The sequence below is a fragment of the Nyctereutes procyonoides genome, unplaced genomic scaffold (assembly GCF_905146905.1).
Source record: "Nyctereutes procyonoides isolate TBG_1078 unplaced genomic scaffold, NYPRO_anot_genome, whole genome shotgun sequence".
NCBI classification, from domain to species: domain Eukaryota; kingdom Metazoa; phylum Chordata; class Mammalia; order Carnivora; family Canidae; genus Nyctereutes; species Nyctereutes procyonoides.
Window position 1 is genome coordinate 16,509,918 of NW_026575044.1, and position 144,179 is coordinate 16,654,096.

A 144,179-nucleotide genomic window follows, 5' to 3' on the forward strand; every position below is an offset into this window, starting at 1 on the left:
GGGGTGCCTGGGTGGCTCAGTCAGTGAAGCATCTGCCTTTAGCCTGGGTCATGCTCCCAGGGTCCTGGGATCGAGCACTGCATTGGGCTCCCCACTTCACAGGGAGGCTGCTTCTCTTTCACTCTGTTCCTCCCCCTGCTGTGCTCTCTCTGTCTCTGTCTCTGTCTCTCTCTTTCTCTCTCTGTCAAATGAATAAATAAAATCTTAAAAAAAAAAATCCCCCTTAAACCTGTGTCTCTCTTCACCGGTGTGTCCCATTTCTCTGTTACCCCTTATAAAAACCTCAAAAGATGTGCCTATCTTTGAGGCTTTACTTCTCTCCCTTGTTCTCACTTCAACTCATTCTTATCAGGCTTTCATGGCCATGGCTTTACCAAACCTGTCATTGTCATTATATCAATGTTCTCTACCTTGCCGTATCCAAAAGTCATTTCTCAGCCTGCTTGTCCTGACCTCTCAGCAGCAGTAGGCAGAGTGGATCATCCCCTCTTTCTTGAGACAATTGTCACCTTCTCCTGGCTTTCCTCCTACCATCTTACTCTGAGTGGCTAGATTCTCTTCCTCTTCCTTCCTTCTAAATAATGGAGTCCTCTTCCAGGTGTATTCCTATGGCTTTTTCTTTCCCCTTGGATGAGTTCAATTAGTTTTGTGTTTTAAACATCATTCTTCTTTGATGCTTGTCCCATCAAGGCATGGAGGTCTATTCTTTCCCCTTGAATCTTGGGCTCTGCAATTGCTTGACCAGTAGCACATAATGGAAATGGCATTGTGTCAATTTCCAGACGCAGGTCTTAGGACACCACTAGCTTCCACTTTCTCTCACTTAGGACACTCACCTTGGGAACGTTGAGTGGCCATGTAGGCTGTCTGAGGCCTCTGGGTCTCTGGGCTGTGGGGAAGCAGGACTGCACGAACAGACCATGTGTAGGTGTGCTGGCCGACAGCCAGCATCACCCGCCAGAGTGAAGATGTCTCCAGACGATGCCAGCACGAGCTGAGTCAGCCCACTCTCCGACATTCAAGTTTCCTAGCAGAGACCCCAGACATCGCAGAGTAGAGACAACCCATCCCCACGGTGTCTTGCCCCAATTCCTGACACACAGAATCTGTAATTATTGTATGCCCTTGTGTTTTGATGTGGCTGGTTACACAACGGCGGTAACTGGAATAAGGCAGCATTGTAATTACTCCTTGACTGCTCTGCCCCTCTTCCAATTCCTTATTTTCACGTGACAACCCACCCCCCTCCAGGCCTTGGGACAGTTGGATTAGTTGGCTAATCCAACTCTCCCCTTATTCCACCCCTTCAACATCACAGTCACATGTTGGAAATCTCACTTTACTCAGATAGGGCGGCACAATCCCCAATACATGCCCATGCCCCCCTCTCCCCACACTTTCCTTGCCCACTCTGCCCCTCTTTGCTATGCCTGAACTGTCTTGCCTGGCATGCTCCTGCCTCAGGACCTTTATTATACTCACTGTTTCCACCTCCTGAGAGCCTCCTTCCCCAGCAGGACATGATGGGCTCCTTCACCTCCTGCAAGTCTTAGTTTTGATGTTACCATCTCAGTACGGACTTTTCTAACCAACCTGCTAAAACCTGCAGTGGTCCTCTACCCCTGTTCTCCTCTCCTGTTTTATTTCTCTCCACCAAACGTAACACCCCATGATATTTGCTGCTCACTTTCCATATTTTCTATCCCCCCCTGCCACCCCAGCTAGAATGCAAGCCCCGAGAGGATGGAGATTTTTTTTTGAGCTTCATGTGCTATTTGTTGTTTTCCAGTATGTAGAACAGCGCTTGACACCTAGTGCATTCTTAGTAGATATTTTGGAATGACTCCCATTCAGGACCTGTCGAAACAGTACAATACCAACTCCTTGGCATTAGTAAGCCTGTCTCAGGCTTCCGTAACTCCTTGCTGGGAACGATTCTGCTCCCAGCCCCTCTGAGATGCGGTCACTCAGCACTCTTTCTGGATCCTCTGAGCAGCATTGCTTCTATATGTAGGCAAAAGCGCTCTGCTCCCGGCTGCAACTCTTGGCCTTCCCTCCATCCTCACCATGCTCCAGTTCCCTGTACCCCACGATACAGCCCATCTTGGGAACTCACAGGGGCTTAGTTGGTGGGGGTGGAACCCGGGCCTGCACAGCAGTATGCCTGCCCTTGTGCTCCTCCCAGGTGCAGCAGTAGAACCAAGGCCTTACAGAAACACCCTCATTTCCCCGGTGGTCCACAGGCCTTACAGAAACACCCTCATTTCCTTGGTGGTCCACTAGCCCAGCCTCAGGTTCTTTCATAACCTTCCCCAGAGCTAAGGAGTGGAGATGCAAATGAGATTCTTGCCCCACTGAACTAGGAGGTTGCCTGAATATCTGCACTTGGTGGGTATTTCCTGGGTTATTACCTCAACTGGAAATGTCCACTGTAGCTTATTGATTTTAGGCAGGTTATTTCCCCTTCCTGGAAACTTTGTTGTTTATATGAAAGATTCCTTCTTTTGGGGGTCATTTGAAGATGAAGTGAGATATGAACTGTAGGAGCCTTGCATGGTGATGGCACTAATAATAAAGGTTCACTCCCTTCCCTCCCCTCTCACACCACCTCCCATATTCTCAGGTGAGCGGAAGTTCATGGAGAGAAGGAACCACACTTGCCACTTATGTTCTCCACAGTCCACGGAACAGTACTTTGGACATAACGTTTAATAAATGCTTAATTATACCCCCAGTGTTCCATCCTGAATTGGAGTAGAGGATACAAAGATTTCCAAAGAAAAAATATTTCAGAGACTCAGTTGAAGGTCTCTTGGTAGAGAACTCTTCAAAAAAAATTGTATGAATTATAATTGTGCTAATGGGAGAGGTTAGTGCTGATACTGTTTGAATTATTGTGTAATGCTTATTCCTCTAAAGAAATTGTTCCTTAATTATATAATATATAAAATCTCTTTGTGGGTCTTTTTCTTTTCTTATATATCACTTGACTGGCTACTTCATGCCTGGAAGAAGCCAGCATTATGAGCCATTTTATAGCCTCAGATATCAGTGTGATCTCTTGTACACAGGAGGGCCTAAACACATTTATTAAAGAATAAAATAAAATAATTTTAGACATCACTGTTATGACAGATCAGTACCAAATCTGAAAAGTTTTGTTAAAAGAGAAACCTATTTGCTTCTAACAAGAAAATTAAAAAGTAGCAATCCATGAGTCCTTTTTCACATTGCACATTTTTCAATAAACTCTTGTGTCTGTTTTTTTTAGAGGGTCAAACACTCAGTGAATGTTTAATTTTGGTGAATTTTGAACCCTTCCCCTTCAGGCAATGGATCTTTTTTTTTTTTACCTGGCATTCAATGCCTTGAATGGTATGGCTTTTCTGCCTGGCTCAGTTTCATCTCCTTCGTCTCCCCCCTCCCCACGCCCTCCCTTCCCTCTCTACCATCCACACCACCTCTTTTCATATCCTAGCCTTTGCAATTGTGTCTTCCTTTGCTTTCTGTATTTTCCAGATGGCTAACTCCTAGCTGTACCATCTTAGCTACAGTTGCTTCTTCTTCTGGAACGTCTGCCCTGACCACAAAGACCAGGTGAGTGCCTCCCCAAAAGCTCTCTCTTCTAACACAGTAGAAGATTTTGCAGGGCGAAGAATTCTCTTCCCACGCAGTGCACATTCCCTAATACACAGTAGAGAGATTCCTCAGAACACATAACTATTTCGAATGAATGGAAAACCCGGCTCCCTGGCACCTTTGAACAGAAGTCAGAAAATGTCACTGGAGAGATAATTATTTTATTATTTCATTAAAATATTTTATATATTGGCAGCCAATTCCAACAGCAGCAAAGTCTTACGTTTGCCAGCCCTTCAATATTCATTAATAACCCTTTGTCAAATAAAAAAAAAAAGTCTGGCAGGATCTTGTAAACTGATAGGCAGTGTACTTAGAGACAGAGCATCAGAATAGGGGAGGGCATTTTAGAACAGTTATTGTGACCTAGAAAGTGGCAGAGACACTTCCACATGAATGGTCATGACAGCATTATTCATAAGAGCCAAAAAGTGAAAACAACTCAAATGCCCATCAACAATGTGTGGATAAACAAAGTGGGGCATATGGACACAGGGAATATTATTTGGCTGTGAAAAGGAATGGAATCCTGAGACATGCTACTGTGTGGATGAACTTTGAAAACAAGCAAAGTGAAAGAAGAGAATCACGAAAGGCCACGTACTGTACAAGTCCATTTACATGAGATGTCCAGAATAGGCAAGTCTATAAAGGCAAGAAGGTAGATTGGTGGTTGCCTAGGGCTGGGGTAAGGGGAAGGATGAGGATTGAGTGCTAATGGTATGGGGTTTACTTCTAGGATATGAGTGTTTTAAAGCTAGATTGTAAAAATAAATAAATAAACAAACAAACAAATAAATAAATAAATAAAGCTAGATTGTGATGGTGGTTATGTAGCTCTGTGAATAAACTAAAAACCACTGCATCATGTAGCCTAAATGGGTGAGTTACATGGCATGTGAATTATAACCCACATTATTACACATTAGTAGAGAACATTTGTTGCAAAGTTATATCTCAGTAGGCTATGATTAATTTTTTTCTGTATTTATACTATTATAAATAGTATAATTTCTACTTGAGGCTTCTTGGTAAGTGAAAAACCAAATCTCTACAACTGAGGCCTTTGAAACCCTATGCTCATAAACCAGGAATCCCGCTCATTGTTGACCAGGCAATGGGTCAGAAGTCACAATCACAAGATGCTGAAGATGCCAGTGAAGCTGGTGCTGTATAATGAGCTCAAGGGACACAGCTGCACAGGAAATAAGTGAAAAGATTATTCAAGGGGCGTCAGTTAAGCGTCCAACTCTGGTTTCGGCTCAGGTCATGATCTCACGGTGGGGAGACTGAGCCCTGCGTGGGGCTCCATGGTGATGTGGAGTCTGCTTGAGACTCTTTCTCCTTCCCTCTCCCTCTGCCCCACTTCCTCACCTTATGTTTTCTTTCTTATTCTCTCTCTCTCTCTCTCTGTCTCTCAAAAAAAAAGATTATTCAAAGGGCACAGCATAATTAAGAAGGAAATAGCAAAATTGTGTGTATAATGTAAAGCATAAACACATACCTGGAAACTGACAGCTGTAGAAATTATGATTGCTTTCATGTGGACTTCTTCCTGGCTAGCTGTCACCTCTGAGGAGTCTTCATTTCAGACAATGATGTGCTTGGTTTAATTGGAAGGAGTGCTAATCTGGGACTTAGGACACCCTATCCTGGTTTTGGCTTTGTCATTTATTCACCATTCAACAAACAGCTATTATAAGCCTTCTGTATGCCAGGCATTGTAATTTAGCTTCATTGACCCGAAGTTCAAAGACACAGGCTCTACCTCAAGCATCTCGTTTTTCAGAGAGAGACAATTCAAAAGTATAATAAGTGTTGTAACAGGAAGGAAGGGACCTATTCCCTCTCGAGTAAAGAAGAAAGAAGAGATGGGGTGAGGAATAGGCTTGTCATTAATTGAAGTTGTTTCTTAGTTAATTGTTTGCTGTTGGATGAGCATGTCAGCATCTCGAGGAAAAGGGAGACTTTTTTGTCTTGTTTTTGAAGCCAGCTTTATTGAGACATAATTAACACACTGCACCAGGCATCCATTAGAGTACACAATTCAATAGTTTTTAGTATATTTAGATTTATACATTCATCATCCAATCTAATTTGAGAACATTTTTGCTCTCCCAGAGAGAAATCCCATACCCATTAGCAATCACTCCCCATCCTGCCCTCCTCCAATCCCAGACCTAGATAGCCCCTCTAGTCTACATTTTATAGGTTTGCCTATTCTGGGTGTTTCACATAAATAGAATCATGCAGTATGGGCTCTCTGTGACAGACTCTTTTCGCTTTGCACAATGTTTTCAGGAGTCATCTATGTGGTAGCCTGAGAACTTCATTCCTTTCTTTTTAAAAAGGAACTTTTTAAACTTAACTTTTATCTCTACACCCAACATAGGGCTCAAACTCACAACCCCAAGATCAAAAGTCCCATGCTCTACCAACTGAGCCAGCCAGGCGCCCCTAGAACTTCATTCCTTTTCATGGCTGAATAATATCCCATTGTATGGGCGTGCCACCGTTTGTCCATTCATCAGTTGATGGGCATTTGAGTGGTTTCCACTTTTTTGGCTCTGATGAAAAATGCCACTGTAAACATTTGTGTACAAGTTTTTGAGGGGACATATGTTGCCATTCCTCACATATGTTGTTGTATATCTAGGAGTGGAATTGCTGGGTCATATGCTTACTGTTTAATCTTTTGAAAACCTACCAGATTGTTCTCCACAGTGACTGCCCCATTTTATATTCTTCCCATCAATTTCTCTACATCTTGGCCAATGCTTGGTGGGTTTTTTTTTTTTTGTCTTTTGGACCACTGGCATCCTTGTGGGTATGAAGTGGTCACCTTATTCATTTTTGTATCCCTAGTGCCTTGGAGAGAACCTGGTATAGGCAGATGCATAATTTATCTGTTGAGTGAATTTGAGAACATGGTGAACATATGCCATTTGGGGGCTCCCTAGCATCTGACCCACTTTTCTTTGGGGTAATCTAATGATTACTGGAGAGAAACAGATCCCAATTACAATATAGAAGTTAGAAAGAAAAAAAAACAAACCAAAAACTCAGCTCCTTGCTTCCCCAGCCCTGCCTGCAACTAGAACAAGAAACATATGCTGAGCTTAATAAGCCTAATAGATTTGACCCAGGCTTCAAAGAGGGAGCTGTAGTAATGCAAAGCAGGGTTGGTGCAGAATCCATTCTGATGGCAATAAATGGCACTGCAGTGACATCTGGTTCCAGGAGTCACAGAGCTGGTAATGCCAGTGGGAGGTGGTACCAGAGTCCATTGCCATTGAGCTGGAAGCATGAGCTGAGGGATCCTGTGCTGAATGGTGGTGGCAGCAATGCCCCTTGACATGTTGTGCCATAATCTTGGTTGTGACCCTAGCTGCTGCCCAGACTTCCTTGTTCTTGCTTATCATCTGGTCTGCTTCTGCAGCCTTCTCAACTACTGTGTCAGCCCGCCAATATCCTTTCACAAGTGCCCTTTCTCTTAAGTCTGGTACAATGAATACTGGGGGGGGGGTGTCGGTGGATGGACAGAAGCTGCAACAGCTGAATGGTGCTTCATGGACACAGTGCTGAAGTATATGAGTATAGGCTCATCAGGTACAGTTGTACTCCAGGCAGAACCCAGAGCAAGCACAGTATAGGCACAGAGGAGGGAGCCAGCCTGGTGTCCTGCTGGGAGTTCAGTATGGCTGAGGTATGAGGAGCAAGGTGGGGAGGGGTGAGGTGTAAAGCTAAAGAGACTAGCCTGGCACAGATCATGAAGGACCTTTCAGGCTATGCTAAGGAGTCTTGATTCTATCCTGAAAAAAAAAAAAAGAAAAAAAAAAGAAAAAAAGAAGAAGAAAAGAAAACTACCAATTTAATCAAGATAGTGACATTATCAGATTTGCATTTGGAAAATATGCTATAAAGAAAGCAAATTTTGGCAGCAGGGAGGAGAATGAATTGGAAGGGAATGAGGCTAGAGACAGGAAGACCAGTTAAGGAGCTATAACAATAATTCCAAAGAAAGATGATGAAGTCAGAATCAAGGCAGTGAGCGTGGAATGGAGGCATTGATCTGAGATATATTAAGGAAGTAGAGCCAAGAGGAATTTTGCCCCCATTTCAATATATAAGAATTAAGCAAGAAGGATGATCACAGTGGCACCAAGTCTTCAGTTTTAAATAAGTCAGCAGATGGTGATGTCATTTATACATATATCCACTTATTCAACTAAAATTTGATTAGCAGTAATCATAGGGTACAATGCAGTGAATAAAACAGGCCTGGTCCTACCTTTACTGTAGTCCTCCCTTTGCTTTTTATCAGGTTCTGCTTATGTGTCTTCACAGATTTTCTAGGCCTCTTCTCTGTCTCAGCTGCCATGAGTGACTAAGTTAAGTCTCTTGTGATTTGAGTGAGGCCAACCAGCCACATACCCACAGACTCTTCACCCCACTCTTGGACTCTAGGGCAGGGCACCTGGGTTTCCGAGTGGCTATCAAGAAATATGGACAACACAGTGGGAAGTATGGGAAAAAGTGAGCTCGCTATGGGTTAAGCTTTGACCAATAGGAGACAGGAGACATGAAGATAAAATTCTTTCCTTTCTCAGATTGCTCCAAGACATGACTTTTCCTTTATTGTCTGTCTGGAGCTGTCCTGTGTGGTCAAGTGGTTGCACCTGTCAGGAGACTGGCTGTATCTTTTTGAGGCTTAGCATGAAGCAGTGTTTAGCAGAGGAATGCATGGAGGAATCCATCGTGCCTTGCTTTTTCTCTCCTGGTCACTGCCCTGGAATAATATCTCCTAAATAAAACATCAGCATCTTTGCATCAAACTCTATTTTCCAGGAAACTGGGCTAAAACACACTGCAAGAGGAAAACAGAAGGAGATGATGGCTTCCGTTTTCATGTGCTGAGTTTGAGTGAACTTGAGTGAAAATTATCCATCTATTCAAAAATATTTATTGAGTGCCTCCATGTATGCTTACATTAGGGATAAGATGGTGAACAAAACAGACATGCCTGAATAGGAATACTGTGGTGAACAAAATAGACGTGTCCTGCTCTTATAGACCTTGCATTTAGTGGGAAGAAGTGACAAAATGATAAATCAGTACAGAAATAAATGGATGTAATTCCACATATTGAGAAGAGTTTTGAAGAGAAATTAACACAGTGATAGGATGGTGTGGCAGGTGTGCGTGTTTGAGGTGGGGGGTGTGTGCTAACCTAGAGTAGGTAGTCAAGGGAACAGAGAATAGGTGGAAGGGAAAGCCTTTTCCACAATGAAGGGCAGGAAGTTGTAGGAAGGATAAATCGGGAGACAGACCCCCTCTTGTACTAGGGGTTTGGTGTGGACAGGAAATTTGCCCTGATTTTCACTGTGAAATAGTTGGTCAGTGCACAGAGGGTGATGGGAATGAAAGAGTAGCAAAAGCCTGGGTGAGAGTGCAGATCAGGGACAGGGAAGAGAATTAGTGGGCAGTGTCAGAGCAGGAAAGGTAGATGCCATGTATAATTTCTGGCACTAAGTGGCCATAGGACTTTGGAGAAGCTTGGGACTTGGTTACTCTATCCAAGAATAAGAGCACTGATTAGGGTCCATGATTGTATGAAGGCAAGGAAGAGCTGATAGGAAACTTCAATGTAGCTATATAATTGATTCCTTGAAATCCGCCATTGATGCCTTTAGGAGCCAATAGCAGTTGGCTCTTTCCCACCATTAAAGATATTCTAGCCACTCATCAGCAAACGCAATTGTCAGACTCCCTCAGCAAAATGTCTTTTTCATAGCTGAGGACTGTTTACAGTATGGAAAAACAACTGAGGCTCATTAATTCAATCATTAGGACACTGATTATGCATCTATTGTCTACTCTAGTCAGTTAAGTAAGCTCTTCATTCTTCATCAGAGTAATTATGCTAACATGCTTGAAATTTTCCAAGAGCATTATACCTTTATACACTAATCCTGCCTAGCAGCAGTCTGGCTTAGTCAATATTGTCACATAGAGGCAATTATAATCAAGGCATAAGGCCCTGTTGTTGACATATGACTACCAGATTGTCCCTCTTTGCAAAAGAACTTTAAATAATTTGTACATTGTTCTTTCAGCATTTAAACATGGGCCTTTGTCTATTTTGGACACTTTTGTAGGTGTGAGCTTTTTTTGTGGGTTTTGCACACGGGTGGGGCAACGCATGGGAGATTGGACCTGGTTTATGTGTGGGGTTGGGTATTAGCCTTGTGTGGAGCATGCTGGGCTGGTGAGAGACAGTGTTTTGATAGGGTGATATTGGTGGTGGGTGGAGCTGGTTTTGGTGGTGTGTATGCAGCATGTCGTTGTGTGATGGATAGGAAAGGGTATTGTGGGTATAGTGTTAGGAGTGGGGGATAGTTTGTGGGGGGAGAGATTTAATTGGGCGAAAGGCAAGGGCGAGGGGGTTTGAGTTTTTTTAACCAGTGGGGTGAGCGGAGGGGAGGTCGAGTGTGGTTGGACTGGTTTATGGTGAAGTGAAATACCGGAGGGGTGGGCAGTGACCTTGGGAAGTTGATATGAGTTAATGAGAGTTTGACAATTTCGGGGATGCGAGGGGGGAGGGTGTATGTAAGGGTGCGCGGGCGAGACTGATGGAATGATGTTGTTGGAGTTTTGCTGGTGGTGTAATTTTTTTAAAAAGATTTTTTATTCATTTATTCATAGACACACACACACACACACACACACACACACACACACACACACACAGAGGCAGAGACACAGGCAGAGGGAGAAGCAGCCTCCATGCAGAGAGCCTGACAGGAGATTCGATCCTGGGTCTTCAGGATCACGCCCTGGGCTGCAGGCAGCGCTAAACCGCTGCGCCACCGGGGCTGCCCGATATTGTAGTTTTTAATAAAAACTAGCAGGTGAATACAGACTGTGTGCCCAGAGGCAGGTGTACAGATCTTCAACATAAGTTTAAAACATGAAATTTCATTATATTGAGATAAAAATCCAGCTGCTATTGGATTTCTTCATTATCATTTGCAACAAAAATAACCCCACACATTTATCCTTTACGATTTTTACTTAGGTTTTCTCATCGAATCGGTGTCCTTTTAGTTGCAAATAACCGGGTCTTTCTTTAAGATGCAGTAATGCTCATTGCAATTTGGTTCCATTGGGATGAGCAAATATAGAGACTGGATGCTGACAAACAAGATACCTGACACTTGTATGGAGGGCAACTGAATGGGTGGGGCAAACCTGTGTAGAACACCTGCAGACCCGACACACATAGAGCCCTGTTTCTGCTGTACAAACGCTGTATATCCCCTTTCTTTGATTACTTAGTGTTTTTTATCTTAGAGTGTGGGAAGACAACTGAGAACAAGATGCTGTCCTCGTCCTTCAGGACTTTACAATCTAAATGGGGAGACAAAACATACACATAAGAAGTTAAACTGCTCAAGACTAAACTAACAGTTCAAGACATTAAAGTGAAGTCATGGTATGTAAATCATTGTGACCAGGAGAGAAAATTCATAGGTGAGTGGTATACCCTTTGGGCTCGGGTAACCAGGAAGGGCTTTATAGATTTTTCGGAGAAGAGATGGAATAGGAGTTAAATCTTTAGAAAAATCGGTACAAGGATATATTTTCTACAGATTCAAACTGCAGAAGAATTAATGATGAAATTTAAGTTTCCTAGTCATAGCTCCAAAACTTCCTGGAACAACCAGCATTACTATCTTTCCTATTTATCTCTCCCGTAAATTGATTCTGAATTAATTTTGCTTTATTTATTTATTCATGAGAGACACAAACAGAGAGAGAGAGAGAGAGAGAGAGAGAGAGAGAGAGAGAGGCAGAGACACAGGACACAGGCAGAGGGAGAAGCAGGCTCCATGCAGGGAGCTTGATGTGGGACTCGATCCTGGGTCTCCAGGATCACACCCTGGGCCAAAGGTGGTGCTAAACCGCTGAGCCACCCAGGCTGCCCTCTGAATCAATTTTGTTTTAATTGATTTTGAAATGTCAAGAGTTAAACCTGTTGTCTATTCACATAAAAGTAAGACCCACTTGATAGGATTTATGCAATAGGGGTCTGTCTAGGTCTATCTTGAGGTACCCCAGTGGACTTCCAAGTTGATTGTCCCCACAGCAATCTCTGCTCCACCTGTCTTTAGTTTCTGTCTTGACCCACTTTGGTTTAGATGCATTTCTAGCAGAGGGACGCAGTAGGCATGCTCCCATTTCTAAGCCCGTTGGGGACATCGTTGAGGAGCAGGTTGTCCCTCTTCCCCTTTCCTCAATCCTAGAGATCCTGGAAAGCTTCCTAAATAGAAGAGTTGGGAAACCAAATTCTGACACCTTGGAGAGATGCTCTAATGTAGACCGGAAACATATTATCTACTGAATTAACCCAAAGCACCTAACACCCATATTGGGAGCAAATTCTTCTGGAATTCCAGCCAGTCCTGCTTTTGTTTCTATTCCTACTCACCCACCCAACATGGACACCCAAATGCACATCCTGGTCACAAAGGAGAAAATATTTGTGGGATCCACGGTAGCTTTTTATAAGCTATTTCATATTAAATCTGGTGGCTTATGTCAGCAGGAAGGGCTAAAAACCAAAAACAGCCTCACTACTTCTAAATTGAACCACCTTTGCCCTAGACTATCCTCCCTGGTGTCTCTGGGAAGCAGAAACAGAAATCTTAGGAGGTGGAACAGCTCCACCAATTGGCTTCCTGGTTCTCCTCCAGAAGTTTTTTTTTTTTTTTTTTTTTAAAGATTTATTTATTTATTTATTTATTCATGAGAAACACACAGAGAGGCAGAGACATAGGCAGAGGAAGAAGCGGGTGTAGGACTTGATCCCAGATCCCAGTGCAGGCACTGAAGGCAGACGCTCAACCGCTGAGCCACCCAGGCGTCCCTAGAAGGTATTTTTTTCAAAGGGGTGAATATAGCGGGCCGTAAACTGACACTGGAAGAAAGGGCCCTGGACCAGGTAAACTTCTGAAGGATTTCTGCCGAGTAGGTTCATCTTAGCACAAACCCATGAAAGCAACAGAAGAGAAGAAATGGTAATGATTATTGACTTTCACTTGAAAGCCCTATGCTGTTGGTGTTCATGTATTATTATTTAATCACCACAGGACTACATTTAAACAGGGTTATTGCAGGCGAGTTCCACTTGTCAAAGCTCACAGATGTGGAACGGAGCGGCATTCAAAACTACGATCTGCCTAACCCCAGGGCTTCCATATTTGAGGAGAGAGATGGCAGAAATGAAGGCGATTTTTGAGAGTTAGTCTGGAAAAGCTGTAAGACACCGAGAATGGCCAAGTATCTACCCAGGTCCATCTGAAGGTGCTGTCTTCCGGGAGGCTTTCGTTTCTGAAAAGAGAGAGTAAGCTTCAAGGCCTCTTGCTGTTTGAAACGGTCATCCGGTATTCCCTGTTCCTAAGGGTTGACGGCGATGCGTGCAGGCCCGGGAGCCAAGGAAATGGTGTTTGTGGTGCTGGCTCCGGCACCGACAGCCTGCCTTAAGACCGAAGTCTCTTTTCATCTGTAGTCCTACGGTGCTCGCCGCCAAACATAGTAGATGCTCAATAAGTAAATGCTTGAACGGCATTAGTCGGGGTCCATGCTTCCAGCGGAGGCTTGGTGTCTGTAGGGTCAAAGCGACGAGGTTACGACAGTGCGGATACCCAGCCACCCACCGGCTTTGGGCGGCCTGGGCGGCCTGGGCGGCCGGCAGCTTAGGGCCTCCGGGTCGGGGCCTGGGAACACCGCCTGGACACCGGAGAAACGAGGAGGGAGGGAGGGCAGGAGAGCAGTGAGGAGCATCGTGTTAGGCGCCCAGCGTCTAGACCTGGCGAGGGCCTTTCGGAGCATGCAGCAGTCGCACCACCTTTCACGAAGGCGGAACCAAGGTCCCGGCTCTGCAGAAACACCTGGCATCCGCCCCGCCCGCCGCGGGGGCCCGGGGAAGAGCCCCGCCAGCGCCGGTTTGCGGCTCGGCCCCCGCCCCGTTCGGCAGCACGAGGGCCCCGCCCACTCACGCGGCGCGGTCGGGTCGGCCCGGCCCGGGCTCGGCGCGTCCTCGAGGCGGCCCTCGGGCCTCCCCCGGGACGAGCACGTGTCCGCTCGCGGCTGGGTACGGGCGGTGGGCTAGGCGGCGGCCCACGGGCCCCACCCAATGGCGCGGGCAGGACAGCGGGGCGGGGCCGGGGCCGGCAGCGCGGCAGGTCCCGCGCCTTCCCGCCGCGGAGCCGCCCGTGGCAGCGCGCCCCCGACGTCGCCAACCGAGACCGCGGGCGTGCCACCCCGCCTCGGCCCCGGCCGCCCGCCCGCCAGCCCGCCCGGCCGCCCGCCCGCCCGGCGGCCGCGCCGCGCCTCGCCTCACGCTCTACGGGGGAGGCGGGACCAATCAGCGAGCGACGTCTCCCTTCCGATTCGAGGCCCCCGACGCGCGGCTCACACCCCGAGCACCGCGCGCGCTCATTGGCTGCGCGCGCCGCCGGTCCGGCCGGGAGGGCGGGGCGGCCGGAGGGAGCGGAGGTGGGGAGGTAGTGGCCCGCGAGTCTCCGAGCCCCGCTCGCGCCCCGGCCCTTCCCGGGCGCTCGGCCTCCCTCCTTCCCTCCTCCGCTCGCCCCGTCTTCCGTGCGCGCGGGGCGCTGCGCTCGGCCGGCGTGCCTCGCGCCCTAACGGGCGGCCGGGGGCGCCAATCAGCGGGCGGCAGGGTGCCAGCCCCGGGGCTGCGCCGGCGAATCGGCGGGGCTCGCGGCCCGGGGTGGGAGGCGGGTCTACCGCGCGGCCGCGGCGGCGGCGGAGCAGCTCCCAGCCAGCAGCCAGCGAGCGCCGAGCGAGCCGCCCGAAGGTGGGTGCGCCGCGCCGCTGCGGCCGGCGGCGGAGGGCGCAGGGCGGAAGCGGAGGTGGGCCGGCGGGCGCGGCGGGGGAGGGCTCGGCCGTCCGGGCGGCCCGGGGCGGGGGGCGGGGGATGCGGGCGGGCTCGCGCCCGAGGGGAGGAGGGGGCGGCGGCGGCGGCGGCGGCGGCGGCGGCGGGACGCGCGTCCCCACCCCCTCCCTCCCGCGGGCGGTGGCCGAGCCCGCGTCCCCTCCCCGCGCGCGGGGCCGCGGGCCGGGCACTGGCTGGGGGGCGGGGCGGGCCGGGCCGGGCCGGGCGGCCGCGGGAGTGTTTTCAGTTCCGCCTCCAGTCGCCCCTTCCCCTCTCCCCTCCCAGCCCCTCATCCCATTCGGAAGAGGAAGGAACAAAAGGTCCCGGACCCCCGGCTCTGACGGGGCGGGACCCGGAGCCCCGGTGCAGGTAAAGCGGCGGCGCCCGGCGGGCCCTCGGGGTAGGGGTGTGTTTGCGTCGGGCTCGGGTCTCGGCGAGGCTCGGCGCGTCGCACGGCCCTGGGGGCCGGGGTGTGGCGGGGTCGGGGCGGGGGGCGCGGGGGGGCGCGGGGGGGGGCGCGGGGCCTGGGTCGGTGCCCGAGCTGCCCGGCCGTGGCCCGTCTCCTCTGCCGCGAACACGCTTCGTACTTTGTGGGTCTGATTTTCAAAGCCGGAGGGACCGAGCTCTTCTTGTTTCGGGAGTTGTTGGCAAGCCCTGGTAGGAGCGTGCGATACTTCGCTTCCACTTTTTTTTTTTTTTTTTTTTTTGTTGGTCCTGTAACCTTTGTTAACCATCGTAAGCCCGGGGTTCGGAACTGCTCGCGTGTACTCTCGCACAAGCAGGCACACGGCTGATCCTCCGTGGAGGTCCTGCGCTCACTTGTGAAAGTTGCCCTGGGAGTGGAGCCTGTTAGTTTTTATCACACGCCTTCTAGAAAGCACGCTAATTGATTTCACGTATTTCAAACTTGGTTTACACATTTGCAGCCTTAATGGTTTTGTTCTCTCTTGGGGGATACTGTCCTTGGGGTTGGGTACTTTTGCCTTTTACTTACTTAACCTTTCTGTGGTTATGGTTTCCTTTTGATCCTAAACAAAAGAAAAACAATACCTAGGTTGGTTTTGGTGTTCCTTCCTCTTGACCCCTTAAAAGCTAAATACTACCGGCTGGTTGTCCATTAAACCATTATTTTAAAAACCGTCTCCGGGTGGAACGATTCTGGGAGTAGCATTTTCCGTGAAAACCGTGTCTTGTTTGTTACACTTTTGAGTGTCCTCAATTTTGCTGTCTTGAACTTCTAAAGTAACACATGTAAAGTAACTGTTAATGAATAAATAAATGGTCACTGCAGACCTGCTTGGAGTTATTCCATTTTTCGAAAGTGCCACCCCCCTCCCCCAAAATCTGAGTTAATTTACAGAATTTTTAATGATTCTGCAGTCTTAGTTCCTTTCCATTTTCCTTCTGAATTTTGTGTGAATTGAACCTGTACCACTGATTGTAAGGAAGTTTTTCCTTGAGCAGGATAAGAAAACAAATTTGCTACCACTCTGAAAATACATTTGCTATTATTCTACTTTTGACTCCCTTTAAAAAGTTTTCCTTAGGTAGAAGTGTGAGTTAAATAGTTAAATGAAGTTTGAGGAGTTTTAATGTAAATAAAGAGATAAGCGAAGCAAATGTAACAGTTGGGAGAGATAACGTGAAACGGATTTCATAAATGTGTCCTAGTTTGAAGATTTTTTTTCATTTGCTTTGAAAAAAAAAAACCATACAGGATATTGGTGGAATTTTTCTGAATCAGAAGGTAATTTACCAAACATTTACATTAAATTCAGAAAGTAACACTGATTTTATTTTTAGTTCCTTAGTTTTTGCCATAAAACTGGTTATGGTAGTAAATAAGAATATTTTGAGTCCAAGTGCTCACTTAGTTCTCTTAAAGTTGAGTTTAAAGTAGTTCAGTGGCCAGTTTTTATAAATGTGATAGGAAACATCCATTTCTGGGCTTGTTTATTAGTAAGAAATCGCTCTTTGGGCTTTGCTTTTGTACTTTGTAGCTATGCCTTCTATAGTGATTTCACACTGTAGGTGTTCAGCAAGAGTTAGGTTTTCGTGGCTGTAACTTACCTGTGCCTAGGCATAAGTGATCAAATCTCTACACAGTCTGTAAGGTTCATGTAATAATAGTCTTGTAAGAAACCATGCAGGGTAATTTCCTGTTGTTTGTGGTTTGTCAGGCCCTGTATGTGTTTTAACTAAGTAGGGATTTGGGGATGGTTTTGTGTATTTCAGCAGCCCTTTCTCTTTAATAGGAACAAAGCTGGTTTCTACTTCAAGATGGCAAAAGGTCCCCTTTTCATTTTCCTACTGTAAATATTAGAATCATATTGCTATAATCTTGTTACTTCACGTTGGGGGGAGATATGTGAGTGAAAAAAAGTTGAGCTGCATCATCCACTGATCAAAGACCCATTTTTATATTTAGCATATATTTTCAGTTTGGGCTTTTATAAATGTCTGAAAGCTCTCTTTATTCTTGTTTGGTTTTTATTCTGTTGGTTTTGTGCTTTAGGACTCCAAAGGCCTTGTTTTGTAGCAGCTTTTTATACAGGTGTTTTTGTAATGCATATAAAAGCTGTATTTACTGCAGTCTGGCAGATGGGGGCTTATGTTCTTGGGACAAGTCCCTTTTAAAGGATGGAGAGGGGCATGTCTTTTAGATCCCTTGTCTTCTGATGGGAGGAGAGGAACCATTTTTAAGCTTTTAGTTTTTGTAAGATGAAAGCTGTTTTCCACTAAGTATTGCAAGGGTATGTCAGAAATGAGAAGTCCAAAGATTTCAAAAGCAATTCAGGCGAGGTTCTACATTTATTCAACAAAATAACTTTTATTTATTGAACAAGTAGCATTTATTCATTTATTCAACAAATAAAATAGCCTTTGCTCTGTGTCAGGCCCTGGACTCAGCAATAAAGGATCTAACAGGGAACAAGTATACCCCTGTTCCCTAATGGAATTGGAAAAGCGGAAACTCCTCCTATCTCCTGCCTGTCCTCCAGTCTTTGGAGTAAGAAAATCATGTTATTGTACAAATTGAGGGAGCTTGTGATGCATTACTGGCCAGTTCCTAAAGTATGCTTGCATTGCTTTCTGTCAAATGTGGAGGGCTGGGATCCCTGGGTGGCGCAGCGGTTTGGCGCCTGCCTTTGGCCCAGGGCGTGATCCTGGAGATCCGGGATTGAGTCCCGCGTCGGGCTCCCGGTGCGTGGAGCCTGCTTCTCCCTCTGCCTGTGTCTCTGCCTGCCTCTCTCTCTCTCTCTCTCTGTCTCTCTCTCTCTCTGTGACTATCATAAATAAAAATAAATAAATAAATAAATAAATAAATTAAAAAAATGTGGAGTGCTTCACGAGGGAAGATGTTAAGTGTTAATTTATAGCATCACTGGGAACAGTCTGTTTTAGGGTGGGGGAGGGGAAGAGGGGAACTTGTCACCATTTTTGTATAATCCATACAAACTGAGGACATGGCCAGTGTTTCAGAAACATACTTGTTGCTGAACAGATGAATACTTGTAGCTTGTAAGCTTAATCAGGCCTTAGTTTGATTATCCATTGCCCTTTAGTTGTAGAAACTGGCTGGAGAAAGAAAGCAAATCTGCATCAGACGGGTCCCACTGAAAGAATTGGAAATAAAATGCAAAGACACTCAACTGCATCGAGATTAAGGATTTGGCTACAATCTCACGTAGTGGAGCAGCCGTGGGTTGTGGTGTCAGAGAAACCTAGGTAATGGTTGGTTTCCCAGTTACTATGTTTGGCAAATTGCTTAACTTATGAGCCTCGGTTTTCTGACTGAAAACAGAGGTAGTGACACCTGCCTCTTCCCCTTATTGCAAGGGTTAAGTGTTGTGATTTGAAGTACTTAGCACATTGCCTCAGACATCCAGGGTCCTCCTGGATGATCTCTTGCTGTCTTCTTGTGGCTTTCAGTTGTTTTCTTTCTAATCCCAGATGATTTGCCTACACTGTGATTCTTCACCTATTATAAAATGCATTTGAGAACTAGACACCAAGCAAAAAATGCCTGGGGCAGCCAGACTGTCTTAAGTTCACACCTAAAGTTACAGTCATTAGGAGAGCCATCGAGACCCTTCATCAAAACCTATTGGTATATATATATTTTAGATTTTTTTTTTTTAATGCCCCAGATGTTTCTAACAAAGTTATCTAGCTTCTAAGCCACAGTAGATTAGAAAGAAGTAGGTTGTGGGTAATGTGGGAGGTTAAGGGGAGTATAGTGGGGGGTTGGGTAGGAGGATGGGGAACTGTTAGCCTACTGTCTGTTGTAAGAAAAAACAGATAACAGCCTGGTGAGGATAATAGAGATAATCTACAAGACACAAACCAAATATTCAAAGCCTAACTAGCATGTCTGGGACCATTCAGTGCAGGACCAGACCTGAAAGCGTAGTAATGAATGTTCATCAATTAGCTTAAACCATGTTTGGGAAAATCTTTTTAAGAGTGCAGTAATCTACATAATATACTTTAGATTGTCATTTGGGATGATTAACAAATGTTCCTAAAGGGGTAGAACATTGTGCTTCATCAGATGACTTATTTTATGAAAGATGCATAGTACCTGCTATGACCAAGGTGGTGTTCATTTGTTTTGCCATTTAGAGCAGCACCACGATTTCAGACTGAGAAGCCTATCGTGTTAGGCCAGTAGTAAAGAAAGATGATCTAAGTGGTGTAGAACCCCGTGCCACCCCTTTTCTTCAGAGTAAGTCATTCTTTGTCAGTCTGCAGGGGTGTCATGTAAAACATTTCACTCCAGCTGTAAGACTGAGTGTGCTAGAGATTTCAAGGACCAAACAAGTGTGGATAGTTGGCTTGTCTGTTGAGGACTTCTTGCCTCTTATGTGTGACTTTGACCCGGTATTGGCCTTAATAATGTTTTTGGGTTATTCTCCCTCCTATCTCTGAGTTACTTTCTAAATCATCTACTCTATTAAATGCTTATTGGTGACATTGTAATTTTTTAAAGTTTTTTTTTTTTTTTTCCAACTAGTAGTACAAAAGTACTTCGGTCTTAAAAATGCAGTTTGAGGCTTATTGGTTGTCTCTGATCAATTTTGATTGTTACTCCAAATTGTTATAATTGTAATATATTCAATTAGGACATATTTCAGTGCTGATTCTAGATAGACATATCAAGGATAGCTCTATTTCAGTTTCAATTTCAGTAATTTCATGTGGGGAGAATATAATTTTGCCAGGCTGGTTGGATTTAGACTGCTTCTGATTTGGCCAGATAGCCAGAAATATTAGGGTAATTCTGTGATTTACATACTTGCCCTTACATTCTACAGTGTAGAGGTTCCTCTTAATGTCACTGAGCCACAGTAGTGGAACCAGTGCCTGGTCAGTAGACATATCTTTAGTTTGTGTTTGTAAGAAAACAGAAATCCTAAAGTCAGTGATTTTAATCCTGTTAAAAGTTGTGAGTTGATTGTGAAATGGCCACTAATTCTTCTAGGTTCAAAATCTGGAATTACTTTGGCCTCGAGACAAAAGCAGTAGAAAGTGAGTGTAGACGTTTGTTGCTAACTTCTCAGTTCACAGGTCCAGTTTGCATCTGAAAACCTTCATTTCCTCCAAACTAGTGTCCTTCTAACTTTTTAGGGGAAGGGCATAGTTTCAGGCTTAATGTATTCAGTTAGTAAGGAAGAAGAATCATCGGGGAAGCCACTGGAAGTCCATCAAGTTCATTACCTTGAGTCTTCCAATTCAAAAAAGACTAGATCTGAGGAAGTAACACGGGAAATCTGTGATCTTGTAATTCGCCTGTGTTTAAGGTAAAGTACATTTTCATACACTGCTTCGGCTCTTCCAAAAATTCTATAATAAGATAATGGTTAAGCTTTTTTAAATATTAGGGAAATGGCTCTATCTTTATCCCATCCTTCATTACAGAATATGGGGTGGTGGATCTGATTTGCAAAGTTCACAGACTAAACTCCTGATAAAGGCTACAATGGGAGCTGGGCCCGTGAGCTTTCTCCCTTGATTTGAATGAACTATGGAAACTTTTTTGTTGACCAGAGATGTTCTATCTGTGGCAGTGAATGCAAATTTTCCATGTTTAGACCAACCTTTTACTTCCTAGACAGGTGGTTAGGGTGTAGTTCATGTAAACTGGCCAATTAAACTTTTATTTATAAAATGTTTTAAGTATCAGGAAGGTCCAGCTTTGGCCTGAGGTTTGTACGTTGATCGTTTCTGCTCTAAACCCTTAGTTTTCAGACTGAAAGCACGGCACACACACCTGTGCACACAACGACAACCAGAAGGCTTTTGCAAAAAATAAAATAAATAAAAAATAAAACATGATGTAGAGTCTCAAAGCATAAGGGGAAAGCGCCGTTGCCTGCTTGCTTTTCCTCTTCCCCTGGAAACCTCTCGAAGCTCTGCTGAATATTAGATAGTGGAGAAAAACCTTGGTTGTAGACCCGAACTAACACGGTAGATACTAGCTAGCTACATGTGGTTTAGCACTTGAACTGTCACTACAGTAACTGAGGAAATAAATGTTTAATTTTAATAGAAAGTTCTGTGGAACAACCACTACCCTGGACTTGGCTTTGATTGCACTTTCACGGCCTAAGGACTGTACCCACTTGACATGGCTGGAAGTGGCCGCCTGAGCAGAAGGTCAGCACAGCCTCTGGGATTTTGGATTAGAGGGCAGTTGGAATACTGAGTATTCATGCTGAGTTGAGGCAGGCCTGGGCCTGTGCGATCTCCTAATAATTAGATGCTTTTCTTTTTTTTTTTTTTTAATGATCTGGGAATGATAAACCAGCATGCAGTTTTATGTTTACAAGCTGATTATAGACACAGAGATTCCACACAACTCATTCAAGGTAAAGGGTACCAAAACCAGGTAGTCTCTTGACACAGCAATCCCTATAAATGTGGACTTTCACTGAACTAATGACCTACTTTCAGGGTTAAATTCAAGCTCTCACATTAGGTTTTAACAGTCCATAAAATTGAACACACGAATGTTTTCTATTTGCTTTAGTTTTAAAGGCACCCATCGTTCTCCATCCAGTGGGGCCACCTTAGGTTTCCAATGGCAGTGTCTTTGCTCTCTCGCTTAAAACTTTGGAAAAAAGCATAGTAACAATAGAATTGAGAAATCTGTTTTTCAATTAGTTTCCATGTATCTTTATTCTTTTTTAATGCTTTCTGTTATCCTCATTTCTTTGGCTAAAACCATTGTGAAAATCCAGGTCATTAGTGATTTGCTTTTTTCTATACCTGTGTAGTATATGTTTGAACATGTATTGCCAAAAATCCAATAGTGATTTTATTGCTATTTCTAGAAGGGCCTGAGGTGTTCTTTGAGATAGTACCATCACACTTCAAGTGTTTTATGTTGAAGTATCTGACTTGATTTTCATTTGAAATAAAAAAAATCATATAGATATTTGGGAAATATTTTGTATTTGCAGTTTGAAGATATTTGAAACCTACATTTGCTTTCTATATTTAATCACTTCCTTTGTTCTAGACTTGAACATCATGAAATGTTTTTGCCACCCTTTCATATTCCATTTACTACCTCTGTTTCCGAAGTCACCAGTGAATTCTGAACAGCCCAGTTTAGCAGTCTTTTTCAGTTATCATACTACTGTTTTCAGTGTTTGCCATTATTGACTATACTCTTCTTAACCTAGGTTTCTTAAAATCTCACAGACATGTTAAAATAGACATAGATTAGGCCCATTCCACCTGCTACAAGTATTGAATAAAATGTAGGACTCTTTTTTTTTTTTTTCCCTCTTATGTATTTGGTTGATCCAGAGAGGGAAGGGGAAGAGGAAGGGAGAAGGAGAGGTAGAAAAATGTTCCTACATATGAAAAACTTGGAAATCAGTCTGTGTTAAGGAAAAACTGGCTTTGGGGAATTTAATAGATAACAGCCCAGTAGCTAGGGATGGAGTTGTAATGATAGGACTCTCGGAACTGTATGCTAAATGTGTGTGTGTTTGAATAGAAACTATTCCAATATCATTGAAACATCTGTGGCCTCTGGGAAAAACACGACTCAGACCTCCCTATGAAGGAACTAGAAAAACACTAGTCTTTATAGATAGACTTAATTTCACATGAAGGCCAAGCATGGTGAATAAAAGGAGACACCAGCTAGATGTAGAATGATGGGCTTTTAAAATAGGTAATAGATTATTGTCATTCAAAAGGCACAAAAAGGATATATGGTGAAAAGTCTTTGCTGGCATGTTCCTTACAACCCGGTTGCCTTTCCAAAGGCTAGTAGCATTACTAGGTTTTTGTGTAATGCTGCAGAAGTTCTGTGCATATATGAGCAACTTTGTGCGTATGTTACCTTTTAGTACAGTCATATTTTACATAACAGTGCATTTGTAGATTATAGCAAATCAGTACATAGTAAGTATCTTTTTCTGGTTTTTTAGTATTCTGTTGTATGGGCCTATAGTGTATTTTTTTTTTTTTTAAGATTTTATTCATTTATTCATAGAAAGAGAGGCGGAGACAGAGGCAGAGGGAGAAGCAGGCTCCCTGCAGGAAGCCCGATGCGGGACTCAATCCCAGACTCCAGGATCACGACCTGATTCAAAGGCAGGGCTCAGCCACTGAGCCACCCAGGTGTCCCCCTAGAATGTATTTGACCAGTCATTCATTGATGGACATGTAGGTTATTTCCAGTTTGTGATATTAAAAACAGTTGTCACAACAAGTAAGCTTTGTTTATTCATAATTCTGCAGGTGCATGAAGTAGATTTCTAGAAGCAGGTTAAAGGATATCCACATTTGTATGTTTCGGGAATGTACTTTGTTTTTTTTTTTTTTTAGTAGGTAGTACATACATGGTGCAAAATTCAAAAGGAACAAAATAGTATGAAATGTAATGAACGTAATGAAAAGTAAGTCTCTCTTAGATCTGCCTCCTGCTTCATAGTCCAGAAATGGAACCACTGTTAGTGAGCTGCTTTCCTGTGTATTCTTCTAGAGCTCGTCTGTCCAACATGTGGCCACTAGCCGCTTGTGGCCATTGAATACTTGAAATGTAGCTAGTCAGAATTGAGATGGCCTGCAAGTGTAAAATGCACAGGAGATTTATAACAGGACAAAAAATAGAATGTGTTTTGATTTTTAATGCTGATTGCACATTGAAATAATATTTTGGATATAGTGGGGTAAATTAAATTATTTAAATGATTAACCTCACATTTTTACTTTAGTTTTTTAATATGGCTAGTAGAAAATGTACAGTTACATGTGTGGATAGCATCCTGTTTCTGTTGGGCAGCACTGGCCTAACAAATTCCATGTATATACAAACGTAGGAATATATGAGAATTTCTCTTCTCAGGCACTTTTTTTCCCCCTTTTGCATTGTAGTCTGTGGGAGCAGAAATGTCTTGCTCAGATGATGGTTAAAAGAAATGTGTCAGGCGGTTCTTCACTGTCTTGTTTACTCCTAACCATTTGCCACAATAATTGTGGGTCTCATCAATGAAAGTCGTGTTTCCATTGACTTTCATGGTGTTTGTACACTTCGGAGAGAAGCCTGGCATTATTCTTGGCTCTATGTTCTTGAACCTGCTCCAGTTTGCACTGATTGCCTCTACACCTAGGACACAGCAGTCATCCTGGCATTCCCCTTCATGGTCATCTTACTGAGTTCCTTCACTTTCTCCTTTGTTAGATCTCGTATTCTTTTGGCTCTCTCTCTCTTTTGGGTAAATATCTGGAGATGTTATATTCCTGAAAATACCTTTATTCTACCCTGGTTGGGTAATAGAATTATAGTTTGGAAGTAATTTTTTCCCCCTCCAGAATTATGAAGGCATTGATCTTTTGAACTTCACTTACAGTGTTACTCATGAGAAAACCAAAGCTCTTCTGATTCTTCTCCAAGTGACCTGCTCTTTCTCCAAAGAGACTTAGGCTTTTCCTTTGTCTTCAGCATTCTGAAGTTTTACCCCCACCAGCCTGGATGTGGTATGTTTTCTTCTGTTGTCCTGAGGTCTTGAGCCTTGATGGCCCTTTAGATCTGGAAACTTCCATCTTTCAGTTCAGGGGTTACTTTTTTAATTCTTTGACACCCTCCCTCCCTCACCCCAATCTCTGATGATTTTTTGAAGTCCTGTTTGGACATTGGACCTCCTGAATTGGTCCTCCAGTTTTCTTCACTTTTTTTTTTTTTTTTTTTGCTATTTTCCATCCTACTGTTTTTTTTTTTTTTTTTTTAACCTTCTGTAAGATTTCCTCTACCTTACTTCCCAACCTTTCTATTGGTGCTCCTCCCCCTTCTTCTGCTATCAAAAACTGCCCAGCTATCCAAGAACTCTTCTTTTATTCTTTGAATGTTTCTTTTGTAAAGCAAGCTGCTCTTGCTTCAGGGTTGCTCTCCCTTCTCCTGTTTTCTCTAGCTATGGTGATGATTCTTACGATGTTTTCTTTTCTCTGTAGGGTCTCAAACTTCTTGAGTTGCATTTTTGTTTTCGGCCATTTTTTCTCTCAGGTAATGAGAGTCATCCTTGATTACAAAAGTAAGGGTCCAGAAAGCTGCTTGGAAACTGAGTATGTGGGTGAGTCTTGTCTCCTTTCAGTTTCAGTGTAGAGTGATCTGTGATCTGTGTGGGCTGTTTGTTGGTAAACTCTCAGTATTAGTATCTGTGTGTCTTCCCTCCTGGGTTGGGTCAGGTACCCCTTAGAAGAGTCTTGATCTGACTAAATGGGTAAAGGTCTGGCTGCTAGTGTTTTGGGAGCTAGAACTCAGTGGAGGAAGGGGTTGGGAGTCCGCATGTAGCATACCATTTACTCATTCTTTTACTCCGTCTCTTTTCCTAGTGGTTCCCAGACCATCTCCTAGTCCGGTGAGCCTGTTTTACTCTCTGCTGAGAATAAACATTTAGTCTTCTGGAGAGGGAGAGGAACAGGAACAGGTACCCAGGGACATGGAGTTGGGAAGCAGATCTGAGGATGTAATTGCTTCTCAAATATCTTTCACTCAATCCTGCCTGTTTTCATCTCTTCCTCTCTCAGCCTTCAGTTTTTGCTGTAACTGGTGCTGTCTTTTACTTGACCCTTTGAGGATTTTGCTGTGAAATCAGGATGTTTCCCCACACCTCGCTTAGAGTTAGTGGTTCTCTAATCTGTTCACAGTGACTGCTCCATTCATTTCCCAGTTATCAAAATTTTGCTTGTTTTCTTTTTTATTCTTCTCTATCCTTATGAGATTGTCTTTTTTCTATTTCATTTATTATAGTTTTTAATAGGCTGTTGTTTTCACCTGCAAACTACTGACTAAAGTTTTCCATTAAAAATTTTTTTAAGGATCACCCTCTGAAAGAATTGGAATAGTGTGTATAACTTCAAAGTGGGATGAGGGAGTGGAGATGAAGAAATGTGATCATTCCAACAGAAGGCAGAAAAGAGGCAAAAGAGCAGAGATGCTTAGGAATTAGAAAACACAGGGCAGCCCGGGTAGCTCAGTGGTTCAGCGCCTGCCTTCAGCCCAGGGCGTGATCCTGGAGTCTCGGGATCAAGTCTCATGTCGGGCTCCCTGCATGGAGCCTGCTTCTCCCTCTGCCTGTGTCTCTGCCTCTCTCTCTCTCTCTCTCTCTCTCTCTGTCTCTCTCTGTCTCTCATGAATAAACAAATAAATCTTAAAAAAAAAAAAGCCCCCAAAACCACAAAATAAGATGATAGAAAATTAGCTAAAGTATTTTCATAAGCCCAATACATAATTTCAGGTAAAGCTTGCTGGTTAAAGGAGAATGAAACTTAAACAAAAACTCAACTAAATGCTTTTAGTAGTAGACACACCTAAAAGTATGATGACATAGTTTCAAAATAAAGAAATAAATACACAGTAGGCATAATCTGGGTCTTAATCCATCTTGGGCTGCCATAACAAAATTCCATAGACTTGGGGGACTTAAAAACAACAGAAATTTGTTTCACACAGTTCTAGAACCTGCGAAATCCAAGTTCAGGGCACCAGCAGATTTAGTGTCTGGTGAGGACGTGCTTCCTACTTCATAGATAGCTGTCTTTTTGCTGTCACCTCATGTGGAAGGGGGCAGAGGATTCCCTAGGGTCTCTTTTATAAGGGCACTAATCCCACTCATGAGGGAATGTTTATTAGTAAAGAGCTAAAAATTAATGAGCTAACTGTACAATGTAATGAGTTAGAAAAAGGAAGGAAATAAAGTTGAGAAACGGTAATGAAAAAGAGTGTTCTAATCGGATCAACTAAATGAAAAGTGCTAAGTTGAAAAGACTACGTTTGCCAAGATTGATAGAGGAAGGAAAAAGGACACAAATATATTAGAATCACCAAAGGATATGACTACAGACAAATTGAGATTTTAAAGCAACTGAGAACAGTGTGAACATCTTCTTTTTGCCTTATAAATTTGAAAACAGTGCACAAATTCTTGCAAAATAAATGACCAAAATTGGCTTAAGAATAAAGAAAACTGGGGATGCCTGGGTGGCTCAGCGGTTGAGCATCTGCCTTTGGCTTAGGGCATGATCCTGGGCTCCCAGCATGGAGCCTGATTCTCCCTCTGCCTATCTCTGCCTCTCTCTGTGTGTGTCTCATGAATAAATGAATAAAATCTTAAAAAAAAAAAAAAGAATAAAGAAACCTGACAAGGTTATAATTTAAAGACTTAGGCACCTACCTCCTACAAAATAAAATTAAATAAAACCAAAAATCCAAATCCCAAGTGAAAACTCTAGATGGGCAAGTTGTATAAAACATATGAAGAATAAAAACAAACAAAAACCCCCAAAAACAAACGTGAAGAATCATTAATTCCAGTCTTATACAAAATGTTATAGAAAATAACAAAAAAGTTGTTAGGCTACTGTAATCTAGATACTCTGGGTGGAACAAGTGTAGTATGCAAAGGGAGATGAATAGGTCACAGCTCACTAATGAATGTGGCAATAGAAATTTTAGGTACAATGTTAGTATTTCCTTAAAAAATACCATGACTAATAAGGGTGTGTCCCAGGAATGTAAAGATGATTAAACATTAGAAAACCTGTAAATGAAATCAAAGGAGAAAAGCTGTATGATTATCTTGATGGTTGAAGGGGGAAAAAAGCATATGATTAAATTCTGTACTCATTCTTAGAAAACTAGGTGTATAAGAGAACTTGCTTAATTTGAGTAAAGGGTGCTGGTTAAAAAAACAAGACACAGAAGTGTACATATGGCATGATTCCAATTATACTAATTTCTAGAAATGGTAAAATTACTTTGCTAGAAATCCTATCAGTAACTGCCTGGGGTGTGGAAGGTAGATTGAAAAAGGACACAAAGAAACTTTCTGGGATGATGGTTATGTGGATGTATACATTTGTCAGAATTTATCAAGCTATGCATTTAACAGCTGTGCGTTATGTAAACTATGCCTCAATAAAGTGGAGTTTTTTAAACAGTCACTATGTAAAAACCATGCATTTCTGTATGCCAGCAAGAAAATTTAAATTTAAAAAAGTTACCATTTAAAATGGCGACTCAAACTACAAAATGCCTAGGCAAAAATAAAGTAGAAACATATGTGAGACCTTAGTGGAGAAAATTTTAACACTTGTATAATTCAAATTATAAGAAGATATACTTGTTTAGAAATGGAGGACAATCATAAATATGTCAGTTTTCTTCCACTTATTTATGTATCTGGTGTCATTCCAGTTAGAATCCCAGGAAGTGACAGAGAATTCACTTTATCAGATATCAAGATATACTCTTGTTTAGTAGTTAAGATGTGCTAATATTTGCCTCAGATTCAGATTAATGGAAGAAAAAAAGAGCCTGGGGAAACATACAGCATTGTAATTATTAGGGAAGTTGTAATATATGGTACTGGTATATTTGGTTATCTTTGTTAGGGAGGGAAAGATCCCTGTCTCACACATCATATACAAAAATAAGTTACAAGGATGAAAAGTAAAACTTTAGACTTTATGACTTTTAAAAGATGACATGGATTTTTTTTTTTTAAAGATTTATTTATTCATGAGAGACACAGAGAGAGAGAGGCAGAGACACAGGCAGAGGGAGAAGCAGGCTCCAGGCAGGGAGCCTGACATGGGACTTGATCCTGGGTCTCCAGGATCACACCCTGGACTGAAGGCGGTGCCAAACCGCTGGGCCATCGGGGCTGCCCGACAACATGGATTTTTAAGAAGATCTCAATGTACACATAATATTTAAAATATTGGTTAAGCATGAGCTTATTAAAGTGAAATCTTAAGTATAAAAAGCCACCAAAAGTCACTTGATGGTGAAGATATGTGTAATTAACAAGACTTATCCAGGATATGTAAATGAACACTGTGAATTAAGGAAAAGATGGTGAATATGAACAGATGATTCAAAGGAATAGAATCCTGAAAAGTCAAAGAATATGAAAATATTCTCAAACTTAGTAGTCAGGGAAGTGCAAAACATCAACCCTCTTTGTGTCACATCCATCCTTTTGGCAAAAGCTTGAGGGACCAAATAATGTCAAATATTGGCGATGTTGGACAAAGTAGGAACTCCTACTGCCCTAGTGGGAATGAATGACCATTGCTACAGCCAGGTTGACAGTATTTGGTAAAGTACCTGTGCCTGTTCTACTATGCAGCATTTCTCTTCCTGGGCAGATTTCCTCAGGCAGTGGCTTTCATATGTTTTTTATGACCCCGGTAGAAAAATACAGTTTACATGTCACAAACACTGAATTAAAATTTTTAAAATAAGTGCACTTTTGTTTTCTGCTGTATTCTGGCTTATTTTCTGTTCTTAATTTTTGTCTATTTTTTTCTTTTGCTCTTTGAAAGATGTTTTTCAGAATCGACTAAGTTGGTTTCATGTTCACCAATGGTTCACAATCCTGAATTTAGAGAAATAGCAGAGGATAACCTACAGTACACATCTGTTTTAATTGAGAATTAGGTTGCAGTGTACAATATATTTCTTACTGCAGATACTCTTTTGATCAAGAAGTTTGAAAGTTTCTGCCCTTGAACAACTCTCACATACATATAAGAAGATACACTTCAGACTACTTATGGCAGCTTGTAAGAGTAGAGAATTGTAAACAGTCCTTTTTTTAAAGATTTTATTGAGAGAGAGAGCACGAGTCAGGGGGAAGGGAGGTGGCAGAAGGGGAGGGAGTTGCAGATTCCCTGCTGAGCAGGGAGCCCAATGCAGGGTCAATCCCAGGACCCTAGGATCATGATATCATGACCTGAGCCAAAGGCAGACCTGAGCTTAACTGACTGAACCACCCAGGCACCCCTGGAAACAATCTAAATAGGAATCAAAAGGAGAATGGGCAGTGAGCCGTAATAGTCACACAGTGGAATGCTGTATGGACAACAGAAATGCATGAACTAGAGTTCGAGATTCTATATTGTATCAGCGTGGATAGTTATGATAAAAAGCAACATGAGCAGTATTAAAGTTTCACAGAAATTTATAAAATGTGCTAAGATTTATGAATACAATATGTAGCAAACCCATTAAATGACGGGAGAATCAGTGATTATCTCTGAGAAGCAAGGAGGAAGTGAATGGGAGTGGAAAGGGTATATGTAGGGGACGTGGGCTAGATCCACTTATCATGTCTTATTTCTTATATCTGATCAAATACCATAGAATGCTAAGAATTGACAGAGCTGAGTGGGAGGCCCAAGGTTGCTTCCGTATTTCTTTGGTATGACTGAAATATTTAACTATGTAAGATGAGTAAGTAAACCCCCCAAGGTACTTGGAAGAATAAGTTCAGCAAGATGTGTGAGACCTTTCCAGAGAAAATGATACAACTTAGAGATGGATATTCAAAATAAGTAGAAACATCAGTACTATAAATATGTTGGTTCTCCAGAAATTAATATAAATTCATTGCATTTGTAATCAAAATCCTATGGAGTTTTGGTGGAACTTAATAAACTAAACTTAAGATCTAACATCAATTTGAGAGATAAGGAGAGGGAGACTCACCCTGCAGTTAATCAGCTTACTAGAAAGCTGGAGTAAGTAAAATCCTGTGATACTGGTATAGGTCTGAATAAGTACAATGAACAGAATACAAAGCCCACAATCTGACATTGGTTTATAGGGATTAGATATGTGACAGGAGCTGCATAAATTACTAATGAGGAGATAAACTATATTTAGTACTTGGTGTGGATAAAGTAGGCCATCCTTCTAGGAGGTGTTTAGGTCACTATTCCACCCCTTAACCAAAAACAAATCCTCATATTTTAGAAACCTAAATGTGAAAAGCAGAACTAAAACATCCACAAGAATACCGAGGGAGGAGTATCTATAACATCTGGATCCTTCTTCAAGCCTCAGATTACTCATGTGTACATAAGGGAACCTACCCCCAGTGGATGCTTGTGAGGATTGAGTTGATGTTTACCTGGACTCCGAGGCTAACCTGCTCTGTCACAGAGTAAGCACTCAAGCAGTGTTTTCTCCTGTGTTTGGGGGCAGACAGGGATTTCTTTAGAAAGAAGCGAAGTGCATCAGAAAAGATTATATAAAGTATAAATCTGTGTACTCTAAAGGTATAAGAAAATGAGAAACTATTCTAAAGCTTTGGGAGATTTCTCAATACATATTCAGTGATAGGGTCTGTGTCAGAATAAGAACAAGAAGCAAAGAACAGGGCTGAAGACAACATGAATTGTAGGTTAAGAAAATATGTAGAGAATCCAATTTGTAGAACTATGTTATACAGTGATTAATAACTTGCAGGCTTTATTTGTGAGTTCAGGATAATCCGACCTCTTACTTAACTGAAACTTTCCAGTGAGTAATTTTTGAATCCCAATTTTACTGATCTGTCACTTGATAAGCTTTCTTATTGAGCTGTACAGATAAAGTCTTCCTATTCTAATGAATCCTACCTTGTATGTCTCACTTATTGCTGAAATTATGAACAGAATTAGTATTTGAACTTGTTTTTCAGTTCTTGCAGATGTTGAAAAAAAAATTCTAACTTTGGTACAGCCCTTGCTGCCACACTGTGGAAGGAAATCTGTATATTCTGTAAATGACTCATTCATATTTCAATAACTTGATCATCAATCTAGTTTTCTTATTCCATTTTGTCTTTACTTTGGAGTATATTGACATGGATTCCTTGTAAAAATCTAAATTCAGTCTATTAACATTTCAAGACTGTTGGTTAAATATATCTTAGCTATTTAAAACGCTCAACTGGTTGAAATGTATTATCAGCATTACTGAAAAATATTTTACTGAATAATTTAGAAATTCTCCAGAAGATAATTAGCTAGGTGTCAGCCAGCCGTAGCTACAGAGACATGACAAGTTGAGACTGGTAACTTTCAGTGATTACATCGTTCCAGAGTGGTCATAAGTGCTGTTCTAAGACATGGGACACTGAGATCATGTGGTATGAGGCCATGAGGTCACTCAGATGACCCAAAGTAGGCTTAAAGTTTTCATGTGTTTATTTCCACGAAGAAAAAAAATTAAAGGTTTCATAGAAAACTTTCAGATCCCCAAGAATACCTCTGAACTCCTAAGAAACATTTCTCCTAACAGGTATCACAGAGAACCTGATAACTCAGATTGTTCCTACGACTGAAAATCCCTTTCAGTGTTGCTGATTATATGGAAGTTTAATTTTTACTCATTTTCTTAGGTTAAGTTCTCATACATGGATTAATTGAACCAAAGGGGTAGGCACTTTTGGAGAAATACTTGTTATATTTTGCTTGTTCTATCAGTTTTTCACAAGGAATAGGGATCCTGATGGGACCCACAGAGGGTTTTTGTTCTAAGGCTGAAATGGGTGTGGTGCTGGAACTGGACTTGGAGTGTCCTCAGAAACCAAGCCTGGAGACGGTCTGCCTCTGCTTTTCAGCAGGACTGGTTGTCTCTCTCTGCCTTGCTTGGGCACATTGTTACTTGTGTGCTGACTACCCTCACCCAAGCCTCTGTGGTCTTCTGCTCATGTGATGAACACGGTGACTTACATAAAGGCCTGTATAATGCTGACACTGTAACAGCCTTCAGATTTGCTTCTCTTTCTCTTTTCCAGATAGTGATTGGTATACCACTACATGCTGTTCAGTCATGTTCCTTAGTGGCAGTTGTGTTTGAATCCTCCTCTTCTCTAAAATGTCTATATCCCGTTGGTCAATAACAGGTGAATGGTCTCAAAAATAACTGAAGGAATACTATGGTCATTTGCTCTGACTTCTGTCTTTAGCTCTGTAATCTGAGCTTTGGCCCTACCACATTGCTTCCTTTTACCCCATATGGTAGCAATACCTAGGTTTTTTTTTTTTTTTTTTTTTTACTCCTGAAATGTTACCTTCTAGAAGACATGCTGAGCTTTCTGCCTGATGGTCTTTCCCTCCCTCCCTTCTTTTCAGGCTTCTGCTCTGGTGTCCCTTTTGTGACACCTCTCCCTTCTAAAGATTGAATTAATGTGCATGTTCTCTGTGCTCGGGTAAGACAGTGTCATGTGGTACTGAGGTTTCTACAGCTGGCTCCCCTTCAGCATGCTTTGTGGCAGAGTGGGATTGAGCAGAAGCCCAAGGTAGCCAGCTACACCTTTTGCTGCCTGGTAGTCCCAAACATCGACTTTGCTGGATTCTTACATGTGTGGGATGGAATTTTGTGTCTTTGCTTTATTTTTCAAGTTGTAGTTTATGTACTAGAGTGCTTATTTATTTGCATTATTACAGAGTCTGCACTGTAGACAGCTTGGCAGTGCTACTCCCAAGTTCCCCCTTGTTCTTTACTTACCCTGCACATCTCCAGCTCTGAGCGAACCTCACTTTCTCACCAGTTCTGCTGTATTGCTAAAGAAAGGCACATAATCCTGCTTATTGGCTCCTTTCAGATTTTTAGTGTCTAAAGCACAGCTGGGCTATCAAGAATGCCAGGGCAACATTGTGAGATAGAGCTCCAGGAGATGTCTCTTCAGAAGTGTATCTGTGGCCAAAATATATTGATGAAATTTGGCGTACTATATTGCCTCTTCTGGGAGACCCTTGGAACAGTACTGAATTGAGGCTGGGGACTATAACCTCATATCTGTTCTTCCTTTTTGACGGAATGGGTAAGATTATTTATTAGGTTGTGACCTCCCCTTTTTTTTCTAGCAAACTATACCAGGGCCTAAATATCTTCAGTTGAGACCATTTTGAGAATGGTCTTTTGAGAATCCAAAGTTCTTTTTCTTTTTTGAGAATCCAAAGTTCTTTTTCGAGAATTATACTTCTGTTTCTTTTTCTCAGTAAATATAGCTTTATTACAACAACCTTACCACCATGCAGATTCCATGCAGTTTTCCATGGAGACCATCATATCACCAGAGAATGTGCCTCTTTCTTTCCAGTCTTTATGCCTTTGCTTTTTCTCTTTCTTGCCTTCCTGTGCTGGTTAGAACATCCAGTGCATTATTAAATAGAAGTGGCAACAGTGGACATCCTTGTCTTATTTCCAGTTATAAGGGAAGGGGATTTAATGTTTCATCATTACATATGTTTGCTAGCTCTAGGTTTTTCATAGATGTCCTTTTTCAGAGTAAAGAACTTCCTCTTTTCTATTTCCAGTTTGCTGAGACTTTTAAATCATAGATGGGTATTAAATTAACATTGTCAAATGCTTTCTTTTTTTCTGCTTGTTTAAGAGAAATCATAAGGATTTTCTCCTTTATACTGTAAATGAGGTGCTTGATTTTTTTAAATGTCATATTAGTTTTGCTCCCAGGGATAAGCCCCACTTGGCCATGATATATTACTTTTTATATATATGTTACTGATTGTGACTTGCTGATACTTGTTACAGATTTTTCCACCTAGGAGGAGCAGATCTTTGCTTTGTGTTAGTGCAGGATCTTGGGTCCAAGCCACTTTCTTGCTCCTGTTCCAGGATCAGATAGCTTTTTCTTCTACTCATTCCTCAGCATCAGTGCATCCTTGCCTGAGACTGGTGGTGGCTGTGTCTCCTGCCTTCCTCCAGCAGAGTAAACTGTGGTTACACTTATGTGGTGAAAGGCTTATTTATGTGTGGGTAGGTGGGCAAGTAGGTTCTGCCCTGCCCAACAGTACCATAGCTTTTGCCCTACTCTTTTCCTTGGGCCCTGGGTATGGGAGGCTCTGCTGATCCTCCCCTCCTAGTTGAAGCTCTTGTTTCATAGAACATGCCCTTAAGGGGGAAGAGCTGTCTCCCATCTCTTACCCCATGCCAGTCTTTTTTAAGAGATCTCCTTTGGGGCCTTGGAGAAGAGCTTATGAATGAGTGTAGGTTCCTCCTGTCTGGATCTTCCACAAATTCTTAACTATCATCCTAGCCGATACTCAGCTTTTATCTTTACTTCTGTCTTCAGCATTGAGCCCATTGACTAAGACTGTTCCCTTTGTGGGTTGATATCTGTCATTATTTCTGATAAGTTTTTGCCCAGTATCTCCTCATATATTTTTTTCTGCTGTGATCTCTCTTTCCTCCTCTTCTGGGACTCCAGTTAAACCCAGTAGACATTTGCTCTTGGATATTCAGGGTGAGTTTTTTCCCCCATGCTTTCTTTTCCTCTTTGTGTTTCAATTTGAGTTTTAATTTGACCTGTTTTCAAGTTCACTGTTCATTACTGTCTGTTATTAAATCTATCAAAAGAAATCTTTAATTTCTGATGTCGTATTTTTCATTTCTAACATTTCCCTGTGATCGTTTTTTCTAGCTTCAGTGTCTATAATGAAATTCTCCATTTCTTCATGCTTGTTGTCTCTGTCTTCCGTCAGGTCCTTTAAATGTTTCTGTCCCAGCCATTTTAGTCAGTTTAATAATTTTGACATCTGAGCCCTCTCTAATCTGATTATATTCGTAATTTCATCTTTTGCCCATGTTTTGCTATTCCCTGTATCTTGTAATTTTTGATTGAATGCTGAATATTTGTATAAGAACTGTACAGATTGAAGCAAATAGTATTTACTTCCAAGAAAACTGCCCATCATTTCCTGTGTTAGCTTAGTAGATGGTGGGGTTAAATCAATAAGCTGTGTTGTCGGGCTAGTTCATGGTTTTTGTTGCAACGTTAGATTGATTTAGTTCAAGTGTTTTGAGAGCAAAATTGAGACTCTGCTTTCAGAAGATTTGTTGTCTGAGTGTAATTCCCATTACCTCTTTGTGCTGTACATCTGAGCCTTCAGCTTTCTTGACCTGACGTGATTTCTCTGCTTGACAGCCCAGTTGTCATTCCCTTGGTCATTCTGGAGTTCTTTTGGCTCTGGACCTGCCCCTGGCTTCTGTGCAGAGTGAGATCTCGCTCTGCAGTAACACCTTCCAGGGGTTTCTTGCAGCAGCTCTTCCTTAATCCAGCCTTGGTAGTTGAGTGTCAGAGTATCTGGGTGGAAGTTTCTCTCTCGGCTCTCCTGTTCCACCTCAGCCTTTGGCAGTTGAATGTCTGAGATCTCTTGGGTTGATTTCTCACACTTGTCCTGCCCATTCTTTCTCCTCCTTGTCAGAGGACAGATTACTTGAATTTGAGGGAGACCGTAGGCTTCTTAAGGCATTTCTCAGCTTTCCAGGCTGGTCTCCCTACATTTGGCAAGCATGCAGCGGAGCCCTGTGGGAATGAGTGGCTGGATGGTACAGGTTTGTTCTGTGAAACCCTTGGAATTTTTGTCTTGTTAGTGTACATGTTGCTGTTAAAATTTATTAAAGAGTAGATTGGTTTCTCCTTACCCTCCTCGAAGGTGGGATTCTTCCTCCTTAGCCACTCCACCAGGAAAGAAACCATTCTTGGGCCTCTCTTCCTTCATGGCTTGGCACTTTCTGGAATTTAGTTCCACTTAGGTTACTTGGCATCCTCCTGAACTCTGATGGGTTCAGAAAAACCATGGTTTTGTAGCTTTCTCTGGCTTGTTTTGATTGTTATAGTGAAAATGAGGATCTGTCGTCATTTCTACATCCCTGATTAGAAGTGGGGCTCCTCCCGTGTAACCTGGAAATACACGATCATGTTTGCTGCTTCATTCTAGCTATTTTCTGTAGATCTTAGAGCTACATTTCTAAATCTTCATTCTTCTCAAGTCTCCACTCTCCAGTTCTGTCCTCAAGTGGTAACTGATCTTGTCTCTTTATTTTGAGATTAAAGTCATCCACGTTAAAATTTAATTATGGGGCTTGTGAAGAGTGGTGTGGAGAATTTATGGTAGATGCACAGAAAACTAAGCATATGACAAACTGAGATCATTAACTGGGGGAAAAGAAAGAGTTGTACAAAAAGGGGAACATTATATAGTAGTTTACTACTGACCTCATCAGACACAGAACTACTTCTGGGAGATAATTATGAAGATTGGAGGAAAGTGAGTGGTTGAGTGTAAATCCTCATTTTCTGAAATCAGTAGATAATATCTCAACTTAATATTTTAAGGGATACCATCATGAGCCTCTTACTTAGAGGATAAATAGCAAGAATCACAGTTAAAAGATTTTGAGGAATTGTACCTCATTGTGCAAAGAGGAAATAGTTATGACTTTAGTTATGACGCATATTGTTTGTTATGTTACTTAGAGAAAAATGAAAAAATATTCTTGAAAAGAGGCCTAATAAAGTCTTCTCAAGGGATTGGAAAAGTGAACCAAACCTTTTCTTCACAGACTCTATTTGCCTTTGTTTTTTAAAATTCTTGCTGTTTATTTCACATGTGATGCCTCTTCCCTTTTTACGAGTTTAGATTTTACTTTATGATTCTTATTTACGAAAATTTAAAACTTAAGGGAGAATGGACTTAATGCATTTTAAAAATATTTTTGCTAGGTGTTTGGAGACTAGACTGAAGTCCTAAAAAGCTAGAAGAACTTTCTAGTGAAAGTTTTAATTATTGGCAAATTGGTTTTCATTATTTGGTGAAAATGTTTTAATTGTTGACACTAGTAAAAGTTAGAAATGAAATTGTGTTGGTGGTGATAAGTTTGCCCAGTGCCAGTAAAGATTTTACTTGCAAAATTATTACCTTTTTCCACTCATGCCACAGTTTTCTGTTTTTTAGAATTTGTTTCCACAGTTCCTTTAAAGTAGTAAAGGCATGGTCGGGGGAGGAGATGACCTCTGGAAGTCTGCTGGGATGATGTGAATTTCTGTCTCATCTTCACATGTGTTTCAGATACGACGTTGAAGGTATGCCTGGGTCTGCGAGTGAGCCTCATGTCCCTCCTGTCTTTTCCAGGTCAGGTAGCAGCGCGGCCTCTCATTGCGGGTCGTGGCCCCTGGCAAGAGCATGTCATCTATCCTGCCGTTCACTCCGCCTGTTGTGAAGAGGCTGCTGGGATGGAAGAAATCAGCTGGTGGGTCTGGAGGAGCAGGCGGCGGAGAGCAGAACGGACAAGAAGAAAAGTGGTGTGAGAAAGCGGTTAAAAGTTTGGTGAAGAAGCTAAAGAAAACAGGACGATTAGATGAGCTTGAGAAAGCCATCACCACTCAAAATTGTAATACTAAATGTGTCACCATACCAAGGTAAGTGTCACTAGAGCAGAACTCCTGATGGTCCTACTGTTGAAAATTGCTTAAAGGAAGCCAAAGGGAATGTGACTGAAATTTTGTTATTGTCACGTTACCTGTACATAGTCATTATTAAAACAGAATAGCTCTCTTTAACCTGGCGTTTCAATTTTGCTTGCCTAGTTCAGGCTTGTTTGTTTTATAAGTCATTTTCTCTCAAACAATGAGGTTTAATCAAGCAAAATAAAATACTTAGTTGTATTATCTTCACCGCGTTCATTTACCTTCATTGCCGAAATGCTTCACTGTAGCTGATCCTAATTTCTGTGACTGAACAACATTTGAATAAAGAGTCAAAGCTTTTCCTCTGATAAGGGCTGACAGTTCTCTCCCGCCTTGGTCAAAAGTCTGGCCAATAAAGAGTTAACAGGCAGCTAACACAAATGAATTTTATTTATGTAATTTTTGTCTTGAGTTGCAACATGACTCCTTAGAAAAAACAGTCTCGGGGGCAGCTTTGTAGATGTCCAGGGAGTCCGAACCTGGCTTAAAGACCTACCTACCTTTTGTCTTGGAAGGGCCTGTTTTATTAGTGTAAATTTAATTATTTGCAGATAAGTACCACTGTCAGAAATGCTGTTTCCTTAACAAAGTAGCAAGTGGTTTTTAAGTGTTTCACTACTACTTGTAGACCTTCTGGGGTTTGGGGGGAGTGGCAGCATATAGCATTTTCTGAAATGACCTCTGACTGTGTCAGATTCGTGTGCTAGCATATAACACATGAAATCATGCTACTTGATTGATGAGTTTCCAGTGTGCTTTGGGGAATACAGTCTAGATGGCTTGTTGATAATAGATCCCGGGAACACCAGCCTATCTCCTTGCAAACACTCAGTAGAATGTTTCCTGCCTTATTTGGTAGATTAATAATCTGTTTCTTTTACTTGATTCACTTACGTCTTAAACAAGATTGACTTCTTTGGCTTATGCTTTTGTTTTCCAAATGTTTATGAGGGCCTGCTGAATCCAGGGAACTCTTTCTAGGCTCTTGAGGATACAATCTGATCAAAACAAAGTTCCTCCTTTTCTGATGCACAGTAAGCAAGTGAACAAATTGACATAATTTGATATAGTAATGAGTGCAAAGAAGACCATGCCTGAGAGATAAAAAAGCTGCTTTGGATTGGATTGTGGCACTTACACTGAGCTTTGAGAAATAGCAGCTAGCTGAAGGAAGAGTCTTCTAGGAGAGGAAGGAGCCAGTGTAAAGACAGGTGAGAAACAGCTTCTTCTTTTGGAGGATTTTAAAAGGCACTCAGTAGAGATGAAGGAATACAAACTGAATATAAAACTTGGAAGGAATCAGATAATACAGCATTGTGTAAGGCACAGTGGGGGTTTGAGTTTTAGTCTAAATATAATAGAAAACAAGAATTTTTAAACATATTTTTATTTAAGTAGTGGGATATGTGTGTGTGTGTGTGTGAGAGAGAGAGAGAGAGAGAGAGAGAGAGAGAGAGACTGGATTGTGTGTCTGGAAGGAGGGAGATTGGGAAGCTCGTAGGGTAGTCTAAATGAGAGATGCAGGAGGCTGGCCTGGCACGGTGGCTGTGCTAATACACGAAGTGGACACACTTGGGTGGAGTGAGTGGAACTGAAAGGGCTTGGTAACAAATTGGATAAGAATAAGTCAAGCTACATTTGCTTAGTTTTCATTATATAGTGCCTGGTATTTCAGTTCGGTAAACGTTTATTAAACACCCACTACACGTATGATACACTCTTCCTCACTGGAGTTAAAATACAGTCTTTGTTCTGAAGTTGCTTTCTAGCAAGGGAGATAAACTTTACAAAATAAGATTTCTGAAGTGCCAGAGGTGTTAAGGGAGCTCAGGGAGTTATGTGCAGAGGAGAATCTTGCCTACCCTGCAACTTGTGAAAAGTTTCCTTCCAGAAAAGGATTGGTACCAGAGCTGAATCTTGATGAGTATAGAGGAGGGATTTAAGTCAGGAGAGGCCAGATCCTTCTGAGCAGCCCTGCAGTGTTGGGAGTGCTAGTGAAGGGTTCTGAGTCGACTAGTGTCCAGGGAGGCTGTAAAACAGAGGCTGGCTGAGGCTGTGCAGATAGTAAGGAGCCACAACATGTGCTTGAACCTGAGCATGGGTGAGGGTGGAGTCCCTGAACAGTCTCAGCACAGCGTCTGGCTGCAGTGAGAATGATTAGGAGACTGTCCAGAGTGGAGGCAAGAAGACTGGTTAGTAGGTGCTCTTCCTCCTCCCAGAGCTTCGGGAGCCAGGGGACAGGGAGCCGCGGGGCTCACAGAGCTTCCTCTAAGGCTTATTACATTGCAGAGCAGAGCTGAAAGGGGAGCTGTGTGAGCCCCCCCCTTTTTTTTAAGATTTTATTTTTATTTATTTATTCATGAGAGACACAGAGAGAGGCAGAACACAGGCAGAGGGAGAAGCAGGCTGCCTGCGGGGAGCCCGATGTGGGACTCGATTCCAGGACCCTGGGGTCATGCCCTGAGCCGAAGGCAGACGCTTCACCACTGAGCCAGCCGGGCATCCCATTGCTTCCTTTAGAGAGACAGTACTACAGTAGGTAGCAACCTGATGATTAAAATGTGTGCAGGTCACTTTGGCCAACATTTTTTTCCTATCCTTTTTATGGCCTATTTAAAAAATTTTTTTCCATATACTAGGGCTTTTTGATCATTAAATTTTTTTTTTTAAACTTCTTTCTGCTGTGAAAGTGTGGTGGTGATAGACCATTATATTTTTTTAACTGTTAGAAGTTCTTTGAAGCTTAGAAACTTGGCTTGTCTAATTTGGTGAGGTTTTTTGGCTAAGAAATATAGATTTGTTAATGTTGGTTGTTGTCTGTCAAGGAGTTTAAGCTTCTTTTTCCACTATAGTTTGGCCCCATATATTTTCTAGAGTTTGCTTTGTTTTTAGTAGTAGAAGAGTTAATGTGTCGATTATTAGTTATTTCTTAAACATTCAATTGAATGTTCTTAAACATTCAATCAACTAATTATGTCTGCTATAATGGTTTAGGAATGGGGGCGGGAAAGGTCCATTATGGATAAATTCAAATGGTAGTTTAGGCAAAATTATTTAATGTATGATACAAAATGGATTTATTGTATAAGTTTATGTACTTAAAATTGCAAGGAATTTGTTAATAAAAAGTCTTAGGTTTTACAAACCTAAAAATACAAATAAGTTCATCCAATGAAGAACATGACATGTAAATTACTTAATTTTTAAAAATGGCAAATATTTTCTGTTAAAACATCTGTTGTATTATTAACAGTTTCTTCCTCCTCGACCTTCTTTCTTTTATTCTTAGAGTGGGACTAAATTGGGGGCAGAAAGAGTCCCGGCTCCATGTCCCTTCCACCCTTCATATAATTACTCAGCCTTCATAGCTTTGTCTCTGAAGAGATAGAAGCTGTAGGTACACATGTCACTACTTTTTCTCCGTTGTTGAATGTGGTGACATGAAGTGATTCATTGGTAGAATTTAACCTGTCAAGCTGCAATGAGCTGAATAGTATTAATAAAGTTTCATGAGGCTTTTATATCTCAACCATTTTTGATACTAAGGAATGAAAGATAGCTCAGTCGTAAAATGAGAATGCAATTTGATATTTGGATAATGAATTGATCAGAAGAAGATAAAAGGCTTTCAATGCATATTAGCTACGGTAAAGCAAAATCTAAACTGCTGTAGGGTTGGAGACTCTAAAGTTAAAAGTAAGGGGCTGTGAGGTCTAATATGGCAATTTTATAGTGCCCATTATATATAAATGTGTAGAAATGAGTTCATTTTCATAAACATAAATTATAAGGCCTTTCCTCTGGTAAAGCTTTCACCTTAAAATCACATTTTTGATGTTTCATCCTAAGGAAACTATTAGGAATATGGTCAAAGATTGCTGGTCTTTATTTCAGTTTTGTTTGTAATAGCAAAGAAATAGAAAAATCCCAGTCCTGACTCTTAGTTTTCTTAACTCTAGTAATAGAGGAAAGTAACCAACTCCTCTTACACCAGAACTGAACACGAATAGTAAAAGTTTATACTGGTGTTACTTATAACACCAGTTGCAAAAATTATAAGTAAATATCAGTAACTTGAGTTATTAAAGTGACAAAATCATGATTAGGAAAGGTTTATTGCAGGAATGCAAGTATGATTTAATTACAGGAAAAATATTAATATGAGATACCCCATAGTCCTACTTAAGAACAACTCTGATCATCTTGATGGATCTAGAAAGAATTGTTTTTTTAAAGGTTTATTTATTTATTCATGAGAGACACAGAGAGAGGCAGAGACACAGGGAGAAGCAGGCTCCCTGTGGGGAGCCCGATGCGGGACTTGATCCCAGGACCCCAGGATCACACCCTGAGCTGAAGGCAGATGCTCAACTGCTGAGCCATGCAGGCGTCCCAAGCATTTTTTTTTTTTTTAAAGATTGTATTTGTTTATTTGAGAGAGATGGAAAGCTCGTACATGGGCGATGTAGGGGGAGGAACAGAGGCAGCCGGAGAGAATCTCCAGCAGACTGCAGTGAACACGGAGCCCAATGCTAGGCTCGAATCTCAGGACCCTGAGATCTTGACCTGAGCTGAAACCAAGTGTTGGATGCTTAACCAGCTAAGCCACCCACGTGCCCTCTAGAAAGAGATATTTATAAAATTCCATATTTTTTCATGTTAACAAATTAGAGATAGGGATTTTCTTAACTTGATAAAGCATACTTCTAAAGATATTAACACTTAACCATAAATCTTTAGACAGAATACACCGAATTGTTAATAGTTGTTCTTTACGGGTAATCTGAAAAGGGGAATGTCTTATAATTTTTTCCTAATATGTATATATATAAAAGTGTGTTTTACTTATACAGCCAGCACAATTAAATGTTTAAATAGAACTTTTGGGCAATACTTAAACTTTTTTTTTTGCCCCCAGTACTTAAACTGTTCTTGTCTGTACTTTTTTTTTTGCCCTTTGAAATCAATTTTTCTGTTAAAGGGGACAATTATATTTTCATTTTGTTAACATTCTTTTAGAAATATATACATTTATAGCTGTATTTTCCTTTGAAAAGTATGTTCCTTAAAAACAAAAAAATAGTATATATGCATGATCTAGAATTCACCTCCATATGATACAGTGGGAATGTCTTGCCTACTCTAGTGTTCCCCCCATCTCCTCGCCCCCTTTCCCTCTTTAGAAATCATTGTACTACAAGCTTCTTATGTATCCTTCCAGGATAATATGTTTCTTTTTGAATGCTGTTACTGATTTATGGTTTTGTTTTCCATCTTCTGAAGTTTTAAACATCAGAATACTTAAAGTAAATATGGATTTTCAAATTTTATTTCTAACTTCATATTCCTACCCTTTTACTTCTCTGTATAATCCAGGAAAAATTAAAGAGAAATCTTTTTAAACCCAAGCAATGGATATCCTTCTATTCTTAAACTAGTTCCTTTTAATTTTTCAGAAGAAAGTAAGAAGAATCCTTTTTCCCTCATTCATAGATAGATACATACAACTTGTTGGTATCTCTGTGTGTATGTGTGTGTATGTGAGAGAGACAATACATGTGAGAGAATTCTGAGTTTGAAGTTTGGTAACCTGTTTTGAATCCGCTTCAGTACTGGATGAATGTGGAACCTGAGGCACATGACTATACTTTTCACTATTTCTATAACTGTGAAAAGGGGTGGTAGGTACTACCCTAAGTCTGTCCTCTACTACTGTTGGGTCTTTTGCAATAATGTAAGTTTAGTTTGTGACTTGTGAAGGACTCTACTCATGAATGTGATATATTTGAGATATTCACAGATATTCCGTGCCTTCATTTTCCTTCTGGTTTCTCCAAGAGGACTTAAATTTAGACATTAAATTGTATTGTCTCTGCTTAGAAAAAATTTCTGCCAGGTGACATTGCATTATGTATAATTTAGTTTATTTAAATATATAACATTCATAAAATCAGAACAGTGAAACTTACTATAGATGCAAATGGGAACTTTGAAATTGTGGGTTACGGATACCTTCTCTCAGCCTCAGCCTCCCATTTGTCATTTTCTCTGTGTTCTGTGCAGAAGTTTTGAGAGCGCTTCTGATGAGGTGTAGGACCACGTGAAACAAGTTTGCAAGATGCTTTGCCAGACCCTTAACCTTTATCTGGTATCTACACTTAGAGTTAGGTGTTTTGAGGGTGGTCTTGCTGTAGGATACTGGTGTTCAGAGGTCTTTTGTGTAGGGGACATATTCTTACAGAGGACATTTTTATCATTTATCAGGGAAAACATCCTGCTCTTGGACTTCTGTCTCTTCATAAAATTACTGAATTTGTACCCAGATTAATTAACGTCTGTAAATGTAACATTTAACACCTAATAGTGAAAATAGGTGTATAAGTGCACCTGATGCACTAAGCATCCTCTCCACTTTTTTTTGTCCCATTAGCATAATATCTTGGCTTTAAAGAACACATTCATCAACCTAGCTAAAATAATAGGCATTTAAGAAATTACAACCATCTTTTGTTTTGCCAGCATCCTTGGTCTGTTTCCAGTTATATCTGGAGCTGTTCCAGCTTAACCCAGACCGTTTCTGTGTTGCTAACAACATTCTGGGAAGATTAGAATTATTGGGGACAACATTTAACCATACTGTTTACTCCTCTTTCCTGTCTTGTGTTTCCAGGCCTATGGGGTCCCCACTAGTGATACACGAGTAAATGTACCACTATCTAAAGAACCTGAAATAGAACACACCAGAGACCATGGAGATGGAAAATAATAGTAAAACATCAGTTTAGGATAACCTGCAATCTTGTTTCAAAACCTGTCTGATACTTGGGCTAAAATGACTGGATATCACATGTTTCTTTTCATTTTTTCCCCGCCCTTTTTCAATTTGGATATTTTCTGCCTAACTGCGTTCACTGATCCTGTTTTATGCTATGTTTAGTCTGTTGTTAAACACATTCAGTGAGTTCTTAATTTAAGATAATGTAGTTTTTTTTTGTTCTATGTTCTTTTGATATTGTAGGTTTCAACTTTCATTTGAAATTTGTCAAACATTTCTATTTTCTTGAATTTTCTTTAATATATTTATAATATTTTAAAGTCCTCTGCTGACTCTAAAGCTGGATCATCTGTCAGCCTGCTTCCGTCATGGTCTGTTCATTCTTTTGATTATCACATTTTGATGCTATGCCAGATATTTTGTATAAGGAAATTACAGTTGCTGCAAATCTTTTCCCAAAATGTATTTGACCTTTCATGTGTCAGATGGATAGAGGGGCTGATTGCCTTAATCTAAGTGGGGATTGAGCAGGGTTGGGGCTTGGTTGCCATTTATTGCAATTCAGTCTACCACTGGCTCATACCTTTTCCTTGAATAGGGCTCTCCTGGGATTGTAATTGAAAGCCTAGCAGGCAGGCCTCTGTCATCTACTCCCCAAACACCATGGGAGTTTCATTTTTATCGTTATTTCCATGGTTTGAGCTTGGCTCTTGAGCCTCCTATGGATGGCAGCTTTAGTCTGGCAAAAATCTTTGAGGGAGGAGAATCCTGTGATTGTCTAGAGTTCTGTTATTTTCTTCAGTAGAGATTCTCTTCCCAGACCAAGCCTGACCCTCACGATATTCCTAGAATCTGCATACGAGCCCTGGGAAAGGAATGACAGGCAGTCTTCAGTTCACCTACCTAGAATGTTTTCCTTACAACTTCAACCTGTCCTGGCCTTGTTACCTCAGCAGCTCTCCTGTCTCCGCACTTTTTTTTTGTTATCTTTTTTCCTCTAGTTGTTGCAGCAGTCACATTAGCCTGCTATGACCTGCTTATATCTTACCTGGAAGTAGAATTGTAACAGATTGCTCAAGTGAGAGCTCTTCTGGTATTTATTCAGAGACCCCCCAAATCTGAGTAGATTGCAGGTAACTCACATTCAAAACTGAGGTGCAGCCGACCATTCAGATGCAGGACTTGCAGACAGGATTCCACGAGACGGTATAGCTGTGGTTAACCCATCACTCACTTCTAGGCTATATAAAAAAATGCAGTAGCTTGTAAGAGGGATCCTGTATGAGAACAACTTTGCAGAGAATAGTATATCCTGTGGCATTTCCACTTTCCTTCATCCATGTTGAGGGGCTTTTGGGGAACTTATCCATTTGACTTGCTGAGGTTTGGGAAATAAATAGGCTGGTACCTGCCCTCCACCTGAAAATGGCTAACAAGTGAGACGCCAGGTGGAGCTGCCCCTACTTTGGTAGAGTGGAGAGCAGGCATGGTGAGAACGGTTTAGAGTTTGGTGGATCAAAGATGCACAAGTTTTCTCATGGTCCAGACTTCACTAAGGTAGGTGAAGTTGTCTTGAAATGATCGAGAGGCCCAACCTGGAGTGTCACAGTAACCCAGGCAGACTAGGCAGGGAAGTCCCTACAGCAGGAGCTAACTGCAGGCAGGAAAGAAAGGCAGCACTGGCCTTCTGATCCTCACTGGACCTCACCACCACATTACTGTCACGTCAGATCTCTACCTGCTTGGCCCCATAAGCCTGCTTCCCTTGCCTCTAAAACCTCCCTTTCCAGTTGCTCCAGAACCTCAGGGGCCCTTAAAAGTAACAGCTGCATAGTCTTGGGGATGGGGGAGCTAGCCAAATTGAGAGATGACAGTTTCCACTGAGAGCCAGCTAACCTGTTAATTCCTGCAGCGAGATCTATCTTCATCCGCAGGTCTGGGTAGGACTAGAGCAGCCCCCGGAGCCTTTGGAAATGTGACGCAGGAGGGAGGAGAGCAGTTGGAAGAGCACTTGTTGGAGGGTGGAAGGCTGTGAGCAAGGGTGGGGCTCATCAAATCCACCAGGCCGCCCCATGTTTGTTCTTGTTCTGAAGGCTTGAGAGCCTGAGGTTAGTGGTGCTGGCAAGGGGTAGCATATATGAGGATGGAGGGATGGTGCGTACCATTTTCACAACACATGAAACTTCTCTTCTAAACACAGTATTGACCATGATACCTGTCAGATGATTCAATGAGGCTTTATTTCCCAAGAGACTATTTTATTGGAGTTGTCTTCTTATACCGTCTCCCCCCCCCCCCCCCCCCCCCGCCCCTTGAACAGTTAGTGTTTCAGAATCCACCTGTAGCTCTGCTTTTGACTAATTGTGGGAAACACTGCGGAATGGTGGTCTTCAGGCTCTTAGGAACTGTGATCATGAATAATGCTTACGTTAGAACTGAAATATGTAAGATTTTTAGCCCTCTCCTCTTATGGTTTAGCCCTCTCCTTAAAGTTTTTTCTTTTATGAACTTTGCTTACTTGTATGATTTTATATGTTTGTAAGAGGATATCATTTCTCCTTACTTGGTTTACTTCCAAGTTTCCTAAGCCATTGTGGGAGAGTGGGTATAGGGAGGCTATATTTATGTTAAGGACGATGTGAAAGTTCAGAGTTCGATACTGAACAAAATTTTATAATGAAAAATAAGAACTCTAGAGAACTTTTTCCTCAGTTTTTATGTGATGGCTTGTATAGTTTGCATTAATGGTTATAACTAATACGTTCATCTATGTATGTTACCTGCACGTTATAACTTCTACATGTAAAAGCGCATTTGTCAACTTTAAAGTTTTGTACAAATGTGAGTTCATTCTTATTTTCTGGGATGCTAATTAACATTGTCAGATTAAAAACCTTTCTATACAGCCAGATACAAGCACCACAAAAATCTATGACTTAGAAAGTTGAGATTTTATAGAGTTCTATTCTGTATTGCAATCCTTGTTTTAAGCATTTAATTTATTTTCTTAAATTTTTTTGAAAAGACTTTATTTGACAGAGAGAAAGAATGCAAGCAGACCGAGTGGCAGGCAGAGGGAGAGAGAGAAGCAGGCTCTCCACTGAGTAAGAAGCCCTATATGGGGCTCTATCCAGGATCCTGGGATCATGACCTGATCCAAAGGCAGATGCTTAACCAACCGAGCCACCCAGGTGCCCCTAGGCATTTAATTTAAAAGATTAGAATGATATGTACTTATATTTCCCATTAGGATTTTTTTTTTGTCATTTAGGATAAATGTTTAAATTGTTAAAAGCAAGTTATATATTAAATTAGAAAATCCATTAGCTACATTATTAAAATAAATATTCCTGAGCTCATCTTCTTGTTAGCTTTTTTTTTTTTTTAAAGTAAAACGTTTGTTTTTGGATGGACTTGAAATGTTTTGAACAACTAGTTTTAGAATTTATATTTATTTAAAAACATTTTTTTAAAAAGATTTATTTATTTCAGAGAGATTACGAGTGTGAGCAGAGGGATGCCTGGGTGGCTCAGGGGTTGAGCACCTGCCTTGGCCCAGGGCATGATCCTGGAGTCCCAGGATTGAGTCCTACGTTGGGCTCCCTGTGTGGAGCCTGCTTCTCTCTGCTCTCTCTCTGCCTCTGTATCTCTGTGTCTCTCATGAATAAATAAAATATTAAAAAAGAAAAAGGTGTGAGCTGGGATGGTGGAGATGCAGAAGGAGAGAGAGAATCTCATGCAGACTCCCTGCCGATTACAGACCCAGACGCAGGACTCCGTGTCAACGCTGGGACTCAGTGTCACAACGCTGAGATCATAACCTGAGCCAAAATCAAGAATCCGACCCTTAACTGACTGAGCGTCTCAGGTGCCCCTAGAATTGGTATTTAGTCAATTGTAGGGACTTCAGTGGTAGGTACTATTTTATTTGTGTGGGAGATGTTTTTCAGAGATAGTTGAAACATCTAGCAGGGTCCCAAAGTAGTGCTTTCAATATAACATTTAGAGGTAAAGTTGAAATATTTTTTCAATCCTTACTTGATCCTTCTAAGAGGAGCTCTAACAAACTAAGGAAGAATAAGTATCAATTTTATCCTTATGGGACTCTGACCTTAGGGATTCTGTTGTCTCCTATTTTGATTTGGAAGTGGCTATGCCAACTTAACTTGTCTAAAGAAGTTTTTTCCCTGGAAAAATAATTCTTATAGTGAAATCTCTAGTTTTTATAATTAAGCACATTCTATGAAGATTTTACTTAGCTGGGATACTATACCCAACTTATTGTTTTAGTTTTGTCTTGCTTTGTTTTTATTGTTTTTAATAACTATGTAAGAGAATAGCATAGATAATTAAGAATGCAACCTCTCCTGGTCACTTGCTGTATGATGAATATGTTACTTATCTCTGTGCTTCTACCACCTCATTTGTCCAGTGGAGATAACAGTGCCTGATTCATGGGTTGTTGGAGGGTTAAGTGATTTAATATGTGTAAGGGGTTAGTGCTGATACGTACATTGTAAAATGACATCTGAAGTACTGACATCGAGAAGCCATTAAATGTGAAATGTGTACCTGCCTAATAAAAAAGCTTCAAAATCCATGTAAAACTTGGTAGAATTAATGGGTCAGAATAACAAATCCATAGTTATAGTTGGAGAGTTCAGTTAGGCCAAAAAAAAATCAGTAAAGACATAGAAGATCTAGATTATACTATTAACCACTGACTTGATATTTACAGACTGCTAAATCTAATATTAGTATAATACACAGTCTTTTGGAGTGCACATGGTAACTACACCAAGGAAGACTATTTGTAAGGCACAAGTCTCAATAAATTTTAAAAGATTGAAATCAACAGTACATTCTCTCCCAACAACAGAATGAAATTAGAAATCAATACCAATAAAACATCTATTAAAAAGTGGAGATTAAACAACACAATTCTTCAATGGGTTATTTAGAAGAAAACCATGAGAGAAATTAGAATATAATTCAAACTAAGTGGTAATGAAATTACAGCATATTAGATATGTGGGATGCAGCTGAAACAGTGCTTAAAGGGAAATTTATAGCTTTAAATAACTATATTAGAAAACTTACCTAAGACTTCATGTAAGAAAGTAGGAAAAAAGGTCAAAGAAAATGGAAAGTAAATAGAAGGGAAAAATAATAAATATAAGAAATCAATGACTAGAAGAGAGACTGTAGAGATAATTATCAGTGCCAAAAACTGGTTATTTAGAAAGATAAAAAGTTGGTAAACCCCTCTTAGACTGATGATGAGAACGTGATAGAGACCTTAAGCATAAATGGCTTCTGTTAGAAATGAAAGAGGGATCTTCCTGCTTAGATCCTCCAGACATTAAAAGTATAATATGCATTTATTTTAAATAACTTTATGCTATTAAGTTTGAAATGGTCAACTTTTCTTTAAAAATATGTTACCCTAGGTCATACAAGAAGAAATGGAAAATTTGGTAGCTTTAGATCAATAAAAGAAACTGAATTCATAATTAAAATCTTTACCACAAAGAAAACTCCTGGCTTTCCTGGTAATTTCAAATATTTAAGCAAGAAATAACATCAATTTTAACAGAAACTCAGAGAAAAAGTTATGAGGCCAACGTAACCCCAATGCCAAAACCTGGCAAAGATGGTGCCCAAAGAAGAAAATTGATAGATTAGTATTTGTCATGAACATAGATGAAAGAAATTGTTAATAAAATATACTGCAGTAGCAATATATAAAAAGGATCCATCATAGGTGAGATTTATTTCAAAAATGCAAGGTTAAATGCCTGAAGAGCAAGGGGAGAATCCTAGCAGGGAAAGAGCTACAGAACAGAATAAGAGCCCCAGATTCTGTTTAAGAACTTCATCAAAATTGCTAGGCTGACCCCTAAACCCATACATTTGTGGGGTAGACTTAGTGCAGCCTAAGTAAAAATGTTTTTGAATCGTTCAAAGAATTTGCAGTTTGAGACAAATTAATTGCCTGCCAAGACAAAAACAGTTAACACTTATTGGAGAAATATAACAGAATCTAGCATCTCTATCACATACCAGTTACAGTGTCTAGTATACAGTCTCAAATTACTCAACAAACGAAAAACAAAGAAAATGTGATCCTCTCTCAGTGGGAGATCAATGGAGACCAACCCTGAGATGACCTACATGTTGGAACTACCATGCAATAAATTGACAGATATATTTATGAGTTGGAACACTCAATAATAGTTTCTTCTAATTTAGTCTGATCCAAATCAGTCTCCTAAAAAAAAAAAAAAAAGTTTTTTTTAAATGGAAATACAGACTTACCCTAAAATTTACATGGAAGTGCACAGGGCCTAGAGTATCCAGAGTAAACTTGAGAAAGAAAAGCAAAGTTAGAGGACTTAAATTATTTGACTTTAAGACTTTCCATGAAGCCATAGTACATAATCAGTACAGTGTGGTTCTGGCATAAAAACAAACAAATGGGATAGAATAGATAACCCCAAAGAGATAGAGTTATTTGATTTTTGACAGAGATGCCTAAGTAATTCAGTAGGGACAGGAAAGTCTTTTCAACATACAATGTTGGAAGAATGAAACTTAACACCACCTTATGCCATTCAAAGAAATCAATTCCAGATAGATCATAGTTCTCATCTAAAAAGCCTGTATAGGAGAATATATTTGTGAGTTGAGGATCAGCCAAAGTTTTTTTTTCTTTTCTTTTTTAAGGATATAGAGAGCAATAAGAGGAATTAGATAAGTTAGACTTCATTAATAATAAAAGGATCTTCTCAGAAAACATTGTTAAATGAATAAGCAAATCACAAAGTAGAAGAAAATATTTGCAAAACATTTCTGAGCAGAGTACTGTATCTAGAATTTATAAAGAATTTCTGGAACTCATTAGTAAAAAGCTAATTTTAAAAATGTGGAAAAGACAGATACTTCACAAGAGAAGCTATACCAAGGGCCAGTAAACAAATGGAAAGTGTTCAGTATTGTTAGTCATCAGGAAAATGCAAATTGAGACCACTGTGAAATAACCACCCCACAACCACCAGAATGACTATAATCAAGTAAACTGACCACACCAAACATTGAGGCGGCTGTGGAACAACCAAAAACTCTCCTGTATTGAAGGAGGGAGTATAAAATGGTACTTCCCACTTGGGAGAAAAGGTCTGGCAGTTTCTTCTAAAACTAAACCTGTATTTACCCAATAACTTCTAAGAATTTCACTTCTCGTTACTTACCCCAGACAGAGCATGTGTCCACAAAAAGGTATGCACTTACCTGAATGCTCTTGGCAGTTTTGCTCATGATGTCCCAGATCTGGCAACAGGTCAGGTGTCCCTGGGTAAAAAATGACTAAACAAATTGTGGTCTGTTGATGTAATGGAAAATTCAGCACTAAAAAGAATGGACTACTGTCACATGAGTGACTCTTAAAGTCATTATGCTGAGTCAAAGAAGCCAGATCCAAAGCAGAATATACTGTATGGTTAAACATATGGTGAGAAAAACAGATCCATGATTGCCTCTGAGGGTGGAAGAAGGTATGACAGGGACTGACTTATAAAAGAGCACAAGGGGCTTTCTGGGTGGATATTGTTGACGGGATTGAGGATTAACACATTAATGTGATGGATAAAACAAGGTGACACCATTGAGATTTGTTTCATGTTATATAAATTTTACCTAAAAAAAAAACAAAAAACAAAAAACAAAAAAAACAACAAACCAAAAGTGAGTAGTGAATTCTGGCTAATATATGATATATGCATGTTTGTCTAGATTTGAAGAATCTGCAACTTAAATTTTAATGTATCAAAAAATATGATGGGTTGATATGAAGGGTAAGGACCAAGCACAGCTGAGAACCTTTGTTGTAGTTTTGCAAGGAAGGAATGGGCAATGCCAGGTAGATCTGTTGAGTGGGATTAGGACTGGGTAGTTTGAATAATTTCAGCAAGCTCTGGACTAGGCGTCCTTCCTGATTGTCCATTACCTAGCTCTAGGGTGACTTACAGCAGGAAGAACATTGGCATGATATGTGAGAATTTACTAGTTAGGGGTGTGGGCTGTGGAGTGGTTAGTTTTTTTTTTTTTTTTTTTTTGAGTGGTTGGTTTTTATGTGAGAAAGATACACTCTCCTGGGAGTCTCTTTCTAGCTCTAGGAATTAGCTGTGGGAGGGACAACCTCCCTATCAAGGCCCCAAAGCCAGAGTATTAGGAATACAGAACATAAGAAAATCTAGTCAGTGCATACCTCTATAAAAGTTTGAAACCATTCATTTACACCATCATTCCGCAGAAGTGTGTATCTTGAAAAATTTAGGCCCTTAAGCCAGTCAGAAATGGATATAAGTCCTGGCTCTTACTTCAGTAGCTCTGTGACCTTTTAAGTTAATTTAACTGCTCAACGTTTATTTCTTTATATGAAAATAATGGTAATGTTAATTCACTTTATAGAGTTGATACGAGTATAAATCAGTAGTATGTGTAAAGCAGTTTGAATATACCAGGAACATAGCAAATGCTTGAAATAAGTATTGGCAAATTTTCTTTTTTAAAGATTTATTTATATGACAGCGTGCATTATCCACACGTGTAGTGGGAAAGGGCACAAGGAGAGAAAATATGTTTAAGCCAACTCCGAAATGAGCACAGACCCAGATGTGGGGCTCGGTCTTTCCACCCTGAGAACATGACCTGAGCTTAAATCAAGAGTCAGATTGTTTAATTAAGGTGCCCCTGAGTGTTGGCAATTTTTAAAGTTTTCTATAGCCAATGAAAATTTAATTCTTCAATTGTTCACTTAGACCCTTTGCTTGTTAAGGACAAGGTTGTTCCTAAAGAAGGAAGGCAAACAAAAAACTAAACACACAGAAAACAACTCTCTGGAGATAAGTATTCTTTCTTTTCTTCTTCCTCTCTCTCCTCTCTCCTCCTCCTCCTCCTCTCTCCTCTCTCCTCTCCTCTCCTCTCTCCTCTCCCTCTCCTCTCTCTCCTCTCGCTTCGTTTTTTGTTTCGTTTCCCACCCCTTAGCTGTAAAGTGGTGATGAAGTACACAGACAGATATACAGAATGTGTAATTATAGAGATATGATCTTTTTTTTTTTATTACAGTGATCAGTTCTTGATTCCTGGGCTATTTAAAATACGAACGTTAGTCCTTGTTAGTCATATATGAAATGAAAGGGGTGTTTTGTTGTAAGGAGAAATAATTACAGATGGGTAGTTACAGATTGTTCCATGGAAGTCTGTATTTCATGAGTACATCTGTAATCAAGAGCTGGAGTGAAGTTTCCTTTGTTGATACCATTCTCATTTGTTTAACCCCTTTAATTTTACTCTGTGTTAAACATGCTTTATAATCTTTCTAACTGTGACAAGCTGGATTCTTATTCCTTTTGATTTGTAGAAGTAGACTCTTTAGGCAAGAAGGTAATGAAAAAAATAAATTTGTAAAACAATGTAAGGTGTATTACTTTTGACATGGGTAGTTGGACTGCTGCAGTAAATCATGCAAATATGGCAAGAACAGTAAAACTCATTTAATAGTTTTTAGGATTCTGTGGTATGAGCCTTCAAAGTCTTGAACTTAATTTTCATCCCTTTTGTCTGTTGATAACAAATATAAGCATAAATATACATGTCCTTAATGCAGACAGTATGTTAATTAACAAACTTAATAACTGCTTGAAAATGTAAAATGTATAAAATACCCTTGCATGTATATGTAATTGTTAATAAGGAGTGACAAGTTATAATTTCAAGTATGGACAGTTCCCAAAAAATACTAAAAGAAAGAAATGCAGGAAAAATGTTAAATAGCACTGATTGTGACTGTAATCTTTTATACATCTCCAATGTCAATAGATCTAGAAAGCTACCTATTTAAAATACAGTATTTTGTGTTACACATAAAAGAATTTTTTTTCAAGATGCATCCCAAAGTGGAAATATGTTCATCTTAGAATCTGTGAAAATACATAGTAACAGTTATCTTTATGAGTTAGCTACTACATGTCAGGTACCCTGTAAGACTTTTCATAGGCCTTTATTTATATGTAAGACATCATAGACCTTTATAATAACCTGCAAGCTATGGATTACTATTTCATTTTAAATGTTTTTAAAAAGATTTTATTTATTTGAGAGAAAGAAAGCAAGAGTGAGATGAGGTGCAGAGGGAGAGGGAGAAGGAGACTCTTTGCTGAGCAGGGAGCCCGATGTGGGATCATGACCTGAGCCTAGGCAGACACATAACTGACTGAGCCATCCAGGCACCCCTAGCCATTTAATTTAAAAGATTGGAATGGTAATGTACTCACATTTTCTGTAAGGATTTTTTTTTTGTCATTTAGGATAAATGTTTAAATTGTTAAAAGCTAAAATTATATATTTAAATTTTTTTAAGGAAATGTCCATACTTGAAATTATAACTTGCCAATCCTTATTAACAAACTGAAAACCTGAGAGATCCATTTTTCTGCATTGTTATTTAAAATATATTTATTAGCGTGACTAGGAGTATTGTGATCCAGTTTTTAATGCTGTAAAAATACTAATTTGTCAACAGTACCTTGTTGCTGGTTGGTATGTATATGTATATAGAAATCTTTGGGAACTCCGGGTCTTATGGGCAAAATAAAATGTGGTTATAGAAAATCAATGTTTAAGGAAGGAAGGGGTGATTAAAATTGCCTGGTTTAAATCCCCTGGACTGTTAGGTCTTAAAAATTGACCTGAATTGGTAGACCTATCTAAAGAATTAGTAGTTAAGTCAAAAGGTGGATAGGAAGGGGGCTGTTGACATAAATGCTCGTGGAAGAAATTGGTCCCAAAGTCCTATGTTAAGAGAGAAAAGACATTGGGCCAGGGGAGAAGGAACAGGGCTCTGGCTGGCACTTTATTGTCTCCTACAGTAATGCCTGAAGTGAGCTGAAATGACGCAGAATAGGAAATAACAGTCTAGGGATCCCTGGGTGGTGCAGCGGTTTAGCGCCTGCCTTTGGCCCAGGGCGCGATCCTGGAGACCCGGGATCGAATCCCACGTCGGGCTCCCGGTGCATGGAGCCTGCTTCTCCTTCTGCCTGTGTCTCTGTCTCTCTCTCTCTCTGTGACTATCATAAATAAATAAAAATTTAAAAAAAAAAGGAAATAACGGTCTGTACTTCTTATGCTTAGTTATCTAAGGTTAGAAGCCTATCTTTTTATAGAAATGGCAAGATAACTTGACCTGCATTTAATTCTGTGGCAATATTTTCTTTTGTTTCATTTGTTTGATTTTGGAAAAAGGCAATATAGTCACATGGTTTAAAAATCTGTATCTAGGGACACCTGGGTGGCTCAGCAGTTGGGCGCCTACCTTCGGCTCAGGTCATGATCCTGAGATCCAGGATTGAGTCCCGCATTGGGGTCCCTGCGAGAAGCCTGCTTCTTCCTCTGCCTGTGTCTCTGCCTCTCTCAGTCTGTGTCTTTCATAAAGAAATAAAGAAATCTTAAAAAAAAAAAACTGTATATGTATACATGCAGATGTGCATGCATACACACAAAGAGAACAAACGTTAGAAAATCTTCCTTCCTTCTCTTTACCTCAGATAACCTCTGCTCATGCTGTGTGTGTTTCCTGATGCATACACATGTATATAGATATTTCTATTCTTTTTTTTTTAAGAGAGTTTACTATACATATTGTGATTGATTTTTTCACAATATATTTATTTTTTGAAGGTTTTATTTATTTGAGAGAGAGAGAGCACGAATGAGGCAAGGGGCAGAGGGAGAAGCAGACTCCTGCTGAGCGGGGAGTCCCATGTGGAGCTCCAACCCGGGACTCCAGGCTCATGACCTGAGCTGAAGGCTGACACTCAACTGACTGAGCCACCCAGGTGCCCCTTAATGTGGTAGTTCATAGGGAGCTTTATCATATACTAAATTAACTATATGGATTTTTTTGTTGCTGATTTTTTTTAATTTTTAAAGATTTATTTATTCATGAGAGAGAGAGAGAGGGGCAGAGACACAGGGAGAAGGAGAAGCAGGCTTGATGCAGGGAGCCCGATGTGGCACTCCATCCTGAGACTCCAGGATCACACCCTGGGCCAAAGGGAGGCGCTCAACTACTGAGCCACCCAGGCGTTCCTTGTTGCTGATTTCCATTCTGAGTTTTGTTTTATTGGTTGAGTTCTTTTGTTTTTTTCTTGGGGGTTTTTGTTTTTGATGTTAATTTTTTTAGGTACAGTTTTCAAATGGTGAAGTACACGAATCATAAATGCCTAGTAAGATGATATTTGACAAATGCATATACAGTGTATCAAGACAGTAGAACTTTTTCATCATCTGGAACTTTCTTTTCTATCTTTCCCAGTGGTTTTTGAGACAAACACTGGTTGAATTTCTTTTGTTTTGTTTAGTTTTCAGTTTGTTTTTTTCCCCCTTCTAGAACTTCATGTGAATGGAATCATTCAGTATCTAATCTTCTATATTCAGCTTCTTTCAGCCAACAAAATATTTTTGAGATAAATATATCTCATCTGTGTTGTGTCAGTAATTCTTCTTTTTCAGGATTGTTTTGCTATTCAAGATCCTGTGCATTTCTAATCAACTTGTCAATTGTTATTAAAATTACCTTGCTGAAATCATGATTACTAAGGATTTGGATTAAAAAAAGACCAGCTATTAGGTAACTAGGGAAGATGGAAGTATTAAATATTGAGTCATTTAATTTTTAGATACAGTTCATATCTTTAAGTTTATTTAGTATCTTTCAGCAAAGTTTTTAGATGTTTGTGTATTGGGATCCCTGGGTGGCGCAGCGGTTTGGCGCCTGCCTTTGGCCCAGGGCGCGATCCTGGAGACCCGGGATCGAATCCCACGTCAGGCTCCCGGTGCATGGAGCCTGCTTCTCCCTCTGCCTATGTCTCTGCCTCTCTCTCTCTCTCTGTGTGACTATCATAAATAAATAAAAATTAAAAAAAAATATAGGCCTTACACATCTTGGTTTAAACTTTTTGCCTAAATATTTTGGGTTTTGGTACTATTGTAATGGAATTTAAAATTTTAATCTTCAAATTGTTTATTGCTAGTATATAGAAATATAGTGGATTTTTATAAGTTGGCCCTGCATCCTGCCGCATTGCTAAATGTACTAATGAAGTTGTTTCAGAGATTTTTTTATGTAAGCAATTATATCATTATCCAAAAAATGCAGGGTTTTTGTTTCAGCTTTCTTGAGGTTATTACCAATATAACATATAAGTTTAACGTGTGTAGTGTGATGATTTGATATACATATACTGCAAAATGATTAACACAATAAAGTTAACATCTCCATCCCCTCACATACCCTTTTTTGTATGAGGAGTGATAACTTTTTAAAATCTATTATCTTAACAATTTTCCAGTATATACTACAGTATTGTTAATTATAGTCACCATGTTGTACATTAGATCCCCAGAATTTATTCATCTTATAGCTGGAAGTTTGTATCCTTTGACCAGTATATTTGCCCATTTTTCCCCATTCTCTAGCCTCTGGTACAAACAAAATTCTACTCTCTATTTCTTTGAATTTGGCTTTTTTCAAAAAAAGTAATTACATTTCTTCCCTTTCCAATATTTTCTTTTTACTTTTTCTTGCCATATTGCAATGGCTAGGACCCCCATTACAACATTATTAGAATGATACCATTGTTTATTGGGTCATTAAAGTATTTCTTCTAGCATAATTGTTAAGCAATAGATTTCCCTTTAAGCACTAATTTATATTTAGCACACTCTCCCCAGTTTCTCATATAGTAGATTCATTATCATGTATTTCCCTAATTTATTTTGTGATTTCTTCTTTGACTCATGGGTTATTTAGAAATGCGTTGTTAATTTCCAAATATTTGAGACATTTCTAAGAATCTTTCAGTTGTTTGTTTCTAATTTAATTCTCTTGTGACCAAAGAACTTCATCTATAAGAGTTCAAAGTTTTAAAATTAATTGACCCTTATTTATGGTCCTAGTATGTGGTCTCTTTTTCTTAATGTTTCCTGTACACTGAAAAGGATTCTGACATGTCTGATCAAGTGGTTGATAGTATCGTGCAGCTCTTCTTTGATACATGGATGGGGGGGGCAGTCTAACTATCCAGAGAGTTACTGGAGTTTCTGATTGTTGGTATGTTCATTTCTTCCTTTAGATCTGTTAGTTTTTGTTTAATATCTTTTAAAACTATTTTTAGATGCATTCAGGATTGTTAGTGTTTGTTAATGTTACTTTTTCAGGAATGTTAATATTTTTAGGAAATGTTTCTTTTTATCCTTGGTAATATTTTTAGTCTTAAGGCCTTATTATTTCTGATTTTATGTTTTATTAAGCTTATTGCTTGCATGAACTGTGTATTTCCATTCTTAAATATTCATCTTATCAGTGTGTTATATTTGAAGTATTTGTTTTGTAGATATTTTACATGTTGTATTCATTCTGACAAGTCTCTGCCACTTACTGGAATATGTGGTATATTTAGTGTAAAGTTGTTATTGATATGGTTGGATTTACCCTTGCTTTACTCTTTACACTTTATTCTCTGTTTTCTAGTATCATCTGATATTTCTTTCTTTTCTATCCTTCCTTTGGGGTTAATTATTTTTTAGTGTTTCATTTTAATTTTTTGTATGCTTTTTTGCTTTGTCTCTTCTCCTTTTTTTAGGCAGCGGTTGCTTTCCCAATGATAATATTAATCCTTAGCTTTGCAACAGTGTAGCTGTTTTTAACACAAATTGCATCCACATACTTTTAGAGTTACAGTTTTTGCTGTAACTGGTCATCTCCTTTTTGTAGAAAGAGAAAAATATTGTCTTTAACATTTACCTGCATACTTAATGCTTTCTAGTTCTCTTAATTTTTCTCAATGACTTAAGAATTTACATTTGTTGCCATTTCTCTTTACCCTGAAGAACTTTCCTTTAGCTTTTCTTTGAGCAAAGTCTGCTACAAATGAATTCTCAATTTTTGTTTACCTGAACATGTTTTTGTTTTGACTTCTTAGATGAAGGATATTTTTGTTGGATGTAGATTTTAGGTTGAGTTTGGCTTTTTTCCTGTCAGCTCTTTAAAGATGTTCTGTTGTCGGGATCCCTGGGTGGCGCAGCGGTTTGGCGCCTGCCTTTGGCCCAGGGCGCGATCCTGGAGACCCAGGATCGAATCCCATATCGGGCTCCCGGTGCATGGAGCCTGCTTCTCCCTCTGCCTGTGTCTCTGCCCCTCCCCCCTCTCTCTCTCTCTCTCTCTCTCTCTCTGTGACTATCATAAAATAAAATTAAAAAAAAAAAAAGATGTTCTGTTGTCTTCTGGCTTCTATTGTTTGTGAAGAGAAATTGTTACTCATGTGTTCCTCATGCCTGTACATACATGGGTTGTTCTACTCTGACTACTGTTAAAGTTAAAGCCAGGCATTGTTTAAAGGTGGTAAAAACAGACTGTATTAAATAATCACGGGGGTAGAACTGAGCTCAATTTCCGTTTGCACAAAGTTGACTGGGAGAATGTAGGAGTGGAGCTGGGAGAATGAGTAGAGGCTTGCAGAGAGTCAAGGAAGTGAAAATTGCCCAAAAAATGGGTAAGAGGGTTAGTCAGTATCAATATGTTTGAGCCATCTGTGGCTACTAAATGCTATTTCTTGAGGTTAGGCTTTTAGACCATCCCTCTGAGGGTGTAATCTGGGAGATTCTGTCCTTTCTGATGACCAATTACATTTCAAAGGAATGGATTTCAAGTCCTTGAGAAAGACTCCTGAGTTGTAGGAGACACATGGTACATCTCAGACTGGGGAAGGATTTATAAGTAAAGGAGGTCAAGGATCTACAGAAAAGTATTGGCAGGAACAAATGGAAAATTCTTTTGGCCGCCTTGATCTTTTCCAGACAGGAACTCAAAAGAGTCTGGGTCCTACCAGGGACTCTTGGCCTTAGGCTCCTAGAAGCCATGCTAGAGCTTGATCATGTCTCTTAGTGCAGGGGTTTAGATGGAGTCCTTTGTGCCAAGAGTTTTTGTAGTTCTCACCACTTTGAAGATTTTCTTTTCATCTTTTGTTTTTCGTATTTTGTAAATGATGTGCCCAAGTGTGATTTTCTGTGTTTTTAAACTGCTTGGTATTAAATGAGTTTCTTAGAAGTATAAATTTAGTTTCAACTGAAGTTGAAAATGTTTCAGCCATTACTATTTCAAATATTTCTTCTGGTTGGTTCTTGCTGCTTGTCAGATTGCATATGTTATTGAGACTGTTCTTTTTCATTTTTCCTTCTTCTGCTTACAAATTTCTCTTGACTCATATTCAAATGGACTCCTCTGTCTTCTCCAACCATCAGGTTAATTTTTTATTTCTGATTTTATAATTTTCAGTTCTAGAATTTCCATTTGATTGATTTTTATAGTTTAATCAGCTGAGATTCCCATCTGTTCATTAAGTCCATCAACATATTCACAGTAGTTACTTTAAAATCCTTGTCAGTTCATTTTGGGGATCTGTTTCTACTGGCTATTCTTTCTGTTGACTAGGGGGTAACATTTTCCTATTTTTTCATAGGTTTAGTAATTTGTGCTTTTTTAAGAGTTTAAATTTTGTTACCTTCCTCTAGAGTTGATTTTTGTTCTAGCAGATACTTTTGGTCAGCCTCAAAGTCCAAATTGCTTGCCTCTGATATAAACAACAGCTGAGATTTCAGGACTTTGTTCTTTTAGACTTCCAAATGCTCATTTTCAGCAGGTTGTGTAGTCTCTCCCACATATATCATTGGGAGGTCATGATTTGAGCAGAGTTCTCACTCGTATTTTGAGTGATTTTTCCCCCTCGTGGCTCCTTCTTTACAAGATCTTCCCCTTTCTTTTTCCAGCCCCTCTGCCAGCCCCATATCCATTCTCTGATTGTGCCAGTCAGTAAAACTGCAATTTTCTGCTTCAGGTCTAGGTGTCCTGCCTAGCTTAGACTGTGGGCTGTCCTTAGATACAAAGCCACCTAACTGTGGCTCATCTAGTCTAGTTCCTCCCTTACAGTGGTTGTATTCCTTTTGATTTTTGTCCTGTTGGTCTCTCTCCATTGTTCTCAAATAATTGATTTTATATCTTGTTCAGAGGCTGTCATTTTTATCTGAAGGAATGTTTGCATAATTGAGGGTACTCTACAGGACTTCTGTTTGTGTCCTCTTGCTAATTGCAAACTGTTTCTTTTTCTCTTTCTTTTTTTTTTTTTTTTTGCAAACTGTTTCTATTGAGAATTTATAATGCATTTCAGAATTTGATAGAGCCGTTCTCTCCTCTTTGTTCAAGTTTTCCTGGTCGTTCTTATTTATTTTGGTATGTTATACTTGGAGTAATTTTGTCTGAAATTTTTATTGAGGTTGAATCAAAAGCATAACTTTGGCAGAATTCATGTCACTATGATGTCTTCCTGAATAGGAAGATAGATACTTTTCTCTGTGCTGACTTTGCTTTTATATTCTTTTTTTTTTTTAAATATTTTTTTCTTTATTTATTTATGATAGTCACAGAGAGAGAGAGAGAGAGAGAGAGGCAGAGACACAGGCAGAGGGAGAAGCAGGCTCCATCCACTGGGAGCCTGACGTGGGATTCGATCCCGGGTCTCCAGGATCGCGCCCTGGGCCAAAGGCAGGCGCCAAACCACTGCGCCACCCAGGGATCCCTGCTTTTATATTCTTTAGTAACAATTAAAATGTTTCTTTTTATAGTTTTGACACATTTATCCTTACATTTATTCCAGGTGCTTTGTGTATTTTATTATAAATTGATTCCTTAAAATAAATATTTTTTCTAATATAAACAGGCAAAAATTTTACTAATTAGAAGCAAATTTAATATTCCTAAGTAAACCTTCTAATTTTGGAGAGTGATGTTACAGTAAACAGTAGGACTCCTGCTTAAACATAGCCTGTGATGGAAGTTGGAAAGTGGCTGAGTTAGGGTGGGGATCTAGGTCCACTTGCCTCTAGATTGATTGCATGTTCTGAACAACAACTGTTTACTGTTTTCTGATTTATTTCAAGGCTTGATTCAAGCCCAACTTAAGCTCTTTGTGCTCTCTTTTAGATTCTGGTTCTGTGTCCATGTCAGAATTAATTGAGTGAAATCTTCATTAAGCTCTCATAATAGCAGAATAGCCTCTTGATCTAATATTTTGTTAATTATTTTTACAAGATGAAGAGTAAGCTGTATACTTTTATTTCTGAGGTTTCAATGCTGCGGATTCATCACATTCCAGAATGTAGTTGATTTTATCACAATTTAAACTACTTGGTGCTCTGTGTTTTTGGTAGATATTTGATAAATATCTTTAAAAGAACCATGTATGTCATGGGTGTTTTAGTATATCTTTGGAGAAAAGAGATTTAAATTATCCTCCAGTTTCCTGACTGTTTCTGTCTTGGGTTGTTTAGGAAATGAAAGATTTCTACAGCCTAAAAAGCAAGACTGTAAAATACCTTAAAAGGGTACTGGATAGGGATCCCTGGGTGGCGCAGTGGTTTGGCGCCTGCCTTTGGCCCAGGGCGTGATCCTGGAGACCCGGGATCGAATCCCACGTCGGGCTCCCGGTGCATGGAGCCTGCTTCTCCCTCTGCCTATATCTCTGCCTCTCTCTCTCTCTCTCTCTCTCTCTCTCTCTCTCTCTCTCTGTGACTATCATAAATAAATAAAAAAAAAATTAAAAAAAAAAAAGGTACTGGATAGTGTCTGAAAATGCATTTGTAAAAACCACCAAGTATAGTTGCTGTAGCCCCCAGGGCATGACATGGGGAGTTATGTCTGCAGCCAGGTGCCTCTGCAAGAGGCCCACTAGCCCCTTCTAGGTGTGTTGCCAGGCCACAGGAAGATAGCACTTGTCACCAGTACCCTTTGAGATGTTGATTAAGTTAGCTCATTAGTAATATATACATCTGGAGTTTAATCAGTTGCTTGATTTTATTTTAAAAAATTGTTTTGAAACGGTTCTTCCTCCTCTTTGAAATTTTGATGGTTTTGGAATATGTGAGAAATGGAGTTTGAATTTGTTGTCAGAATTACCTTTTGACTCTGATTGTAAAGGCACAGCTTGTGACCTGAGACGCATTGACAGGCAAAAGTTTGCCTACCGATGAGAAGTTACTGTGAAATAAAGTCATGGCAAGGAAATAGGGAGAATTATCTCTAGGCTGTCCATGTTCTGGAAAGAAATGTAGAAGAAAAAGTTTGAGGTCTTCCTGGTCTGTTTCCTTCAGATGTATTGATTTTTGAAAACTAGATGTAGCAGATTTTTCATATTCATACTGTCTTTTAAGAATTTGGTGCTTTCACATATCTTTTGTCCTCGCAGCAATTTCTTAAAGCTTTTAAGGTGATATGTTATGTTTGAATGACTTCAGAATGCACTTCCTTCTCCTGTGTAGTAATAGGAGAGCAATAATAACTTTAATAAAACTGAATATGTAAGTTTCTCAGACAAATAGTGTGAAAATCTTAACTGTGGATATGTATCTAATTTAAGTGAAAATTTTCCTGTATTAAAAAGACCAGTTGACATCCATTTTTAGATAAGTTTTTTTTAAAAACTAGATTATAAAATGAAGCAGTCTTAGTAAGGCTAATGGCATAGGTATTAGTCTTTTGTTGTGAGTAGAGGAAATTGGAAGGGGCATTATAAATATGATTTCATGAAGCTAGAGAGCATTGGTGTTCACATTTTTAAAACATAATCATAACTTATCTGGAGTCACATGTTCCATTTTATTGGCTTCCTTCATATGGAAAATATAGAAACCAGCACTAAAAGCCCGTGAAAAAGTGAAGCAATATATATATTTTCTGGGTGAAGGAAGTATTCTGTACATTTTCCATGTTTTACATCATGGTATTTTGAATAACCATGCTTCCATGTTCACATCAATTTTTTGTTTTTCAATTTATGCACAGCACTTGCTCTGAAATTTGGGGACTGAGTACACCAAATACGATAGATCAGTGGGATACAACAGGCCTTTACAGCTTCTCTGAACAAACCAGGTGAATATTCTGCCCTCTATGGAATCCTAGCCATCTTGGGGCGGGGGGCTGTTTTGGAAGACCTGTTAACGGGTTGCCTAGGATGTTTCCTTAATGTAAATAAGGCATGCATTTAAAATACCTGCCTGCCAGTATTAACGATATATGAAATGTGTCAGCTGATGTTTTGATCAATGAAATTCTAGCTTTGAATCTTCTTTAAATTACTGCATCCCCTGAAGAATAGGAACTTTGATAACTATATTCTCATTTGAGTTTGAGATTAGATTATAATCTGTTGTTGGCCTAATTTTCAAGTAGAGCTATAACCAGTTTTTGCTAAATTTCTTGCTATCATCTAAATCTCATCTTCTTTATACTAATAAATGCATAGTTATTTACCAAACCCCTTTTATCACAGTTAATGCTAGGCTAATTCATTTTATGTTCTCTTTTATTTTAAAAATCACCTTATTCTCTTTTGGAACATACTGGTATTGTCCATTTCATCTCATTGTATTCATCACCATCTGCATTACTGTGTGAGCTCTAGAACTACACCTTGGTACTCAAAACAATCACAACTGGGTAGTGAGCTACATTAGTTTGAGTAAGTTACTTTACATCATTGTTGGTACTCACCATTCTTCACACTAGTTCCTTTTTTTGATAATTCAGTCACCTAGAGTATTAATGCCCTTTAAAGCATCCCTAGATAAAGTTTGATTTACTCAAGAATAGAAATTGACAAAAAGTTTTTCAAGTATGCTATATGGTCCTTTTTTAAAAAATCAATTTCTTCCCAAGTGGTTAGCCATTCATTGACATTCGAGTCATGTATGTAGCATATTTATGAGAAACCTGCTAGTGCTGCTTACTTTTGTAGCAGACCCATCAAATAGTACATTTTTCTTCCTTTGTACTCACTAAAACTAACTAAATGTCTGTCATTCCTTTCTTTATGCTCTTATTGTATTAATGTAGCCCAATCAACTGCATCTACTTTGTTTCTAAACCTCCCACCTTTCTTTCCCCTTGCTTCTCAACAGGTCTCTGGATGGCCGTCTGCAAGTGTCTCATCGGAAAGGACTACCACACGTGATATATTGCCGATTGTGGCGCTGGCCTGACCTTCACAGTCACCATGAACTCAAAGCAATTGAAAACTGCGAATATGCTTTTAATCTTAAAAAGGATGAAGTATGTGTAAACCCTTACCACTACCAGAGAGTTGAGACACCAGGTAGAAAAATTGGGGCTTTTCCCTTGTTTTAAATTAAATGCTTAAACTTAAGTATATTAGATGCTCATATGTAATTGCCCCTGGGAAACTTTGGTGTAAAATTCTAATAAATTACCTGAAATTCAGTGTCTTATTCACTAGTAGTTTAAAGTACTTTTTAAATGTTTTAATTATGAAAAATGAACCTTAGGTTCATTCAACCTTAGGTCAGGTATGTCCGTTTCTTGGGAGAAAACACCATTTGACCTCAGAGTTACATATCTAGGAAGTTCTAATCCCTAGATTCACAGTCTGCTCGGAACTAAACCGATGGACTGCTTTACCTATGTGCTGCCCAAGCTGCATTCACTTGTTTTGTTCTTTGAGCCTCTTTTTGAAGTATTTTAATGTCATTGTTTGCATGAAAGCAAATGAGTGAAGCTCATGGCAAGACTTTTAGTTTAGTTAGCTGTGTACTTGAAACTTTTAAAGAGCACACAGCTATATTTTTAGAAATGTCCTAAATCTGACTTCCTGTGAAGGAGGGTCTATCCACACCTCCCAGAATGACCTTGCTCCTCAAAGTACAGGATAAATGGGAACTTGGAAATTTAGATGCTGGACTACATGGCGAGTTAAATCAGATTTGTCAATTTCTCAGTAACTGGTATAATGCCAAGTCGGTAAACCCTAAATTTTAAAAAATTAAGCAGGCCACTTTCTTCTTTTTTTTAAAATGTGTGTGAAATTTTTCAGTAAAGGTCTGGTGTGGCCCCCTCTCCCCCGGTGCCCATCCTTTGTTCTTTGCTGTTAACTTGGATCCCTTTTATTCTTTTAGTTTTGCCTCCGGTATTAGTGCCACGGCACACTGAGATCCTAACAGAACTGCCTCCTCTGGATGATTATACCCACTCCATTCCAGAAAACACTAATTTCCCAGCGGGAATCGAGCCACAGAGTAATTACATTCCAGGTATTTTTGCCTTCCCAAGTCTCCTAAAAATTGGGATGGATACAAATTTTATTCATAAACTTTCAAGTATTCATAAATTGTGGTTTGACTTTTAAAAAAAATGTTTCTGGATCTTGAATAGAAAAATCTACTTTGTTGGTTGATGATGTTGTGAGCTGTGTAAGCCTCATATCTGAAACAGATAGGCCTGGAGAAGTTATACTTTATATTTCATTTTCTTTTGCAGTGGCTTTAATCGAAATACTGTGAGAAGCAGAAAAGCAAAGATCTTAGTAAGTTTGTCTTAGTTGTTGAAGCTAAGAGAGATGCAGAATGTAAGCAAAATAAGTTGAACATGAAAGCCATGTTCCTGGAACAAGTATCACTAAAAATCGACCAAATAATCATTTTCATAGATAGTTTGATAATGGTCAAGAGAAATGGAACATTTCTGTAGGAGATGGAATATTTGATTTCTAAGATACAGCAGCACTGCTGTACTGAAAATCATAAATCCTCTAATTTAGTTCTTTTTCATCTGGGCTTCAGTAACCTCTGCTGAAAAATAGATGAATTTAACCACATGGTTCTCAAATCCCACTCTAATTACTATTTTATGTGATCTAGTAGTATGCCATGAGGCAGTTTTAGTTTTCACTATTTTTTTTTTTTAGAAGAACAGCTAACATTTTCTTACTTTCTTTGTGTTTTCCTTTTTTGTTTTTTGTTTTTTTTCCTAGCAGAAACTAAAGGTATAATAGGATGAGGATTAAGGTATACATTGGATAGTTTAGTGTCTCAGTTTTTTTCTTCTATTGTAATATTTCTCCATTCCACTCTTACTTGCTGTAAGGAACTTAGTTTCAGGTACATTTAAAAAAGATCAATGTGTCTCATGGAAATAGTGCTTGTTCATTGAAGATAATTTTTAAACCTATTATTTTTTTTGGAGGGGGTTTTTTTGTGAGATGGGGGTTTGGTGTGTTTGAGTGGGAAAGGGGGGGGGGTTGGGGATGGGGGGCATTAGTGGGTGGGGTAGAATTCATATGTGGTTTGGGGGGTTGACGGCATATGGTTTGGTGTCTGGATTGCTATACGTGTTGTGATGGCAGCGAGGAGTATGAGGTTATGCGTGGTGAATAGGGCTTAAGGGGTGATGTGGGTGTGTGTGGTCTTGCGGGAGTGGGCATGGACTGGACCAGGCTACTGGCAGGGGGAGTTGTAGGGGGGGGTACATGGATTTAGCTTGTGGGGGGGGAGGGGTGGGGGTGGGGGGGGATTTTTGGTTGGCACGTGGGGTTGGGGGTTTGTGGGGTTGGGCTTCTCTTAACGCTGTTTCCTAGTGGTGGTTGTTAGATTGGCTGGGTAAGACTCCCGGACACTGGGTGGTGGGGGTTGCGGGTGGGTTTGGGGAGGGTTGGGAGGGGTAGGGGGGTGTGAGGGGGGTGGGTGGGGAAGGGAAGGGCAGGGGGGGTGTGGTGGGTGGTGGGGTATTCTGGGGGGTTTGCTTTTAGGGGGGCTATATAGTGGGGTAGGGGTCGGGTAAAATTGGGGGAGGGTAGGGGGGAAAACTAAAGTTTTGAAGATTTGGTATCGGTTTTATTTTGAGTTTTTATTATCGTATAGGGTGGGGGATAGGGATTTGTTTGGGGTGTGGGGCGAAGTTTGGAGGTTGGAGGGTGGTGGGGGTGTTGGGGGCGTGTGTTGGTGGGTGTTTGTGGTGTGGGTTGTCATTTTTGTTTTTTTTGTTTTTTTTTTTATGGTGATGTTGTTTGCTTTGGGGTTATTGGATGGTGGGCGTCAGGGGGTGTGTGGGGGTGTCATGGGGGGGGGTTTAGGAAACATTTTAAGTGTATAAGGGGGGTAGGAGGGGGTGAGCCGTTTACGGGTTGTGATCTGGATGTGGGTGGCGGTGGATGAGGAGGGGGGGGGTGCGGGGGTGGGGGAGCTGTTGTTGGTAGTTTATTGATGTGGCTGTGATTTGACTGAAGGTTTGTGGGGGTTCGGTCTCAGTTGGATTGTCCGTCCAGAGACGGTTTTGGGCAGAGGTGCTTATGGGGTTGGATTGGCGTGAACATTTGTGTAGGATTTGGGGTGGATTGGTGATACGCGCTCACGATGGGCAGCCCGCGCGGGGGGGTGTTGGTAGAGTTCGGGGAAATTTTCTTACAACTCGCCTAGCCATGTAAATGTTAAGCTGTTGATAATCACTTAAACTTATTTTTCTTCCTTGAAATTATAATTGGTAAAATTATATACACATGTATTTATTTTACATGAAGTTCATTCAACTATTCAGACGCCTCCTGAATATAAACATTTTATTCATTAAGCACGTTGGAAGTGGCACACTAGAATCTTCTTTTCAGGGAGTATTTTGCCTCAGGTTTGTGCAGTAGTTTGTGTTTGAATTTAAATTTCTGCTTCAAACACTCAGGATTTACTGGTTAGAAATCCCTGGAGAAATATACTTTTTAGGAGGAATTCAAGCTAGACTTGTCCTGAAATATATTACTGTATTTTGCCCTGAGAACCCAATGTAAGCCCATATTACTTTGTGACCCGAAATCTCATGAATGTTGTGTGTCCTTCAGTCATCTCCTAGGTGTATGCATCCATGATGGCCATTAGTTTAAAAAAAAAAAATGTAGGTACTAATTCCTTTGAAGCATACTGATTCAGAACTGAGGCATCTTGGAAGTTCTATTTTTGGCTCTTGCCCCAGAAAATATACATATGGGAATGAGCCAGATATGTAAATACTAGCTAAGAAAATATGCCTAGAGAGCTTGATTATATTACAAGTAGGCTTTATAGATTCACCTGTAAGATTTGGATCAGAACCTGAATCCTAAGCCCTCAGAACCAAATAATTGCATTTTATAATAATGCTATATAATATGCATATTTATTATTCATATTGATTCTTTGGTTATCTTTGATAGCTAGGAAAAAGGTGGTGCTATTGATTCATTTGCAACTCTGCTTGATTTGTTCTAAACTTTTGTAGAAACGCCCCCTCCTGGATATATCAGTGAGGATGGAGAAACAAGTGATCAACAGTTGAACCAAAGTATGGATACAGGTAAAACCTATCTTTCCAAATTCCACAATAATGAGATACACATTTATGCCCAGTTTGAGACCCCCAAGAATTACCTGTGACTCTTTAATGTAGAGAAGTTGGGACATATATTACAAAAGAACCTTCTATATTGATGTAATTATATTTGAACCATCTAAGGGAGGGCCCTGTTGTCAATGAAAAAGTAACACATGCTACTCTGCAGAATAATTGTTACAGTTTTCTCTCATTAGATTATATGAAAATTTGAGAGCACTCCAGTACTTTTCTGTTTAAGTATTCTGTGCTTCTGTTCAAAGTTTTAGTTACCCGATGAATAAATGTCTTTGTGATGAAAAACCATAATGAGCCCAGTAACAGATTTTCTGAGGAATACTGAGGTGGGAGATGGGGATCAGATTTTCAGTGCTCTTTTAACTTAAGAGTGAGTTCTCAAGGGTAGGAAATTGTTTACACAAAATACCTTGTACCTGACCTAATTCAATTAATTTCTAATTTTTAGCTATGGGCTCCAGACACAGTGGAGAAAAAGTTTTTAGCAGCATGTCAAAGCTTTCAAACAGTTACTATGTAATAAAATGTATAATCTGCCAGAACTAATTAGGTTACCAGGGAAGTAGCTGTGGTATCATTCTAATTGTCTGGTTTGCTCTGTACCACCTGTCTGTAATCTTAAGGATTGGATATTTTAATATCACAGCCTGTCATTACACCATCAGCTTTCCTACACAGTTTATACTAGAACATTCTATAAGTATGATATTCTAAGTTATTCTTAAATGAATTAACATTGACAGGACTGGGGGGGCTGGGCACCGGCTTTTACAATAATTCTGTTGTTTAAATCTTTCTGCTATTAGACTTCCAGATAAACTTCTGCTGTAGCTTATCATACTTGTAACTGTTCAGAGTAGTAGATAACCAAGAAATGCAAATAATCTAATGATCATTGGAAATAACATGTACATATTAATGTAGATGTCCTAACTGCAGATGATATTTGACTTTCCAGATATATCTTCCTAACACACCTGTATCGCATAGATCAGTATTCCTGAACCAGCCATGTTCCTTTTTGGACCACTGCCATTGTGACATTCAAAAGTGAATGCCAGAAAAAGATACTCAACATCATTAGCTATCAGGGAAATGCAAATCAAAACCACAGTGCCATACCACTTCATACCCACAACAATGGCTATGATCAGAAAAGGACAGTGGCAGGTATTGGTGAGGATGTGGACAACTTGGAGTTTCATTTGTTGCTGTCGGGAATGCAAAATGGTTGGGTTGCTTTGGAAAAGTTTGCTGTTCTTTAAAAAGATAAATATAGAATAACTGTGTGACCTAGCAGTTTCACTCCTAGCTATATACCATGAAAATTGAAAATATGTTCACACTGAACTTGTACACAAATGTTCACTGAAGTATTACCCATTCTAGTCCAAAAGTAAAAGGAACCCAGTTGTGCATCAAATGATGAATGGACAAATGAAGTATATTTCTATGTCAAAATATTATTTAACCAGATAAAAGAACGACGTACTGATACATGGTACAACATAGATGAACCCTGAAAGCATTATATTAAGTGAAAGAAGCGAGTCACAGAAGGCCACAAGGATTCCAGTTAGTGCATAAATCCCTGTTTCATCATAGAGCTGTGATGCAGGGGAGGAGCAATAAGGTTGAGATAATCAGTGGTTATGCTAAAGGGTCAAAATTGAGAAGGGGAAACTAAATGGAATCAACTAAAATGGATTCAGTGTTCTGGGGCTTGCTTTGAACCTAACATATTTCTTACTCTGTTTCAGTGGGGAAATGTTACTTTTTTGAAAGAATACATGTAAATTATTTCCTGTAATGACAGTGTGCATATTTGATTCATGAGATGCTAAAAGTTGGTTTAACTACCAGTCTTCTACCTGCTATCCATTCCTCTCTCAGTGCCATGGCAAAGTTCTGATGTAGGACCACAATTTAGAATTAAATTTTAAATTTTAAACTCTGGTTTTTTAGAATTGTAGGGATTTTCTAGATCCTTTATTGATTTCTAACTGAATTCTATTATGCTCCAAAATATACTATGCATGATTTCAGTCTGGCGATTTACTAAAACTCTAAAAATCATTTTATGCCATAGCATGGCTTATTTGTGTTGAGAAGAGTCCCATGTAAGATCAAAAAGAATGTTCTGTGTTTACAGGGTTCTCTACATCATTTAGGGCATGTTGAAAAGAGGTTTTAGATCTTCTAATCTCATTTTTTTCTACTTTCCCCGTCTGTAATGGAGAGCAGTGTTAATGTCTCCAGCTCTGGTGTTGGCCCTATCAGCTTTGGCTTCATTTATTTTGAGTCTGTCATTAGCTGGCACACACTCAGAATACTTATGTCCTTCTGATGGTATAAAGTGTGTCTCCTGTTCACATCACCATCTTACTTATTTCAATGGTTGTGTGGTAGAGTTCTCATCCTTTTATTTTTGCTATCTGTAGCTTTATATGGAAAGTGTGTCCCTTGTAGACAGCATTGCATGTCTTTATCATGCATGTCTTTATCAATCTCTGTCTTTTAATTGGAATATTTTGTCTATTTTTATGTAATGTCATTATTGATATCATTGGGTTTGGGTTACTATTTTACTGTTTCTCTTCTGTTTGTCCCATCTAATTTTTGTTCCTCTGTTCCTAATTTTCTGGAATTCCTTCAGATTAATCAAATATATTTGTATTTGATCCATTTTGTTCACTCTCCTGACTTTTCAACAGTACCACTTAGTAGTTTTCTCTCGGTGGGTGATCTCGTTATTACAAGGTATGTTCCAGGTTTGTTGCCTTCTGCTTACATTATTAAGTTGTAATATTTTACAGCTTCATGCACAGCTAACACCAGCTTCATCCCCTACCTGTTGTCTGTGCTGCCCTTGTCATTTGTCTTACCTACACGTGTCTGTAAACCCCACAGTATCTTATTTTTGCCTTAGACTCTGAGAGGTGTTTTTTTTTTGTTTTGTTTTGTTTTGTTTTTAATTTTTAATGGATTAACAAGTAACTTTTTGTATTGACCTGCATATTTACTTTTCTGCTCTTCCTTCCATTCCTCTAGACATTTGTCTAGTTGTCTTGGGACCACTTGTTGAAGAGCCCTTTCTTTCTCCATTGACTTACCTTGGCTCCTTTGTTGAAAAATCAAGTGATATAAGTGGGTCTAACTTTTGGTCCCTTTTAAACCAGTTCAGTGAATTCATTTCAGATTATCTATTTTTCAGTTTTACAATTTTCATTTTAAAGTCTTTATCTGTTAATTGCAGTATTAGCTTCATATTTTGTTTGCTTCTGTTCACTTATCTTTCCATTAAGGGTCAATTTTTCCTACTACTTTGCATGTTTCATATTGTTTTTTGTTTTTGTTTTTGTTTGAATTGGATGCTGGGTATTGTGTCTAATACAATACTAGAGAGTAATATAGATAATATTCTCCCGTGGAAAGCCTTCCCCTTTTCTCTCTCTAGTTGCTAAGTTGAAGAGCTGATCTGTTCCGCATGATTAGGAGTTGAGTTGGTTAGGGGTGATGATTTGATGTTTTAATTAATGTCAGATCACTACAGGCTTGAAGATAGGGGCAACCTCCTACCTCAGCAGGTTTTTGGATACAAGTATGGCAAGACTGCAGGATCTCCTAAAACTTTCTGTGCTACCTTGTACTCAGCTAAAGACATGTGGGTTGGAATTAGCTGATGAAGAGCAGGACTGCCTCCATGCTTGGGCTTCTCAGATTCCATTTACCTGGACTTGGCCATTAAAATGTTAGTTGATTTTTTTCTTTGGCAAGCCCAGTCCTGTGTGTATCTGTGTCCTAATTTGGCAGGTGCTCACAGGGATGAAGATGGTCCCCACTTTCTGCTTCTATAGGAAGATTTCACCCTCTTCTGTAAACTAGTTCATTTAGACTTAAATAGATCTATAGCTTTTCGGTAACTCTAAAGAAAAACAAAATTGTTTTAGTGTTTCTGATATTTTCTTATGATTATTTTAGGAACCAGGGTTTTTCTCTGTCTTCTACATTCTAGTTACAAGGGAACTCTGTAGAAATTGTTAATAAAAATAGAAGAAAAGCACCTTTATTCTCATTATAAACAGAATTCATGCTCATTGCAAATTTGAAAATGCAGGGGACGTAGTAAGAAACACAAAAAAATATTTTTTAAGCTGGAATTGACACATTACATATAATTTGTCTTTTTTTTTCTTTATCTAGTATTTCTACCATTCTGTGTCAAATAAAAGAGATTTTTTGCAGATGAAATTTTGCTGAAACATTTTGAATTCTACTCTAAGTGAATATTCATTATAAAAAATAAGGTAAAACAAGAAAATATAAGATTCCATGTAATTTCCATTATCTAGCAGTAATTATACTCTTAATTTTAAAAGACTCAGTGTTTACAAAAAATAAAAATAAAACACAACACTAAAATGGACATCATAGAAAAAGAGCTAAAAAGTGACAAATTTGGACTTAGGGTGTCAGATTCTGTACATCCTTTTTTTTTTTTTTTTAAGATTTTATTTATTTATTCATGAGAGACACACACAGAGGCAGAGACACAGGCAGAGAGAGAAGCAGACTCTGTGCAGGGAGCCCGATGTGAGACTCAATCCTGGGACCCCAGGATCATGCCCTGGGCCAAAGGGAGGTGCTCAACCGCTGAGCTACCCAGGCGTCCCTATACATTCTTTTCGTGACTACTGCAGTAGACTTCCTCTGGCTGATTTCAGAACATAGGGAAAAATGCATGCTTTTTTTTTTTTTTTTTTTTTTTAATTTATGATAGTCACAGAGAGAGAGAGAGAGGCAGAGACACAGGCAGAGGGAGAAGCAGGCTCCATGCACCGGGAGCCCGACGTGGGATTCGATCCCTGGTCTCCAAGATCGTGCCCTGGGCCAAAGGCAGGCGCCAAACCGCTGCGCCACCCAGGGATCCCGAAATGCATGCTTTTAAGATACATTGCTGAGGTAGGACTTGCTTGGTGATTAGGTAGGGCCAAAGCTGAAGGAGTACCCCAGCATGATTCCAAGTTTTTTCTGAAAGGTTTGTAAAAGCACTTGGTCTGTATTCAGTAAATTAGATTTTTTAAAGCTTGCTTTTTAAAGCTTTTTTTTTTTTTTTGGTCTAAAAACGAAATAGGATAAAGAAGATGTGGTTTATGTATACAATGGAATATTACTCAGCCATTAGAAACGACAAATACCCACCATTTGCTTCAATGTGGATGGAACTGGAGGGTATTATGCTGAGTGAAGTAAGTCAATCGGAGAAGGACAAACAGTGTATGTTCTCATTCATTTGGGGAATATGAATAATAGTGAAAGGGAATATAAGGGAAGGGAGAAGAAATGTGTGGGAAATATCAGAAAGGGAGACAGAACATAAAGACTCCTAACTCTGGGAAACGAACTAGGGGTGGTGGAAGGGGAGGAGGGCGGGGGGTGGGGGTGAATGGGTGACGGGCACTGAGGGGGACACTTGACGGGATGAGCACTGGGTGTTATTCTGTATGTTGGTAAATTGAACACCAATAAAAATTAATTTATTAAAATAAAAAAACAAACAAAAAAAAACGAAATAGTAGATGATTTCAGTTCTTCAGGATTTTCTCTAATATGAAAGCAAAGGTATACATTTAAGACCTGTAACTGTCCTTTTGTATATACCTTACAAAAGAATAATTCTCTTTTTATTGGTTTTATTTGCATGCTATTAATCTATGGTTGGCTGATTTACTCAAACTTATTAATATATTTTTAGCCATTAATTTTGCTCAAGAAATTCAAACTAATTTTAATACTCCTTGAAAAAGTCCTAACATTAAATACTAAACATGTAATTCATCTCATACTAAATGAATTCCACTTGGAGCAAATATTTAAATATAAAAAATGAAACCCTGTAATTTTTAGTCTTTGACAATGAGGAGTTTTTAAAATAACCTGAGCAAGAAATAAGTAAAATATAAAACCATCAGAGAAAATATTGACAAATTTGAATAAATAAGATTTGAAATGTTACCACCACACCTATTAAAATGGCCACAGTCCAAACACTGGCAAGGCCTAATGCTTGTGAGGATGTGGAATGACAGGAACTCTCATTCACTGCTGGTGTACAGCTCCTCTGGAAGACACATTGGCAACCTCTTACAAAACTAAACATTCTCTTACCATATGATCCAACAGTCATACTCCATAGTGTTTACCCAAAAGAGCTGAAAATGTATGAACACACAGAAGCATGAAATGGTTGTGTATATATAGCAGCTTTTTCATAAATGCCAAAACTTGGAAGCACTCAGGTGATTGGACAGATAAACAGTACATCCAGAGAATGGACTACTACTCAGCACTAAAAAGAGATGAGCTACCACGTCATGAAAAGACATGGAGGAACCTTAAATACATATTGCAAGTGAAAGAAGCCAGTCTTTGTAAAGGCTATGTACTATATGATTCCAACTGTATGACATTTTGGAAAGGGGGAGACTATAGACATAATAAAAAGATCTGTGATTTCCAGGGGCCACAGGGGAGGAAGAAATAAAGAGAGCACAGGGGATTTTTAAAGTAGTGAAGCTATTTTGTATGATACTACATTGTGAATATATGTTATTATGTGTTTGTCAAAATCCATAGAATGTACAACACCAAGAATGAACTCTGATGTAAACTATGGGCTCTGAATGATAATAATGTATCCACGTCAGTTTCTTGATAGCAACAAATGAAACATTGTGGTGTTAGATACTCATTGCTGGGGACCTTGTACATGTATAAATACATGGGTATATGGCATTTCTTGGTACTTTCTGCTAACTTTTTGCTGTGGACCTAAAACTGCTAAAAGTATTGTCTCATTTAAAAAATTAATGTTGGGGCATCCAGGTTGCTCAGTGGTTGAGCATCTGCCTTTGGCTCAGGTCTTGTTCCGGGGTCCTGGGATCAAGTCCTGCATCGGGCTCCCCACAGGGAGCCTGCCTCTTCTCTGCTGTGTCTTTACTCTGCTGTGTCTCTGCCTCTCCCTGTGTGTCTCTTATGAATAAATAAATAAAATAAAAACATCTTTAAAACTAAAAAAAAATTAATGTCACCTTGAAGGCTATATCAAGAGAAATAAAAACTCAGAGAAATATTTGCAAAGGAATGACCAGTCTAATTGATTTCAAAATTTAAAACCACGTGTAAGTCAGGAAATAATAGATAATAGAAAAATAGACAAAACGTGTATGAATGCACTATAACAAAAATTAAAATTAAAAAATAGAGTAGGCAAATGTCAAAAGGTAGAGGTAGTGGCACAGTGTGAAGAAACAGGAGCTCATCAGTTGTTGGTGGGACTAAACATTTTGGGAGGTGGGAAGTACTTTGGCACTTATAAAAAATTTAATACACATTCCTTTTGATGTAAAGCTTCCTCGTTGAAAAATGAATCCTCCAACTAAATGCAAACTTGTATGCTATGATATACGAGGATTCCTCTAGATGTTTTAGCTGCCAGTACTACTAGTAACCACTGCCTAAATACTGAGGATATTTATTACTTCTTATTACCAGAAGTTTCAGACTTCAGTAGTAGCATGAATATATGAGTAACTAATAGTTTAATTATCAATTAACCTGCCTCTCTACAAAAAAGTTTCAAATAAATTGTTAGCTTTATTTAACTTTGTAAAATTTTATGTATGATTATAATGAAACATTCTTCTAAATCTAATTCTAACTGATCATTTCTGTTAAGTGATAAGTATTTAATAGAGGGATCAGTAGTTAGGAGATGTGAATAATTGGGCAGTTTCCTCCATTTCTCACAGTAGCTTTGTTTATTCTATATCAGCTTCAGGAAATGGTGAGTTTTATTTCATTGTTCTAAATATATTTTGACCTTTCTTAGTTGGATCTGTTATGACTTGCCAACAGATTTTTCAAACTGAGGAACAAAAAAAGAACTTAAGAACTTAATTTTATTATGGAAGATTGTTCTGTCTTCTAAAAAATAATTATCACCTGTTCTGTATTTTTGGGTCATCTGTGTATCTGAGGGTTGCCATTCCATGTGTGTCACCTGGTATTTTATGTCATGGTTATCATGGTGTGGGGAGGCTGGGGTCTGACCTGTCATGCTACATCTACACTATTGCTATCATGTTTTTTTTTTTTACATAACTTTCCTTAAAACATGTAAAAAAGATCAGAAAACGAAATGTATTCTGTAATTACAACATTAATTAACAACATTTGCAACAAATGTGTTTTGAAAATTATATGGAATTCAGTGGAATAGTCTCTGAGTAATTGTTTTTTCTCTGTGTGGTTTTTTTCTTATTTTTATATATTTCTGTCCCCTCTCTTTATTTTCTTGACTAGGTTTGACCTGTTTACCTAAAACTGGAACAAATGGATAATTTTCCAAGAAAATAGAATTCTCCAAAACTGACTTTAGAAAATAGAGCTATCTTAACAATAAACGTTCATTGAAGAAACAGAGAAATGTCTTAGGGTAAACCCTAGAAAATTACTAACTGCAAACAATTTTGCACAGGAATTCTACCAAACTATTAAGAAATATTTTATTACAGAGCTATTTACATTTTTTATAGAATATAAAAAAGATAAAGCTTTTAGATTGTCTTCTTGGGGTGGTGTAACATTGCACTTACAATGTAAGTCTACAGACCAGCATCGTTTGAGATTATTGATGCAAAAATGCTACATAGGGAATTTTTTCTCTCATCCCCAAATCCACATCATATTTAATGGGTAAATACTAGAAATATCCCCTTAAGTTTAAGACTAAGTCAAGAATATCCAACTGTCATGATCATTTTATCAAAGTGTGACACACCCCAAAAATGATGGGTAAAACACATGAAAGATTTTTAAAATTCTGCTTAATCAAAATTAGGAGTCGTAAGACAGATGACCAAATATTTACAACCCATAACATAAAAGGACTAATAGCTCCAGTACATATAGGGCCTCCTGTAAATCGGTGAGAAGAGTGACCTGCATCACTGTAGAAACAAGCAAAAAGACTATTCACAGAAAGGAAATAAAATATCAAGAGGTATAAAGCTGCTTGCTCCATGTCATTTATAAGTGAAAAACGAATTAAAACTCTGCTTGTTAAAACCATGTTTTTACCTGTTAATGATAAAACATAAGCATCCCCTCACATATATGTTGCCACAGGGAATGTAAACTGGTACAACCTCTATAGGTGACAGTTTAGGCAAAATCTTTCAAAATCATAGATGTTTATAGCTTTTTGACTTGACAGTTTCTCTTTTAAATGGTCAATACTATGATTGAAAGTATGTAAAATGTACAAGATTAGTCACTGCAGTCTTAGTTCATAAAGCAGAAGATTGAAAATAGTCTGAGTATCCATCAGTATAGGATCATAATACGCCATAATGTGAGGTTACGTGGCTAATGTGTGAAGAGAGAGAAATAGGGACACATCAACATTCTTGATAGAGTAAGGAACATAAAATTATGCTAAGTTAGAACTGTTACATTTGTATATAAAAAGCAAGGTGGGGAGCACAGAACAACATATTTGTTTATGTGGTTCGAATATTTCTGGAAGGATACACAAGAAACTGGCAACATAGGCAGCCTTTGGGAAGGGGAAGCTAGGACCGTTTATACTCTTGTACCTTTTATATATCAAAGTCTTTATATATCAAAATTAAATTCACATATAGCAGTTGCATATTTAGAATTCTTAGGATGTAAACTTACCTGTATTATTTGTTTTAGTTAATTACAACCAGATGTAACTCCTCCCCCTCCCCCCCCCCCCCAATTTTATTATTTGGTCAGAAGTTCTGGAAATTCTTGCACATCTATTACAAGATTGAATCCTTTTGTTTCAGGATCTCCAGCAGAACTATCTCCTACTACTCTTTCCCCGGTTAATCATAGTTTGGGTAAGTTGCAAATACTCCTCCCACTCCCCACTGTTTTACTCTGTTACATGTCTTCTCTGAGGTTATATTTCACATATATGATAAACAGATTCCAGTGAATAGTCAAATGTTTAAATTCGTGCTTTTTAAAAATGATAATTTGTCTTGATACTACTAAAACTGTTTTCAACTGGCATATATGAGCATAAAAACCTAATCTTTCTATTCATGGAAATCATTCTTTCTGGAAAGTTTTATGACCTATTATGGCTAGATTTATATGGACATGTTTATTTTAGGATATATTTTGTAATCACAATTATTATAAGAGGTATATATCCATACATATACACACATGTATGGGGTATGGGAGAGGGGTGTCGTGTGTGTGTGTGTGTGTGTGTGTGTGTGTGTGTGTACACATTGTATAGTCCATTCCTGGACTTCATTTTACCTCAGTATTTCAGAATGTCACTTCAGTTTCTACACATTAGGAATTTATTCTAAAAAATTATCATTTTTTTCATGATATTCCTTGTGTCTTTAATTTTATTTGAGAGCACAGAGAGAGAGAGAGAATACAAGCAGTGGGAGGGGCAGAGGGAGAAACAGACTCCCCATTTTGCAGAGAGCAGGACATCATAGGGCTTGATCCCAAGTCTCCAGGATCATGACCTGAGCTGAAGGCGGCAGACTCTTCACCAACTAAGCCACCTAGGCAACCCCCCTTGTGTCTTTTAATCAATGATAGAAGTTAAATTTATGTGGTCCTAGTTTTCCCATGAAATATGTAGATTCTTTTGATTCCATATTCTGTCTCCACTTGCATGCTTTTTGTGTTTTATTACTTTCTGTTCTTTGTGTATGCGTGGGTTTTCTATTTTTGTAACTAGGGTAACTCATGGAAAATCTCCTGTTAAAATAGACAATGTCAAAAATATGTCGTATTTTGTATCCTATTATATAGAATTTTGCTTCTTGTGGCTTTTGACTCAATCCTTGCTCTAGCTTTATTCCACTCCCATCCTACCCCAAAATTAGTTTTATATTGCAAGTTGATTGACTTTGCCTACCATGGTTTTATATTTGAACAGGAACTTGGATAAAACTACTAGTAGAACATGACCCACCATAAAGTAAAAAAGATGGCTTGAAGATTAGATGACTTAATGAGATGGGGGATATTTGAAACATTGAAAATCTGGTATGATCTAATGGAAACTGGCGTTTGTGCTGTAGATGTTAAGTCAGCTTCCTGAGCAGTAGCCAGTGTAGGCTGGCATAGAACATGTACAGATATATGATGATATTCAGTCTCTTTTTGGCTTGAACTGTTCACACAACATTTCTTGCTTTTATGGGTTTGGTTTTTTTCCCCAGATTTGCAGCCAGTTACTTACTCAGAACCTGCATTTTGGTGTTCAATAGCATATTATGAATTAAACCAGAGGGTTGGCGAGACCTTCCACGCATCACAGCCCTCACTCACTGTAGACGGTTTCACAGATCCATCCAACTCAGAGAGGTTCTGCCTAGGGTTGCTCTCCAACGTCAACCGAAATGCGACTGTAGAAATGACAAGAAGACATATAGGTATGTGTTTTTCCCTTTGTGAAGAACCAGTGTCATATATACTCATAACGTGAGCGCTGTGTGGTTTACCACATCAAGAGAGGGTGTGCAGTGTCCTCTGCCTCATCTTTGGCAGGTGAAGTGCATGGCTTCGCTGCTTTAATAGATCTGCAGGATCTTCAGCTTCTCTTTATTTGGCACCCTTGATACTGGGAAGTCCTTCAGTAAATGTGTTAAAATTACTTTGCTGAGTCTCTACCAGTCATAAGATTATCATGTTCAGATTTCAGAATTATAATTTTAACAAATCATGACTTTTTTTCAGTTTGTTGGCATATCCTAGTTTTTCCCCTTTCAATGAGTTCATATATTAAATAGTTAAATCTACTCACCATTAATCTGAAGCAAGAGATTTTAAACAAGAACGGCTATTTAGCACATAGCTCAAAAAATAATTCAGAGGATCTCTAGACATCGTAGTCTCAATACCCTTTTAGCAATTTTGTGAGGTCAAACGATTTTCATAATGTTACTAAAATCCCGTTTTCCTTTTTCACTCTGGTTCACTCATGAATGTACAGTGAAATATTCCAGAAGCTACAAGGCATGTGATTTTACAAGCAACTACATGTAGAGTCTGACAAGAATCCAACTCTCTTCTGTTAAAGCCAGACATTAGAGAAAGTTATAAAATGTGAAGCATTGCTGTTCCCACTAATTTTGGGGGGGGGAGGGAAATAGTTATTTTTCATAACCTTGTTATTTATGTTAATATGTAATAGGTCTATTATTTAGATTTTTAATGAATTAATGCATTTTTTTAATCTCAGTTTTAGTATCTATCAAATGTGGTAAGTTTCCAAAGATGTAATCCACACAAACAACAACTCTTTGGGGTCTCCTGTATTTTTGTTGGCAGTGGGGTAAAAAAAAGTTTGAGTGCCACTAATATAATTGGACATAGTTCTCATTACCTTAAAGTAACCCTTTGTAACAATAGTTTGCTTCTGTTTCTGATGAATTAAACCATCACTTCTCGTGAGAAGTAAAACTGGTCACTAAAGAGTGAGTGCAATTCTGCACAATGCTGTGACTTGCTCGGGGTGGAATTTCTCAAGTCTTGCTTGATGTGTAAAGTTTGGATAATCTTAGGTGTCTTGTGGGTCAGGAAGGCTTCTGAATACCCACCAGACCCTTAACTAAAATACTTCTCTTTTTGCCTGTGTTTAAATTGGGGTGCTACATGCAGGTTTAATGGAGTATTTCCTCTACCATATGTACTTCTCTGCACAATTTTAAATTGCTGTAATTATTGGATCATCTTTTTCCTTTGATTTCTAACTTATTGGGTGGTTTCAGTTAGAGCCTGGAAAATCTCTACTTTCTGGATTTAATCTTTTCCTGATGGTCAGGTACATATTTGATGGTCTTACAGTATTCTAGGGTCATGAGATCAGGGTGTCAGGTTCTGTGTTGATGTATTAAATCTGGCCTGTAGGTGACTCTGTTAGTTTTCTTGTGCTGGATAACACGTTAATACACACCTACCAGCCTGAAACAACAAAAATTTGTGATGTCACAGTTACTGCAGGTCAGGAGTCTAGGCATGGGTTAGAAATCTCCTCTGGGTCTCATGAGGGGAGACCATGGTGTTGACTGAGCTGTGTTCTTGTCTGGAACTTTAAGTCCTCTCCAAGCTCACATGATTGTTGCAGAGTCTGCTTCTCTGAAGTTGTAGCCCCAAGGTCCTCATTTCCTGCACTGTCCATTGAAAGCTTCTCTGAGTAGCTAGAGGCCATTGGCATTCCTTGCCACAAGCCGCAGAGAATCTCTGCTGTTGAACCCTCCCTCTCACATTTTGAATCCACTTTTACCAGGGACAATCCACTCTGTTCTAAGATACATCACCTGATTAAGTAAGGCCCACCAAAAGAGAATCTCCTTTTCTTGAGGTCAGCTGATTTGAGACCTTAATTACATCTGAAAAACTTATTAACAGCAGATTCATGCTTGACTGAATAACAGAGATGCATATACACCAAGGGTGAGAATCTTAGGTGCTGTCTCCGATCTCTGCCTTTCACAGTTGGCTTTTTAAAATTCTTATGTCTCTAATTAATTTTGTGTGTGTTTGATTTGTTAGATTCTGAAAGAAGTCTATTAAAATCTCCCAGCATAATTTTTTCTCACCTAATTCTGCTTATCTATTTAGGGATTTGGTCATCACCTTAACATGTAATTTTATTTTTTATTTTATTTATTTATTTTATAACGTAATTTTAAAAAGGGCAAATGACTCTAACCTCTTGATTTATATTTGCTTTTTTCTTAATGTTGGTGGGATTGTTAATGAAATACAGTTTATTACAGTGAATGCATGTTTATCCAAAGAGTTTTAATTCCTTCAAACATAATTTCTTTTACTTATTTTAGAATATATAATTTGTATGAAATTATTTGTTTTACTAGCCATGTGTTTTTCTGCATTTTCTCAATACTTTGGGCAAGCACTTATTATTTTTTGAAATCCATAAAGTCATTGTTAAAAAATACTTAGAACGATATAGAGTGGTATATTTCAAAGTTAGACTTCAGAAAACCATTACTGTGGAAAAGGTTATCAAAATACCTTCTATCACTTTAAGACTCGTCCAAGAGAGACTCTTCCAAAGCGATGCTGAAACAGGAAATGTTATAAAACTGATCCCATATGTATTTTGTTTTAGGAAGAGGAGTACGCTTATATTACATAGGTGGAGAGGTTTTTGCTGAGTGCCTAAGTGATAGTGCAATCTTTGTGCAGAGCCCCAACTGTAACCAGAGATACGGCTGGCACCCTGCGACAGTGTGTAAAATTCCACCAGGTATGGATCCACCAGTGTTAATAAACCCTCAATGTGCCGAGTTTTTCTGGTTGCTGTTAATTTTAGGAATCAGGAGATGATTTGCATACTTGTATTTTAAGACCAGTAGCCCTTTAAAAATTCTTGTCTTATAATGATACTCTTTTTTTACACAGTTTTTACTTTTTTCAATCCTAGGCTGTAATCTGAAGATCTTCAACAATCAGGAATTTGCTGCTCTCCTGGCTCAGTCTGTTAATCAGGGTTTTGAAGCCGTGTATCAGCTAACTAGAATGTGCACCATAAGAATGAGTTTTGTGAAAGGATGGGGAGCAGAATACCGGTATGAAATACATATTCAGTTCTTCAATTTCCACAATGTAATTCTTTTTTCTTCTATCCTTTGGTTCTCGTGGAGTTCCCATGTATTCCTAAGCTTATGGAGTCAGAAGAGCATATGCAAAGTAACATGAGGAACTTGGAGGTCTCTGCCTTTGAAACCCCTGCAAATGCCTGTGCTGGCATTGTAGAGGACAGAATTAAACCCTGTTCAGACATGCACTGTAATGTAGTGCAGAGTATTAAATACCATAAAAGAGGTATATTTGAAGGCTAATGTCAGTTTGTAGAAGGAGAGACATTTTCCCGGGGGCTCAGGGAAGGCTTCCAGTAGAGATGGCACATGATCTAGGTTGTGAAAGATGCCTAGGATTTCAGGTTGGTATGAGGGGTTGTGAAACTATGTTGCTGACACTAGCATGCAGTTCAGTTCAGCTGGAGTACAGAAAGTAAGAATATATCTGGACAGATCATTAGAGACCAGTGGAATGTAAGGTTAAGAGGTAGAACTTCATTCAGTAATAGAAGGGCATACTTGGCAGGTGTCAGGTGCTGTGCCGTGTTTTCAGTGCAGGACATCACACATTGCAGCCTGGCTAAGAATCTCTATTTCTGTTGTCTCTTTTTTATACGGTTGCAAAAAGTAGTTCAGACTAATACTTAGTTGGAAATAGGCGTAGAAAAGATTTGAGAATTTGCCCAGGGGCACTCTCTACATGGTGGAGAGGAGTCCATGGAGATGGACTTGAGGAGAGCTTTCCTTGCCTCTTAATGCCCTCTCCAAGGGTGGTAGTAGCATTACAAAACTGAGTTCTACAGAAGTTAGGTTGTCAGCGGAGGATAAAGCAAGTTAGGTTATTACCAAATTAAAGCATGGACTGGATTCCACATGAGAGGAACAGAAGACTCCCTTAGCATATTTAAGGCTGGAACCATGAGTTAAGTACTTAGTCCTCCTCCAGCTAGTTTTGCTCACTGTGAGCACTCGCATGCAAAGGTATTCATGTACAGTAGTCATCATATTCCTGTTTCTTACCTGGCAGTTTGAGCCTCTTCTTCAGAATGTGTTTCATTTCATTTGGACTTGATTCTCTACCTTCAACAAATTTGGGGAGGTGTGTGTCTCTTGAGATGGTGAAACCTGAGGTCTGCTGGGTGAATATTTTTATAAAAATCAATACTATTTCGTATATTTGTATCCTAGAATAAAGACTTGTCTTTATTTTGGCCAGGTTATAATTGTAGAAAAATTCATTTAATCATGTCCCTTTTAAGGTGTGATGCCTTAAAAGAGCACAGAGCTCCTTTTTGCTTTGGACTTGAATTGGCCTGAGTTGATATTAAAAATTAGATTGAGGTGGCACCATCTGATACCAGGCTTTTAGGTCACAGGGTTTTTTTTCTTCAAAAGATGAGAATATTACAGAACATGATAGTAGAAATTTAGTGCTATTAAACATGAACTGCCGAGAGCGGGGAGACTTCCACGCGTGTTTATAGCTCTCCTGCCAAGGGCAGTTTTACTTGGTGGAAGAGAGGTGCTGCCCTGGGTGCACTGTGCACTCTGCCATTCTTAAACCTGGGGAGAATTTAAAAACTGTAATGATGAGAAGTGGTAACATACAGTATGTTTTTATTGGTATATAGTCAGATCTACTTTGGGTAATAAACTAGTTTCCTTTAACATCTATAGATCAGAATAATGTCAGGTACCTGCTCTCTGTGAACTGTTGGTGGTTACCAGGAACCTTTTATCCTTAATGATGCTGGAGTTGTGGGGGTAGATCTCAGGGCTAGATTTCTCAAACTGTTTTTCAGTTTCTTTATTACCAGCATATTTGCCAGCATAAAAATCAGGAAATGTAGTAAGCAATATAGATGTGCAAAGAGTTTATATATTTAATTGAAGAAATATGTCTGAGTTAAGTGAATTGTTACTGAAGTGAATAAATAGGGGATAAATAATGTTTTGGGTGCATTTCTGTGCCCAAACAAGACCACTGACAGTATTCTGAAACCTACTCCCCATTCAGTGACTGGATTAGGAATGATTCCCGAAGGTTCATCTGATGAACCTTCTGACTGAAATGATCTGACCGAAAACAAACTGAGAAGTATACAGAGTTCAGCAAATGACAGAATCAAAATTCAGAGATCTTGGCAAAAGCCTGCAGAAGGCCTGATCTGAGGGAGAGCTAGAAGGCAAGAGAAACTTCTTTGAGAAACAACAGGAAGAACAGAGGGTGGCAGATGGAGAAGGGTCAGTCTGGCCTCTGCCTCCTGGATTACATGAGCTAACTTGTAAAGCGTGCCAGTGCAATGCTAAACTGCATAAGCCAAAATGTACTGTCTGAATCAAAATACGACCATGGGTTTATACAGGTCAGATTTGAGACTGTTCTATTCTGCTCCACATGTCATGTTTTAGGAATGATCCCATATCAACATCTTAGTGTATGTCTCAGACCCGAGACATGGATTCAAATGCTAGGAGTTGGTTCAGGAAATGGAGGACGCACTGGTAAGGAAGGAGGAAATAGAGAAGTGAGGTAGGGGAGGGAAGGCAGCCAAAACCATTATTAAGCCTGCTGCTGTGTTGGGTGGGTCACTAGAGCTTATTCCCTTAGGAAAACATGGGAAACTGTAATGAACGTACAGAATTATCCCACCCAGAAGGAAAGGAAACCGGTGTTTAAATGCCAGTTCCCATGTCATTGGGTACGGGCTGCTCCTGGGGAGGTAATTTCCTAGCATTTGTGGTCTGCTGCACATGTGGCCTGAGCAGAGAAGTTGTTAGGCACAGGAATTCAGAGATACGCGATTGTTAGTCGGCAAGAGAATGCTGAAAACTCCAGGGGGTACAGTGTGGCACTGACACTGTCTGCTATAGAAAACGACAACCTTTGAGATGCAGTTTTAAGTTATAGTGAGCATGTGTCACTTGGAGCTGAAGGTTTGATAATGGCCTTTTCTTGTGTTTGTAGGGAGGTCACAGTGAAGCAGCAAGCAGACTCGCTGACTTACTGTAGATAATAAATAAGACAGAACTCAGATCAGTATGTGAGCAAGTGACGGGACGTCACTAAACAGTTTGTAGTTCCCAGAGTCCCATTATGTCGAAATGCTGGAGGTGTTTCTATTAAAAGCTTGCACCATGTTTCTAACAGAGATGTTGTTTCATTGGCCTTGTCAGGGAAGGCCGACCTCTAGCTCTGAACATTCTGTGATAAGCTTCGGTCAGAATTCTGTTTTGTTTTGGTACACTTGAAATTTGAACCCTGTTCTGTTTAGACTTGACTTGGTATTTGAGGATCCTCTGCTCTGCGATTGATTAATCAGTAGGGCGACTGTGTTTTCTGGTTTGCTTGGGACAGTCCTGGTTTGAGTCCCTTGTTCCTGACCTGATTATTAATAGTGACTATTCACTCTGAAAGGTGTCTCGTTTTGGTTGGTAAGTAGTCAGGTCACCCTCCTAATTTTAATTTGAAGAGAAATGAATGTTTTTGTTAATTTCTTTAAAAGCAAAAAAAAAAAAAGTCACTAGAAGTATTTTGTTAGACTTGGAGGATTAAATAATTTTCAGAGTAATAGCTTTTCAGACTTAATACTTGTCCTAAAGGATGTAGGCTTTAGTATATACAGCCTTTTAATTTAACTAAATTCTTAATGCATGTTGCTGAACATCGCCATATTGTTCTTTTAATTTCATAATTATTTTCTTGTATTCTTTTCAATAGAAGGCAGACGGTAACGAGCACTCCTTGCTGGATTGAACTTCATCTGAATGGACCTCTACAGTGGTTGGACAAAGTATTAACTCAGATGGGATCCCCTTCAGTGCGTTGCTCAAGCATGTCATAAAGCTTCGTCACCACTCAGATCCCATCAAAAGACTTAATGTAACAACTCTTCTGTCATAGTATTTGTGTGTGGTCCCCATGGACTGGTTACTGTCCAAAAATTCAAGAGAGAAAAACAGCACTTGAGGTCTCATCAATTGAAGCACCTTGTGGAATCGGTTTCCTATATTCAAATATTAGATGGGAAAATTAGTGTCTAGAAATACCCTCCCATACAGGAGAAAGAGAAGATTTTAAAGACTTCACTGATGTCTTGGTGGGCATAAAACTGAATGTCCCAAAGGTCTATTAATAACAGTAGTAGTTATGTGTACAGGTAATGTATCATGATCCAGTATCACAGTATTGTGCTGTTTATATACATTTTTAGTTTGCATAAATTAGGTGTGTGTTTGTGTGCTGCTTCTTGATTTAGGCAAGCCTTTATAAAGTTACAGTACCTAATCTGTTATTCCCACCTCTCCGTTATTTTTGTGTGTCTTTTTTAATATATAATATATATCAAGATTTTCAAATTATCATTTAGAAGCAGAGTTCCCTTGTAGAAAAACTAATTTTTTTGCCTTTTACCAAAAATAAACCCTTGGGGGAAGAAAAGTGGATTAACTTTTGAAATCCTTGACCTTAATGTGTTCAGTGGGTCTTATAAACATTCATCTTGTGTTATTTACTGCTACATCTCACTGTATGGAAACTTTGCAGAAAATCTTTCCAGACCTCTTCTCCTTCCACTTTTGCCCTGATACCAAAACTGTGTAGCATGATATCCATCACTAGTAATGGTGGTACTGATACTGCCAGCACCAGTTAATTCTGGGGCACAGTGCAAGTTCCTATGGAGTAAGTCCCTTTGTCTTAACAGATTTCAATGGATAGTAATAGACTTGTATAACCAAGCAGTCTGTTGATTTATCCTTACACCTCATAAAAACACAAATGGCAGTATAATTATTTTCAGGGATATGCTACAATTGCTTCAGTATATTTATCCTTTTTTTAAAGCCAATCTATAGATATAAACACTCTTTTTTAAAAGCTATTTTAAAATATTTCAATAGCAGACCTAGTGCTGAGTTTCTTTTGATTTAATTACCAGATTGTATTATGAAATGGACCTTTTGTAATTGTAATTGCGTCTGCAAAATACCTACAAGAGTGATGCTGAGGTATGATCAGCAGATAAGGGTCATCTGTTTTTAAAGTATGTTGTATTAAATTTATAAAAAATCTATGTTATTTTACCTAATTATGAATTCAGAATTTTAAAAACTGGGGAGAAGCAGTTTAGCAAGTTTTTTAGCTTCTAATTACCTACAGTCTGAGCTGTTCTTAACTAATCCTGAATGTGTGGTTGACTATTATAACCAATGACATTTTATGCTCTGTGGTGAGAGAAGATTCCAGAAGCTCTATTGGTAGTCCATTTGGTGGCAGATAATCCTTGTTTGATGTTGACTCTGCAGTTTAAATGCTTCTTGTTTGCATCTCTTTAGAAATGGGGATAGCCACTCCCAACCCCCTTCTAGTAAATTTTCAGGTTTTTGGAGATAGAGACTTTTGGTACTTACTTTTTGAAACCATGTTCAGCTGTCTCTACAGGTATCATTTTCAATATTCACAGCATTTGAATGTTTTCTACTAGATACTGCCCTGTTTTCCTATATTTGTGAGTACATGTTAGTGTTCATGCAGACTTGGTAGTCATTTTTAATTCTTTCAGCAAATATTTACTGTTCACCTGTTATGTGCACCAGGAACTTTCTTGACGTTGGGTAAAAGTGAACAAGACAGATCCAGTCCCGGCCCTGGCCAAGACTTCAGTTACTGTTGTAACCCTTAGTTCATTTGTCTATGAGGGAGATAAGCAGGTAGAGCTTATGGTAGAGCACAGCAAGAAAGACTTCTCTAAGGAAGCGATGCTTGAGTGGACATCTGATGTGAGAAGGGAGCAAGCCACGGGGAGAGCCCCAGGAGATTGGTGTTCCTGGCATGGAGAAAGTCACCAAATGCTAAGGCTCATTGTGAAAGAAACTCATTATTAGGTATTAATGCTTACCCCGAAGTCTCTACAGAGATCCAAACTCGAGGACCAAAAGCGTTCTATAATTTCTAATAGTTGAGGGTGGCCTTACTTTGTCGGTTCATATGTCCTAGGTATGACTGTCAGACCAGCAGCCTCTGCCCTTTGGAAGGCTTGAACTTCCGTGAGAACTGGTGGTGATGCTGGGAACGGTTGTGGGTGCAGAAAACAACTTTGAAAGTGGCAGAAGGGCCTGGCAGTCACTCACTCTTGGATTGAGGTGGTAGGTGAAGCAGTGCCAACGACAGCATTCCAGTAGTGATTACATCTCCACAACTGTGTTGAGGTTCTTCCCTACAGTATTGAACTGGGACTCAACTCTTTGGAAATACCTGTTGTACTGAGCACTTAGACCTGTCGAGCAGTTGCCCTGGTGTTTAACGATCTTACATGTTTTTTTGGAGATGCTATTTCTTACATTCTGTCCTGTCTACTGTGGCCTACATTTTGTTGATTTCCCCCCCTCTTTATTGGGGTTTTCATTCTTCTAAATGATGAGTTCTCTTTGATGTTGAATTTTGCTTCTATTTAAATTAGCAACATTATTTAGAATTCCCCTCCCACAGTGGTCACTTTCTTTGTTTCACATGAGAACTGATGAACATGTTTCAGTCCCATTTCTAAGCTGGATGTGGTCTGCACAGTCAAATCTATAAATGCCGTGGGGAATCGGGAGGCTGGTGGTGTTCCCATGTTCCCATTGACTTTGGTTTAACTAGTGGCAGCTTCGTTTTTACCCTGTAATGGAGTTAGAGATTTCCTTCTTTCTTTTCTTTTCTTTCTTTTTTTTTTTTAAAGAGTTTTACTGCTTTTTTAGAAAAAAAAAAGTTTGAAAAGTCTGTGTAAGTACTGTTTAGGATTAGAACATATGAGTGGACTTCAGCCCCCCTTTGGAACAACCTGCTTGTGTTCTTTCCTTCTATTTCAGAGAAACTTCCTGATTATATTTGTCATCCATTCACTCAGTAAACATTTATTGATGTATCCCTTTATCCGGCCACGGTGGTAGGTGCTGAGTAATGAAGAGATGGCTAGGATTTAGTCTGGCCCTCAAGCTGTGGGGTTATTCCTCACTCAGGACCTGCCACTTTGCCAGAAGGAATCTTCCCTAATTTTTCTTGAAAGCTAAATATTCTTATTCAGTACTCCTAGTCTGTATTCCAAGTACATAATTGCGAATTGTTTAATATCTAGGGTTTTTTTTTTAATCTTAAACTGTATCAGTTTTGCTTGATTCATCTGCCTTTACACTTGTCATATTTTCTCCTTTGTCAAAATTATTTTAATTCCAGTTTATTTGTGCCTTTTAGGTCGGTTTCAATCAAGACCAAGACTTTGAAGGTGAAAAACAATCAGTCTGGTCTCTCGCTAATTGAAATCAAGTAAAAGACTATATATGTGCTCAGATGGTTTCTCTACCTCTTCCAAAAGCTGTCCAAATACACCCTTAAGATCTTTTTGTGTTTTGTTGTTTCTCTTCTCTTCTCTTCTCTTCTCTTCTCTTCTCTTCTCTTCTCTTCTCTTCTCTTCTCTTCTCTTCTCTTCTCTTCTCTTCTCTTCTCTTCTCTCTCTTCTCTTCTCCCTTTCTTTCTACACTTGGAGCATTTATTCAGTACTCACTATTCTCCTGGTCTGGTTGATGGTGAGTTATAGAGTAAGAGAATGTTCACCTTATTTAAAATTTGTCTTTGTGTTCATTTTCTTTTGTAGCTGCACATGATGATTTCATAGACTGCCTCCTTCCACACCATTGATAACTAGATAGTCTGTGGACATAAGCAGCACAGGATCTTTTCTCTTACTCTGATCCAACTCATTGATGTTCAGACATGACAAATTACTGCCCAGTTTCTTTGCTTCATGAGCGTTTCTCTGCTAAATTCTTAATATTTATCAACTGAATTGTATTTTTCCTCTCCTCATCACAGAATGTATCCCTTGTGGTCTTGCTGGTTGCCCTCTTCCGTGCCAGCCATGTTTTATCTGCAGACATCAGAATGTTTTCTCTCCATTGAACTCTACTAAAGATGAAAAAGATGGTGCTTTTCATATCCAGGGTCCTAATTTCTTCACCATGAAGGTTGATTTTGTTCCCATTGGTCAGTCACCTAAATCTTAAAAATGGCTCTTCAGTTAAATGTCTTTGTGACTAGCAAATAGCATGAATTACAGATTCTATTTTAAATTATGTTTAGGATTGGGAACTTTTCCAGCAGTTGCAGCCAATGGTTTCCTGTAATACTAGCCCATTTCCACCTTGGAGCATATTGGATTGTTGTATTTAGTACAGGCAAGGATAACGATGGTAGTGAGTAGTCAGAGGTAGTCAGAATCCTACTAATGAGTTCCTTTTATTTCTTCCTTTTCAAGTTTTCATGAATATTCTATCTGTTCAGATTACCTTTTATGTATGGAGATTGAGGGGCAGATCATCTCTTGGAGTGGAATTCCTGTGTTTGGAGCCTCAACCAGGAAATGTCAGCTATACTAGATATAGACAGCCTCATAATAAGCTTTGTGATAAGAACTTGTCTAATGTGTTCATATAATTTCTTGAGAAGAACTGTTTTATCTTGGATATTATAGGTAACTTTATATATAGCATAACTGCCTTAAATCTTTTTAGTAGGAAATAAATTATATAAAGTGTGTGTATGCATTGTGTATACCTACGCACTCCTAGAAAAACCTGAACACAGTGTAGGGGTCATTTATCTGCTTACGTTTTAACACCGTTGAATGATTCTGTTGTTTAAAATCTCTAACCTCAGTAAAAGTTCCCTAATTTGCTTGTGGACATTTTCCTTTCAGATCTTCAGAGTTATTTATTTATTCTTCCAGAGTTGTGATTTGGTGGTTCAGTTAGTATGCCATTTTTAAGGCAGCTTGATAATTAAGAATGATAACTGGAATTTATTAACATCAAAAAGAGCTGCAGTAGACACTCATTCATTAAATTATTATATATCCAGTGGTCTCTGAAAGGTACTAGTTGAGGGTTAACTTTTTGTTGTTGTTAGATTGTCCCCCCACCCCCTTCTTTCCCTCTTGCTTTAAAGATTGCTAAGCTGCTTAAGATACTGTGGCAAGTAGCACCACTGAGTCAAGTTCTCCTGTAGTCATGGGCAGCCTAAGGTGGCTGAGACCTAATTTTTTTAGCTGTGCTCAACAGAAATGGATTTTCCCAAGTTCTTTGGGTCATCTCCCGTTCATAGAGGATCTGTCCAGAGTGTGTTAGCCTTACTTAGTTAACTTCAGTGTTGATTGGTTTGCTGCCATGAGATCCATAACAGATCCCAAATTTCAGCCACTGGTTGTGATGTAAGGGCCCTTGGAAGAAAAATGCTGCTGCTGATGGGAATGAGGATTCATGAATACCACACAAAGGACTTTTAGATTTTTCTTCAAAACAATTCCTGGAAGATGATGTTCTCTCCTACCCTCCAGAAAGAAGAAAAAAGCTCTTAGTCTTCTTCAGAATTTTCACTTTGCTCTTTTGGGTGGGTAGGGGGCGATTAGGGATTTACTTCCTATTTCTACTTAAAGATGGTGATTTATTGTGCCAGGAAATCCATAATATATTGATAAAAAGACGAAAGTGAAGTTTTAGAATTCTAAAAATACTTCATTATGTACTTCCCATTTCACACTCCACTTTTCTTCTTTCTTTCTGTGGCTTTAAAGCTTTTGGCTATTTTACACTTAGTCACTAGATAACTTGCCATATTTCTGGTTCTATATTAAGTTCTACCCTTTACAATGCCATAGCAGAAAGTTGATTCTCAGCATCTGTCTGTAGGGATAGAAATCTTACTAAAGTCTCTTCTCCCAAAGAGATTTTACCTTTTTCAGTAAGTCCCTTAAGAACTACATTTGTCCATCTTATTTACAGTTTTGGATTGTTCAAACAAAAAAACGTACATTAGTGAGAAAGGATGGGGTGCTTTTCTGGTGAATGTATGTACCTGCTTTAAGAATGTAGTCATTTGTTGGTTTATGTACTATACATACAGATTAATTAAAATTGGGGAAAATAATCACATACGTAGCAAGTAGGTAAACCTGCATGGATTTAGGTTTTTTTTTTTTTTTTTTTTTAATCCTATTTGTTGGCAAAATGCAGAACCCAAATTGGTCACTTTTTAGACCAGCTTTACCTCAGGTTTCCTTTTTGCTTTTCGGACCCTGACCTTTAAGGCATAAATATTTGTATCTTTTTATTAGTGATAGTGAAGCTGTGACACTAACCATTTTTATACAAGAGGGCAAAACAAGGAAAACTAAAGAGTAAGATGAAAGCAGTTCTTCAGTTGTTGAACTAGATCCCAGCATTGTAGGCAAAATAAAAATGTGCACATCTGAGAATACTCCTTGCCGTCTCTTCCCAAGGCCATCTCTTCTGGCAGAAGGCTGTTATAAGTAACAATTCAGGGCCTTTGTAATCTGAGGAGAATATCTCCAGTTGGCAATCTTTTCAATAGATGAAGCAAGAATGTGGGAAATAGTTGGCAATGAGTGTTTTCACCTAAAAAAAGAAAATGAAAAGACATATAAAATTGAATTATTCATTTGGCTCTGAAAATCTCATAAAGATTCAGTGAAATACTATATAACTGGACAAAACCAGGAGAACCTTTAGAGCATTTGTCTGAAAACCGGTTTCAAGAATGAACTTTTATATACACCAATCACTCATTTGCTTAGGTACCACTGACTGTTCTTAGAATTGACACCGTTAAATAAGGTATGTGTGGACTTCCCAGGAGCTAGCCATTAGCAAGTGTCCTCAAAAAATTTTTTGAGCTGATGCCCTCGTAGGTAGCTTTACGCTCTTGAAAATTTTTACCATTTTCTTAGTGATCCGAAGGGAAGAGTGAGTGCTGTGCTCAGGGTGACCGATGGCCCCAGGGTGCTTGGGTCTGGGCCATTTCCTGGATACAGGACTTTGACTTCCAGACCCGGGGAAGTCCTGGGCACAGCAGGAACGGTCACCCTAGGTGTTCTTGTGATTGACCCTCACTCCCTTAAACGTTGTGATCGTTGCAGTTAACGTTCAGCTGTCTTAGGGCTGTCAACATTGCTGATACCTGGATGTGTGTCCTCCAATTACTTATTTACTGTGGGTGAATTGTGAGATTCACAACTAACAACTGCTAAGGCACCAGCATGATGGTGAGACTAACCCTTAGTAATTCAGGGAAGGTAAGCGGGGGCTTAATGAAACACAGAAGAGGCAAGAGAGTGAAGTTCCTGAGAACCTGTGTGTGTATGTAAGTACAAATCATTTGTTGATGGGGTTAAGTCTAATCTGAAGTTGACCTTTTTCACATCGCAGTAAGAGAAAACCAAGTGGGATTGTGGATTCCTTCTCGCTTGAGGGAGAATCTGGCCTTTGATGCTCTACCCTCTGCCACACTCCCCAGACTGTCCTGCTCAGGAAGCTGAACGCAGTGTCCATTCTCAGTGATTGTCGTATTGAGATTACTGCATGCATCAGCCAACAGCAGGTGAAGGAATTGGATGTCCTGATCCAGACTGAGCAGTGGCCTCAGTACCCGTAGCCCCCTGCCCTTCAGGTGCTTACCAGCCAGAACAGCAACCCCAGGAGCTGAGATTTTTCTAGTATAGCATTAATTTTGTAATGCAATATGCTGGATGCAGAGTCTGTTGTTGTTTGCCTGTGGTCCTCAGAGACTGCATCCTCCGTGCACTGTGACGTAGATGGTAGATGTGTTCTTTGTAAGCTTTAATCCTATGGTTGTCAAGAGTACCATGTGGTTCCACTGTTTTGTTTTTTTTTTAAACGATGAGCTGAGGCTTTATTGCAGCTGGTTTTCAAGTTAAAATTGTGAAATACTGGTTTCCTTCCCCACCTCCCTCCCCGCCCACACCAAATATTTTAGTCTATTTAAAGTACAAAAAAAAAATAGTTCTACTTAAGAAAACATTGCTTAAATGTCCTGTGATTTCTGGTCAATTTTTATATATATTTGTGTGTGTCTGTATGTGCTTTCACTTTTTACCTTGTTTGCTCTCTACCTGTGTTAACAGTACTTTCACCATTGAAAGGTGAACATTTTTCCTAGCATTAAAAAAAAAAAAGCCATTTGAGTTGTTTACCATGTTATTATGGGACTAATTTTTAATTGTTTTAATTGATTTTCATTTAAACTGGTCTTTTTTAGAGGGGGTTTATATTTTGCTGTCCATGCCCTAAGTTATATGGAAACAGAAATTTGTATGTATTTCACATACTGGTGCAGTATGATATTAAGAGCTCATCTTTTTTTTTAAGTTTTGTGCTATATAAAAAGTTTACCACCCCCTCTGCCCCCCAACCCCCACCCCGCAGACAGCACTGCTTAATACTACCACATCCTCCAACACACATAAGGCCTACCCCACAGTGCTGGGAAGTTACACATTATAGTTTATTCTGGAGCCTGCTTGTGTCAAATTAATGGTCTCTGATACACATCTGTGCTACAGACAAAAATAGACTAGAAAGTGAAATTCTCATTTACTCTCTAATGCACTCTTAGCAAAACAAACTTTTGTAAGATTCCATTGAAAAAAATCTTAGGTAAGAGGCAGCTTACTCATAAGTAGTTACATTGTCATGAAGTCATTGAAAACACTAAAAAAACTTTTAGACCAGCCAGTTCCCTTGTGCCTTGCAGGAGAGGAATCAGTACTTCTCTGGTTAGCTGACTGCTCTCTTCTAATCACTGAAAACAGACACACTATAGGATGTAACACAAGGGGCCTCAGAAGCCGAAGTCCGCTCCTCTTGCTTGGCATTGAAGGGCCCAGGCACTGGCAAGGCTTCATCAGCGATGGTGCATTGGTAGAAACCTATGTGAGCAAATCCTACTCCGATTACTCTAAAAAGTATACTCTATAATAAACAATCCATAGGGAACCTTCCTCTGACCAGCACCTCACTGCGCTTGGCTCTAGAGGAGCTGGTGCACCCTTTAGACGGCTAGAGGAGATGCTTTTCCACTGTCACCTCACCCTGGGAATATTCCTGCTCATTAACCTGTCAGTGATAGTGGTTATCAGAACGGGGAGATTCTCATTAGAACCAATGTCCATAATTGCACATACTCATCAAGAGGCTAAAGAGTAGGGGAGTCATATGTGGTATGTTTGGGTTTTATCCCCATTGGCAAATCCTTTTTTCCCCCCTCACTTCAAAATAGATTGAAAGCCCCTTAATTTGGGAAGCAGGCGTATTACCATCAAACTGGTCTGTTCCAGTGGGGATATTTTAAGTGCCTGGTGTGTCCAAGGTGAAGACCGTGTTCATTTGCTACTCAGGAACATACCTGCACCATGCAGTTGTCCTGCTTCCTTCCTAACACACTCACCCTTTTCATCAAAATGTAAAGATGAGCCCAGTGTGAAAATTAAAAGTTGACAAATGTAGGAATCCAAAAGAAGTCAAAGACATACATAAAAGCTACTTTCTGCTATGATGACTAGGTTTGGGAATGTTTGTAGAATTGGTTTAAGTGATGGTTATTTTCTAAAAAAAAAAAAAGCAAATGCCATGTCGGTTTGCACATAGGAATACAATTTACATTTTTCAAGTTGGTCACATTATTAGAAGGCAAGAATACTGAATCCCGCCTGTGTGGGTAACAAGGTCAATGATAAGCCACAACAGACTAAGCCTGCCTTTGGGAAGGTGCAAGTCCCAGAATGAGTGCCTGTGCTCACCAGGGCAAGCCACATGACTTTGTGCTTGGTTATGGGATAAGTGGAGCTTGAAGTAGGGATTGGCCACCGCTCTTAACATTCTGGCTTCAGTAGTTTTGTTAGCTTGCCTCTGCACCTACCTTAATCCCAAGAGGCAATAAGATAGCTCGGGAAGTGTCGAAAGTAGTTTAGGAAAAATGATCACAGAGGAAGGGGAAGGTGCTTCTGAATAATGTGCAGCAAGAGGGTGGACAAAATCCCATCAAAGCATGGTATCCAAAAACGCATGGAATGTGGATGGATGGAGAGGACTTGAGAAGCTGCTCAAAATGAGATCTTGGAGCCAGACTCGCTCGTGGCTTTGAATGTGCGTGAAAGCCGGGTGACATCACTGGGCTACTGCTATGTATGGTGAGCAGAAAACTGACTGCCACCAGCTAGGTGGATGCTAGCCCACATCCCATGGGAGAGCCTGGGTCTCCAGGGGGTAGAAGCCAGGGATAGCTGTGACACCTGGAGTTTCATCATGGACAATGAGCTCGTGTGCTACCCTGCAGGCAGTTTGGGAGAATTCTGAGCCCTAGCCGAGGCTTGTTTGGGTGTGGGAAGTCGAAACACATTGGTGTGTGTATTAACTGAAACAACTTTCTGCTCCCTTACAGCTGGAAATTATTAACCTAGAGAACCCTTTGGAATTTTATGCAGAATTCTGTGTATCTGTAGATTTTTCTGATGAAAAGTAGCCATCATCAGAGGCCTTAACCACTGCCCAACAGCGATTCTCCGTTGAGACTACCTATGTTGAACCTTAGCTAGAATTTACTCTGATTTTAAATCTTGTTCAGGTTTTACTCCTGAGATACCTTATCTCTAAACTATACTTGATCCCACTTTTAAATAAAAATGCCATGTAAATAAGATTTTAATGCAAATGGTGACCCACTTCAAAATGTTTGAAGTTTTTCAGTGTGTTTGCTGCAGTGGCAAAAATGAATTAAACAACTCTCACTTAACATCTGGGATAAAAGTATTCTAGGTCCTTTTTATGTTGAAAATATTTCTCTCGAAAAGAAAAACCAACAACCAGATTTGTTTTTATTTTACCCAAGAACCACAAACTACATCGTTCCAACTTTTAAATCAAGATCTTGAATAATAGCATGTGGTAGCACCACATTTTAAAAACGTACTTAGTCCATCACAAACACATTTTCTAAGGAATTGAATTTTATAGAGATAATTGAATGCTTTCATCTGTAACAGAATTAGTGGCCTGCAAACCGATGTGGTTTCTTCCTAGGCTCTGAAGTTGTCAAAGGGGATTTTTCCACTGCAAGTTACTTGTATAAAGGAAGTACCAGGCAGTTTTTAAACTCAGTTTAAAAACTTAAATTCAGTTTTTAAACTCTCAAATGACGGCCGCTGACAAAGTTATACTCTAAAAACTGAACTATTTTATGAACTAAAGCATTATTTTCTTCCTTCAGTATCCAATAGGTGCTTATGTTTTACATAAATATAAAATCAAATATGCTAATAAAATCGAGTGAGATTTGGCAAACTAAATTTGAAGTTTCTAGCAATGTCTTTTTATAACCTCTCTCATGGTGCGATTGTTCATCTGCCAGACGTCAGCTTCCTTCTCTCCGTGTCCTGTTTGCTGTTTTTCTGCTCTACCCCTAGAAACCCTTAGAAAACTGCCGTATCTTAGAATATCTCACCGATTTATTTCTTAATGTTTAAAGAACTGAAATCACAAACAGGAGAAATCACAAACACCCTAAGAACCTGGGTGGTTACTACGTGTTTTAAAGTATCACCTTTGAAAATTGGCACATGTTTTGTGTGTCCACGATTCCCTGATTTATGTTTGCATTGGGTGCACTTTGCCCCCTGATCCATACAACTGCCAAGGGATGACGGATCTGCAGATTCACAATTTGCTGATTTGGCAATGGGCGGAGGACGGGTATTGAATGTTAAGTCCTTTAAGATAACCCTGGAAAACGGAAGGTCTATATGCTTCAGGTCAGCTAGGTGCTTCTCAGCTGGAGTAGCAGTACGCAAGGGCCACTCGAGCCTCAAGAGTGCTAAGGAACAGCCCTGTCACGGTCAAATACTTGAGTTATCTCAGATGGTGGAATAAAAACTCAGTTGCGTTCTTTAAACAACCTTTTTGTCTTTAATTAGACTTCGGACAATAACATTCTGCTGCTTTAGGCCTCGGTTTTTTCTGATGTAACGGAAAATGCAACTAGACTCAGGATTTGAGATCCAGGGCTTGGGCGCTGATTGTGCCAGTGGATGGTGGCTTCGGATAAGCCGTGCCATCGGGCTGCCTCCAGTTCCTCATTTCCCCAGATCCCCCGAAATGAGGAAGTGACTTTTCAGGCCGCCTGGGAGGATTAGACGGGAGCCCTTGGCCCAAAGCAGGCGCCCGGAGCAGACGACTGAATCTTTGTGGCCCACCGGACAGAGGAGCGAGTTGCGGGGAGGTCTTTATCACTGTCGCAGGCCAGGCGCCACAGAGGTCACTGTTTGAGGTGTCAAATGAATGAGGACCTATTGTCACGTTGATCTGTTGCCCCCAAAGCAGTGGGTAACAACCACAACAGTAAACATGATTGGTGCCCTAGGCTGGACGTCTCTGGGCAGGCCTTCTAGTCCTTGCCTTGCCTGCGGTGACCCAGCCCCCTTCCACGCCCCTCTCCCCGCCATCCGCTAGCCCAAGCCAGTTTTGGTGGGGGTGGCAGAGAGCAGCGGGGTCCCAGAGCCCAAGCCCAGGGCCCCTTCCGAGCCCACGTCCTTTCTGCTGACGGTGTCCCCCAGGAGCAAGCCACAGGCTAAGCACAGAGTGGAGAGCGCCTGGGAATGAGATGGCCAAGGGGCAGGTGACAAGAGGCCATGGAGCATGGGGGCTGAGGGCGTTGTGTCCGCCACCCCCATGCTCTGTGCTGCCTGACAGTCGACAGGCTCATCTGCCAGTGCAAAGTGGGAGATGTAGACAAGCTGACGCGATCCCAAGCTGGGTCTGTTTGTTCCTTTTTTTTTTTTTTTTTAATTCCTGGAGTGTTCAGTAGAAGCCCTTTTTTAATGTACCCCAGGAAGTCAGGTTAAACCCAAACGAGTGTGATTTCTTTCTGCTCTTCAGGTTCCTCATTGGGCTTGCTCGTGCCACTGTCACGTGACTGGAATTAACACCCACTAGACTCTGAGCCTTGGACAGGCCTAGAGGAGGCCCCGTCATAGAGGGCGTGAAAGGAAGCTTTCAGAGGAGACTAGTGATGAGCATTTACGTGCGTTAGTACCACCTCCAAAACACACCTGGGACCTCTTAAATGCAAAGATGGGTCTGTACACCTGCTGTACTCCATGGTGGCCATTCTTAGAAGCATGGAGTGCTAGGGGAAGCTTTGCCAGTAGGAATGTTTTAGCAATGATCACGGTGTGTGGTGACCCTGACACAGATTTTTAAGAAAAACTCGGCAATTATCTGTGTCATGTTTCTATATTACACATCAAAAATTGTCTGAGTAAAGAGTCTGAGTCTGCTCTGGAGGAAGTCTTTGGTGGCACAGCTATCCCTGGTTGCCCTAGAAGGTGGAGTTGACCTCAGCCTTCAGCATTGGTTTGCCCCACAATTATTTACCACATTTTTCAGAGCACTGAATATTTCTCCTTGAATATATGCTTAAATGAGTTCCCCTCCCCCACACCTCCCTTTTAAGGTCACACAACTCTTTTTGATTATCACATTTGTGTAAATAAAAGTATTTTTTGTAGTCTTACTGGCAACCCAGGGAATGGGGCTTTTTGCAATCTTTTTTTTTTAATATACCCATTATTTTTGTGAAATACAAAAACACTCCCTCCCAAAATCCCAATTATAACAATCAGAGAAAAACACTGGTGTATATTTTTTCCACTTTGTACTTTGTGTGTGTGTATGTACATTTAATAGGAAATGTTTGAACCTTCTCTAACAGCACATTCAGTTAGAGAAAGCTCTTAGAAATAATTTAAAAAGTCTCTAAAATGCATTAATCCACTCAGCAAGCCATAATGGACATGTAATATAATTTATTTTTACTGCTTTTGAGGAACACAAAAGATCTGTGATGTTCTACTTAAAATTTGGAGTTTGTGGTGCTCCTGGGTGGCTCAGTCAATTAAGCATCTGACTCTTGGTTTTGGCTCAGGTTGTGATCTCATGGGTTGTGAGATCAAGCCCTTCATTGGGCTCTGTGCTCAGTGAGGAGTCCCCTTGAAGAATCTCTCCCCTTTCCCCATAAATACACACTTTCTCTCTCTCTCTCAAATGAATAAAGCTTTTTTTTTTTTTAATTTGGAGGGTATTTTTTTTTAAAGATTTATTTATCTATTTGAGAGGGACATCATGCAGAGAGGGGCAGAAGGAGAGGGAGAGAGAATCTTAAGCAGATTCCCCACTGCTCGACTTGGGGCTGGATCCCACTACCCTGAGATCATGACCTGAGCCAAAATCAAGAGTCAGAGGCCTAACCAATTGAGCCATCCAGGTGCCCTGAGAAAAAATTAGGAGTTTGAATTAAATAAAAAGTTTTAGGCATCCTTTTCATGCATGATTTCTTTTATGAGCCTAAATTGAGTATATACTTTGATTAGTGTATTTGGAAGCAAACATTCCTTTGCCTTGTCTTTCTAAGGATCCTAAAATAGAAGTGTGCAGTGGATCCAAAGAATTGTATTGATCAGCTAGCATTAAGTGTTCAGATATAATGAGTATAGAGAAAGTCTGATGGACATTTGGAGTATTAAAGATGCCAAGTTGATCAGTTAATAATATTACATTAAAACATTTGTGATTACTTCCTTATTAATGTTGATAAATTGTTAGGCACCTATTGAGTCAAGATCTGTCTTTTCTTTTTTCCAACTTATAAAATGTCTTACACATTTCACATATAATCCAATAATCCAAAAATGTGATGAGATCCTTAGATTTTTTTCTTAAACTACATGGTTATACAAGGGACATTTTTTTTTGTAAAAATGGAAACTTCTGAACTATCCATAGATACAGGTTAAAGAAGAAATTAAATTTCCTTCCATTCCAGCCCATCTCTACTGCCCTCCCAGAAGAATGCCTTTTCAGTATTTTTGTCTTAGTGCTAAATGTAGAATGGGAGCTAAATGTTTCAAAGGAAGCTGAACTGGCCTCCAGGTTCCGAGAAGCCCTAATGGGAGCTGTGTCTCTGCCATCCCCTACGTGACCCTCCTGCTGTTCCCACGGTGATGCTCCAAACCCATTCTCCTCACCAGCACTTCCTGCTCACCTGTCAGCCTGACAGCAGAGCAAAAAGTGTCTTATGTCAGGGCTAAACCATGTGCTCTGAGCCATGGTTCTGCAAGACTTCTCTAGAACCCTGCCAGGCAGACATCCCTTCTCAGATCTTCATTCTCTGTGCCACCACCTGTCCCTGCAGCCTATACAGCCTCCTTAACTCTCACTTTAAAAGGCAATAGGAACATGAAGACAGTTCCCTTGCAACCTGCATGACTACTTCCTGTCTCATCTGTGTGTAGTCCAGTGGCCTGAGACCACTTGACCCCAGCTGCCTCTCTTTCCTGTCCTCCCTCCTTACTGCACTCAACCTCTGCTTGCTGTGGTCGCCCTTGGGCCCTGCCCTCGTCTTTTTCCCTGGAAGAAATGTTCTGTCCCAGGCTGATATTTGCACCAGTTGCTTCCCTGTGCTTTCCATGAGGGAGTCACAAGGAGAGCCGTTCAAATGCAGTTTCCTGGGCCTCCCCTCCAGGATTCTGTGGCGGGCTGGAGTTGAAACACTGGGGTCTGCATTTTTAGAAAGCCCGAAGTGATTGTCACCCAGCAAACCACTGTGTGAGGCCATGTTCCCAGTGGGCTTTCAGACCTTGCTCCTTTTCCCACCTCCCACACCATACGACTTTGATGGTGCAAAGTGGCAGTTTCTCCATTTCACATCACTGATTGAAAATCCCTCCTGAGCGCCATCAAGCTATGCGGAGGGTGTGAGAAGGGGTAGATGGCCTTAAACTTGCAAATCAAAGATAACTCATTCTCTTTGTCTTGGGCTTCAGACAGCCTCTTTATTTTTTTATTTTTTAAAGATTTTATTTATTTATTCATGAGACACACACACAGAGGCAGAGACACAGGCAGAGGGAGAAGCAGTTCCCTGCGTGGAGCCGGATGCGGGACTCGATCCCTGGGATCACGACCTGAGTGGAAGGCAGATGTTCAACCACTGAGCCACCCTGGAGTCCCCAGACAGCCCTTTAGAATAAATGCCCAGCTTCTCGGAGCCTCTTCCTCTTTTCCTCTGGGGACGACATCTAACAGAAGGCAGGCAGAGTAGAGGTTATGGGAAGTGGGTTCTCCAACCCTGGGGCTCAGGTCCTCGGAGGGTCTTGCTGCGCTCCCTGCCCTTGGGCTCTGGCTGTGCTGAATCTGCTGCTTGATGTCAGGGGCTCCGTGGCCCTTGCTCACAGCACGTTGGCATGTCCTGCCACTGACACAGCTCTGCCACCACCTCTGGTCTCAAGGTCTCCGCCTTTGACAGTCTTCATTTTCCAACGTTAGGCCCCGTGGTGGGGGTGGGGTGGGGGGGGGAAGAGGTCAGAAGGGTGCGATGTCCTGAACATCTTGCTCCAGCTTTGGGAAAAGCCAGTAGTGCTTTCTCAGAGCAGGTGGACAGTTTCCTCCAGCAGAGCTGAGCTGGGGTCTCCGTGCTGCATGACGTGTGCCTCTGAGACTCGGGGAGCACTACTCTTGTGGCTCCCAGCCCCCCAGGACCCCACCCTGCACCTTCTGCCTCACTCTCCACCCCTCCTGTGCGTGCCCCTACCGCCCCCACCCCCCCACCGCCTGCATGAGATTTGGCCTCGGGATGCAGGTGCAGTCACTGGAGTCCTTACTTCATTGCAACCCACCCTTCCTTTCTGAGTCTCTCCCCATGTCCTGGGAGCCATTCCCCTTTCTCCCTAGGAGGGGAGGAGCTCTGCTTTGCAGCAGGCCGGTTCCTCTGGCTACAGCTTCAAGTCGGTGTTCAGGCCGCCAAGCTTTGCTTTTAGTACATGAATGGGGCTCTTAAAATGTAAGCCTCCCTTCTCATTCTCAATGCAACCCAACTTCCAGGCCTCCCTGTCATCTTCCTAGAGATGCAGAAGAATAATAAAACAATAAAGGGCTCTGAGGGGCACAGCTGAATAGTGGCTCGTTGCCCTAGGGTACCTCCTTTCCTTTGCATATGAACCTGCTCATGTCTTCATGGCCCAGCTCTAGGGGGCAGACTGCGGGGGTCTGAGGGACATCTACTAGGAACCTGGGGTCTGTAATATTGTCAATGTATTGGCCCCACGTAGACACCCTTGCCCTGGACTTGCTCTTTCTGGCCTCTGCATTAGCCCGTTCTGGTCTCAGGGCCTTGATGTCCTTCCCCTGATGGCTTGCTGTAACACTGGCTGCTCTCAAAGCCCAGCTCCCGTGTCACCCCCAGCATGGACCTTTGCCCATCTTCCCTCACTTTGAGGCCGCTTCGCAGCACTCCTCTCAGAATCTGTTGATCCAGGGACGCCTGGATGGCTCAGTCAGGTAAGCATCTGCCTTTGGCTCAGGTCATGATGTCAAGGCTCTGGGATGGAGTCAGCCTCGCTGCTCAGCAGGGTCTGCTCCTCCATCCCCTTCCACCTCCCCCCTAACCACCGCTATTGAAGGTGTGCTGCCCTAAGAGCAGTCAAGGGCAGCACACTTGGGTGCTCCCGTGGGAGCACTGAAAGACTGGGGGCTCTGGGAAACAGAGGTGCCGGTGTCTAAGGGACCCCAGACAGCGAGTGTGTGATAGGGGACCTTTGGGAAGAGCAGTTTAGATTTGATCACACCACTTATATTAATGCTCCTTCAGGGCAGAAGCCAAAATCCGTTTTCCCCAAACATTTTTATACATATGCTCCATTATCACGCGCATGTCAGCATCTCCAGCAGCACCTTATGCATCAGCAGGCAGCCGGTGAATGTTTTTGATCGACTGACAGGGGCTCAGAAAACCTAGCCTGATTGATTTTCTTGTGATGCCTTCCTTTCCCGGGTACCCATTAATTTTTAAGTTGTTTTCCTTGAAATGTTCAGTAGGCTTCCCCCCACACCACTTTTCCTTTTCCCCTTCCACAGGATTCCATCTTTATCAGTTGCTCTCATCCTCTCTTTTGTGATCACAGGTTTTGGCAAGCCTTAAAAATGCACGCTTGGGGTGGGAGCAGTGGGGAGAGGCAGGATTGGGGACCAACCCAATTTAGCTCGTAGAAGTGAAGTGGCGCCTTCAGGCTGCAGGAGTGCTCCTGTGGATTTCAGAGCAGGGCAGGCTTCCCGCCACAGGAGGCTACAAGGTCTGTGGTTCTCAGCCTGCCCTGGAAGCCAAACAGACAGCAAGGAGTTCTTACCTTCTCTATTGTACATTTGGGTCTAGGGACTAGAGAGGTTAGACCTGTCTCAGCTGAAGCTCTCAATACTGCAGAGGGGACCAAACACACACCCCTTGGCGCTCTAATCCTTGGGGGATGGTACTGCTCATTCTGAAAGGAGCACCTCTAAGTCAATCAGACTGTCTTTAGAGAACAAGGCAGGCACAGAAGTCATCTTGGCATGAGAAAAACCAAGATTTACATTCCCCAAATCATGTGCAAGGACGGAGATTCTGAACACGGATGATGGCATGAAAGTCGCAAGGTTCAGCCACGGCTGCTCTTGCTGATGCATGGAGTTCTGTTATTTTCATTTTTTTAAAGATTTTATTTATTTACTTGAGAGAGAGACAGAGAGGGACAGAGAGAGAGAGAGACAGAGAGAGAGAGAGCATGTTCATGTGAGCAAGAGGAGGGGCAAAGGAGAGGCAGAGAATCTCAAGCAGACTCCATGCTGAGCACGGAGCCTGCTGCTGGGCTTGATCTCATGACCCTGAGATCATGACCCAAGCCAAAACCAAGAGCCAGACACTCAACTGACAGTACCACCTAGGTGCCTTTATTATTTGCATTTCTAAATCAAATATATTGGAGCATCAACCAGTCTTTATTAACCACTGATTTTGTGCTCGCCCTCTGGGTACTGTGGGAGAAGGGCCTACGTGCCAGGGAGGACCTTGATCCACTGTCCTGGATGTACCCATGAGATTGTAGAGCAGCGTGGGATCATATCACAGCCCCAGCAGGAACAATTACAGCAGGCCAGGGTGGGCAGAGAGGTGTCACATTTGACTCTGAGAACACAGCCTGAGCAGAGGCATGGTGGCAGTGTGAGCCTGGAGGAGGCTGGGTGCAGGGGTGAGTGGTGGAGAATGGGAAGAAGTGGAGAAGGAGAAAGCCCAAGAGGTTCCAGAATGAATGGGGACAGGCCTTGAAGGGTGCCCACTTCGTTTCTTGTCCTGTGTATACAGCTTGGCTCCCAGTGTTCCTGGGTCAGGTAACTTGTTTCTAGGACGAGAAGCCATCCCATAGGCCCTGTTGACCTGGCCATGGTATCCTCCGGGGGCTCCCCTGTGACTTTGCTGGGAGGAACTGTCTAGGAGGCCAGGATGGCAGGAGCCCTGTGGCTTCATGTCTGCAAGGGGACATGTTTCCACTCTATAATTAGTGTTTAACAGACTATATCATCCCTTTTAGGATGGCTTTGGGCAAATGGGATAGAAATCTATTATGCATTTAAATTATACCCAGTCTTCTCTTTAAAAGGTTTTCGGCAGCAAGTCTATTCCACTCCACGTCCAAGCATAGCTCAGACCTTGAGTCAAAAGGAAGTAGGTAGCTTGTCCTCTTGGCGTGAAGAATTAAGAAATCTCCACCCAAATAACAGGTATGTGGTGGGAAGAAAAATAACATCTTCTTCCATGCTTAATCATCAGGCAAGAAGAGGGTCAGGGAAGTGCTCAGTAATGGGGAACCCTCAGAAGATTTAAAGAGAATTAACAGCCAGACAAGGCTAAACATTGGATGCCATCCAACAAAGCTCTTAAAAGATTGAAGTCACTGCCCTGTTCTGGAGCTCTGACCTGGAGGAAAGAGGAGTCTGGGAGGCCTGGCACGGATGCAAGAGTGCTTAATTATCTTTCTGGTTCTGAGTCCTCTTTAGCTCCCTGGGAAGGAGGGCGGGCGTGGGCTGTTCTTCCCGAGTGCACGTATCTGGACCTGCTAAGCTCATTTACAATCCTCTGTGGGTTTCCTCAACCTCTGCCTGGTTCAGTTTCCAAACTGGAGGGGTAATACAGTGGCACCCCCCATCCCTGATCCTGCCGGCCTCTGGCCTGGAAAACTGTGACATCTCTTTTTACCACCAACTGACATCTGCCACACACTTTAGGTGGGGTGGGGGTGGGATGGGGTATGACCAGGGAAACGAGGCTGCATAAGTTGTGAGCCCGCAGGAAAGAGACTGCCTATTTCCATAATCGTGCAGAGCTCCTCCACCCCCTTGAGCACCATCTTCCGCAGAGGTGCCAGAGGAAAGTGCTTTTTCCCAAGATGCGATGCCAGTGTTGAGAGCATTACGGAGAACTCTTCCTTGAGTCCAGCCTTTGACATCTTTAGTCCTTCTTTACATGGGCTGGGTCGGTGGCAGACTGTTGGAAGCAGCCACAAATTCCTGGGTTGATTACCACATAAGATTTTATGTGGTGTTAGCAGTCAAGGTGGAACCAAAGCAATGAAACTGTTTTTCCTTGTGGTTTGTAAATTGTTTCCAATATAAATTCTTAAAAGAGAAGTCCAGAAAGCAAGGCTCACTGAGATGTGTAGATAGTCTTGGGTGTAGCAAGTGTACCAGGCATTATACCAAGGGCTTTACACACATTATTTCCCTTCATTCTTACAATGCACCTAGTAATAGCCCCATTTCTCAGAAGGGGAAACTGAGTCACATGTAGATCGAGCACCTTGCTCAGGGCCACTCAGCTGGTAAGTGGTGGAGTGAGGATTTGAATCCAGGGCTTTTTGATGTTGGAGCTTGAGCTCTCAATCCTGACACTGCATTGCCTTTCTTTACTTTGAAGGACATCTCTCATTGGAAAATAATAGAGCCATTGATTTTAAGAACTTTTACACAAGTCACACTTCCTGTACTCCATGAGGGCAGAGATTGTCTTCTAATTAGTATCTCTATGGAAGCAGATGCTCAGCCAGGTTGAATAACTCTCCCAAAGTCACCTGGTTTTAAGTGACAGACCTGGGATTTGAACTAGAAGCTTTCTGGCTCTGCTCAGCCCCTTCACTACCCTTCACTACTATCTGGGGTATTTGGCTCCTGTTTGCATGGGAAGGAAGGAGGATCAAAAGGCGGGTTTTCCCAGCTGTCCCCCGGTACAACCCCTTGCCCATCTCCTTCATCTTGCCCATCGCTCCACTGGCCTTCCCTGCTCTATAGTTTCATCTCCCTTGGAGAGATGAGGTTAGTTGGTGATCAGATAGCCTCAAGTTCAGGATGGAGGATGGACATGGCTTCACAGAGGAGACGGAAGCAAGATCAGTATGGTTTTTTTACTCTTTTCCAACAGAACAGCTCTTTGGGCTGTTGTATTTGGGGCACTTTCTATGGTGAGTCTTGGGATCTCTTCTCTTGAGCTATAGCTGTTGGGAGGGGAACACCAGGAATAACAGGTAATGATTGCAAAAGTGCTCTACAGACTAGAAAAGGGCCATCAAGTTTGACAATGTAGATGATGTTATTTATTCACTTTTTCACTCATTCATCTATTTTTCCAGATTGAGCCCTCTGGAGATGATCTCTTTGGTATATACTATAGACACAGATTCAGTCCGGGAAAATCAGAGATACAAATGATCTGAGGCAATATATCACGAACACATTGGGAAGGATGGATGGAAATGTTGCATTAGAGCACTATGTTGGTTGTGACTTTGCACAGCACTTTGAACTCTTCATTTCTAATGAAGGACAACACATTGGTTGAGTCATGTGTTGAATTACCAATAAATCCTTTAGTTATGCATATTTGCCTATGTTACTTTGTGGCCAGCCTGTATAACATACTGAACAAAGGAAGATGGCTGTAGAGCCCAGAACCCGAGTCCCTGTGAGCACACAGCAAATCATTTCCACCTTGAGGTCTGTGGCTTCTTATTTGGCCTAAGATCTGTCCATTCTACTTTTCTTCATGGTGTTGTGAGGTCAAAGTACATGGTGTCATGGAATCAAAGAGTTGTCCATGCATGAGCAAGACAGAGTCTATACAAGAAGGTTGTTGGAGTACAAAATCTTACCTAAACCCCAAGACATCTTCTAGCAAGCAAGATTCCAGGAAAAGAGTGGAGAGATGGATTTGATATCCCCGGAATTAGGTGAAAGCCTGTCCCGGAAAAAACACTCCTGTCTGCTTGCAAAGTGATTGTCATTTCCATAATTAGTCATTCTTGTTAGTAGTTCCCAAGGTTTCTGGTTCACATACAGATATTTATGGGCCAGGGTAGGATTAATTCCCTGACTTCTTAGTTTAATATTAGAGTAAGAATGAGTAGAATAGAAAGCATCAGACTAGCATAGGGTCTAGAGACCTGGGTCCCATTCTGAGAGTCTTAGAGGGCAGTGGTGGTATAGTAGGAAGTGCCCTAGCGTGTATGCTCAGTGGATCTGAAAGGAATGGCTTGAAAAGCTTGCCCCTTATGCTTCTCACCCAGGGTAGTGATGAAACAAACACCCCATTACCAATGCAAGGTGCAGTTGTTATTAATTAGATCATTTAGCAAAAAGGACTAAAAGTAATAGAAACAGAATGGTCAACTCTTGAGCCTGGTAGGTAGAAAAGAATGTAGGTGGGTGTATGACAGAGAGAGAGAGAGAGAGAGAGAGAGAGAGAGAGGCTAGGGATCTAATGGGTCACCCTGGGAGGGCACATGGATGGAGACACTGTGGGGGTGGTCCTTGAGAGAGCTTAGTGTTGTGTGTGAATGTGTGGGGGTGTGCATGTGCATGTGCATGTGTGTTTGCATATGTGTAGGGGGATCTCAGAGAAAGAGGGGTGGGATAATTGAATTTCACAGCAGGGGTGAGAAGCAGGCAAGAGGGAAGGCTAATGAGACAAAAGACACAGGCAAGACCCTTCTCCTCTCTGGGCCTGACAAAAGCATTTTTACTGGGATGGTTTCTTCTTTAGACACATTCTTGAGAGAAAGTAGCACACAGGTTCTGGAGCAAAACAGGCTCAAATGGCCATGGAGGATGCACTGCTTTTCATGTTGCCACCCAGACTCAGCTACCACCATCTCTCTGTCAAAATATATAACCCAATTCTAATCATTATAAACAGTTGAAAAGCTCAAATTTGGATACATTCTACAAACTCATTATCAGCAAGAAGGTAGAAGAGTAAGTAAGATAAACACAGAGATAACAATGAGCCTTGGAGACTATTCTAACGTCCTTGTGTTTTTTTTTTTTTAAGGTAAATATGCCTGAAAGCCAGTGGCATATCTGTATGAGGCAAGGACAGAAGCCATGTGAAATAATCGAGACAGGAGATAGTGAGGACTTGGACCAGGGTGGTAATGATAGAGGTGGTGAGAAGTGGTTTTATATATATATATATATATATATATATATATATATATATATTATATAATATATATATATATAATATTTTGAAGATTTATAAAATAGAATAGAATACCAAGTAACCATATACCCATCACCCAGTGGCAACAAATACGATCTCATGGCTGATTTTGTTTCATTTAGACTCCTACCCACCTTCCCTTTCCATTTTATTTTTATACAAATCTCATATGTTTTATTTCATTCCGGATATGCATTTAAGAATTTGCTGATGGATTGGCTCTGGAATGTGAGGAAAAAATAGGAGCATGGACATCTCCAAAGTTTGCTATGAAGGATAGAGGTACCATTTACTGAGATGGGGAAGACTATAGATGGAGTAATTTTGTGAGGGAAATGATCGAGGGATTATTCATGTTCATGTATAGTTTGAAATTCTTATTTGACATTATAGAAGCTGTTGGATACACGAGTCTGGATATCAAGGAGAGATTGGGATATAGATATGAATTTGAGAGTTGTCAGATGATAACTAGTATCTAAAGCCAAAAGATTGTACCTCCAGCCTCTGGTAATCACAGAGTATCTTGTAGCAAACTATCTCTTGTGCCGATGATAATGATACCTCTGGAGGCATGGGAGAGTGACCTAAAGCAAACAGCTACTGGAGGAGATTCAACTCTTGAGAGAAGGGAAACACACTGAATGAGATCCACATTTATACAAGTGTTTTCCTGAGGGTACTCACTGGTCCATGCAATGCACAGTGAAAGAACTCAAGTCGAGTACTTACTGGGTTGAAGCTTCTAGACAAGCTGGGAATTGAGAGGGAAAGGGGGAGTCATAGGGCAGGGAACCTTAGAATCCGTATATAAACTCTTCTCAAATTCTTGTCTGACTCCTTAACTGTGCATGTGCGGCTCAAAACGTCAAGGTGCCTCAAGGAAAGCACTAATGGGAAGGCTGAAAACTGAGCAGAAATTTCAGCTTCCCATTGCACTCAAGTTAGTGGGCTCTTGGTTTCAGACTTTTCATGGAAACTCCAGAAAGCCCACAATTTAGGAAGAAAGATATATCCCAGGACTAAGGGATTCACTTTACAACTAAGGACAAAACTGAAATAAACCCATAATAATAGATCATAAAATTAAGCCATCTCAGGATTAAGATGATCTGCCAGTAATTTGACAGTTTGTTAGAATTACACACTACACTCTTCAGAGGAAGATAACAGAATCTAGAGCCTTACAATAAATCACTCATAATGTCTAACCTACAATCCTGAATTACAAGGAATTTTTAAAAATAGAAAGATAAAACCCATAGTCAAAGAAAAATCAGTCAACAGATGCAGACACAGATATAACACAGATGTTGGAATCAGCAGACAAGGACTCTAAAATAAATGTGATAAGTCTTTTGAAGAACTAATAGGAATAATGGATTAATTGGTAATGAGATAGAAAATTTCAGGAGAAATATGAAAATGCCAAAAAAGAATCAAATGGAAGCCCTGGACCTGGATTATACAACATATACAATAAAAAAATTTAGAAGATTGTATTTAACCATGTACTTGAATACCAGTCAATATTCAAATGAAGCACTCAGGGAAAAAGATATTGAAAAAAAATGAATAGAGCTTCAACGATCTGTATCAAAAAGTGTCTTTCAAGTAGCTAGAATTCCAGGAGAGGAGAGAATAGGTCAGAAAAATATTTGAAAAAATAGTAGCCAACATTTTCCAAGTTTCCTCAGAAACAGCAACCCACAAATCCATGAATATCAATGAATCCTAAGCAAGATAGATATTTTTTAAAAGTACTAGATATACATAGTTAATGTTGAGCAAACAGCTACTGGAGGAGATTCAACCCTTGAGAGAAGGGAAACTGAGGTATGTTGCTGCTGAGCCAACATACTAAAGATGAGGGGGGAGAAATCTTAAAAATAGCAAGAGAAAAAAAAAGGCACACGACAGGAGGAATGATAACTGACTCCTCATCAGAAAAATAAGTTACTAGACAATGAATGAATCTTCAAAGTCCTGAAAGAAAAAAGCCTGTCAACCTAGAATTCTATATCCTGCAAAAAATATCTCAAATAAATATGAATATTGGTATTTTCTGATGAACCAAAACTGAAAATTTGTTAACAGCAGACAAACACAAGGAAAGATATATTCAGGCAAGTTCTTCAGGCTGAGAGGAAATGATACCAGAATGGAAATGATACCATGTAGAAAGGGATGAAGAACATTGGATGGGTAAGTATGAGGCTGCCTTAACAAAATACCATAGTTTGGGTGGCTCAAACAATAGAAATTTATTTCTCCCAGTTCTGGAAGCTGAGAAGTCCAAAATCAAGGTGCCACCAGGGTTAGGTTCTGGTGAGAGCTCTCTTCTTGGCTTGTGGATGGCCACCTTCTTGTCATATCCTCACATGGTAGAGAGAGAGAGGGCCATGGTCTCTTCCACTTTTTATAAGGACACTAGAAGCCCCCATACTCATTACCTGATCACTTCCCAGATAGCACCACACAGGGGATTAGAGCTTCAACATATGAGTGTGGCTTGTGGGGAAGGGACATGTCCATTCAGTCTATAGCAGTAGATAAATATAAAGTCATGGGATGGATGAGATCTCCAAGGAAGTGGTATGAATATATACAGAGGAGACACAAAGACTGAGCTTCTGGATACTCTTCTCTCAAGAGCTTGGGAATATGAGGAGGAGCCTGCAAAGGAGACTGGTGGGGAGCAGCCTGACAGAAAACGGGAAGAACAGGTGAATGTGGCATCAAGGGAAGTGCATGGTCAACTTGTCAAATACTGCTGGGACTATGAGATCAAGTTAGATGAGGACCGAGAAGGCATCGCTGGGTTTAGCACCCTGGAGGCCATCGATGAATGCATCAGGAGTTTATTTGATGGAGCGATGGGGGTGAAGGCCTGATCCGAGTGAGTTTAAGAGAATTTTGACAATGGAAAAAAGAAGGCTAGTGTCAGGAGAGATGAGGATCAAATAGTTGAAGGGGGAGAGTACCAGAACTCTCTGGTGACTTTTTCTCTCTCCAAGCTCTTTACCCAGGGTCCCAGGGTGATTGTGGGTTTTTGTGGTGCGCTGCTAGCATGATGCTGGAATCTGAGGCACTGTCCCACCGTATTGGATATGAACCTGGGTGTGAGGGCCATAAAGCCACATCCGAAGTGGCAGCTCCCTGACCCCCTGCTGCCACGGACGGACTTCTACTCGGCTTGGCTGCTGGCAGGGTTCTCCCACCTGGGTCCTTGAACTCTTGCTCCCTTTCCAGTGGCCTGTATGGCAGTGATTCAGTTAGGATGCTGCTGGCTGAAAAGAACAGAAACCTCATTCAAAATAGACCAAATTGGTACGTCTGGGTGGCTCAGTGGTTGAGTGCCACACCCTTCAGCCCAGGGTGTGATCCTGGAGTCCCAACCAAGATCGAGTCCCACACTGGGCTCCCTGCATGGAGCCTGCTTCTCCCTCTGCCTATGTCTCTATGTCTTTCACGAATAAATAAATAAATAAAATCTTTAAACAAACAAACAAACAAACAAATAAACAAAACCCCAAATAGCCCAAGTACTAAAGAAGCTTAATGTCTCACAAAATAGAAGTCTCAAAATAGCCCCGGCCCCGAGTGGCAAGGAAGTGAGTTACTTCCTGTCTCTGTGCTCTACACATGGATTCATTCACACATTCTTCCCCATGGACTCATTCACACATGCATATATTCAACAAATATTTATTGGGGGCCCACTGCATGCCAAGCACCACTCTAGGGGTTGGAATTACATCAATGTACAGAACAAATAAAATTGCTTCTCTTGGCATTTACATTCTACTTTGGGGAGAGAGATGAGAGACCCTCCATCCAAAAAAAAGGGCACATGTGATAAATGATATGAAAATAGATCCAGCTGGGCAGGGGATCTAAAGCAACAGAGGTTACGTGGAGCCTATTTTATATAGAATGGTCAGAGATGACCTCTCTGGTACAGAAGCATTTGAGCACAGACTTGGAAGGCCAGCCATGTGGATATTTGGGGGAAGGACATTCTAGGCTGAGGGAAAAGCAAGTGCAGAGGCCTCATGGGGAGTTGCTTGGTGAGTTTGGGGACCTCAGGATGGCTGAAGTGTATGCCTGGAGGGACACAGAGATAAGTAGCAATGGACCAGATCACATAGGCCTTTGGTAGGTGCACTTCATTTTACTCTGAGCTGGAAGCCTTGGGGGATTTTGAGAAGAGGATGCCTTGCTTTAACTTGGACTTAAAGAAACAGTCCCTCCTAGAGGAGGACAAGGACAGAAGTGGGGAGCCCAGTTACAGGATGCAGAGTCAGGGAATACTTAATGTTTTTGACCTGAATAACTTGAGGAATGGAGCTGCCAAGTGGGTTTGGGGTTAAAATCAAGAGTTTGGTTTTGAACAGGTTTAAGTTGTGTCCAAATGGAACTGTTGATTAGACAGCTGCATAGGTGAATCTGAAGTTCAGGGGTGAGAACTGGGCCAGAGATGTCGGCACAGAGATCATCCGGAGGTGGGTGGTGCTCCGAGCCGTGGGTCTGGAGCCCACCGAGGAGGCAGGTGTGGATGGGAAGGAGGTGTGAGGATTAAGGTTCTCTGAAGCTAAAAGGTAAAAAAGATGAATTGAAACTACTGAGGAGGTCAAGAGGAAGTGACCTGTGGAACAGGACAACAAAAGGACAGTGTTGTCCCTCAGACCAATGTTCAGGGAGGCACCTGTCTGTGTCAAACGCTGCCGGTGGCTGAGGAAGGTGAGGACAGACTGACCTCAGATTAAGCCTGCAGGGTGGACTCGGTGCTCAGGAAGACCAGTTTCTGTGGGTGGTGGAGTGGGCCACGAGAGAAGGGCCACTGAGGAATTGGAGACAGAGCAGAGCCACATTTCGGAGGAATTTTGCCCTAAAAAGGAGCCGATGTGAGGTGGGTTGCTGGGGACCAGGATGGGGTCCAGAGAGTGATTTTGGATGGAGAGGGAGCAGCATGCTGGAGTCTAAGAATGATCCAGCAGGGAAGGGAAGACCAAGGGCATCAGGGGGACACAGAGGGGTGCTCAGAAGCAGGTGAAGGGGGTGAGGACTAGGGCACAAGTGGATGAGTCTCTGGAAGGGAACCTGAGGAGCTCAGGCCTAGGGGCCGGAGAAGGTGGGAGTGCACTTGGGCCTTGAAGCAGGTGTGTTCGGTGCCGAAAGCCTCACTGGGCTTCTTCTGGGTGCCTCTGCCTCTTCTGTGATTTAGGGATGGGCATTAGCTAGTGCAGAATTGTGGGTGGGGGGTGGGTGGGGGGCATTTGAGGAGGGTGGGAAAGGCGTCAGGTAGAGAGCAGGGCTGTGGGGGAGAGGTGGGCAGGGCAGGCAGAGGCGTGCAGGGGCCAAGGAGCCTGCTGGAGGTGAGCCGCGCACCTGGCAAGCGATGCTGGGCTCCTGTTGTTGGCCTCCTGCTATCAGGTGGACTGTGTTATTTTGCCAAAATACTGACGAGTGCTCTCTGGGGTTGGGGGGAGAACTCTGTTCTGCCCTGATGACATCAGGCTCGGCCGGAAGACTTGCTCTCGTGGGTGAACTCTAAGGGGATGTGCTGTGTGGTCTTTGGAAGCAGAAGCTCTGTGACAGCAGGTGTGTCCAGCATGTTCCCCTTTCTGTCCGCTCCACGCCCGAAGGCCTCTATCCCGGACAGAGGCCGCTGCATCGGCCCAGATGCTGGCACCCGGGCGGTGGGGAAGAGCCGCCTGCCCTGCACCTGTTCTCTCGGAGTGAAAGATGAGCCTCTGCGATGACATGGTGTCCAGAGCATGAGCGGAGCTGACGGGCGCACCTGGCTGTGTGCTTCTCCCGCTCGGGTCCCTGCCTGGAGCAGGAGCTGAGAGGGCGCACTGTGCTCTACCCTGCGCTGGGGGCTCTGCTAGAGAGGCGTGTGACAGAGGGCAGGCGGCGGGACGCCCCACGCCTGGTGTGGTAATGAGGCTGGGGCTGGGTGAGAAGGGAAGGAAGGGAGATGCTGCATTCATCCTGAGGTTCCTTACTATACTTATCACTGCAGGAGGGCTGCCAGAGACAATCACGAGGAAATCTTTCCTTCTCATGTCCCTGAGGAGAATTGTCCCCGTGCCCAGCTGGATCTTCTGGCAACACTGAGAGTCACCAAGCTTTCTCTTCACAAGGGCTCATTTTAGTTTTTCTTTCCAGCACAGCCTCTGCTACAACCATTCCTGCTCCTCACTTGTGTTTTGTCCTTTTCCACTTGAAGACTGAAGACAGAGAGAGAGAAAGAGAGGGCACATGCTCCTTCCCCTTTTCCCCCAGTGTTTGCTACCTGCCCCTGAGCCCTAGGGTGTTCTGCTTGGGTGAGGATGGCCCTGTGTGGTCTGCTCACCCCCCTCCAGGTCCTGATCACTGGCTATCTAATCACAGCTTTGGAAACTGGACCCGCAGGTACTTGCTCTGGCTGACTCCAAGCCTGCGCTTCCCCTTGTGCCTAGTAGCAGCAAGGGGCTAGAGGGCTCCCCCTTCTCATGACCCCCTTCCTCTAATTAGAGAAGCCAGTTGAGCCTGCAGGCTTGGGCTCTGCCTGCAGACACGATCTGCAAGTGCTGGCACCAGCCTGCAGGTCCCGTGCCCAGACAGCCCTGGGGAACAGCGGCTGTCCTGCCTGGATGACTCTCCCAGCCACCCACCCTTCTGGCCAAAGACCCTGGATGAGAGCCCACATGCTCCATGTTCCTTCTCAGCCTCCACCTGGGCTCTAGCACTTAAGAGAGGCTACAGGACCAAAGGGAGGAATGTCCAGACAGGTCCCACTTCCCAGGATCGCAGGTGCGTGCCTCAGCTCGGCGGAACCACCCCCTTGGCTGGGCGTTTCTCCCATAGGAATCTGCTCTCCCTCTGGACTCTGCGGGCCTGCCCGGCACCCTTAGTCGCCCTTGGCCAAGCTCCCACTGGAGGCGGGGGCCTGGCAGGGATGACCCCACAGCCAGCCGGTGGGGAAGGACACGTGCTCCAGGGGGAGAGCCGGCCCTCAGCGAGGGAACACAAGCCCAAGGTCGCATGACTGGTTGGCGGCAGAGCACCCCATGGCCTTGTGACACCAGGTCCACCAGTGCTCCCCTCGCTATCTGTCTGTCCCAGGGAGAGGGTCACCGTGCACCCAGCTTGGGGCTGGCTAGCCGCCTTGGCCCTGTATCCTCAGGCCCTCCCCGGTGCCACCTGCCTCTCTGGGCTGGGGCATGCATGCGTCCCAGGCTCCAGGCTCTTGTAAGGGGAGAGGGAGCCTCCTTTTGTATTTTGTCAAAGACGAGTGTGCTAATTCTCAACGACCCCAAATTTCACATTGGGTCCCTTTGAACAACTCTGTACTCATGGGCCAATCGTTTCCCATGGTCTTAGTTTCCTCATGGGTTTGGCACTCAGGGGGTCAGCCATGGTGATTCTGGGAAAACAGGACCCCCAGGTTCATAGGGGCCCCATTGCCACTGCGGGGGAGCAGTACAAGCCCGGCATCTGGAGGGTGTTGGGGGTTGGAACTGACAGCAGTGCCTGCGGAAGGGGCACTGGCTCAAAGCCCTGGGGCTCCGGACCAGCCAGCCTCAGTTTTCCCAGGTGTAAAATGGGTGTCAGGCCATTTTGCTTCTGTGGGAGGGCCCGCAGGGCTGTAATTACGGGCAGGGTGTGTGAAGTCCTGGGAGCCCAGGACGGGCGTCCCAAGGAAGCTGGTGGGATGGCCCCGGGTTTTAACTGGCTGGGAGAGTTGAGAAATCCCTTTAGAAGAAAGGCCTCTGGGTGGGTGGGGGAAGGAGGGCGAATGGCAACCCAGGGAGAAGTGTCTGGTGCCCTTGGGAAGCCATCTCAGCGCACCAAAACCCTCTCTCAGAATGCAATCAAGTTGTTGCTTCTGTTCATACCAAAAGGGCCTTTTTAAAATACAATTAGGCTCTGTTTTATTATGTGTGACAGACGAGGCCATTAACCATTCCGACTATTAAATCAGACTTCATTAAAAAAAATGGAAGTAACTGTAAATTGCCTTGGGTCACGATCGTTTAGAGCCGAGACATTGCAAAGAAAAACATTAGGGAGCTCTCTACCATCGAGAAGTTAATCAATCTGACACCCCTCGGTGGGGCGTGTGCACCCGAGGAAGAGCTGCTCGCTCGCCTCCCCCCAGGGCTGGGCTCCTGGGGCTGGGAGCAGCGGGGGGTGTCCCCCATCCCGACCCCTCGCCGTCCCCTCCACTCCCCCCAGAGGAGAGCCAGGGCGGCACCGAAAATAACCTGAAAATTTGGGGGAAAGGGAATTTCTTTTTCCCAGAGAGGTTTTGTTGGTTTTCTTTTCTGAAAAATTATCTAAATATATCAAATGTGATATCAAGTCATACATAATACATTTTTTTATGTTTTTTTTGCACCAAAAAGTGACTTTAGAGCTATAAGGAGCAGAGCTATATATAAGATAATGTGTCTTCCCGACTCCCAAAAGTTGGGCGGGGTGACGTCTGTGCATTTGCTAATTGTCAGAGTTTCTGCTGCTCCCGCAGGGCCTCCAGAGCCTGATGTCAGCTGTGGGTGGGTCCTGAGGGGGAGGTGCCTGCGCTGGGCACATCTTGCCCCCCTCTCCTGTGTAGGGGTGGGAAGGAGAGGATGGAGAAGGCCACTCGGCCAAGAGGGCTGCGGAAGGTGAGAGGAGAGCCGGCCCCCATGCCTCCTCCTCTGCTCTGGGCCCTGCTTCATCTGCAGAGACCCCAGCCCAGCCCACACGGCGGGGGGGGGGGGGGCGGCGGGGAGCAGGGTCGGGCCTGGGACAGAGCCAAACGAGGGCTCTGGGGGAGGCTGGGTGGCTGAGTTGTGTCTGGGGCAAGTGTCCAGCCTTGAGATGGCACCAGGAAGGGGGTGGGCAGAGGGTACTCAAGGCCAGCCCAGGCAGAGGGGAGAGGGGGTGTTGGGGGTGTGGGGTGAACGTGCCCATCTGGGAGGCTGTCAGTGGCTGAGAGCTTGTCCGGTGCCTTCCTTCCAGCTCTTTCGTCCTTTCTCTCACCCTGCCGAGCAAGCGGCACCAGGATGCACCCTAGCCACAACTTGCCTTCCTTCTGGTGTGCTCTGGGGGCCTTTTGAGGCCTGCACACAGCGTGTCCCCTGCACAGAGCCTCCCCGCTTGCCTAGGCCACCCCTCTGTGCTTGGGACCTCGGCCCCTTGTAGCCCCCATGCTGCTGGCACCGTCTGACACCTGCTAAGTCAAGTGGTTCTACGCCGACAGGCCCCCCTCCTGGGCTCCATCGCTCTGTTCGAGCACACCCCTGGCCTTCCTTGTCTTCTGCGTAATAGCTCTAGACAGTCCCCTACCAAGCCAGGACCTGCTGACCCTCAGGACCCTTCGGGAGCTGTTCCATCTACGTCTCCTGCCTCCTCTCCTGCAATGCTGCTCCAAGCTCTTAGCACTTGTGCTGCGACCCCTTCCCATCTTCTTAACTCTGTAGATGCCATTCCCTTTGCCCATGGCCTGTCCTCCCTTCTCCACCCAGGGAAGTCCTACTGATGCTGTAAGGCTCAGCCCTGGGCCACCTCCTCCTGGAAGCCCTTCTCAGATCTGCCAGGGTTGATGAGTCATGGTGCCTCCCCACCCTTCTTCCCTCCTTCCTTCCTTCTTCCCAACAAATAGCAGCTCCTGCGCCAAGCCCTGTAACAGGAACTGAGAATCCCAAGGTGAGCAGGGCATGGTCTCTTCCTTCATGGAACTGGCTTTCTGGGCAAGATAATCAAGCAGTATGAGCTCAGGAGGGGGTACTAAGTGCCTTGAAGAAACATAAAGCAGGGTCTGGGGACAGGACGGGGAGTGGTAGGGTGTGGCCAGGGAGGGCCTCCAACAGCAAGGGGTTTGAGCAGTGCCTGAAGGAAGAGGGGAGCATGGGAGATACCAGGTGTCCCCATAGCACAGCCCAGGGACTGGAACAGCTCTGGGGCCTGCTTTGCGTCGTCTTGCCAGAGCTGCAGTTACTCAAGCTTCCGCTTCCTCTGGCCTTGGAGCCGCTCTGGACCCACCCTGGAGCCCAGCCCTGCATTGGGCCCAAGAAGGCACATGCCCACAGGGTGAGGAATGAATGGCTGTCGAACGTAGGTAACGACGAGTGAACTTTGGGACTTGTGCTGGCCACTGCGGAGTCTGTCTGCAGGCAGCCACTTGTGTGCCGTGCCTCAGGAAAGGTGACAGAGTGCTCCCTCCCAGAGTGCTCCCTCCCAGGAGCTCCGTCCCTTTCCTGTCTTGTATGCGAAGTGGACCTCCCAGAGCATACCGGACCCCACCCGGCTGGCCTTGCACTCTTCTTGCCGGCCCTGCCAACACTGAGAGCAACACAGGTGGGCTTCTGGGTAAAACTCAGAGTCTGGGACTCAGGTTCCATGGGCTCTGGCCATAAAGGAGCATGACTTTGAACATCTGCGTTGTTTTCCTTCTTTGTATTATTACTTCATGCATCATTTTCTGCAAAGATGGGGCTTGATGCATTGGAGAACCAGGCCTCAGACTTGTCACCTTTTTGGTAAGAAGTCCGAAATGACCGTCCTTAGAAATGTCAGCCTGGGGCAAGTGAAATCTAAACGATTAGGCTCACAGGTAGTGACATGTATGTGATCAGCTAACCACTCCTGACCAGGGGTCACATGATCTTGCACCTGTAGAAGCAGGCAGGCCCCTTTGGGTCTGCCCTTCTCCCTGCCACTGAGCCGGAGGAGGAAGGCTGGCTCCCAGGGCAGCCGAGCCCCTCACGGTCCTTCCCCGTGCCACTCACCAGCACACCCTCGAGGGAGCGAGCACCGTTGCCAACTATGGTGATTTCAATCCTTCTGTGTTTCCTTCCTGGAGACCAGGACCTCCTGAGGTCTGTCCATACAGAGCTCCTCCCAGGCACTCCTCGGCCAGTTTCCTTCACAGGCTGCTCCCCTCAGGGGAGGAGTGAGTCACTAGATCCATCCCTGGACCTCTGTGGAGGGGCTGGGGGCAGGGGCCCGGCTTCCCAGGGCTGGGGGGTCCCACTAGTGTTTTCTTTGGCTTTCTGCTCATGGCTCAGTAAAAGCAGACTTCTGTTCTAACTTGGAGCACATCTAAGTGATGGGCCAAGCCTGGCAGACCTTGGGTTTTGTCTGGCAGGGAAGGAGATTTTCACAGCTCCCTGCCCTGGGAGGGCCACAGTCTTGGGAGGATCAGACTTCTTGCTCAAACCTGCTGTGGCTGGTTAACCTTGCGACACCAGGAGAGGGCACCCGAGGACCCCGGCCAGAGCTGCCATCCTAGGGTCCCTTCCCACTACCCAGTCCACCCACCCCCTATCAGTCCCCCAGCCTCTCTGTCCCTCTGACCTTAACCCTTGACTCCCAGAGCCCTGACTGGGGAGCCTGATGATGCAATGATGGGCTCTGGTGGAAACTGCCTTTAACAAGCCAGGTAGTCCTTGCAAATCCTGGCTCTTCCCCGGCCCCCCACAGTCTTTACTTGGCAAATGGGGATTAAAAAAAAAATGAAAAAAACCACCACTCGGTCTTTCCAGCCTCGTGGCGCATGAACCTATTTGAAGCTCCAACCAGCTGAGGCTGAAGACACGGCTTAAAAAGTGCAGGGCACGCACCATGCACATACAGGCTCGTGGCTCCTTTTACGGTTAAATAAGTGCACGGCCATCAGCAGGCAGATAGCCCGTGGGGGGATGCATCAGCTTTCAAAAAGGGGGGTAATGAAAAATATTTAAGTCAAGATTAATTTTCTGAAGCAATAATGAAAAACAAAGAGGTTAAGCACTAGTAGTTAACCAGAAACAGTCCCTCGTCTCTTTTTCTTTGGCCATGTTATATAAATAAATACTCAGTTTACAGAAAAAGAGGAAAGGTAAAGTGTTTATTTGTGAAATAAGCAGAAGGCAAGTTGTTGAAATATTGACTTAAGCCTATCCTTGTGGCTACATTGCTCTGGGAATTCTCCAGTCTGAAGTGGTGTCTTCATGCAACATTGCCATGCTCGGGGACGTCCGTCACTCCTGGGGCCTTGTCTTTTGTTCAGAGGTGGCCTCTGGCTCTGGGAACCTGGGTCCCTCTCTTCAGTATCATTGTGACTCCCAACTCGAGTGCAGGGACACTTTACTTCACGGCTCCCTTGTCCTGGTCGTCCTGCAGCATTGGCGAGTGGTTGTGGCTTCAGAGTTTGAAACAAGAATTAAAATCTGTATTTGCCAAGTGGTGACCTGGGAGGGGACGGTCTTACAGGGTTTCTTCAATGGGCTCAGTGCTCATTCTCCACTACCCTTTCAATCAGACCTTACTGTCCTCAACTGTCCTATGTGCCCTTCCATTCTGGGCATCCGAGGACCAAGTGTCCTGCTCCCAGAAGAGGGAAGATGGGCCACCAGCTGGGCCCTGGCCTTGCAGGCCTCTCATCCTGGCTCCTCCACACCAGCTCCTGCTCTTCCCTCCCCCATAACAAGAGGCAGTGGGTCCCTTGGAGCCTCACTCCACTGGTTCGCAGACCCCATCCTGCATCTTGATTTCTCTGCTCCTAGACCAAAATGCTTGGTCTCTCCAGTTGCAAAAGAAAACCTTATTGCCAGCAGCCTGCCTTCTGCTCTCCTTCCCCATCAGGCTTGTTGGAGGAGGTTTCTACACATCTTCCTGCCCTTTCTCACCCCTCCTGATCCTCCGTTCACTGCAGGTGGATTCTTGCCATCGAACCTGAACTGTTTTCTTAGCATGGCCTTTGCTGGGGTCACTGGTGGCCTAAGAGGCTGGAGTCCCCAATAGGCCGGTTGCCACCTTGTTCCTTCTTCGGTCCCCTCCCTCTCATGGACTTCAGGGACCCTCTACCACTGGCTGAATTTCTTCCTCTGTTTCCTTTGTAGGCTCTTCCTGTTCCCCTGTCAGACTGCTAGATGCTGGAGCTCTTTGAGGCATTCCATTGCATCTGTGTTTTTCTTTAAATCTTCTCAGAATAGAAAATTTTGGATGGAGATAAAAAGAGAAAGAATAATATAATGAACCCTTATGTGGCCACCACTCATCTTCATCAACTTAAGGCCCAAATATTCATAATTTTCATTCTTCCCTCGGTTTACTTTGAGGTGAATCCCATGCTACCCATTATGTTATGTGTAAATGTTTGATATGTTCATCTAAAAAAAGACAAGGACTCCTAAAACAAATCGCCTTAATATCAGTAACACACCTCAAGGCTATTTAACAATAACTGGTTAGGTACTTGGGTTCTCTCTCCTTGGGAATCTCACTGACATCCCTGGTCTTAAACAGCCTTCATCAACCAATGACTTGCAGGCTTAACTCTTCAATCTGGATCTTTCTTTCAGCTCCAAAACCCTATTTCTAATTCTCTATTTAGAAATTTCCTTGTGCTGGGCTTGGAGGCACCTTGTGCTGTGTCCCAGACAGAGCTGGTGATTTTTATCCTCACTCTGCTCCTCCTTTGGGCAACCCTCTCCTGGCAAATGTACCAGAATCCCAGGCGTTGTCCTTCAGCCCTCCTCCATTAAACTTCACCCCACCTCCAATCCAGCACGAGGTCCTGTGAATTCTTCCACCAAAGTACATACAGACTGTGTAGTTTTGCAGAGGTCCGCCTTCCCACAACCATGGGTTATCACCAGGGGTGCTGTGCTGGGGTCCCTGCCTCTGTGAATGGGTGGGGCCTTCTTTACAGGCCTCTTCTCTCTCATTCCTCCCCTCCCCACTGGACTCTGCAAAATCCACAACCCAGTCTCTCTCTTCTGGCAACGGGGAACATCTTCCCTAGGAGCCAGGAGAGTTTCTGGAGTTACTGAGAACCAGGACAAAGATATAAGGTCAGACTCCTCTGTACTTCCTCTTGGACCTCTTGGCGGGAGCTACCTAAAGATTCAGGCCCTTCAAGTAAAACCATGAAAAGACACTTCATGTCACTGCTACTAAGGGGACATGCAAATTAAAATCCTGGTGAGTCACCATTTCATGCCCACGAGCTTGGTAAAAACTGAAACATTGGATAACGCTAAGTGTAGACAAGGAGGTGGTGAGTTCAAACGCTTACAAGAGGGGAGTGTAAATCTGAGAAACACTTTTAAGAACAGTTTGGCAATCTCTGGAAGAGCTAGAGCTGCCCCTGCCTCAGGGACCCAGGCGTCCTCACTTCTAGGTGAGGACCCAGGGAAACACAGGAGCCTTTGCCAGTATGAGAAGCTTCTAAGATCGTTTGTAACATAAAAAAGTCGGAGGTGGGGGAGGGGACAACCAGGAAATAACATTTTGACATTGTGGCTTATTTATATAACAGTCACAAGAATGAACCACAGTCACATGTTTCAACGTGAATACAAATGAAGACCTGAGGCTGAGTGGAAGAAACAAGTCCCACAAGGAATGCCCACCAGGCTCCCATGGGAACAAACCTTGAGGACATGCAGATCATGCTACAAACGTGTCCGGATGCATACATGTGCATCAAAAGTATGAATGGTTGCCGCTGTAGGGTAGAGGTTTCTTCTGGGAGGACAAGGATGGCAGGAGAGTACACAGGGAGCCTGAAGTCAGCTATTGTCCCAGGTCTTAGAGGCGAACATCTTTTTTTTTTTTTTTTTAGATTTAATTTATTTATTCATGAGACACGCACAGAGAGGCAGAGACACAGGCAGAGGGAGAAGCAGGCTCTCCACTGAGCAAGGAGCCCGAGGCAGGACTTGATCCCAGGACCCTGGAATCATACCCTGAGCCGAAGGCAGATGCTCAACTGCTGAGCCACCCAGGAGTCCCTAGAAGGGAAAATCTGAAGTAAATATGGTTTTATGGTAAAATTGGTAAAGCCAGGTAGTGGGAGGATTATTATTGTCTATCACTGTCTGTATGTTTGATGTTGCCGATAAGATCAATCAGGTAATGGACATGGCTCCTTAGACATGTGCAAGAGCAGAGGAGGCATGGGGGATGGTCGTGCTCCAAATGGCTCACCTGTCCCAGGTTAGGTGTTTGCTCCCCAGGGCGTGCTCCCTCTTCCTTAAGGAGCATAGTTGGGAAAATCTGAAGTGCAAAGCGGGAACGGCCACACTTCTCCCAGGCTAAGCCTCTCCGTGGAGTGCTTTCCTTGACACCACAGTCTACACCTGGTTCTTTGGTCTGGGAAGGGGCCCAGTGTCAGCCTGCTGCACACTGACGGGGTGTTCCTGAGCCAGACCGGCCAGGTAGCATGCTGGTGCTGCCACTCACGTGCGGGACATGGGACAACTTACTCTGCTCTCCGTGTCACAGGATGTGGGGAGCTCAGGCAGCCGGGTGGCCCAGGCGGCTGGAGCGGTGAGCGGGGGCGGCTCATGGGCAGGTGACCTTCATCCTCTGCTGGACGGGGCTACCTGGCCCAGATGGGCCAGACTGGATCTACCTGTGGCGGCTGGAAATGGCAACCTTTGTCTGCACAGGGAGTTGAGCTCCTCTAGCATCAGCCCCCTCCAATTCACATGTGCGCACACGCAGGAGGCACCGGAGAGTCTATTTCAAGCAGGTTTGCTGCAGATGGTGGCAGACCTTTGGCTGGGGCAGGAGAGAAAGCAAGGGCTCCCCAGCCACTTGCAGACCCATGGGCAGGCCCTGCCTCTGAAAACACTTCCATGGGGTTCCCTTTCTGCAGCAGGAGTTTAGGGGATGTGTGGGTAAGCTGCCACCCAACTGCTGAGCAACCAGAATGGCCCCGGACCCCGGGCATCTCCAGGCTCCTCCTGCCTCTTAAGGTACTAAGGCCACACCTCTGTGGCCTCCAGAGCCTGAGGACACCACATGGTCCCTTCCATCCTGTGTGCTTCATCCACCCCTACATACTTCCATGCTTGTAGGCCTTGCTGAGATGGTGGGAAGGGGGACTGTTATGGGCTGAATTGAATCCCCCCCCCCAATTCCTATGTTAAAATCCTAACCTGCAGAACCTTAGAACGTGATCTTATTTGGGAATAGAGTCACTGCAGGTGGAACCAGCTAAGAGGGGTGGGCTCTTCTCCAGGACAACTGCAGTTGGGAAACGTGGGGACAAGGGCACATGCAGAGAAGGCCAGGCAAAGAAGTCGGGGGTGGGAATGACGTGTGTATGAGCCAAGGAAGGCCAACGGCTGTGCTGGAAGCCACCGCACAGCCATGAAACAGATGCCTTCAAGGGCCTTGGGAAGAACCAACCTTCCCGACCCCTGGATCTCGGGCTTCCAGTACCACACCTGAAAGGTAGGACATTTCTGCTGCTGAGACTCCCCGGTCTTGGCAACTTTTAGATAGCAGCCATGGCCAGCTAACCCAGGGACGACTACTACTGCTTTATGCTGGAGGCGCCAGGGACTCCAGGGAGCTGTGACTTGCTCAAGGTCACATAGCTGCTAAGAAGACTGAACTAACGATTGGTTTCCCTGGATGTTTCATGCTTTATGTGAGCGATTCAGGGATTTCTTCAGGGGCTGGGAGGAAAAACATATTGCAGTTTATTCTCCTATTCAGCACGACTGGTTCCAACTGCTTTCTGGGTGGTCAGTCCCCTTGATCTAGATGGTGTTTGGGGAAAACAATACTTTCACTTATCACCTGTACAAGATCACCTAACAAGCCAAATTAATGTGATGGGACTCGTCGTAAAGACTGCAGCCTTCAGACACGCTGGCAGCGTGCTGGGTAATTAGAACGAGTCTGGCATGTTTGGCAGCTTAGGTTACGGTACCTTCGGCATTTTGGTGCAGCCTTAACCTTGTGATCCAGGCGTCCTTTCTGCTTTATATCCTTGGGTGTGGATGAGTCTCAACTTCTTGTGTTGGGAGCAACCCCACCTTGTCCCTGCGACTCCACCTGGTGGGTTCCCACACTATACTGGGTGAACTGTCAGCGGGAGCTTCGGGGCGCTTAGAGGTGGGAAGGACAGAGCCACTAGTTAGGGGGACTGCAACATGTACCCCAGCTCCCGCTGTCTGTTCAGAGCTGTGTGACCCCAGCCAAACCATTTCCCCTTCTGGGTCCTGGTTTTCCCACCAGGGAGATGAACTCTTTCCAAAGTGGGAGAAGGTGAGAGGTCTGCAAAGAAGGTAAAAGAGGCCAAGAATGGGGCTGACTCACCAGTTATGTCTGGTGTTTAAAATTTCCATATAGGGACACCTGAGGGGCTCAGTCAGTTAAATGTCTGCATTAGGCTCAGGTCATGATCCCGGGGTTCTGGGATCCAGCCCCATGGCATCGGGCCCTCTGCTCAGAGAGGAGCCTGCTTCTCCCTTTCCCTCTGCTTGTGCCCTCTCGTTCTCTTTCTTTCTCTGTGTGTCAAATAAATGAATAAAATCTTTTTTTTTTAAATATACTTCCTTATAAAACAGTGGGTTTTTCTCCACCACGAGCCTCCGCGGGACTCCCATAAGGCAAGCATCCATCAGCCCAGAGTGGGCCTGTAATATTTTTGCCCATGTGCACTGCACCCTCTCAGGTGAAAAAGGCAGGAAACATGAATTGATTCTTTGTACAATTCAATTGGCAAGCCACTCTTCAACTAGACATCTTTTGGGGTCTGATTGGTCTGATTTAGTCTTTTTGGTCTGATTAAAAGGCATCTTTTGATTCTAAAAGGGTGATGAACAACTGGGCTGGAGGACCTGCAGGGGCTGCCCATTGGAGAAGCCCGTGATCCCTCTGCACGATTGGTGTGTCCTGAGGCTCGTGATCCAGGTGGTGGGAGCCTAACCTCTGGGACCCGTCTTTTGTCACCTGCTGTGTCCCCCTAACTTCCCTCCCTCCCTCTTTGGGTTACACCTGAAGGTCATCTGCTGGGAAAAGTGCTTCCATCTCCAATCTGTTGTTGGTTGCTAAGATCACCCTTGGCAATTTCTGTAAATATCTTCACATCGAGAATGGCTTCTGAATATGTCTTTGTGTTGCATGTGGCATTAGCTTGGGCTAATCCTTGGGCATCGGGATGGAATCATGTAGGGCCTATAAGTGGATCTGGGGCCACAGATCCTTCCAGCCAGTGGTCAGGACCTCTGAGTCGGGCGTGGTGGTGTCAGGTTCAGCAGTGAAGCGTCTCCCTGGGGGAATCAGGGATGGTCCCCACGGGTTGTGAGGGGCTGGGTCAGAAAGCAGACGCCGGGCTCACTGATTCTGTAAGCAGGGCTCCCTTCTCTGGGATGGTGCCCACTACTCACCTCACCCAGGGGGCTGGTCAGAGACGGATTCGGAGGGCAGGCCTGGCTTAGAGCTGCCTAGTCACCAAATATAACCTTCATGGGGAAGGAGAAGTGCTTTCCTCAGCTCAGGAGGCGTCCAGGGGAGAAGCAAGGTGTAAGGCCAACTTTGGAGGCAGGTAGAAAGGTCTGCTTAAGGTGTGGGCTTGGGCTGACCTAGGTGGTCCACCTAAGGTGACCCCGGAGACCCTCTGGTGCAGCACGGAGAGCCATGAAGTCACTGACGTTGCTATTGTCCATCCACTTCCCTCTTTTTCTCAAATGATGGAATTCTCTCCCCACCTCCCCCTGTTTTTTTTAACAGTGAGGTCCTTAGCTGCCCCTCACAAAGGCCACTTTTCCCTGATTCTCTGACTGTATGATCAAGTCCTAGCCACTGGGATGCAACCAACAGTGAGGACATTTTCTCAAAGAGAAGGAGTATTCCTTTTTTTTCCCCTTTCCTTCTTGCTGGAAGGCAGATGCGATGACCCGTGTCAGAGCAGCAATCTTAGCCTTGAAGTGATCTTGTAAGTCACATCTGATGGGACCACAAAATAGAAGGTGCCTCTTCATGATGCTGTGGGGTGTCACCCCCGTCTTGGTCCATCTACCTCTGGACTTCAATGTGAGACAGAAATAAGTAGACATTGTTTCTTTGGGGTTTCTGTTACCTTATCCCAAATTACAGAGAAAATTAGTTTCATTTTTTTTTACAGTTTTTTTTTAATTTTAATTTTTATTTTTTTTCAGTTTTTTTTTTTTTTTGTAATTCTTCTGATTACTTCTGGTGCTGGTCTGTCCTGAACACCTCTCTAACACTTGTTAAATATCCCATGTTTCAGCCAAGAGAACATCACTCGGTGAGGCTCAGAATTTTTGGCAGGCACTAGCACCTAACTAATTTATTGACATTGTTTTATTTCTATGGTCTTTATTTTTAGGTTACAATTTACTTAAGGTAAATGATACTCTTTTCCATTTATAATAGTGAACATGAGATCACTTTCCTTTTAAAATAATTTATTTAAGCAAAAACAATTGAACTGATTTAAAAGATAGTAAGTGACTAAGAGTACAGGTTACAACAGTGTGGGCAGAAGCAAGGAGGTGGCTGGAGACTGACTACAGCCGGGGAAATAGGGGGATAGATTGTGCCACTTTGGAAAGAATTATCTAGATATTTCTTCCTTAGGTATTTTGTGGTTCTTATTTTTGATGATTCAAAGTATTCTTTTTTTTTTAATTTTTTTTATTTATTTATGATAGTCACAGAGAGAGAAAGAGAGGCAGAGACACAGGCAGAGGGAGAAGCAGGCTCCATGCACCGGGAGCCCGATGTGGGATTCGATCCCGAGTCTCCAGGATCGCGCCCTGGGCCAAAGGCAGGCGCCAAACCGCTGCGCCACCCAGGGATCCCGATTCAAAGTATTCTTGCAGTGGAGCCAAGCTACCTAAGTCCCTAAGGCAATAATTTGATAGATGCTCCCTCAGACCAAGCATGGAAGTTAAAAAGTGAGTGCTGAGGCCAAACTTGCTATGTTCAGTTCTTGGCTCCTGGAAAGACTAGCTGTGAGACCTTGGGAAAATTACTGTACATCTCTGTGCTCACCATCTCACCCCTATGATAGAGTTGATGTTGTGGAGAGGATTAAATGACCAACTTTCTGTAAAGCACTGAACTGAGTATCCAACATACATTAAGTATGCAACAAATGGTAGCTGTTATTACTATGGTTATGTCTGACTTGAACACATTGAGAAGTCAGTCTTGAAAGCTTTATAGTAAGCCCTTGGGTGTGGAATAACTCTGTGCTGATGCTCAAGAAGTTTTATATCTTCAAGGAAGAGTTTCCCCAATTTTTCTACCAATATTATTTCTCTTTTCCCGCTCTAATCCAGGATACCACACTGCATTAGTCTTCACATTTACCTTAATTATTGCTAGTCTGTTCCCCATTCTGTTCTTGTCTTTAATGACCTTGCCATTTTTCAGGACTACTGGTATTTGGTAGAATTTGGTAGAATTTCCTGAAGTTGGTTTAGTAAAATGCTTTCTCATGAGTAGGCTGGTGTTATAGATTTAGGGGAAAGATACCCAGAGGTGACATGTCCTTCTCGCTGCATTGTATCACAAGGGTGTATGATGTCAATATGTATTATTACTGGTGTTATCAATCTTGAGCACTTGCCTAAGGTGGTGTCTGCCAGGTTTCTCCACTATACAGTTAGTAATTTTCTGTCTTCATACTCTATTTGTTAGAAGAGAGCCTAAATTCAGCCCATACTCATGGGGAAAGAAATTAAGATTCACCTCCTGAAGGGAAGAGTATCAGAGAAATATTTTGAGGAAGATATTTTGAAGCTATAGCCTGTTTCTTCCTTAAACTTTCACCCACTGATTTGAGCACTCATTGGTGGATCTTGCCTGTAGCTATTGTTAGTGGGATGTTCCAATGATGGCTTCCCATTTCTCCAATTCATTCTACATTTATTAGCTGGAATTCTTATGAAGGAGGAGGTGTCTCACTGCCCATCCCCACATCCCCTTCATTCATGTATTCAATTATTCTTTTATATCAGTATGGACCAAAAGTTATTTATTTTATTATCTAAGGATATAATTCAATACTTATATATTTGGAGCCTTTTTAGAATGGCCTGTGTCCTTTGACATGCTCCCATAACTTTTTTGTGCACCTCCTTACTTTCAGGTACTGCAGGGTGCTCAAAGTTCATCTTGTATTTTCCCTGTGCCAGCCCTGGAACCAACCATTCCTCCAAGGAACCCTGATTCCTTTCCTTGGAGAATGGTACTTAGAAACCAACATCTGAGCACTAGGTTTCGATTGCTATTGGGGTGTTACTGCTTATAAATCTTTTCAATGAATAGATTCAGGAATATATGTATATATACTAACTCATGTGAACCCATCTCTCTCTCTCTCTCTCATTATCATCATCACAAATGAGTTTCTACTGATATCTCCAACACTAATCTAATACAACCGAGTTTCTAGCCCTCCTTTCTCTCTCTTGCCTATTTGTAACTTTTTTCTCAAATAGTGAAGAGCCTTACTCTCAGAACTAATAGCAGAATGGAGAGGAAAGACAAAAAAGAATCAGTGGATGTAAAGGTACAGCAATAGAAATTATCCAATCTGAAGATGAAAGAGAAAAAAAGATTGAAAAAAAATGAACAAAACCTCCAGAAATTATAGAACAATATCCAAAGATCTCACAACCATGTTTTTGAAGTCTCAGAGGAAGAGGAGAGAAAGAATGGGGCAGAGAAAAATATTTGAAGAAATAAAAACTGAAAATTGCCTCAATCTGGTGAAAGACATAAATTTATAAATTCAGAAATTCAGGGAATCCCAAGAAGGATAAATGTAAAGAAAACCACACCTGGATGCATTATAGTCAGAATATGGAAAACTAGAGAGAGAAAGAATATTTGAAAACAGCAAGAGAAAAACAACACTTGACATAGTGGGAAACAGTAATTTTGACACCCACCGACTTTTTTTTTTAAGATTTATTTATTTATTCATGAGAGACACAGACAGAGGGGCAGAGACACAGGCAGAGGGAGAAGCAGGCTCCTTGGGGAGCCTGATGCAGGATTCGATCCCAGGACCCTAGGATCATGACCTGAGCCAAAGGGAAATGCTCAACTACTGAGCCATCCAGGCATCCTGACACCCACCGACTTTTTATGAGACAACATGGAGGACAGAAAATAGTGGAATGACATCCTTACAGTACCAAAGGGAAAAATTGTCAACCTAGAATTCTATATCCAGCAAGTATATCCTCCCCCAAAAGAAAGTGAAGTAGACATTCTTTTACATTGCCAGCAGATCTTCACAGGAAGAAAGGCAAAGCAAGATCTTCGAGCTGAAGGGAAATTATACCAGAGGGAAACTTGGATCTCCAGGAAGGAATAAAGAACATTGGCAATGGTAAATATCTGGGAAAATTTATAAAACTATTTTAATTTTATTTTTTCCTTTCGATTTCTTTAAAACGCACATGATTATTTAAAAAAGAAATTAGGAAAAAAAAAGAAATTAGAATAGTGTATATGTAGATGTGACAAGTACAGTATAAACAATGCTGGGGGTGGGCTAGTGTAAGGGATAAATGATGCAACTATACAGTTGTAAAGTTTCTACATCTTCCATGAAATGATATAATAGTAACTGAAAAATCAAGGGTGTATGCTATAATCCTTAGCACAACCTCTAAGAAACAATGTACATATTTATACTGAAGAGCCCACTAGATATATTAAAATAGAATTCTAAAATATATGTAAATGGCCCAGAGTAGGAAGAAGAAGGGGAACAAACAAACAAACAAAAAACAGAGGAGACAAACAGATAACAAATAATTACACAGTAGACCTAATTCCAACTGTGTCAATAATTTAATATTAGTGGACTCAGTGCTCCAATTCATACAGAGTGATTCTCATTATGATCACCATCATCGTCACTGGATTTTAGAAGAGTGAAGTCATCCTTCTGATCTGGTTAATCTTTGAGAATATCACTCAACCCTGAGTATCCAGGGTTTGGCCTTGGATTATCTGCTGCTTCTGGAAAAACCGTCCTTGTCTCCCCACCAGGGAGGGTGCTCCTGAAGGGACCGTTTGTTCTCTAAATCCCTGCTGATTTCCCAGGCCTGAGGATGGATTTGGTCTTGACCACATGAGGTCATCCTAGAATCAGTGCCCAGGAGAACACAGCAATCATGGACTCCAACCTGGCAAATGTCTCAGTTTCCCTTAATAGAAATCTCTCATCTGAGATTAGTTTTTGAACAGATTTTTTTAAAGGTAATTAACGTGCACATTATATATTCAGAAACTGTGCAAAGAGTTTTGCAGTTAAAAGTCAGCCTCCCTCCTATCCTGAACTATAAATCAATAGACACGATGTTTTTCTATGTGTTCAGCCTGAACCCCCTCCTGAGGGACTAGTGACGGGGGTTGCGGTGGGGCTGGACATACCAGCAACAGGAGAAATCAGGTTCTACATTCTTCTCTACTCAAGCAGATGTCTGCCTCATGTTCTTTTTTTTAGCCTTTGAAACCAACTTCCTGGAATCCTGGTAAGCAATAATAGTATTCCAGAAAGCTTGTTTTTATGGAGGAAAATCCAGCTAAGCATAGTGGCTGGTGCTGCCAGCTTTTATAAAATACAGAATTTGCATCAAGAAGAAAGACCTTCACCACTGAGAATTAAAGGAGTATGGGTGGGGATGTAGCTAGAAATAATCTCTGTTGGGAAAATTTAGAGGTTAAAAAAAAAGCCATTGGAAAAACAGTCTTGATACTCAAATGGTGTGAATTGATTCTCTTCAGAGGACGGGAAAGAGGAAAAGCGAAAAGGTCATGGAATCCGATGGAACTGGTTTTTGTTCACATTTTGTCACGAATAGCGGTGGCGAGTCACTAAACTCTATGCCTCAATTTTTCTAATCTGTAAAACGATCCTGGCATGTGGTAAACATCCGGCAAATACAGTTTTCCCACCCAGCTCTTTGGTCTCCCTGTGTTCTGCTGTTTTCAGGTTACCCGAGGACAAACCATGCCTGACCCTACTGGACTAACCGGACGAGATATGGACTTGGCTGATGCTGTAGCAGCCTCTGATGATGGCTCCAGGTGTTCTCATTCTTGTCTGGCCCTTGGCCCTGGGACCAAGTGGTTGGGACATGGTGACTTTCTCCTGATGAATGTCTGTGGTGAAGATGATGGGATGTCACTTCTGCAGTCAGGTCATCCAATGATGGCTCCCATCTCGCCACCATTTTGACTCTGTGGCCTTGGCTCGCAGGAAGTAAGGCAATCTGTGATGTGAGGCCCACTTCCCAGGGTGGACGGCGGTCCTGCCAGCAGCCACAGCCATGGGCTCGAAGCGAAGCCTTCCCTGGTGGTGCCTGGAGAGGGTTCAGGCCCCAGCTGGCACCTGGACTGCAGCCCTTGGAAGGGCCTGATGCAGAGGACCCTGCTCAGCCATGTCCAGATACCTGGTCTGCAGAGGCTGTGGGAGAGAAAACGTTTTAAGCCACAAAGCCATGGGGTCATCGGTTATGTGGTAAAAGGTAACTAATATCTCAGGAATCTGCAGTTTGGAGAGGACTCAGCAAGGATGGCGTGTCCGTCTTTTCCTTGTCAGCTGGGTTTGCATGTGGAAGCTGAAAACCACAATCCTGTACAAGCTCTCTCCTTCCTTCCTTCTTTCCTTCCCTCTTCTCTGCCCTCTGTCCTTCCTGCACTTGTCTGGAGGTTAATGCCGTCTGGGGGCTGAGACCTTAGGTCGTTGTTGGTTGGAACATGTGCGTGTGGCTCCTCCAAGAGGCTTGGGTTTCCTTATGACAAGAAGGCTGGGTCCCGAGAAAGACAGAGGGAGAGAGCGCTCTAGATCAGACATAAAGGAAGAAAGGGACAGAGAGAGGGAGACAGAGAGAGAGAGAGAGCTCCAGATAGAAACTGTGTCCCCTTTTCTAACCTAGCATCAAGAGTACAACATCCCTTCTACTGCATCCTATTCATTAGAAGAAAGACCCCAAGGCTGAACAGTATTCAAAGGGAGAGGAATTATTATTATTATTATTTAAAGATTTTATTCATTTACTCATGAGAGACACACAGAGAGATGCAGAGACACAAGCAGAGGGAGAAGCAGGCTCCTCAGGGAGCCCAAAGAAGGACTCAATCCCAGGACCCCAGGATCACGCCCTGAGACGAAGGCAGATGCTCAACCACTGAGCCACCAGGTGCCCCAAAGGCAGAGGAATTAGATTCTACTTTTTTAGGAGGTTTGTCCAAGAATTTAGAAGAGCCTGTGGGGTCAAAAATATTGGTGTAGCCCCCTTTGGGAAATGCAATCTGCCTCGTTGGGGGCAACTCAGTCTTCCTGCTTTCTTTTCTTTTCTTTTTTTTTTCTTAAAGATTTTATTTATTTATTCATGAGAGACAGAGAGACAGAGAGACAGAGACACAGGCAGAGGGAGAAGCAGGCTCCATGCAGGGAGCCCGACATGGGACTTGATCCCGGGTCTCCAGGATCAGGCCCTGGGCTGAAGGCGGTACTAAACCACTGAGCCACTCAGGCTGCCCCATTCTTTTTGCTTTCATCCGATGTCTCCTCTGTCCTTGGTGTCTTACTTGAGTTGGTTCCCTTTAGAGGACAAGGCACCCGAGTAAGAGAAGATTTCAGAAAGTCTCTTTCTTGAGTGGTTCCATCTGTCAAGGAATCAACTCGGCCATACGCTCCTTTGTCCTCAGGAGGCCTCCCTGCTTTGTTCTCCTCTGAAGCCACAATTGATGTGATGTGCCAAGTACACTTGGGGAACCCGTCCCTGGGACACGGGGAAGCCCTGAAGCTCACTGACTCACTGGAAAGCCACTTGCTTGCAAATGATTTCGACTCATTAAATTATGACTTACCAGGTCGCTATGTGAGCAAATCTGCAGAGGCAGCACTGCTTGGTGAGAGAAGGAAATGAAGTAGGGGAGGGATAAGAGATGAAAGAGAGAAAGGAAAAGAGAGAAACAGCGAGCGACAGAGAGAGAGTGAGAGGAAGAGAGATCACCAGATCAGACGTCAGAAAGGAATCCAGGTAAATGAGCAGGATTAAAAATATGGAAATAGGAAAAGGATGGAAAACGTGAAATGTAAGACAGCAATGACCCAATCCTACCCAGAAAAAGGAAGTGGGTATATTACTGTTTTTAAAAAGCAGCTTTATTGAAATATAACTCACATACTACACAATTCACTCGCTTAAATTGTGCAATTCAATGGTTTCTCGTATATTCACAGAGTTCTGCAGCTATCATCACAATCAATTTCAGAACATTTTATCACCCCACAGGAATCTTGTACCCACTGGCACTCACTCCCCATCCCCCTCCACCCTTCCAGCCCCAGACAGCCACTCATCTACTCTGTAGATTTGCCCATTCTAGACATTTCATTAAATAAAATGATATAATATGTGGCCTTCTGTGACTGACTTCTTTCAATTGGTGAATGCTTTCAAGAGTCACTCATGGTGTAGCATATATCAATACTCCATTCTGGGGGCACCTGGGGGGCTCATCAGTTAAGGGTCTGCCTTCAGCTCAGGTCATGATCCCAGGGTCCTGGGACCGAGCCCCCACTGGGGCTCCCGACTCCACAAGGAGTCTGCTTCTTCCTCTCTCTCTGTCTCTCTCTTTCAAAATAAATAAATAACATCTTAAAAAAAAATACTTCATTCTTTTTACTACGGAATAGGATATCACAGTTTACTTCTCCTTTCTTCAGTTGATGGGCATTTGGGTGGTTCCTATTTTCTGGCATTATGACCAATGGAGATGCGAATATTCGAGTATAGGTTGGAGGCCTGTGTTATCACTTCTCTTGGCTCTATACCGTGGGGTGGAACTAGGCATCACGTGATCACTCTATGTTTAACATTTTGAGGAGGTGCTAATTTGTTTTCTGAAGTGACTGAGCCATCTTACATTCTCACCAGCATTGTATAAAAGCTCCAACTTCTCCACATCTTTGCCACATCCTCTGTCTTTTGGATGATAGCCATTTGAGTGGGTGTGAAGTGGCATTTCATTGTGGCTTTGATGTGCATTCCCCTGATGGCTGACAATGTTCCAAATGTTTCCATATGCTTATTGACCATTTATAAATTTTATTTCAAGGAACGTCTATTTAGACGCTTTGCCCACTTTTAAAATTCAGTTAATTGTTCTTTTATTGTTGGGTTATAAGAGTTTTTTTGTTGAGTTTGGATACAAGTTCTTTATCAAATACATCATTTGCAAAAATACTATCCCATTTTGTAGGTTTTTTTTTTCCTATTTTCTTGATAGTATTGTTTGCATCACAGTTTGTAATAGTGATGAAGTCCATTTATTCTATTTTTTCCTTTGGTCACTTGTGCATTTGGTATCCTATCTAAGAAGATTTTGCTTAACCCAAGGGCAGAAAGATTGACCTCTATGTTTTTCTTTATTTTTGTTGTTTTAGCTTTTATGTTGAGGCGTTTGATCCATCTTGAGCTAATTTTTGTGTGTGAGTAAGGAAGGGGTCCAACTTCATTCCTCTGCATGCGGCTCTCCATAATGCTTATGCATCCACCTTATAAATACTTGCTTAGTCCAGGAAAAGTGAGATCCACTTTTACCTAAGTTCAACCATGTTTTAAATGTGAGATTTCTATGACTGCTTCTCTTTCATCACTTTCAATTTGTGTATAATGTGAATATGGGTACATTTCTAAGATAAATACTTGGGCCTCAGTCGTGCTATCTATGAGAAAAAAAAAAGGTGATACTCTTCCCTAGCTGCTCATTGGAATCATCTAGGAGCTTTACAAAGTACCCAAGGCAGAGTCTTATGCCCAGATATTCTGATTTAGTTGGTCTGGGATAGGTAGGGTCTGAGCATGAGTATTTTTCCAGGTGTCTCAGGTAATTTTGTTGTGCAGCCGGGATCATAACCCCTGCTCTAGAGGGCCTCTTTGGGGCTTTCCTGATTCTATGGTTCCATGGCAGTGCTCAATAGTAGGACCCAACTGAGTTTTGTAGTGAATACCCATGCTGGAGAGCATGCCACAAGTAGATGGTGTTGCTCTGTGGTTTGACAGGGCAGATCTGCCCATCTCTTCCAAGAGCAGGTGGCAGTGTTCCTGCCCGGTCCCCGACCCCTGTAGTAACCTTGAGGGTACCTCTGAAACAGGGCAGACCCCTTACAATGTTTGCAGGGCCACTACTCCAACCACCTCACTGGCTTCCACTGGCCGCCCTCCTTCATTCTTGCTGTTCTTTACGCCTGAGTGCTGTCCTTCCCCTCTCCACCTGACTTCCTCCTATTCACCCCCCATCTCGGCTTAAATATCACTTCCTCAGAGAAGCCTTTCTTCCTTCCTCTCTTCTCCTTTCGACCCCCCTTATATATTCCCATAGCATTGTAGTTTGTGATCCATGTCCCAACTGTGATTGATTGTGAGGGTAATTACCTTCTAGGGTGTCTTTCTCACTAGGTTCCAAGACAGGGAGCAGTCCATTTTGACAGCCACTGTTGTATCCCCAGTGTCTAGAATAGCGCCTGGCATATACGTAGCTGTCATCTAGGAAAAACTGCAGGATAAATAAATAACCTTGTAATTGGACCTTGTAATGTGGGGGAAAAGTCTTACCTCTGCTCAGGGCCCTCTCTTTGGAAGACAGAGTGACCCCAGGGTACCAAGAAGGGGGAAGTTTTTCGTATGTCCTCAGTTGAGTCTATGTGCTGGGGTATTTTTCTGGGAAGATGGTCAATAGTTTTTCTCTGATTCTTAAAGAGATCTGTGGCTTCCAAGAGGTTAAGGAGGCTGGCCTGGATTTTTCTCTGTTGATGTCCCTCTGCTTCAGGCTTCTTCTGAACTTTAGAAATAATGTGTTGTCTTGGAGCCCCTTGGGTGGAGTTATAAGCAGTGGCTGGTTCCTCGGGGCCACCTGGTGGTGCTGGGGTGTGTGGCATCCTTTGGGCAATAGGAAAAACCCCAGGGTCAACTTCCTGTCTGGACATGTTGCAGGGAAAGGGTCTAATCCCATCCTCTCCACCTATTCTGCACTCAGCTTCCTCTGGCCCCCCCTACTAGGCCACATGGGAGTCCAGAGACAGGAACTAGTGAGCCTAGGTCTGGTCTGGTTGGAGGCTGTGCCAAGGGTGGCTTTGGCTGGGGAGGGAGGAGTCTCTGGCCTATGGTGGCTCAAGTCCCTTACCAGACTTGAGAACAAAGACGTGGCTTTGTGTCTCTCAGTGGGCTTCCTTGAGTCAGCTCCTTCACCCTGTTTCCATCCTGAGAGGCAGGCATCGTTGATGCCCAATTCACAGAGGAGGAAACTGAGGCCAGAGATATGATGTGACTTGCCCAAGACCACACAGCTAGACACTTGTGGGACTGGTCTCTCCACTATAGATGAACACCTCCAGCTTTCCCAGTCTCCCGGCCTCCTCTCCTGGCACCTCCAGGTTGGGCTGCCTGGGCTCAAGAGTTTGGACTAGTCTAGCGTGCTTCTGGTGGAGGGAGTCCAGGGTGGGAAGGCAAGAGTCTCACCTTCTAATTCCTCCAATTCTGCTTGTCACACAGCAGCCAACAGGCCAGACACCCTGCCAAGTGCCCAGGGCAGGACAGAGTGGGCACCTGTGGCCACCTTTCAGCAGGGTTGCTCCCCATGCTGAGGGACAATCCAAAGGAGGGCCCCAGTGTGAGAAGCACAGTGTCAAACAATGGGTGTCATCTCCCCACTGGGTGCCTTGAGACCAACCATACAGTAGGAACCTGGAAAGATATGATCCTTGGGTAACAGCTCCATGAACTGCTGTCATTGAATATAAGTTAGGTTGATGATGGGAGGATGGCGTTGTAGACTGCCTGCCTTCTCAGCTTGGGTGCTGCTTTGTTGAACCAGGATCCCTATCTCCACTCTGAGTTTGGGAACCTTCCCCATCTTCCCCCCTCACCCACAGAGCTCACACTCTTAGCGCATTGAATACTCCCTGTTGTGTTTGCCCGTTTCCTTGTCTGCAGCACTCTCGGGCTCTGGGCATCTGGGGGTGGGACTGTGTCTGCCCTGTTTCATTCTGGTCTCTATGGCACTCAGCCCTTGGTCTGACACGTGGCAGGTGTTAAAAAAAAAAAGTAAATGAAAGGAGAAAGTGACCCAAGCACAAGGTATCATGTAGCATTGTGGGGAAGTTTGTTGCCTGGACAGGACTTCTGAGATGCCCAAGATGGAGTGGAGATCTGTCAGGTTCCCTGGAAAGACAGAAAGAACAAGGATCCCTTGAGTTAGCCTCAAGTCCATGGCATAAGAGTGTCTTCTGACTGCAATGGCCATGAACAGTCCCATGTCTTTCCTGGGCTCTGTGGTAGAGACTGGACCTTGTAGGATGCTACAAGTTGGTGTGTGTGAAGTTTGCAGCAATCCCCGGGGAAGGGTTCTTTCCTTTTTTTAATTTTTTATTTATTTATGATACTCTCTCTCTCTCACACACACACACACACACACACACACACACAGAGAGAGAGAGAGAGAGAGAGAGAGAGGCAGAGACATAGGCAGAGGGAGAAGAAGGCTCCATGCACCGGGAGCCCAATGTGGATTCGATCCCGGGTCTCCAGGATCGCGCCCTGGGCCAAAGGCAGGCGCTAAACCACTGCGCCACTCAGGGATCCCAGGATTCTTTTTCTTATGGTGCCATTTGCTGTATTTGTCCTCTGGGTCAAGAAGTAAACTCTCAGGATTTCAAAAAATTTAAAATAGTTATTGGATTTTAAACACATCGGAGAGAGTATTTATACACATGAACTTATAAAAGATATAAAAATACAAACAGGGTGAATATACATCTATTGTGCATCAGGCTTAATAAATTGTTTTCAAGTACTATCTTGTATTGTTATTCAATTCTAAATATTACTGGGTTTCCACTGCAATTCCTTTGCAACCTCCTTGTACTCTTCCTAAATCCCTTTCCCATCTCTGGAGAAAATTGTGGTTTATTCCTTTTTTTCTTTATAATTTATCACATAGGTATGTATGGCAAATAATATGTTATTTAGTTTTGAATGTTTTTGAAATTTATTTGAGTGGCATCATATTGCACACATTCTTTTATGACTTTTAAAAATATTTATTTATTTGCTTTTTTTAAAAAAAACATTCTTATAGTCTTTGTCCATGTTGGTCAACATTGCTGTGATTTACTCATTTTCACTGGGGCGAGATAGTCCACTCGATGACCAAATCATGATATATTTATCCAGTGTCCTTTCTTTGGAATACTATTTTGATGGTATATTTACTTTTTCCATTCTTTTACTTTCTGCTTCTTTGGGGTTTAAAAATGTCTTTTGCAGATAGCTTGTAGTTAGATGATTTGAAAATTCAGTAATGGGAACTATCTTTTCTTAACTTTGCCACTGGCAAGTTAGTTAATCCACTTACACTTGTGACTACTGTTAAAATGTGGATTTATTTATATTACTTTGCATTTGCTACTTCTCAATTTTCTTCATTTCTTTTTTCCCCTGTTTTTTGTTTTCTTTTGTACTGAGGACTCTCACCCACTGCACCCCTCCATTAGTTTGAAGTTAGATACCTTGGTTCTAGCCTCCTAGTGGTCACCCTAGAAACTTCAATAAACATACTTAATCTAATCAAATCAAGAGCTAACCAGTATCTTGACTCTCCTGTTCAAGGCCCTTCGATTTAAGTGCAATCACCCATCTGGCTTACTGTGGCAGACATACATGGTGATCCATATTCCTGCACTGTTCCCTCTCCTGGAGGGTGGGTGGGACCTGTGACTTGCCTCTAATTGATAGACTATGGCAGAGATGATGGGAAGTCATGATTTAGGCCATGATCTATACCATGATTATGTTTTTTTTTTTTGTTTTATATAAGACTCTGTGCTACCAGAAGAGAAAGACTTCTCTGCTAGTTTTGAGGAAGCAAAAACTCGTGTATGAACTGTCCATGGAGAGAGCCATGTGGCAGGGAGCTGGGAAAGACTTCTAAGTGCCAGGGCACCTGGATGGGGCAGTTGGCTGAGTAGAAGACTCTTGGTCATGATCTCAGGGCCTTGGGATTGAGCCCCAGGTCAGGCTTCGCACTCAGTGGGGAGCTGGCCTCAGGATTCTCTCTTTTCCTCTGCCCCTCCCCCTGGTCGCTTGTTCTCTCTCTTTCAAAGAAATAAATCTTAAAAAGAAAGAAAGAAAGAAAGAAAGA

General features: G+C 41.9%; 1 protein-coding gene across 3 annotated transcripts; it reads left to right on the forward strand.

The window, feature by feature from the left end:
• Positions 1-14,811: 14,811 nt before the first annotated feature.
• On the forward strand, positions 14,812-93,534 carry SMAD2 (SMAD family member 2). 3 transcript variants are annotated; one of them, XM_055323555.1, is made up of 11 exons: positions 14,813-14,965; positions 37,832-38,118; positions 64,893-64,982; positions 66,011-66,204; positions 67,022-67,156; positions 70,146-70,220; positions 80,153-80,206; positions 81,614-81,778; positions 84,484-84,621; positions 84,799-84,943; positions 88,677-93,534. In XM_055323555.1, the coding sequence occupies exons 2-11, from the start codon at positions 37,883-37,885 to the stop codon at positions 88,798-88,800; spliced, it is 1,356 nt and encodes a 451-aa protein (XP_055179530.1). In that variant the 5' UTR covers positions 14,813-14,965; positions 37,832-37,882; the 3' UTR covers positions 88,801-93,534. The 3 variants fall into 3 exon arrangements, with proteins under 3 accessions (XP_055179531.1, XP_055179530.1, XP_055179529.1); XM_055323554.1 differs by having other exon boundaries at positions 14,814-14,965; positions 81,566-81,778; XM_055323556.1 differs by lacking the exon at positions 64,893-64,982 and having other exon boundaries at positions 14,812-14,965; positions 81,566-81,778.
• The last annotated feature ends 50,645 nt before the right edge of the window (positions 93,535-144,179 follow it).

Excerpts from the sequence above, each read along its gene's own strand:
- SMAD2 (XM_055323554.1), top strand. The coding sequence starts at position 37,883 with ATGTCATCTATCCTGCCGTTCACTCCGCCTGTTGTGAAGAGGCTGCTG. Across the intron at positions 38,119-64,892 it reads AAATGTGTCACCATACCAAG|CACTTGCTCTGAAATTTGGG; the intron begins GTAAGTGTCACT and ends ATTTATGCACAG. Across the intron at positions 80,207-81,565 it reads CCCGGTTAATCATAGTTTGG|ATTTGCAGCCAGTTACTTAC; the intron begins GTAAGTTGCAAA and ends TTTTTTCCCCAG.